The sequence below is a fragment of the Pezoporus occidentalis genome, unplaced genomic scaffold, assembly GCF_034315485.1.
Source record: "Pezoporus occidentalis ecotype Australia unplaced genomic scaffold, CSIRO_AGI_Poc_V1 ctg8, whole genome shotgun sequence".
In the NCBI taxonomy this organism is placed as follows: domain Eukaryota; kingdom Metazoa; phylum Chordata; class Aves; order Psittaciformes; family Psittacidae; genus Pezoporus; species Pezoporus occidentalis.
In genome coordinates this window covers 6,188,080-6,332,258 of record NW_026916158.1, presented here as the reverse complement: position 1 = coordinate 6,332,258, position 144,179 = coordinate 6,188,080, and the positions used below count along the sequence as shown (strand labels likewise).

The 144,179-nt window shown below is 39.1% G+C and overlaps 1 protein-coding gene and 2 long non-coding RNA genes across 5 annotated transcripts; all 3 read right to left on the bottom strand.

The window, feature by feature from the left end:
- Positions 1–35,368: 35,368 nt before the first annotated feature.
- LOC134155830 (uncharacterized) lies at positions 35,369–50,108 on the bottom strand. Its single transcript, XR_009961740.1, has 3 exons — positions 50,001–50,108; positions 38,501–38,596; positions 35,369–35,625 (listed from the first exon to the last, which is right to left on the bottom strand). It is a non-coding gene; the product is annotated as an uncharacterized LOC134155830 (long non-coding RNA).
- An 8,455-nt stretch (positions 50,109–58,563) lies between these two features.
- LOC134155793 (uncharacterized) lies at positions 58,564–133,141 on the bottom strand. Of its 3 annotated transcripts, none has more exons than XR_009961726.1 (6): positions 132,974–133,141; positions 68,644–68,762; positions 68,034–68,177; positions 63,995–64,110; positions 58,991–59,096; positions 58,564–58,826 (listed from the first exon to the last, which is right to left on the bottom strand). It is a non-coding gene; the product is annotated as an uncharacterized LOC134155793 (long non-coding RNA). The 3 variants fall into 3 exon arrangements; XR_009961727.1 differs by having other exon boundaries at positions 63,995–64,137; positions 68,034–68,124; positions 132,974–133,140; XR_009961725.1 differs by having other exon boundaries at positions 68,034–68,124; positions 132,974–133,134.
- A 3,352-nt stretch (positions 133,142–136,493) lies between these two features.
- OTOL1 (otolin 1) lies at positions 136,494–141,436 on the bottom strand. The gene is made up of 5 exons (XM_062603216.1): positions 141,311–141,436; positions 140,757–141,116; positions 139,366–139,455; positions 138,383–138,454; positions 136,494–138,254 (listed from the first exon to the last, which is right to left on the bottom strand). The coding sequence occupies exons 1-5, from the start codon at positions 141,321–141,323 to the stop codon at positions 137,359–137,361; spliced, it is 1,431 nt and encodes a 476-aa protein (XP_062459200.1). The 5' UTR covers positions 141,324–141,436; the 3' UTR covers positions 136,494–137,358.
- Positions 141,437–144,179: the final 2,743 nt, after the last annotated feature.

The window sequence follows — 144,179 nt, the reverse complement described above, 5'->3', positions numbered from 1 at the left end:
GCTATTCATATAAGATTAGAAACTAAGAAACATGAACTTCTTATAAGCTTCATGAATGTGTACTAAATTTAAACATGCCTATTTAATTTTCATCACTTGCAGCTCCAGTTCAGTTACATTCAACCTGTATTCATTTGAAACAAATTTTATGCTAAAATATGATATGAAAACATCATTAAGTGCTAGTAACACTTGAACCTTGCAAGAAAGCATTCTTGTTCAAATATTACCATTTATTACTTCCTTGAGAAACTCTGAAAAGTACAGTTTTCTTATGCAGATAAAGTTGTAGTTGCTGCCTGCCTATCATAAATCTCAGCAAAAAGTAGGCACTTCTGAGTACCTCAGTCAACCACATAGCACATCACCTAAGGTAAAAGGTTAGATTACATATAAGGCAAGATGCCCATTTAGCTTTAAAAATCTGACATGAATTCTCCTAATCCATATCTTTTATGGGATTATAGTACCTAGCTCACAGGTAAATCTCAATACTTATCTAAAATATTTTAATAGACTCCTATAAAAAGTTAGAAAGAAGAGTGAAATATTGCTATTATTTAAGCAGAAAATGACTTTATTTTCTATTGACTGAAATTATCAATTATAGTAACATATACAGTTAATTATTGTTAGTATAACTGGGATTTATTATTTGTAGGTGGGACTTCAGTGCTACTTTTAACATTTATGTTATGGCTGGCTGCTATGCTTTAAGATCATAATAATTTTATAATTAATATGCAAGGTATTCAACAAATTTAACCTTTTAAAGCTGGTATTTTATGAAAGAGCCTTTCACCACAAAATAGCAGTCAGAATTATTTAAATTCAAAGCCCAAGAAACCATACAGTTCATTTTAACTGAAATCAGTTTCAGTTTGACCAAATGATGTGGAAGCTCTATACTGAAGGAGGGGAAGACAAAGGAGAGCACTTAGGGCCCGAAGGATGGCTCAGAACAAGCTGTGGTATAGAGGGTGCAACATTATAGCACATGTTGCTCCCCATGTGTAAACTGGAATATATGTCCAGCTATAGCAACGGAGACAAAGTGTGATAACAATAACTTTTCTTGAACATTTTATGTGATGGGGAAGGCAGCAATAACATTTTATTACGGAGTTAAAAGTTGTGTTCCCATGAGGTTAACAGAAATTAGTGGCTGGTGGGTATTCTGTATGTGAAATCAGAAATGTCATAGTAGCAAAAAAGAATCCAGTGTTAAAAGAGAAAATAAAGCAGCTAAAGTATTGTTAAATACAACTTTCAGACTAGGAGAAACTATTATTTTATTTACTGAATGGAATTAATGAAGTATCACAAGCAAAACTAAGGAAAAAAAAAATCTTAATTTTTCACTTTTTCCTACCATTACTGACAGTAGTCCAAAGGCTAAGAAACTCTGGGAGCAATGTAAAACAGCAGAAGAGCTTGTGTATAAGACAATCAGTGAAGAGATTTGGAGCATATTAGTAGGAGCAATTTTCTCCCAAAAGCAGTAACAATTCAGAACTAAACTTCTGGTTTTCAGCAAAGTGCTAGCTCACAGAATATAAAATAGTTGTTACATAAACCATAACAGCAACAAAAGCAGACGCAGCATTACTTAGGAAAAACATAGCAACAGCAAGTATTTTATTGGGCAACAACTATCTTGCCCCCCTCATGTTACATGCCATTTAGGTATTCATTCCAGTCCACGTGCTGCTATAAAAGTCTTACTGCATCGCATTTTTTCTTTTGCAGTGTAATATATACTATCATCGTTTTATGTCTGTATGTAAGAGCTTACCCAGAGAAAAATAAGATGGAGCTGGTCCAAATATTGCATTGTCCTTTTGAAAGTCAGCATACATCAGTAGACAGCTCACAGTCTGCTTCTTCTCTCACCCACCACTGAATCATAATGAAGGACCTTCAATAGGAGCTTGTCTCAAAGTAGCATGCAAAGGACCCAAGGAGAATAGGTCCAGCTACACAGGACAAGAAACTTGACTAGATAAAGTAAATCTTTTCACGTATCTGCCTCAGACCCACTTGCAGACATCATGGATAAAATTTTATACGGCTGCTATGTAAACCATAAAGACTTTCATTAAAAACAATTAACTCAACTTGAAAGAAGCTGTTCCAGCTTTGTTATATAAACGAGCCTTCACAGATGCTACACACTATAGGAGATAGGAGGCAAGCATGTGCTGACTATTTTAAGACTGCAATAGTCAAGGTATCCATTCACATTTTAAAGAAAAATAAAGCCATGTATTGAAGAGAGTGTCCTATTAAAATAGCTTTTCTCACAAGTGATCAGACTGAAACTAGCAGTGAAATGTTCGTAATCATTGTGACTATGACAAATATTTATCATCATTTATTCTCATATCAGTTCAGCCTAGAAAACATTCCATGAGAGTGCCCATAGAAAATAGCTATGCAGGGAAGAGAGTGAAAGACTGTACTAGACTATATTAATTCACTTTGTACTGCAGTTGTTGTAAAGTACCCAACTTCTGTTGGTTCACTTTATTTTGCCTTGTGGAGCAAGTACTTGCTCTAAGCACTGCAAATTAAAAATGAATCTCTTTACGAACAATCCAAGCTTCTTTCACTGGATTCATAAAACTGCTGTTGGGGAAGGTTTATTGAGCTCAGGAGAATGGAACCCAGCATCCTTCATGGCAGATCTTAAAATTCCCAAAGAAATTAGGAGCAATATCCTCCAGTACATCCAGGAGAATATCCAGAAGGATAAATGGGAAAACAATGAAGAAGAATAACAAAATCTGAGGAATGCATGCTCAGACTCAGATTTCTTAGCACAGAAAAGTTATTCTATAATTTGTCAGAAATATATTCATCCTCCCTGGAGAAAAATTACAAATGTTTAGAGGAATCCCAACTTTAGGGTAAACAGCTACCTGACTCACCAGGCTAATGTGGCTCCAAGGACCTGAGAACTAATTTTTTTCTTTCAGATATCAGAATCATTTAACCTAGTCACCTAATTAAAAAAAAAAAAAAAAAAAAAGGGCTTTGTTTGCAAAAATGGGTTAACCCAATGATTCAAAATACAGGGAAAGGGTGAAAAGTATGCTCTGCAACACACCTCTGTGAGGAGAGAAGAGAAACACAACAAATGGTATTCAAATCTCATTCTTTAAGTGCATGCTTAACTGAATGTTGCCTACCAAGGTAGGCATATCAGATCTGCACATACGCCCCAAACTGCTGAGGGGTAGGACAACTTTGCTATCTGCTTAATGTCACCAGACTGCACAAACACTGTCAGACAGCACTGAGGAAATTGTGTTTGTTCAGGGAACAAAATTCCGGTCTTTTAAATTGTGGGCTGCACCTAAGTAAAATCACTTCAAAGTATTCATAGAACCACAAAGTCATTTTCTATGAAAGAAGCAACACAGTCTTCTCTTTCTTGCTGTTTTCTGAAAAGATAGGAAATGCTATCATGTCTTTAAAATACTTTCAGGGCTGAAGCCAGAGGTCCCTACTTAGTACAGTGTTTTGCCATGAATGCATTTCACCAATACCAGATTTAAGCTTATTGTAGGTACACACAGACACAAACATGTGCCAAAACTTCCATATTTTCAAAAATTTACACCACAGACACTAAATTGACACCACTCCTCCCATACGGGTTGATTCAGAAAAATATTAAGAGATGTGCAGTTGTGGCTGCTCTTTAGGTTTTTAGGACAAGGGAGCCCTGGAGACTACATCAGCACCAGAAGGAGAAAGAAGGCACCAACTCTGCACAAATGACACCCACTGAAATGGAATCATGAGATCATTTTGAACCCAGCTGATCTGCAGATAGTAGGTTGTAAGGATTTCCTTCCCAAAGAAGGTGTTTCTGTGGACCAGTAGTTGAGTTTTTTTCGTGTTTATCACTCCTGATTGCATAAGACTGAATTTGTCAACGAATTAGGGACACAAGTGACAAGTAACTATATTTTTCCTAGGACCCACTAAGATAGTTGAGCATACATCCATACATTTTATATATGCTAATAAGACCCTAATATTAATACTACAATAAGAATTCAAAAATTATAGAGATGCTCTAACACACAAAGTGAGAGAATTCAAGAACTCTGGTGTTCAATAAGCAGGATTAAGCGTATCCAGTGCTCTGTTCCCAAGGGATGAAATCATGATGGAAATCAGTTTAGTGCCTTTGTTCAGAAACTTATCACCACACAAGTATCTAAGAAGTACCACATATTCAAACATGCAATTTTAAAGCCAAATTAGAAATGGTTTTGACCAGGAGGAAGAAGACAGAGGTACTTCTGATTCAGATCCTTAAAAAGAAGTCTGTTTAATTTTTTTGTTCTGTTTTCTACTTGTATTTATGAAATGGAAGTTTCTGTTGGGTGTATACTTACAAGCTAGGTGCAAAGGCAATGTATATATATTAGCACTTTTTTTTTTATCAACCCATTTGCTCTCATGAGACCTCACCTGGAGTATTGTGTACAGTTCTGGTGTCCTCAGCATAAAAAGGACATGGAACTGTTGGAACAAGTCCAGAGGAGGGCCACGAGGATGATCAGGGGACTGGAGCACCTCCTGTATGAAGACAGGCTGAGAAAGTTGGGGCTGTTCAGCCTGGAGAAGAGAAGGCTGCGTGGAGACCTCATAGCAGCCTTCCAGTATCTGAAGGGGGCCTATAGGGATGCTGGGGAGGGACTCTTCATTAGGGACTGTAGTGATAGGACAAGGGGTAACAGGTTAAAACTTAAACAGGGGAAGTTTAGATTGGATATAAGGAAGAAATTCTTTCCTGTTAGGGTGGTGAGGAATTGGAATGGGTTACCCAGGGAAGTTGTGAATGCTCATCCCTGGAGGTGTTCAAGGCCAGGTTGGACAGAGCCTTGGGTGACATGGTTTAGTGTGAGGTGTCCCTGCCCATGGCAGGGGGCTTGGAACTTGATGATCTTAAGGTCCTTTCCAACCCTAACTGTTCTAAGTTTCTATGATTCTATGATTTTGCCTCCTCCCTGTTTCTCCTACCTATGACTTTCATATTTCTTAATTTACAATATTTTAAAACACTATTAGTCCATAACAAAAAAAAAAAAAAATAAAACAAAACCCAAAACCTAACTAATGATAATAGCAAACCAAACAACTTTCAAGATGTGAGAAAAGCCCCTAAAATGTCCAGAGGGGCTGTCTGGTCAGGGTTTCTGTTCCTCATTTCCAGAAGCTAGCAAGTAACAAAAACCTGTCATTGCGATTTTTCACACGTTTTACATGCATGCATGCTTTGCAGCTGAGGCCTCATTCACTGCCCCAGAGCAATCCTGGGTGTTACTGATACAGAGAAAGTAGTAATACACAAAATAGAAGACAAAATCTTGGAAAACAGCAAACTATTCCCACAGACAGGCATCCCATAGGTTTTGCTTGCTTTACAAAACTCCCCAAGGGTGTGCTGGAGTGGGGTGCTTCCTCCCACTGTGGCTGAAAAAGATGCTCTGCTGCATCCACAGCTGCTCTCTGCCAGTGCTCACCTAGAGCATCACACCTCTCTCTTCTACCTTTCCTCCCACAACAAAGACTAAAATTGTGTGAAAATGCGTAAATATTATATGAAGCATTGACAAGACTTCTCCAAATAAACTCAGGTGAAATCCACTACTTCACTATGCTGTTTATTGCACTTAAGCTCTGCGAACTTGAGATTTATACTTCATTGATAAAGGAAAGAGGGGGAAAAAAAATAGAAAAGAAAGACCTTGCTATGTCTTAGCAGACACAGAGCTTCACAGACAGGACAGGGAGAAACAGCAGGGAGCTGACAAGTAGCATCTCCCTAAAGAGCCCCAGTAAATGCTCCCTGCAAAAAGGCAGCACACTGCACCTGGATTCTCCCTACCTGCAGTTGTCAGCAGCTTCGGCTTCTGTAGGTTAGAGCTTGTAGAGAAATAATTTGAGCACACAAACCTGCTGCTTAAAAATAGACCCACTGAATAGAACAAGTGAATCCTTTGGGGCTTTTTTGTCAATTTTGGAGGCAGGGAAGGTTGGAGAGAGGAAGGGGAGAGAGGTGAACACTGGCATTTGGTTCTTGCTTTTTAGCACAGATTGGAAACAAGTACCTCCTGTTAGAGAGGATAGCTGGGCCTCAGAAATGTTTAGTTGTCTGTAACGATTAACAAATGTTCACCTGAGAAGTAAACTAGTATCAATAAGGAATAACAAGGTAAAGCGACAAGCTCAGCATAGGAATGAAGGGGTTTCAGTGAACTAAAAAATGCTTTGGTGAATTTGAGATTATATCACACTAAGTAATATGCTGTGTGACGCCTACATTATTTTTAGACAAAAAATAATCAAGTGTTTTTAAGTGAAAAGTAGCTAAATGGTTAAAAAACAGCTTCCTAGCCTGCAGTGTGTTAAAACCTCTGAGGGGGACCTGGTTTTCAGGGAAGGCAGACTTCAGACGCATGCTCAACACTTCTGAAGAAGTCAACCTAATGTGTCACATTTTAATATCTTCAGGCTGCAGCATATTAAAGAAGAAAATAATTCAAAAATCATCTTTAAAACTGTTTGCCTGAAATTTCAAAAAGCACTTTAGAATTATTTCCTAAATAAGAGTTTCAAAAATTGCCAAGGATTATTCTGACTGAATTCAGCAGAAGTAGTTATGCTTCCTGGGGAAAGATCCCCGGCAGTACATTGCACCAATACCCCCATTTACAAAATATTTTTCTTTCTTTCAGAGCACAGGATCAAGTTTGTGGTAAGTCATTTACATAAATCCATAATGCATCCACCAGGCTCTTAGTTCTCAAGGGTATTATGATGCTAATAGAGAAATGACAAAGCAGTAGTTTTATCTTCCTAGACCAAACACCTCTGTACTTGAGATCTATAGCTCTGAATGATAAATACAGCTGCAGGCTTTCCACTGTAGTACTTTCATAATCCTTGCTTCTGGGCATTTATGGTCTAAAGCTGTCTGCTAAGGACTAAAAAAGTGTTTTACTCAAGCAAGTTAGTCTTAAAATGTTGAGGATGGTATTATTTTACGAATGGATGTTTAAACTGATGCTTAATAAGCCACAGACAGCACTTGCAGAACAACTCATGGTCATGTTCATAAGCACTGTAGGGTCAAAACTGTTGGGTAGACCACCCCAGATTTCACCGTATAAACCAGAAAGTTCAGGAACAGCACAGAGGACATGACAATCCTGCTAGGTCTACCATTCTACACAAAGTCAGCGACAGAAAAGCAACTGTTAAGGCTCAAGACCAGGACCTGTACATAAAATCTCTCTTGATGAAAAGGTACTACAACCTTTATTTTTTTGTCTGCTTTGCCATAGAACGCAGTTCACAGGGGCAATGCATGAGCCTAACACACTGGTAGGTGACTGTGAGAGGAACAACCCTCTTTTGCCACCAAAACTATAGCTCTCCCAGCTCCATAACATTTTTTATAGAATGGTTGAAGGAATCTCTTCTCCCTTGCAATTTGGTTCTCTTTAAAGTATAGAAAAATCAAAATAAAGCTAGCAGGGCTTTGTCTCAGGAAGGAATGTGACGGGTTCTGGACCCCTATAATTTCAAAACCTTCACAAAAGGTTTCCTCCAGACAGTATTAAGGATAGAGTTAAATTCCTTACTCACACTTACGAATAGCATAGCAGAGAGATGTAGAAATAGCACCAAGAACTGTAAATATGCAGCCACAAAGTCCCTGCTAGCAAAGTAATATTTTTTCATAACATTTTGAGCCTTCTCCCCATGGCACTTTAGGGATAGAAAAAAAAAAGCTTGGATTTTAATTCTGGAAATACAAGGATCTATAACTATCTTACCTTCAAAATCATGTATGAAGAAGGTAGGAGCTGAAGTCCAAGAAAGAGCATCCGTGGGTCTGATGTATGGTAACCAAAAGAAGCTTTGAAAATCACATTAAACAGAAGACTGACACCTCCAACATACTCCATGTGCATCTAAACCATACTGCATATTAATTTTTACTTCTTTTTTTTCCATTTCAGAGTAGGGGGATATGAAGAATACCTAGGCAGTCTAATTCAACCTGCTGAGCACCCAGAACTGCTACTAACTCCCTTCCAGATATGTCCACCTCTCTCCATCAGCTGTAAGACAAGCTCCTTACTTCTCTCCTTTAAATTGTTCTTCAAAGTTTGCTCCATTTTTTGACATTTGCAGCAGCCTTGTTTTAAGAGCTGTTATTGTAAATGACCTTACATGGCACTGTAGGTCCTTTGAAACTTTTAGCAATAATTGGTCAATTTTCTAAAGTTTGGGGGGGGTGGAGGGTTAATGTTTCTTTGTATTTTTGGAGCTAGGAACACAATACCTCTGAAAGCAGCTAATCCAATTGTCTTTCACCTAAAGGTTAGATACTCTCGAAACAACGTTTTAGAAAAACGTAGTCTAAATGAGCAGTGACCTGCATGCACAACAGCCATTCCTCTTCCAAGCAGATGAGTAGATCACATTTCTCTTTACAGGAAACCATGTAGGATACAGAAGTCTTGTTGCAGGACTCAGAGAAAAAAAAGAGAATCTCAGGCTTTTGGTGATAGCTACCCCACAAGCTGTTAAAGGAGCTGATCTCTCCAAACTAGATAATTTATATATCGAAGTCAGAGTCCAGCACAATAGTTGCCCTGAACATATGCACCACAGCCTAGGGCCATTTCCATCATTGGGGAACTGCTCAGAAAATGTAGGAGCAGGACAGGATTTTGCACACCAGGAATGTACCACCTTTTATGCCTGAAACATCAAGTCTAATTTGCCACTGGCAACTCATAGAAAGTAAGTAATCTCATATCAAGAACGTAATGTTACTGCAGAACAAAATAAAACTGTAGCTTGACCCAATTTCAGATTCCTTTGGTGAATTTTAGAGGATAAAAACAAAAGTTGATTTTTACAAAGTAACTTTTTTTAAGCTAAAAAATAACGCATTAACACTAAGCATTTCAATTAAAATGGAATTAAATAGGAACCTCAGCTCTTGTTAATGTAATGTCGAAACATTGTCCCTCTAGGTGCTCTTAAGTGAGTAAAGCCAGTAATGCTGTCAATGAATCACCTACTAAAACATCTCAGCTACAGACCGGGTACAGAGGGGATGTAAAAGCAGTCAAATTCTGAAATCTTAATTGTGTACTAGCTTTATATTTATTGAAGTTAGTTCTGGGAAACAGAGGTAGTATATCAAATAAACCACTCTAAGACCTTTTGCTGCATCTGTTAGATTTTTCCCCTCGTGGACTATACAATACCCACCAGAAGACAGAATACCGGAGCTGCCAAAAAGTGGGGGACAAGGTCAGGAGGGAAGGAGGAAGAGAAAAAAGAGGAAGATGGCATCATAGAAAATTTCATTTAGGTGAATTCTTTGTTTATAAAAGGCCCAGCTAAAGTAGTACCCGGTTATTTAGGCACAGGTGACAAAGAAAAGTAATTTTCATCTATAAGCATTAATGAATGGGTAACATGAAAGGCTTCTTCCTTCAGGAGATTTGGCCCTTTTCCATATTTAAATACTACAGGGAAAAAAAAAAAATCCTTCTGTTCCCAGTTGAGTCTCGCCTGACAAAAAATTATGGAAAGCTTAAGAATTACGAGGTGCTCTTCAGAGGTTTGCAAACCCATCTCATTTCCAAAAATTATTCATAGAACATGCAGATCAAAGTTTCCAGCCAGATCTGACCTGTGTGAAAAACCCAAGCAACTTAATACCAGGGGCTTCCCAAAAATCTTTCAAGCATTCTTTTGCCTGACAAAACCCCAGCAGTTTACAACCACATGCTAGTGAGTAAGAATGCATCTCCTAGCTCAGACTATACTATACTGTAGACTAATAAACCTAACTCCTATTTTCTCAATGCATGCTGAAAAACACCCAGGACAAAATCAGCCTCTACATATTTTCTTCAAACTATACTTGGCAATCCTTTTCAAAATTTTATAAAAGCACATATATATGTGCACGCACACACTTTTTGTGCGTGGATACCTTCACTGAAGTTACCAACAGGTATTCTGCTTTCCCCAACCTGTACCAAGAGCACTGATGCTTGCATTTAGAGGCAGATTTACAGGAAAATGGCAATAGCAGGCAAGGAGTTGCCAGTGAAAAACTAGAACATGATAGCTACTTAAACAGATTAACTTTCTTATTATTCTATCACTGCACACTGTAATTCAAACAGCTGGTAGCCTCATTTCTGTAACTACGGAAAATTAAGCTGGGAGACAAAGCTCCTTTTTGTGCTGCTGTTTTCATGGCTACAAGACTTGGTTATGTGCCTTTTGTGCCTGTGGTCCTGTGCAGGATGCTCAGCATTTAAAGGGCAAGAACATTTTTTTCCTCTATAAAATTTGCTTTTCTTTAATTTCCTAGAAAAGTAGTCCTGTAAAAGTATTCAGATAATCTAAACTAACTTGCAACAGTGGTGTTAACACCTCACCTTTCCCTTACACAACAAAGGTAGACAATCAGTTTAATAGGTTTTTCACTGATGGTTGCTAATTTTTAAAAAAATTATATTTTAAGAAAATACACGTAAAACACTGCTGTATATGTTATATAAAGCAATAATAACTTGTTTTACTGATAGTGGAGACCCAATAGACTGGTATAAATCTATGCCACTCCTCACACTTCTCTAAATTTTTGTGCAGAATTAATTTCAGTTTTAGTAATAACATTACTGGGTTAAATCTGTTTTCATATGAGCATTTGGAGCAAAACTGTTTTGCAGCATAAAGAAAAAAAAAACTTTTCCTCCTTTATAAAATCATCTCTAAGCTCCTTTGAACTATACTACTGAAGCAGCTACTGTGGGTTAAATTAGCCCATTTTTACTGAGGGACAGGCAGCAACCTTTTTCGGAGAAAACTATTTCCATGTGGGTACCTCAGGGGTGTTTAAAAATCCATGCAGACTATCTTCTTCTCATGTTCAAATTACCTATACGGATTGGAAAAAGCAGCATGTATCATTAGCTTTGAAATCAGTTACTTTCCTTTCAAAGCATGAGTAATTTCTGTGCTTTCCTATTCCATATGGGACCTACAAGGCTTTTATTGAAGTAACAGCCAGAGAAAGGTAATTACTGGAGAAAAACAGAGGAGAACTTACACAGATAACAGGTTATGTAAAAAATCTTAGGCTTATAATTTCCAAGGAAGATTATTCCCATCAGCCTCAGCAAAATACTAAGGGTTTGCCTTAACTGGTGGGCTAGATTGAAACTCTGATTCATGTGACAGGGACCAAGATGTGGCTCAAGCAAAGAGAAGCCACAAGAGAGGAAAAGAAAGAAATAAAACCAACAAATTGAAATCTAGAAAACAACAAAGGAATATTGAGAAAACCGGAGATGTTTGGTTTGCAGGGGAGTACAGGGAGGGATGATAGCATTCTGCCAGTGTATTAAAGATCACTAAAATGATCAAAAACAAACTCTTCTCCATGATCCCTAGGGAGAAATCTACAAGTGATCAGCTGAAATCACAGCCAGAGGGAAATAGGTTGGATGCTAAGAATAAATTCTTAATGGCAAGGGAAGTTAGGCACAGGAACAGATTGCCCATGGAGGCTTCAGGCTCTCCATCAGCAGAAAACCTTATGATACATAACAAACGTCTGTTGAGAGCACTTCTGATGCAATAGTGTTGATGCAACAATTGAATGACTTTCCACACCTATTTTCTACATTTAAATCAAGGCTGCTCTATTCACTGCAGAAAATGCAAACTAATTTGTTTGTGTCTGTTTGACTCAGAGCTGTAGCTCTATGTTAACATGAATTTTAAATCTACAAAATAATTACCTGATACTGAAATCAACCCAATGAGTACTTAGGACTGGCCAATTCTTTTACAATGACTGACTGAAGACAATTTGCTGTTGCAAAATAGTAATCTGGAGAAGCAGTTTGTGTTTCTGTTTCAGCCCTGATCATTAATGTAAACAATTTCTTGGATTCTCTGTGCACACATCTCAGCTCTCATTTCTTTCGTATCATCAATATTAGAAGGTGTCTGGAATAGGAACAATCTCTTAACATGATCTATCTAATACCCAGCCCAATGGACATTTACTTAATATTGTTTTAAGAGAAAACACTGCTTGACACAGCTACCAAGCAGTCAGATTTGTTGGGTCCTAAGAATGTATACTCTTCTCAGTTTATTGAAACACATTCAGAAGAGAAAAGCCTACCAGAGAAGGTGCATAAAATGTTGCTCAGTGCAACAGGATAAACAGAGCAGCTGGTTGCTTTACTGTTTTTTGGTGGTACGTAGGTCTTCAGAGTTAGATATATGAAAAGCTGAGTAAGCAGAACAAAAAATAGTAAAATGTGGTCAATAGCTCACTAAAGCAATATTATTCACCTGTACTTCAAATATTTAGTTTCATTAAATTCATGATCCATAAAATAGACAGCAATAAAATCAATATTTTTGTTGTTGTTGCCACTGTATTGAATTAAAGTATTACTGATGCTTGAGAAAACATTGCTCTTACTTAGACACTGTTGTGGTTTTTTAATCAGAAAACTCAGCAATTGCAAGTATTATTTCCCCTTGACAAGGTCCAACCCAAGTCTTTTTTAATGCCCTAATATCTTAAAGACTCCCATGAGTACAAAAAGCCAAGCTCTAGAACAAGATACAGGACCCAAACTATTATACATTTGAAAACTACACAATGATTTTGTCTAAATCCTTTGGGTTTCGTAGTCCAAAGCAGAGCCACAGCTGACAAAACTCATCCCTTGCAGGGACTCTGCGCCATTCCCCTGCACTTGTGGCTGGGGGACACAAGCACATCATGTCTGGGGAAACTCTAAACTGTTTGCCAGGCAGGGACCCAGGCAGGACAGGCAGCAAGGTGGACCCCGATATCTCCTTCTGGTCTCCTGCTCTCATGGTCTCTGCTCCTCAACCATACCACTTTGTGGTTGACTATGTGGTGAGGGTTTGCATTTTCTTGTTTCCCATGGTATTCTGTACTGCTGACATTCTATTGCTATTTCTCTTATCCTTTTCCCCCAACACAAATAAGTTAGAAATTTTCAATAGCAAACTTCATACTTGCATTTGAATATGCTTCTGGAGCACCACAGCTACAGAGAGTGTGCTGTGGCCAACCTACAAACCAGAACTGGAAGGATGGGGAAGCAGTATAGCAGTACAGCACACATGCTTGCATCATCTTACACTCATGCTTTTGTTGCATTGTTTGTAAGTGACATTTCTTTCAAAAACAGCTCTTTCACAAATGAAAAATCTACTTTTAACATGCATTAAGAGCAAAAAAATCCAAACCCTTATAATCTTTCTGGCTTCAATGCCCATCTAGAAAGCACCAATCACTCTGTGATCTGGGTGCTGTACCTATTCAAGCTCAAGTCTTTAATAAAGGTTCAGTTGCTCCCAGTAAATACCCTTTACACATATAATTTTAGGCTCCTGACTTTAAATATAAAAAGCTACGTGTCCTGTTTCTATATTAATACATTGCCCTCATTTCTGCATTAACTCAAGTGATTCTCTTAGGTGATTCCACCCTTTCAGTGATAACAGCTCCATGGTGTCTAACTGGAAGGTAACTACTTATTATACATGAATTAAGGGGGACTGATGAATAGCAAATGAGAATGAGTTATGCCAGCAACAGCGCACTGAGTCAGTAGATGTAAGTGGTTTTGAACTACAGGTGTCTGTCAAGTGTCCTTTTACATTTCATCCCATAGCTTCAAAGTCAAAATTCATCCATTTTACTTTAGTGAAATTTAAACTGCCTCATACCTAGCAGTTTGATAAATGAGACTGTTCTGTCAGCCTAGAAAGGGTTTCCAAAGTAAACATCTGGAATGAAAAATAAAAAATAAAAAATCAGTCCTTATCCAGCCCTTCAAGCAGAAGAGAACTTTGCTACAACTGTAATTTTGCCACATACAAAAGCCATTTGCTGCTGCTGAGGTTTGTTCTGGCTGCTCCTTCCTCTTGGAACTCTTTGGTCTTTACATGTTTGTTATTGCTCCAGCTTTCTATCAGCCTCCATTTCTGCCTCAGGATTTGCACCAGCATCCTATATCATACTCATTGTGCCGAGCACCACCAACTCTCAAGTAAATGCACTGTTCTTGTTAATAAGGTACCAGCCTGGCATTGTTTGACTGAAGAAATCTGCTGTGTCAGAGGGAACTTTCTAACCCATCTGTTAACAGGTAGTGGTTGCAGCTTTGCAATGTTGAGGACCAAGAAAGTGCAATGTTATGCAAGGTGACTTTTATACAAGTACAGACACTGTTATCCACACCAAAATAAAAAAAAAAAAAAAAAAAAGAAAAAAAGAAAAAATAATTTAAAAAAAATTAAAAAATCCCTGCGCAATGTTGCTGATATTGCTGTATTATCACTTGTTTCTAATAAAGATCTGCAGTCTTTAGGAAATCCATCCCCAGCTGTCTTCTAGGTAGCTGTATGCAACTCCTGCAGATCTGATACTCTAAGCAATAGGTATGGCTGTAAATGTTCACCTCTCATCACAATTTTAGTGTCATTTTTACAGAAATGGCAATGTAATCCAAATTTTGAGGATGCTTGTTCAAAAAGACAACTGTTTTGGAGTACCACAGTTGTCAAAATGTATTATTAATATTATCCCTTAAATTTCAGCTGCATCTAGAAACTTGAAGGATTCTAGTGATGCGAGAAACTTTGTATACACCAAATTATAAACTTTAGTGGAACAGATGGTTCCATAAATACTTTACCAGTCAATTGCTAGAAATAGTCTATTAGTTTTAATACCTACGTAGAGCTTTACTGACAATTACAGCCATAGAATTGTAGTACAGGAAAAAATATCATTAAAATGAATAGCCTCTGAAAAAAATAAGAAATTACTCAGTAACTTCAGAATCACAACAAGGACGGGTGACCTCCAAGTGTCATCTGCTGACTAATACAAGCAATTGAGTCAATGTCAAATAAGCAATGTGACATATAACTTAGCTCTAGCATTCCTATTATATCATAGCAGCAAGTAAAAGACAAAAATAAGGCTATTATATCTCAAAAGCCAAAGAAATTAATGAATCCTTAAAAAATACATTTGGGATAATTTTTTAAAAGAATTCTAATCATTAAATCCACTACGCTTAAATGCAAATGAAAGAGCATAGCCATAAAATGGATAAACTTTGCACACTTTTAAATTAATTTTTTAAAATTAATCTAAAACTTACCCTAGTGTCTTAAACCAGTAAAACAAAAAATCAGTCTGCAAATTCTATGTGAATCAGACTAATTCTGAGATTTCCAATGGTTAGTTCCCTTCTTTTGAAAGGAAAGGCTATTTCAGTCATTCCAGCTAAACTTCCAGTTCACACCTGACCAAAATCCCAAATGAATCAAATATTTATCATTATTTGCAGTATCTGCTTCCTCTTACCAAAATATGTCAGGATGTTAACAGCTCAACAAGATTAGCATGCAAGTCATGACTTTGTGGATACTCTGTTAGGATTACATTTTAAACAGCATTTTGACCAGAGTGATGCAGCCAAATACTTCCTGAGGAGCACCTGTCCAGGACTCTGCAGGTTCACATGGGCATATGGATCTGCTCTCGTATCATTGTCTGTTTGGCTGCTAATCTCAACAGAACCCTCTTCAGGTGTTCAGCCCACCCAACACATCCTTACCCAGGGATTCCTGAGTGGTGACAGAAGGCAAGTGGACACTTGAATGTTTTGCAAAATGACAATTTATTAGAGGAGAACTGTATGAGTTGCAGAATTATTTCCTTTTTTTCCTCCTTGGACATAAAAAGTTAAATAAATGAGGAACCCTGTGGTCAGTGGACTAGCTGTCTCACTGCTATCTGGTCCTGCCCTAACAGATGAACCCTTCAAGTGGGAAGCTAATTTAATGAAGCAAGAAGATATTTTTATGGTAATTTATGTATTTAAGAGGCAGTGCCTCTGATGAAATGTATTTCAAAAGGTTTTGAAAACCATAAAGTCTGAATGCTTTTTTTTCTAGACAAACACTTCAAGAAGATGCATTTTATGTTTCACAGATTATCTGCTGCCATTTCTCATCCTGTTTAGCGCCAGCATATGTTAAGGTATTCCCTATTGTGCTTTTACAGCCACAAACAGTAAACTACCCAAAAGCTCTAAGGAACAGAGTGAACAGCATGTGTGTTGTGTTTCATCTCTGAAATCACAGAGAACATAAATTAGTGAAGTCATCTCTGTCATTTATCCACCTAATTGGGCTTCCCAAAAGGAAGAATTTTCCCTTTTCCCCTTTAAAGTTCACAGTACACCTTCTGATTTTGAATTCAAACACATTGTCGCTTAAAACACATAAATCATACGGCACCGTAAATGCCAGAAATGTAACCTTTGTGGAAGCCTTACATATAATGGCTTATCCTTTCAAGCTTAGACGCCAACATTTATATTTACATTTCAAAATTAATATTTTGATATGCAAAATAATATACATATTTGCAATTCTCTTTGGATTCTTCTCTAGTTTCACTTTGGCAGTTTCAATACAGTCTAAGACATTTATGGCATTATGCAAGCTGGCTCAGCTTCACAAAAAGCACATCAAGACTACTCATGAAACACTTTCCTGAGCATCAAAGGAAAGAAAAACCATTTCACATGATCAGTCAAAACTGTAAACTGGACAGTTCAACTTTCCTTAGACCTGCTCAAGCTTCTCCAACAGCTAAGTGCCATCAGTGTATATTTACCCTAGTCTTAGAATATCAGAAATCAGAAGCCTAAATATTAGTTTCAGTGATGTCCCTGATAGATTCCCACTAAGTTCAATAGGACTGAGATTAGGCCCAATCAAACATCACTGTTTAGTCCCCTTTTCTCTAAACCAGCATAACAGCACTCCTGCTCCTCTTGTCCTGGCTTACACTAAGGTCCAGCATTCCTGCAACGCCTTGTTTCTGTCTGACAACGCTATCTATCCATATTACCAGAGGAAGAGATCATTCTTTTATATATTTATATTTTTCAAGGCTAAGACTAAGGAATTTATGCTCAATTTAGGGCAAATCTAAGCAAGTTTCAGATGACTTGAATATGTATTCAGATTTATTTTATTGAACTATTTTTCTTCAAGTTAACATTCCTGTAAGCTGCAAGTCTCAGTCTTTAACACTCTGCTTCTATCATATTAAGTTCTGCAAGTGCCTTTTCAGAAGCACAGCATAGCTCTTTACATAAATCAAGCCATTCAAAGAAGATGCATCTAGGAAGGCTGGAGGAGTAAAAGCCTGTAATCAAGTGCAAAAATGACCCATTCAAAGTTTGTGGATTTCACACTTTGGAAAATGTTTATGCTCAGCCTCTAAGTTACTATGGAATAATTCCTCAGCAGTTAGCAGTGATCATCCTAAAGGAGATTCAGCAATAATTTATGATAAATTGTGAGATTGAAGGGCTTCATCGTATGTTGGCTCTTTTGGTTTTGACCAGGCAGAAGCCCAGTAGATAACCACACAGCACTGGAGTCCCCTTTACTGGAGAAGGCAAGAGAGAACACACAAGATTTCATCAATACAGAAGGGTTAAGTGCATACCTCATTTCGGAAAACTCATTTTGTATGGAAAACATCTAGTTTAAAATCTGTAGAATAAAGGTTTAGTAATGATGACAGCACAGTAAATAGCAATGTAGGAGTCACAGCACACAGGTCACTTGGAAGAAATACAGGAGAGCCTTGAAAGTCAGAAGAAAGACCTGAGATCTACTACAAATATCAGCAGAAGGAGTCATAAGCTAGCGGCTGGTATTTGCCATTTAGGCTGACAGATAAAACATCAGGAACCAGGATGTCAAATAAAGAAGCAAATTAAGATGCCAAATGAGAAGCCAAAAAAAAAAAACAAAACAGCACAGCAGATGGAGATAAATAACATGACTGTTTGCTGGAGAAAGTGCCTGACAATTACAGCTTATGCACTGAAAAATGGCAGCAGCTGCCTGCGTAGCCACTGCATGGTGCTTGTGCCCATGGAGGGGAGCAGGGCCATGGGCTGACATCCCCACTCAGGGGTAAAGAGCATCTCTGGTCACTGCTGATCATGCAGCTCTGGTGCACATCTATTTTGCTACATTAAAACAAAGCTTGAGGTTAGCACTTGACCTGATGCATGAACTGGAAACCTGGAAACCCAAGGAACAGACAGCTGGGGTGCAAGGAAGCTGAGACCTGCACCAAGCACAAACTAAAACTGTTTTGGAGCATGACTGCTGGGAAAAAAAAGGCAGATGATGAGTGGCTGATGGAGAAATGCAAAGTGCAGAGGAGATACCAAAGAAAAGTCTAACAGTGTCCATTTGCTTTCAGAGGTCTTTGTGCTTACCAGAGGTAAAATATTGTTTGCTGGTTTTTGTTATAAAAGAAAAAAGTTTTTTCTTTTTAACTTGACAGAAAAGCTCTGCTGATTTTTACAGGACCAGGGAAGCCTCACAGCATAGTGCTAGCACCAGACTTTAAACAACTACAGGAAAAAGTTATTCCCTGACTAAAACAGTGAGAAAAGAGAAGCATCTGCCTCTGGGTAAATTGTTGTGTTGAATTTCCTACTAGGAAACCTGATCGTTTTCAAGAGAGAAAAACTAAGTAACAGGGAAAGTGCTAAATCAGAGTCCTTTCCAGAAAACACTACATTAAAAATAGAAAAATAAGACATGATGAAAGGTGTGCACTAGAATGACACTCCCACTCTTTTTAGCTGCATCTGCATTCCAGTTCAGCAGAGCTGATCCCAGCAGTAGGCTGGGAGGCAAAGCCAGCCCTGAGAGGAGCTCTGACTGCAAACTTGGGAGATTTACTCCTCCAAACAGCAGAAATGGCTGCACCACAGACCATGTTCAGCTGATTAATTGGACCAGAGCTGCTCAAAGTCCAGCAGGAAGCTGGTTGATATTTATCTCAGAAGTACCTGTTTCTCAGGTGTCTTCATGTGCCCCGAGGCGCCTTGACTGAAAAAAGATGAGAAGGCTGAGATGATAGGTGGTTCTTAGGCACAAACCACACTATAAAAGTTAAACAGTTCAGAAGAAAAAGCAGCAGATTTTCTACCAGTAACTACCCGTAACTGACACTCTGCTATGATCTCCTGTTACTAACTAGCTAGCAGAAGACAGGAGGACTATATTTCTCCTATTGCATTTCCCTTACGTTACCTTTACCTGACTCTTAGGTATAACTCAGCTGAAAATACTTCTTCTCCCCTGTGATGGCATATTTATAAATACCCTCTCCACCTTCAACCAGTTATTGTTATCACCTACAACCGTATGACTTGTCAAAATTTAGGACACAGTCTCAGCAGATTAATTATACTGCACAGTATATTGCATTAAGAGGGCCTGTGGCTTGAGACAACTCTAGACATCAGCCGGTCCAGCCCCTGATGCAGCTGGAGCATCTTGCACAAGGCCATATCCAGTTGGGCTTTGACTATCTTAAAAGACAGAGATTGAATAACCTCACTGACCCCCAGTGTTTAACCACCTTCAACATAAAACAGCATTTTCCTATGTTTAAATGGATTTTCCTATATTTCTATTTATGCCAATTTCCTCTTGTCTTTTCACAGGGGCCTGGCTCCATCCACTATCCTCCCTCCCATCGTGTATTTGCACACATGGATAAGATGCCCATGACCCTCCTCCCAGCTAAACAGTCACAGAAACAAAACACAGAAGTAGGAATAAGACATTTACAACTTGTAAAGAAGCAATACTTCATTTTATGCCATATTATGCTTTTAATGCAGATAGTTCTGCTTTCTTAGAATAAAATTTGATTTTAACAAGATCACTGTGCCATATGCAGAACTAATCATGTAAGTACCTGTACACTTATTTAAGCACCACTGCTTTTGCAACATGCCCTCAATAAAGCTTAATAGGCTACATACCCCAACTCTGACAAGCCAGACTTTGATTATTTAGAGCTGAGTGGTTTCTTTGTTCTCCCCTAGTAAGAGATGTCACAGCCATCACAGCCTGATTGGTACTTTTCATTGAACAGGAGAGAAATTTGCACTTGTTATGTAGCCATTTATAGAGATTTTTGAAGTATGGAGAATTGGAAATGAAACATAAAGCACAGTAAATCAAAAATATGTGATAACCTAGCAATGAAAACTGACACTGAAGAGGATTCCTTTAAAGTTTCTGCAAAAAAAATTCCTGTACTATGAAGTAATTTAAAGATGGCCAGAAGGAGGGGTCTGAAAATACTATTGTACAAATTCCTTTTTATCAATAATTGAATAACCATTGACCTGTCCACATGACAAGGGATCCTATTCTTCCCTAATTCAAACCAGTGTAAATCATTAGCAATGTCAAAATGTATTCATGGTATTCCCACCTAGCATTACATTTTCCTAGCTATAAACATTCACTGTAAAACTCTTGTCCATTTTGGTGGCTTGCATGACTCTGCTGAAATTATCCATGTGAAGAAACATAGCAATGTGGGTGGTTTGTGGTCATCCATATGTAAGTGGAATGTGATGCTGCTCCAACAGCTCAGCATCATCCCAAAACCCCCAGGACAGATGAGCCCCCACATCCTACCTGGATTTGATTTGAGCCAAATTCAGGTACAGTTCTCCTCTTGCTGTCAATACAGCTGAGGAAAAACATCTTCTGAACTCAGCAGGGACACAGGATGTTATAAATTCCACCCAAATCCCATCCACAAGAAACAAATTCACCCAGGAAGATAACGCGGAATAAGGTAGAGAAGGGAGAGCAGCACTATTTCATTAAGCAGAAAGCTAGCGCTATGTGCTTTATTGCTTGAAAAATCTGAAACACCAGGCATTCTCAACCAATGCAAAATGAATTGCAAAAGCTTTGTTAAATAAAACCCTGTAGAATTGAAATTACTAAAACTAGGTTTTAAAATTTTGATACAGTCCAACAGCTAAGGGTAAATCTATGACCCTTGAAACAAAATAATAACAAACATTAAAAACTGTCACAGGTATAAAAAATGGCCTCAGAAACATAAGAGACAATCTTACTCATGAAAACCGTCATTTTTCCCTTGAATATTCAGGTAGTCATCTCACAGATGTACCACACAAGAACTAACAGATCTAGCCAAAGAGGCTGTAATAGTAACTATTTTTACATGGCATAAGCCTCCTCTTTGACATTTTTTAAGAACGCTGATAAAGTACTTCAAAGAGATACATGCAGTCATGCTTATCCTCCCTTCTCGATGCACTGTTTATTCTGACAACTGGAGAAGGACAGAAAATTCAGCGTATTTTTAGCTGTCATTTGTATTTCTATCTCTGCATGGGATTAAGGAAGGTTGTCTTTCTGAGAAAAAAGAAAGTACCAAGAATAAAACTGTAAAATCAACAACCAACATCTGTTCAACTAATATTACTGAAAGACTCCAATTCCCAGAGGGATTAAAAACAGCTGCATAAGACGGATCAATATTGATACAGTCAAATTACCCAGATACATGCAGAGAATCATTTGCTGGTCCTGAAGATAAATTTTAAAACTTAGTAAATGTAATTCCTCGTCAGTGAATGAAGTTATTTGGTATGGATGTGCATCCTTGTAACCTCAGTAAAGAAAGGAATCTGAATTCTACTACTCTGAGCTTTAAAATTTAATTTTCATTGATATTATGAAAGATGTATCAAACTATTTTGAATCTTGCTTTCATATTTCTAAATACATCAGCAATCTTCATGGACTAGGAAACGAAAAAATCAGATTTACAAAAATCTGGCATCACTGATGAAATCCCAGATTCTCCCAATCCTGTAAGTAGTCCAAAACATGTAAACTGTAATGGGCCAATATTTGTCACAATTAAGCCCACTCAGCTAGAGGGAACTCAACAAACCAGGAACTGAGACACAATTAGGAAGCTTTTACGTCAAGTGGCCTCAGTTTAAAGATTATCCTACCAGTTTTTCACTCACAAACTACTTAAGTAATGTTGTGGAGGTTATAGACTGTTGACTGTACTTTTGCCTACCTAGCGATAGTAATACTTTACAATTGGACAAGCAAATTAATTATGGAGGAACAAAACCAAGTTTGTACCTAAATTAACTAAAATTTGTTGCCTAGAAATTTTTGTTCCAATTTAATTATAGATAAATTGTATCATCACTAAATTAAAGCTAAGCCAAATATGTTCTCCAATTCTTGCTTCAAGAATAAATACTATTTGCCTTCCAGGAGCACTAAAGAGAAGAAACTGTTTGAAATTACATCTTTTTAAAAGTTTTTGTTACCTATTTGTAATTAAAGCCATTCATCACTGGAATATTATTTAGGGTTTTGTTGGGTTTGGGGTGGTTTTGTTATTGTTCTGCTAAACATTCCAGACTAAGCTATAAGGAAGAAATTCTTCACTATGAGGGTTGGGAGGCACTGGCACAGGTTGCCCAGAGAAGCTGTGGCTGCTCCATCCTTGGAAGTATTCAAGGCCAGTCTGGACGGGGCTTTGAATAACCTGATCTAGTGGAAGGTGTCCGTGCCTATGGCAGAGGAGTTGGAACTAGATGATCTTTAAGGTCCCTTCTAAACCAAACCATTCTGTGATCCTATGATACACTAGGTAATGAACATGTTGCTGAAATTCCTACACACCAAGATTATAAGCATTGCAAAGAAAAGGTAGTGTACATGTGGTCTGTTATAAACTGCCTTGCATTTTTCCCAGTAAAATTCATGCCCAAATTTTCAGCAATACTGAGAAACTTCCACACAGAAATTGCAATTCCCGACATCAGACCTAGCATCTCAATTTCCAAATTCAGTTGGGCTCTTACTGGCAGTTAAGTGTTTTTTATTTAAATGCCTTTAAATTTAATATTTAATTTTGCATTTTAACTTTCATGCAATGAAAATGGCAGTCTGGATTGCACAAAGTGCTTCAGCAGCCATTTTCCAAATGGAAAACTGAGATTTCAAACTGAGATTAAGGCTATTGAAATGGTTAGGCACTGTGACACTTTGTGGAAAACACCTTACATATACCTTGAATAATATAGGTCAGCTTCCTTCATCAAGGAAACGTAGGCATGTAGGAAAAAAACCCACAGTGGACTCAGAATAGATATTCTAAGCTGTTTTGGAACAGCATTTGAGAAAAATGCCTTTTATTGTGAAAGGAGACTTTTGATGGGGTTATACAACAGAGCACTTTTTAAAAGAAATTCATTTTCTGCATGCTGGGCCTGATCTAGCAATTCTCTTTATGTCAGCAAAAGGTAGAAATGTTTCAAAATGCCACAGAAACAGTCACTCAGAAAATTGTCCCTATTAGCACCCATGTTAACTTGTTCTAAAAGGCTCTTTACATTCAGAACTATAGAACTTGCTGCTTTAAAAAGAACATGTACTTCTGCTAATGGTTATGAAAAGGCATTTAAAAGCAGAAAAGTCAAAGAAAGGAAGATTTCTAAAGGCCTCATGAGCTTTCACCTTTCTCAAAGCCTGGAGCTGCTCAAATTACTGATGAAGTTATATGCTGGAAGGCTAGAAGACACAAGAAGCATTTGCACTCTCACTTTTTCTATCACTTAGTTATCTGTTTGTTGTTTTTTCTTTTTCAGCAAGACTTTCCTGCTTCTTTCTTGGGAATCCATTCCTCGTGAACCCGTTAAGTGGTGAGCTGCCTTTTAAGTACAAGAAGGTGCAAGGATAGTACCTGGGATGGGTCAGCAAAGATGTAACCAGGATATTTGAAAAAGAGAGCTTGGGTACAGACACTGTCTCAGCTGCAGCTCAAGGCCCTCTCCTGCTCAGTATTCCCTCCCCAGAGGCAGCCTTTGTCCCACAGCCGGAGGGATGTACCTGCAGGCTGCATATCATCCATGGACGATGGCAAATAGCACTTCCAATTGAGAAGTTCCTTTAACTGAGCCTGTCCCAGAAGAACCTCCTCTCCATTCAAACGAAACAACAGATCTGCTGATCCCAAAGCTGTGCTTGGCCTGAGAACTGCGAATACTGGGATTTTATGACAACTTGAGACTTCTGTTTTTAAGCCTCCTGCTAAGACCAACAAACTGAAACAAGCATTTGCATTAACTATGTTTTCTCAAGCCTTCAAAAGTTTCTGAGTATATCTTTTTTGATGAGACTGGTCTTATTTCAACATGCACAAAAAAAAATATAGCTTTAGATTTTAATCCATTGCTGAAGTACCTACAAATCAGTCTTCCACTCTTAATACCCAACAAGAAACCACAAACAGCTTGTAAAGGAAACCGCTTCCTGCTGAGCCCTTGACTTCCCCATCAGTGGGTATGGTATCAGCATCAACACTTTCCAGTGCTGCTCTCACTTCAGTATTTATTGGAGAAGTTTTAATGGGAGTGCAAAAAAAACAGAAACACTTTTAAGTTCACTGTCAGAGATGCAAACCACAAAAAAAAAAGAAAGAAAAAAAAGTGTGTCATTAAGACAGTGGCTGACAGGCCCTCAAGCTTAAAGCTAAATATCTGGGATTGCTACTTACCTCTTTATTACCTCTTATAATTATATTATTACCCTTTTATAATAACCTAGACAAACCCAATCTGTCACAGCTTATAACAATATATGTATTTCATGCCAGGTCAGCCAAAGAGAAGACCAAGAACTGCCAAGAAGAGAACTCAAACTCCACCAGGTTGGACTTCCCCATCTCCACTTCTATTCACCAAAGGCCCAACATCTGCAAAGTTTTCATAAGAGCATGGGGGTGACCAGCAAGAAATACAGCTTCAGCTGCAGAACATAATAGTCATACAGTTCATGTGTGTTAAAACAGTCTTGACAACCCAACCCAGTGGGTTAAAATTCCAGTAAAACAACTTCAAATTGTGCAGGCATCCTTTAAGGGATGCTTTGTGCATGCGTTGGCTGCATATCAGTACCACAACGTACTGTCTGCAGTGACAGCTGACTACTTATTCAAGGGCAGGAAAGCCCTGGTAACTCAATTAAAAACAAACAATATTATTCATGAAATTACAGTCAGGATTGGAAGCTGCAACCATTAATTACTTCTGTGGTTTTGTGGGTTTAGGTTTTTAAACACAGCACCGGAGTGCTTAAAGATTCTCCTGATTAAATAATTCAAAATGTTTGCACTATATAACATGTTTGAAGGGGAAAGAAGACTATACTAAACACTTTCAATTCACAAGCACCTCATTAACGTGCCATGACATCAAATATTTATTACCTTCTCCACTGTAATGAGCTCATTTAAGACAAGTGTGAGAAAACCCCATCTTGTACTAAAGTTGGCAATGTTTCATTTATAGGAGTTTTAATATTCACTGTAGCCCACACTAAAATATAAAAATACAATTAATATTTAACTAATGAGAAAGTAAAATCTGTTTCTCAAACTTGTGCAGGCTTATTTCATTTGGAAAAAGACAAAGCATGGGTCATGTGTTGTGATGCTGAAACACACACTGCTCTGAGAGAAGAACAATCAATATTCAGTTATTAAAAAAAAAATCTCTTTTTCCTTCCCAGATTTGCTCAGAGGAGCGCAGCTTTGTTGTTGTCACAGGAATTGCAATCTGCTACTTTTTCAGGAAAATTAGAGAAATGGATTATAAGGGCCTGATAACAGATTAAGTGCAACCTTGATGTACTTTGCTTTCTCTGCAGCATGAGGTTAGGAGTGGGATTGTCGAGGCATTGAAAGGAGCTGGGTAGGTGATGTGTCATCCAAGTTAATGACTTGAACACTGTAAGCAACCTACATTAAAATCTATCAGCTTTTACCTGTGCTGAAGATTTTAGCTCTTGAGAGCAATTCAGTCCTGGACCAGTATGAGGGTTTCCAGCGACAGCATGAACAAGGCTTGGGGTGATAAGCAGAGCACAGCACAGCACAAAGTTCTGTGCCATGCCTCACTCGGTCTCCAGGGAGGTCAGTTCATCAGCCCTTGTCCCTCCCTGAGCCCAGGAGTTAAACAGAGTTCTTCTCAATCCCTGCCATACAGGCAGCGGTTTCAGCAGGATCAAGGCATTGTTTTCTCCCCCAGTTAAGTGGAGAAATACTTTGGGAACATTTCTCTGAAACCACCACCCTATCCACAGTTCTCCTCCAGATTAAATGTGGGATTCATTTTATCCCACACAGACAGATGCACGTGGTTTTGGGGCAGTGATCTGAGCAGCAGTGTATATCTGGCATTAAGCAGTATTTCCTAAACTGGGCAGTAAATCAGCTGAAGTTTGTTCCTGAAAGCAGCATGTACCTAATTAAAATAAACATTACAGCTTATTTACCCAGAATTGCTGGAAAATACCTTCACAAATAGGAAATCTTATGTAAATGTGAACTCTTCTTCCCATCACTCCTCCCAGGGACAATTACTAGAGACAGTGCTGCTGTGCTGGCAGAGGCTGGGGTCAGGTAGCCTCCTTCCCTTGATTTCGCCAGTCTCAGTATATGCGTATCAAACAAAGTTAATCAAAACCTCTTGGTTTCTAAGTTTCTAATCCAACACCCTCTAGAGCAAGCTGTGCTACTCAATTTGACTTCAACAAGCTTCTGTTGAGTATTACACCTCAGCTTTTTTCCTCAGTTTGCTCACTAATTAGATGCTGAGTGCTCTCATCAGAAGCCTGGCTCAATAGGAATTACTTGATGAAGAGTAGTACAGGCACATCAGAAACCTCTATTCGTGAAGCTCACCTTTCTCAGTTTTACCTGCTCTATCTCTTTTGTTTGTGATTTTCAGGTCCGCCCTCAGGGGGCTGCCCCTCTCCATCACATGGTGTGAAAGGGCTGCTGAGTGCTGCTCTCCAGAGACATGGCTTGGGATGACACCACTCAACAGCCTCAGGTTAGCCCTCCTTCTTACACCCACTCTTGTGTGACTAGAGGGAAACTTCATCCCCCGAGAAGTGGGGCTTCTACCAATGATATACCTGGTCTATCTCCCCAGTCACCATCAGAGGAAGCAGGTACAGTTAATTGAGGCATCTTCTTACTTAGTGACATCTTCCATTGTACATAAAATGTGAAAATGAGGTCATTCTCACTATTCACCTTGTTCGAATGATTTTCCACAGCTTTAATATTATGAAACTTGTATCACTACTTTTCCCCCATCCACCCTTGTGCAAGTCTCAGGCTCAAGGTAATCTGGATAAAGTACACTAGTGAAGCGTTAGACAGGGTATGTACTCCTTAGCTAAAATAAAACAAGTCTGAGACGTGCCAAGATGCTCTCAGGCTAGGTGGCACATTTCTGTAGAGGAATAAGGAGCCTGTCCTATGCAGCCAGCCTGCTGTGTGTCTCCACCAAGGATATACAAGGTAACTACCATAGACTGTTATCCCTAGTAACATAATTGAGCACAATACTCTGCAATCATGAGTTTCATTTGATTTGCTAAATTACACACAGGGTTTTGAAGAACTGGTCAGCCAATTTCATGAGAATTATCACCTTGATTTCAATGGCTATGCAGAAACAATAACTACTCTCATGAAAATGTAAACAACATTAATACATTGTATCTTCCATTCCTGCAATATAAATCTCTCCTCTTGATCCTACCAGAGCACAACTTCTTAGTAATATAGACCAAAGACCTGCAACAACTCCATTAACATCTGCCACACAAAGAAAACATCAAAAGCTAGGTCATTAGTCATTTGATCTAGATGAAGGTAAAGGGAAGGAAAAAAAAAAAAAAAAAACAAATAGAAAGTTTTGACATGATAAAAGCCTCCTACTTTGGAAATAAATGTGTCTTGCTTCACCTCAATGCTTATTTCTGACAAATGTCCCAGCTTTGCCTCCGTATTTATTTGGCAGCAGGACCATTATCCTGTGACAAGATCGCATTCTGTAGGCACTATCTTAGCGGAGACAATACAATCAATTTAAAAATACCAAGATGCACAATTTCCTTCAATGAGCATGACAAACATGAAATAATCACTCCCCCTGTCCCCAGTTCAGGGAAGAGTGTACAACATAAGAATTGCAATGTACAAGTTTTACAAAATAGAGTATAATTAGCTACAATATTTTTTTATGGGGTTATTGCATACAAACAAGTATTGCCGTAACTCTTTTGAAAGTTGTTTTTTTCTTCCCTTTGCAGGTTTGTCAAATAAAACCAGTGGCATTAGATCCATTATATTAGCATAATGGTTTTTAATCACAAATGTACATAATCACAGAATTTTTACAGGCTGAAAGATCATTTAACACAGGTCTGCATCATTTTTTGGCGAGCACAAGGAAATGCATTTAGTGTCACAAATTCCAGCTGCAGCTAAACATGCATTTTCATGCATGAATCATTCAAGAAAGATGCATGCTTTGGTGACCAGGAATGTTTTCTAAGCTCAAGAAGAAAACATTTAGAAACCAATGAAAAATTCATTGTCCTTCAGGGTAAGTTTGATTCCAGAAAAATCTTCCAGAGGAGACCTGGCAACTCAAAAGTTTAAAGTCCTAAAACAATGCTGGGAAGCATCTCTGAGGAATTTGCAAGCAAAGTATTTAATTTTATTTATATCCCTTTTTATTCCTAACACCAAGCCATTGTCCAAAATCCGAGGGTATGGGGGAAGCCAGGCACTCCATAAAGTCCTCTAGACCACCAAGCATTGCCACACATTCCTGTTGGAAGTTCATAAATAGGAAGTAGTATGAAATCCTTAAACTAATTAGAGAGAGTCTGCCCTGTAGTTCATCTCCATCTCAACGCCCATTTCACTGCCTCTTTCATTTTCTCATAATTCTCCTTTACAATGTTTCAAGGTCTTTCTTCAAAAGCTGCAGGAAATCTGTTCATTTCTTTGAGCTAAATTTTGTCCAAGAAGGTGTGAGCTAAAATCAAAAGCTGTCAGGTAATCAGGTTGCACATTGCCATACCTACTGATGCTACTTAAATGACCTAACTGTATTACTCAAATTAAATTCTGTAGTCTGCATTAAAATTCATCTTAACTCACTAGAAAAATTACCATTAGCTGCAAGAAGTTTTGAGCCCAGTACACTTGTAGAATTCCTGTACCTTTAATTTTGGAGTTTTTCTGAAGTTAAAATCATCCTTTCTGGCAACAGTGAACAGCCCACTCTCAAGAAGCTTAAAGTGTCACAACTCAGTAAGTGTGTCAAATGAAGAACACCTACTCACCTTCATCCCACAGTACCAAATACATCTGCCCCTTGCCATAAAAGAAATTTTCACTTTAGGAACATTCTCCCCTAGAAGTTCAGCTCCCTTCTTAGAAAATAAATGGGATGGTTTTACCTCATCCCTTACCCTGTGGTGGGAGTCCTTTCTGATAACCTTTTATTCCATTGGTGTTTTGACAAACTAATCAATGGGACAGTAGGAAAAAGCAACATTTTTCAATACTTCTGGCATTATATTGTTGCTGGCAGTCAGTTTATTACCTCTTCTGTGTCAATGTGATTTCTGAGACTGACTGATTGGCTCTCACCTTGGGGCTAAAATACAAGTGATGCTGGGGCTACCATCCAGAAAGGCTCCAAGTTCAAAGTAGACCTTCAGCCCAGATGAATAAGTGCCCTCACCTCTTTTACAGCAAATACAGGAAATGTGATGCTCTTTGAGACAGCAGGGGAGATGCATGGACCCTCAGCTTTTCTTCTAAAGGGCACTGCAAACACAACCACAAACTAGAAGACAAAGACCATGAAAACAACAACTATTTTATTCATTCTTAGCTCATGCAAGAACTGTATCATTCTCACTATCCCAAACTCAGTGTCCCCAAAGGCTGCTACAGCATGACAGTGTGCTGAAGCTCTCAGCTCTGACATGCTGTGGGAGCACATGCAGCCAGCAACCCCACAAGCCCTTGCCACTATGTCATGTCTCACCTTGAGGAGTTACACACATGGTAACAGCTGTGCTCATCCTGCACAGCCAGAGCATCCAGAGCCCTTCTACAGTGACAGGCACCCCCAGCTTTCCTCTGCTAGGCAGGAAAAAAACAAAAAAACAAAAAAAACCCAACCTACACACACACACAAAAAAAATCCATACACCAAAAAGCATGGGGGAAACAAAATGTTAATGACAAAATTCTCCCACCTTTTCCCAAAACTGTCAAACAGCTGAAGGGTAAAGCCAGAAACAGAACTGAGGTCTCCAAATTCAGTATCCCAGTTCTAGATTTCCCAATTCAACACATATCAGCAATAAGCAGAGTCCAACCCACTATTCATAGCCCCAAACCAAAGGTAGTAATCACAACATTTTACACATTAGGGATGTTTTATGTGAACTATAATATCCTCAATTTTTTAGAAGTCTACTTTTTCAAATTTTCCTCTAATTCTGAGGTTTAGAACAGTTATTTAAGAAAAAAAAAAAAAGGAAAAAAAAAGAAAACCTCTTGGAATTCTCCCAATTCTTGCATAATTTACATAGCCTTACACAGACTTGGTCAGCTTGAGCTACTGTGAGAGAAAACATTGGCTACAAGGTTAAAAATTAAGTCACAAAAATTGGCAGACTCCTGCCTGTAAACAACTGCTCACTGCTGAGTGACTGCCTCTTGTATTATACTTCAAGGGTCCTTTAGAATCCCATATTCCTGCCTTTCACTTCCCACTGAAATTAAAATGTAGTTAATACAAAAAAAAAAAAAAACACAACCAAAATCTGTCCTAACATTACATTACAGTAAAGCATCATTTTCTTCCCCTATTGATTTAGAACAGCATAACTCCATCAACTTAGTTATTATTCTGGTTAATCACAATGCTGGTGGAAGCAGAATCAAGCTCTAGGGGTTCTTAATGATTTTTCTTTTCTTTTAGTGAGTTTTGCTAATACGATGCAGCTGAATGAGTTTCAGAAGCCGCACAGAGAGTCAAGGCAGCTTCTAGGCTAACTTTTCAGGTATTTCTTACATAAAACTCCCCTAGGATGTATGCAGCCAAATTGGTAGCTGAAGAGACTGGACATACTCATACTCCCAAGGGAAAACTTACAACCACTGTACATTGGCTCTAGTTTTCTCCAAATGTATTTGCTATAGGCAATGCAAATCTCAGAAGAATACTTCTGAGATTCAGTAGAGGAGAAGCTGCTGAACATTAGACCTGGGACAAAGGAATAGAGAGTCGAGAGGTAAAAGAATGATAAAGGATTATTTTTGTCTTGGAAAAGGTCACTGTGAAAGTTGAATTAAAATGAGTAGCCGCAGTACAGAATAGCCCTGGGATACTTCAAAAAAAGGTTATTCAGTGCAATGTGAAACTGCATACACTTGCCAGGAAGCAAGGTCATACCTCCTATGAAACTTCTTCACAAAAAACTGATGAATTGTTTTAATGTAAATACTGACATTAAAAGAGATCTACAAAAAATACTTAGAACTCATGCTGCATCCTTTAGGTAGCACTTCTGAAGCTGACTTCTTTCAAGCAAAACCTTACCTCCTCCACCAAAAAAATATCATAAGAACTAAACAAGGGCAGACCCTAAGTTAAAAAACATAGTCTGCACTGATTTTCCTTCAGATACTGTCCTGGGTTTAGCAGTAGTAGTCCATTTTTCTCCTTCTTGGTAGCTGGTGCAGTGCTGTGTTTTGACTTTCAGCCTGGGAACAGTGCTGATAACACTGACATTTTTAGTTGTTGCCAAGTAAAGTTTACCCTGACCAAGGACTTTGTGAGGCTCATGCTCTGCCAGGGAGGAGGGGAAGCTGGGAGGAAGCAGAGACAGGACACCTGACCCAAGCTAGCCAAAGAGGTATTCCATACCACAGCACGTCATGCCCAGGGTGTGGGGTAACTGGGAGTTTCCCAGAAGGACACGGGGTCTTCGGGGTCAGACTTGTTTTTTGGCGGGTGGTATCGTATTCTCTTCCCTTGTTATTTTCTCATCATTGTTGTCGTTGGTGGTAGCGGTGGTGATTTGTGTTGTACATTGGTTACTGGACTGTTCTTGACTCAACCGTGGGAGTTGCATTCTTTCGATTCTCCTCCCTATCCCTCCTGGAGCAGGGAAGGGGAGAGCCCCTGGGGCGGTGGACACGGGCCTCGATTGCTTCCAGCCCAGCACCACTCACTGGGAGTGAGTGAACGAACTGGCTGGCTGGGTTTAAACCACAACAGTTCTTTTTGGCGCCCAACGTGGGGCACGAAGGGTTGAGATAACAACAAATCTGCCTGGATTAATAGTCACTCATCACAATGCTGATTTATTGGCTCTCAAAGTTGTTCCTCTTGATCTCACAGTTTCAGTATATTGCACCTTGCTTCGAGCCGGTATTTGCTGTATTAGTGTTTTTCAAGTGTGGAGCTTGGGCTAAGGTTCTTGTCTCACTGTGCTTTATGGTAATGGCTTGTAATACAATAGAATCATTGATCATGAAACTGATCTGGCTTATGCTCCCAGTTCCCAGCGCTGCACCAGTTACCAAGAAGGAGAAAAACTGACTGCTACTGCTAAACCCAGGACAGGCACTTTAGTAAAGAGTGGTAAATATGACAACAAAGAGAACTCAGATTACTAATAGTTCAGGTCCATAAAGTACTTTACACAGAAAAACACTTCAGAGCAGTCACCCAGAGCATATACAAGCTCTCATGTATGAAGAACTGTTGAACACATGACAGTTTGCAAATAAAATTGAACAGTAAAAAGCCTTAAACCTCTATTTTATTTTCTTAAAAACCTTACTGACACCTATACAGCAACATATTCGAGTATTTTAACAAGAGATCAGAATATGTGGGTCTTCTACAGAGCAATATTTACCCATGTAAGAAGCACAGTCACATTCAAATTTAACCAGACTGAGAGCAAATCAAGCAACAAGCCAAATAAAGTCTGCAGCTTCTGGTGGAAATAGTACATAATGCTCATTTTTTAATGCAGTGGCAATGTAAAGAGTTATTTCAAGTTAATTTCATTTGCTCTTCTGAGACTGCAAACCAGAAACACTCCCACAGTTTTTGTACTTGGTCATCATTTTGCTGTTTGTCAAAAAAAGCAACCTTAATCCTTTCAATGTAATTTTAGTTCTGAAAAAGCAACTAAATAAACATTTCATTGAAAATATTTAAATAAAAAACAACTAAATTATAAATATTTAAGTAATAAGATTATATTAAGTACTTCAGAATAGTTGCTTTTGATGTCAAGCCTCATTTAAAGATTCTTTTGAAAAATCCTGTTTGCTCACGTATTTTCAAATATAATATTTCTGTTTACCATGTTAGCACAACATCCCCAAAAGAAACCAGCAACATCGTGATACTTTTCAAGACCAGAAGATGGGTAACTGCTCAGATACACATGGAGAAAGGGAGACACTATGGATATGTAAACATCATTTTGTGCAGTTGCTGGTATAGTAAGGCTTCCTTCCAACTTCCTTCCAATAGAGCAAGGAAGCTAGGAGCTGTCAGGATATCTCGACATTTTTCCTGTTTATTAAAAGTGGAATTTAACAGCATACCACTGCAGAGGAGCACCCAACCAACCTCTTCCTTCAAAGTAGAGTTTAGTTCTCAAACCAAAATATTTTGGTTCAAGTGAAATAAAAAGAGCGCTTCCTTTTTTAAGATCTTTTCCTGATCTAATGCCTTTATAAGGATCCGTTTTCTCAATCTCTCACCATATTTCTCAGACATTTTGCTGGTTTATTTGTTACTGGAGGTGCGGATATCAGGCATCCTAGTAGTAACTGCTGGATTCTAAGACCACATCTGGAATTCAAGAACATATCTGGAAGACACATGAGGTAAAGATGAGTCTTTCCACACCCTTCCTATCCTGAAGGGACCTTCCTATTCAGCAGTGCCTTCCTCAAGGCAGGCCTGGAAGAAGCTACATGAAGAATGCTGCCAGATGTAGCTATTTCTGCTTTCAGGGAGTCTCCGTTTTTCCTAGTATTTTAAAACAAAGTGTGTGACCTCCAGCCTGGGCTTCTTCCTCCACTGTCCTGTTCTTGCAACTCTGTATTTGCAGTATAATCACTCTGAGAATTTAAACCCATCAGGTAGGTCATAGTGAATCGTAACTGTAATAGCTGCACTTCTGGAATAGGGATTTGTCCATGCTCAGGAGACACAAAAAAAAAACCATCACCAAATCAGCCAGGATTCAGATATCCTCTAACAAAAATAGTCTGCAACTCGCATTGCAAACCTGAACAAAAAAAAAAACAAACAAAAGAACCCCACAACAACAACAAAACAACCACCAAGCCTACAAAGGTTAACCATTTTGCTATTCCAAGACCAGATTGAAAATATCTCTTTAGACCGATTTTTGTTTTGCAGTACTTGCAAAAGTACTTGCAGAGGCTGCATACGCATTTTGCAGACAGCAGGCTGTTCTCACACCAGGGAGCCTGGGGACCAGGCAACCTCTGTGCCTCAGCACTGGACACCCCATAGGTTTCTAAGAACAAGACATTGAAAAGATTCTGTTTACTACAAGTTGAATTCATTTTTCACTTTGGTTTTCTTTTTTCTCTTTTTTTTTTAAGTTTGATAGCTAATTAGCACCTCATGCAGTATTATGTTTAGAAATTTCAAACCTGAATTTAATTAAGCAAAGTTGCAAAGAGCTTTAAGTTGCAGTTTTGTCTTTTATTTTTGGGGGAGAAAAATATTTCTCTGCAAGTAAGCCAGTTGCATGTTTCTGCCTATTTCTTGAGTATTTGTCATAGGAGAAGCTGAACAAAATGGGGCTGAAATTTGGTCACTTTTATACGTTATTTGGCAATGGGCATTCCTGACAAAATTAATAATTAAAATTCATAAAAGATGTCAACCCACACCCTGGTCTTCCAAGTATGTTGCCCTCTGATCAGCTGCATTTCTATCCTCATGGAGATATATCACCAAATTGTAGATTTCAGAAACTCAGATCTGCATTAGAAAACTCACCTGCTAACCAGGAGCTCTGTGCAGAATAAGAGAGCCAGAGCTCATAAGGATTTATGCCTATGGCCAGCCAGTAAATCCAAGATGAAAGCAAGATTTCAGATGTAAACCTGAGAAGACCTGGAAAGTGGAAAGATTAATCAAAACAAGTGAACATTTTCCAAGAGAATATCCCATTAAAGTTTTTTCAACCCAATCTATACGTGCCACTAAAACTTTCAGGCTATTAAGTGTCAACCAATTATCAGTCTTAAGTCACATTTTGCCAAAGTCTACAAAATCTAGCTTCTAGCTAGATTTGTGTATTCTAACATTTAATACTAAATACTACTATTTACATTTTGGTGCATAATCACAGAACATGGGTTCAAAAATCAAACACATATTGACAGAAGAGTAAGTTTTACCTTTATGCATGTAGCTACACTATATCAGCCATAATTTGAGTGCAGGCAGTTACATGAGAAATCAAACTGCCTTAGCCTCTGGGAATTTGATTAATTGACATGTCTTCCATTACTGGATTCTCACTTTGCACAGTGTCACTGGATTCCTTTTGTACTGAGTCTCCTTTTTCCTTTCCTTGAAAACATCTCCAATATTCCCCCTTGGAGCAGACAGAGATGCACATTGCTAACACACAGTCTCACAGATTTGCAAACTCTTCTGGAAGAACAGTCCTCATCTTCACTGGTAAGAAGACTTTAGCTACAAAATTGTGCTTCAAAAGAACTTACAACTTTGGCCATCTGTTTATAACATTGTTTTTGCAAATTCTCTTTAAAGAAAAAAAAATACAAAAAAAGTGGATCCGGAAGTTAACAGCTGTTTCAGCTAGAAAGGTATTTCACACATTGAGAACCTGCTTACACAATACTAAAATTATTGTGTTTATATAGACAAAAATCTGGTTTCCTAATTAGCGCTGGGAGGCGTGTAAAGCAAGCTAGATGCTGCCTGGCCAGTATTCAGAAGACTGCAAGTTTACAGTATTTGTTCAGGGTTTTTTCCCTAAGGAGAAGGTTTTGAAGAAATGAATCCTCCTACATTAAAATAATGACTTGACACACAGCTCATCAAAATGCCTCCACAATGAAATGTTTCTTTTACTGTTCTGCTTAAAAAAAAAAAAAATGAAATATATAATTCCACAAAACTTGTACATTAAGTATTTTAATTAACTAGAGGAAAAATGCAAAAAAACCCACTCAAATAAATAAATAGATGTAAGCGGCAAGGAGAAGCAAGACAGGCCAACCCAATATGGGTGATAAGCAAACTTCTACTTTATTTGTGGTGCACTTTGCTTAAATCCGCGTGGTGTTTAGCCACACCTCCTAGGCACAACAGTATTGGTTAGTTCTACCCAGCTTCCTTCACGTTCTCCTCCCACATCCAGTATCCCGTTACCTGTGAGGCCTACCCCTTGCCTTGCTCGCACAAGGCCTCTAAGGCTCCATGGCCTTGCTCTTAGAGCCATTCTGCAACAAATAAATACTCATTAATCCAATGTGATTCAATAAAATAAGAGCCACTGAAACTTTAAAGTCACTCTTAACATGAAGTAGAGATGCAATATATTCCTGTGAACATATATTGAGCTGCTAATAGTTTTCTTATTAAAAATAAACAGATCATAATTTCCAAAGAAGCATCTGGGTGCTGGGGATATTTAAAAAAGGGTGGAGATAGACTTAAAGTTGTGTCCTAGTAGGCTGGGTTCATGGATAATAGAGATACACAGGACACAAACTTTCAAAACAATTGAGCGGTTTTCTTATTTTGCCACTCAGAAATTTACTTTCTGTATGCTTTCTACTCCATCAGCTAAAACCCTTTTCTGCTACGCTACAAATGAATTATCAACACTACTTTTTTGGTTTGTTAAGACAACCACCAGTCTCAGTCAGCCAACCCATATCAATTTTCCCTCGCAATCATTTATTTGTCTTGGACGATGAAGTCTTTGAACTCTGAGTTTTAGGAAGGTTGTTCAGTGGATTCAGATACAATTCATAGAATCATAAAATGTTTAGGGTTGGAAAGGGCCTTAAGATCATCAAGTTCCAATCCCCTGCCATGAGCAGGGGCGCCTCACACTAGACCACGTTGCCCAAGGCTCTGTCCAGCCTGGCCTTGAATGCCGGCAGGGATGGAGCATTCACAACTTCCTTGGGCAACCCATTCCAGTGCCTCACCAACCTTACAGTAAAGAACTTCCTCCTTATATCCAATCTAAACTTCCCCTGTTTATGTTTAAACCCATTACCCCTTGTCCTATAGCTACAGTCACTGATGAAGAGCTCCTCTTCAGCATTCTTGTAGGCCCCTTTCAGATACCGGAAGGCTGCTATGAGGTGTCCATCCAGCCTTCTCTTCTCCAGGCTGAACAGCCCCAACCTTCTCAGCCTATCTTCATATGGGAGGTGCTCCAGTCCCCTGATCATCCTTGTGGCCCTCCTCTGGGCTTGTTCCAACAGTTCCACATCCTTCTTATGTTGGGGACACCAGAACTGCACACAATACTCCAAGTGGGGTCACACAAGAGCAGAGTAGAGGGGCAGGATCACCTCCTTTGACCTGCTGGCCATGCTTCTTTGAAAGCAACCCAGGATACGGTTGGCTTTCTGGGCTGCCCCTGAACTGCCTTGTCTCATCAGCTTGCAGATGTTGGTCCAGCCTCTAGTGCATGTATGGAAGGGCAGTGAAGGTTTAGGTCTTATCTAGGGTCTCCCTTCTCACAGCATGAGTTGTGTCACTCCTAGGATCTCATATATATTAAAAAGAGACTATGAAAAAACAACTTCAACAAGAAGTCAAAAAATGAAAAATGGGTTCATAAACTCTGATGAATTGAGTTAAAGGAGTTTATCAACAGAGCAGGGGTAAAAATGGATGTAGTTCAAGCTATTAAAAAACTGTGGTGGGCACAACTTAATGCTGACATTCAGCACAGCACCGACTGAGCTAAGATCACTGTGCTCTAGATGAATTACTAGCTAAAGTGCCCAACACTGCCATAAATACAAGAAACTGAGACATATCCATGTTCATCTCCTCCTGGAACATTTAAGTGTTTTAATTCATCATATAGGCACAGCACCTTAGCCCTCAGAATCTGAAAGCTGAAATGACATGCAAGGCACAGGTATATGAATCAACTTATAAACATAATATTCTCAAAGAATATAGTACAATTTGAATATTTTTTTTTTAGAGAAAAAAACAGCACATATATGTCCCTATCATGCAGATGGGTTTATCTCCCACTCTTCAGCAGTCCCTGCTGATTTGCCCTGCAAATTCGCTGTCCTTCATAGCCTATCATCATCAAACAGCACTTCAGGGCACAAGAGCAACTCACTGAAAGACCCAGTGTGGCAACACCTTCAATTTAGTCTGAAATTCTAGATCCATTCAGCAATAAGCCAAGTCATTGTCAATGACACCAGAAAGTCTTTGTAGACATCTATTGTACTCACAATGTTTCATGGCTTTCTGCAAAGCCACAAGACAGTTACTAAAGTCATGCCACATTTCCACAGTAATGTTCTAATTTCATCACTGCAGCAGGCTACCTGCACAGGAGAGAAACCAGATCAGAAGTGCTCAAGAAAATTAAAATTATATGGAGAGAGAAATGCTCATTGTACGCAAACATACCAGAAGCTAGGCACGTAGAATTTGGAAAATTAAGTGATTTAAAACACACCCCCATAACCCATCAGCATGTTTCATGACCAGAGGCAGAATATAACAAAACTTAGGCAGAATAAATGTTTATTAGCTAAAAGCAATAGCACAAGCGCATGGACTCTATTTTCACATTGAGAAGATTCAGTAAAATCAGGAGGTGAAACTTTACCTCAAATATATCAACTGTGAGAATACTAGATTCTCTAGAGTCATTTCATAGGCTAAAATACCTTCAGATTAGGATTTATACATTGTACTCACTGGAGCAAAATGTCCAGCCTTTGGGATGTCGCTTGCAGGGTTGTTAGATGGATTTAGGCAACATTATAGTTCTAAACTGAATTACAGCATATAAATGAAGATGTGCAAACCCTTGAAAAGTCAAATGGATTAACAGCCTCACAGAAGCAGCAGTATATGAAAGAAAGGGACATAATTTTAAAATAATGAGAATTTGGAATTTTTTTAAACTCACTCTAAAAAACAATACAGCGATCAAAATTACCACCTAGCCCACAGCTTCAGTGCACGCTGAAGGGGTTGAAAACAGAAAAAGATAAAAAGACAGCATTCTATCCTCAGAGGAAAACATAGCTGAGTCCCACACAGAAAACATGGTTTGTAGAGCTACTCATGCACCTAGGTCTTGCAAGGCAAGTCCTCCATGTTCCAACCACTAGACTGCAGTGAGCACATATATGCATTTTCTACCTGATGTTCAGAGTTTGGCTCTGAAAGGGTAAAAGACACTTTATTTTGAACGACAGGATAAAAGCCCATTTCTGCCTAAGCCCCCTCATGCGGCAGCAGAGCGGGCTGAGCCTCCCGGCACACAGATGCAAGCACTGCACAGACCAAACAGCAGCTTCATCAGTGCATGGCACAGCAAGTTGCAGATGTGGGGCACCAACAGGCACCACTGGTAAGGAAAGCAGAGAACTGCACCACAGCATCACTGTCACCAGCACCATCTCCTTAAGTTTTGTTATGTCCAATTTTCTTTCTTGTGGTTTATAACTTGACATTTTAAATTGCACTAAGCTCAAAGGTAGCGTGTACCTTGTCAGGTTGCACACTCCGTGTTCCCTCCCCTTATGAAAGGTAACACTAATTAAAGCACAGATTAGATATTAAATTCTGAACTATTGCTTTCTTCAGGTAACATTGTCTATTGCTATTTTTTTTTTATTTTCACATGTGGATTCTGAAGAGGATGGCTGTAATTTGTCTTGTTTCTTTCCATAAATATTACCTGTCTTAAGATATTTCTTAATTCCATATGCACATATATGCATTTGCATGCTGTCACCACAAGTTACAGCAGCACAAGGTCTCAGCAGACATGCTGATCATCTTTTGACCACAGGCTCCCAAGGAAACCAGAGAGCCTCTGGTCTAGCGTATAAATACACCAACAGCCATCCTGGACACAGAGCTCGAGCCATCTGCCCTGGTGTCAGGCTGTGGCGTTTTATTCCACAAGGAGAAACTCATTCTTCTGTAGCAAAGGACACTGTAATGACAATAAAAGCAGGAGCAATTTGGAACTAGATGTTTTTTCTCACTAGGATTTTTAAGTTACTCTGGAATAGCACTTGTTATGTTCTGAAGTTTTGCACTATTGTTTTCCAGAATATGAACAGGAACCAATAAATGTAAGGAATCCTAAAAATCAAAGGAACTGTCATCAAAGCAGGCAAAACCTGTAAGTCCTGCTCCCCTTAAGTCCTGTAAGAAAAGAGGCTGTTAGCTTTGAGAACAAAAGGATTTCAGGCTTCAGGATGAAGTCTTTCCATGGCACAGGCACAGCCAGAAACACTTATCATCTTGAATGCTCACCTCACCTGGGGGAACTTTATGTCCTTTAAAAGAAATAATTAATATCAGAATATTACTTTTAGCATACATTAGGACATCATGACATAAGTGAATGCAGGGACCGTTCAATAAAGCAATAGAGGAGTTTTGTTAGCCTCTTCTGAGATCCTTACAGACCCACCTCTCAAGCAGAGCACCCAGAGACAGGGCTGTTAGCGCACCTATCTGTAGTGCCTGGAGTATGCACAGGGAGTGGGGGCTTATCAAAATTGATTGGGAGCACATGGGACAAGAATAATATTCTTGCATTAAGGAATTAAGGGCATTATGAATCACCCAGCTTCCGTTTGATGGGAGTTGAACTGAACCCTTGTTGAATAAGATACGGCATATGAATATGGAATAGCGTGTAAGAGCTAAGCACAAGACAGGCTACAGTGGGTGCCCCTTGTGTTGGATTTCTAGCACCTTACATCTAAGGGGCTATAAAACAATCTCTGTCTTCTCACAGACTGAATGTACCTCATACTGACTTTGCACTTCGAAATATAAGTTTTCTTATGGCTCTGCGACTACATGCCAAAATACCTGTGCACGTCTGCTCCAATCTACCGCAGATTCTAGGACCAAAACATTTTCAAAGCTGTTTTACCAGTAGCTTTCCAACAACTCATCTATACATCTACAGCATTAAATCTTTTCTTAAGATTAATTTTGCAGTCTTTCTGTTCAGATTTTGAGTGAACTATTAATCATAAGACTAAGAGATTCTTAACTAATTAATGTCTTTATGGTTATAGCTGTGATTAATCAAGTATTGTTTTGCTGCACTCTTTATAAATTACTATTTTATATTTTTATCAATACTTCACACCTAACTTGTCACATTCTCAATTGCTTTTATATTTAATGCAGAACAAAACGATTCACAAGCAAAATAATTAGCCATTTTTTGAATACAAGTGCTGGATTTTAAAGTGAAAAATGCTTAAAGGTATTTGATGCATATTTAACACCAAAATAGCAGAAGTTTGAAACACTTGCTAGTGGTTTCCATGACATCTCTGTCTTGCAACAGAATTACAGCATCAGAAGATATTAGGCACAACAAAAGATGTCTTACAAACCTCACCCTACTTCAAGGCACAGTATCTTTCATGGTTCCTTTTGAATAGCACCAGCAAATTGCCACATTCCCCAAACTGCATTCAACCTGGGAGACAAAACAAAGACACAAGAAAACAGACCCCAGCAGCCAAGACTAAGGGGCTGAGAAATCAATGCCGGTCTAATCTCCATTCTAAAGTCCTCAGCTCATATGCATTCCCCATGATATTTTTAAAAACACTTGCTGATTTTCCTCATCCATGAAGTTACTTTTCCAGCACTAAATGCTCTGTGTGGTATCCATCTCTACTCAAATGGCAGAAGTGCATCCTTTGAATGCCAACAATCTTTATAGCTGATTATTTTATTAAATAAATAAAAATACGCAAACTGCATGCAGGGGGAATATATTTTGGGGGGATGTGAAAAACACCTATGCATATTAAACAGCTTATTAGTGGTTTCTAAATTGCAGGGCAAAATAAACTTTGGTTGAAAACATACTTTACCTTCCTCCTTTTTTCCATTTGGCAGGCAAGATGTGGTCCTGACAAGTCATACGCACTTCACCTCAAGGAGACAGTTGAGTATGTCAGAAAGTTATGAGGCTGTATTTACTGTGGTCACTGATAAATTAATTAAGATTCCTTTAAAAGTGGTGGAAATGGCCTATTTATAGTTCAAAGTGTATTTACAAGCCTCAGAGGAAAATTGCAATTACATTTTCAGTTTAAAAATGTCATTGTCTCCCCTGACCTTTTGTTGCTTTCTCATGCCCTTCAAAGCAAAATGAATTCATGAGAAGTGCCAGATAGAAAACTTTAGCAGTTATGTTACCAATTTGCAGAGCAGAGGCTCTGGCACAACAAGCCTTTCTTCTTGTTGAGAGAGACCTTCTCTGTGAATGCTGCTTTAACTTTTAACCACCATCATAACTGATGCAACTATGAAGGATATGGTAAATATGCTGAAATGTAAAGTGAGGTCAGGCTGAGATTTGCAAAATGTACGAGTCTGCTAGACCCAGCTGTGACAGAGGTAAGGTACCAGGGCCATAGAGCTGCAGAGCCACTCTGCCCCAAAACCTGGCATATGCACTCTTCATTGGATGTGCTGTGTGGTGAGCATTTACCTGGCATTTATCTGACATGAAAATCTATCCCTGCTTGCATAGTAAGAGCCCACCCTGCAAGCAGTATGCTACAGCCATAACCATGCTCACTGCTTTCCCAGTGACCCTAATGTAAAAATCATGTGCTTCTCCTATTTATTCCCCCTTCTCATTTCCATGGTCTAAGCAAAGGTCAGCAGGTTTGTAGTCAATTACTGCACAGAGAGGGATACCAGTGCTGTCTCCTGCAGCTCTTTAAAGTCTACACAGAGAAAAGGCAGAGCAGAGGTAGGGACCAGCTACTCCTCCCAGCCTCTTGAGGGACATGGGGGACATGCTCAGACTTGTAAGGGCCTTAAGACCCTAAGGTGTTTCCAGTCAAAGTGTCTCATGATACCTCAACAAAAGGGTAATTCACCTTCTGGAATGTTCCTCCCTTCTCTTTGTTTCCTACCCTGTCCTGCTCCCCTCCTGCTTGCTTATTTATTTATTTATTTCCAATGCTTTCAGTGAAACTATGAATCAGGACACAGAGTTCGATGCAAGCTTCCCCAGCCCTGGGAAGCTCCATGTAATCAACCCAAGTGTGATGATACTTTCAGTAAATCACCAGGCGTTTCTTATAATATGTTTTTTAGATGACTTATTGCTTATCAGCTAATTCATCTTCTAAAAAAAAAAACAACAACACAAAAAAAAAACTTAAAAAAAACAGAACAAAAAAACACCAAACAAAAAAACAAACCAAACAACTCTTGCACAGTTAAAAATCAGCAGTAGATCAAAAATTGCAGACATGGGTAGGGTTTTGCTCCCTGTGGGCAGAAATTAAGACTCCTAATACAAGCTAACATCTGGTTTAGCCTTTCTGTCATCCAGTCCAGCTCCACATTACATCCTGAAATATGCATCTGCAAAGTAGTTAAACAATCACTTAAACTCTCAGCTAACTCAGGTTAATGAGCAATTAATATATTTAAATTAAAACAAGTATCTAACCTCTCCAGTCTAGATATGGCCATCACTGGGGTCTGATCAACTGCCATTCTGCTCCTTGCCCTGTTATTTACACTTGCAAATTATGAGCATAAAATATCCTCAAATAAGTAAATGCAAAGAAACAGGAAACAGTCTTAGGGGGACAAATTATTTTCTCATTTACATCAGGGTAATCCCAGAGTAACTCATTCAACTTCAGCCCAATTAAGCTGTGCTTATCCTATGGTAAGCAAGAACTCTAATGACTCTCTAGTTTTTCAAGTCCACCCCCCAGGCCCATTGCACTGAAATCTCTGCTATGGTACTCTCTACAACACCTGGAGGTTCACACGCTTCAGTTATTTGTACACAGATTTCTTTTAAATAGACTCTTTCAAAGGTTTATGATTAAACACTCCATTAAAAGGCTTAAACTATGTTACTCAGTTCACATTCTCTGCCGAAAGCTGCAGCTGATCTGTACACAAGACAGAGAGCACAGCACAGGACCACTGCAGTTATTCCCATATTTTGCAGCATCTGGCTGTACAGAAAATCCTGGAAGCATCCCATACCCACCCCCAATAAAAACTACAAGAGCAGGGATATATTTGTTTTCCTACTTGGCTACAATGTGACTCGGCTTCCAGATCAGCACTTTTAATATAGCTCAAATTAGTTTAGCTATAGCTCAAAAAAGCATTTTGCTGTTTCAGGCTGTTAATCACAATGTCTTATAAAATGAAGCATGTTTACTGTCATTTTGGAAAAGTCATTCTTCCTTTATGAATTTGGCTATGAAGGATTCAAAAGATACCAGTGTGGGACTGCTATCATGCCTAAGCCAAAGCTGTCAGGCTTCATTACTTCCAAGACAAAAATTACAGAATAACGTATTAAATGCTTGAATAGAAATACGTAGCATGCCACCACTATCCCATGGTAATGGGATGACACCAGCTGCTGGTGCATTGCACTGCACAGCCTCCCCTGCACTGCAGTACAGGAGCCTGCAGATAATGAACACAGCAGCCCCAAGCCAAAGGTGCCTGCTTCTTACAGCAGCCCCCAGAAACACCTCCAATGGTGGGAGAAGGCTACATCTTCCTGCATGGGAAACCAGCAAGCTGGTTTTGAGGCCAAATTAATACAATTAATAAATACATGCATTTGTAAAATAAGCCACATTTTGCTCTAGAGAATACAAAGGGGAGAAAGCCCCACTTTCTTTATTGGGGTGCTGCAACCAAAAATTGCTTTCTAGAAACAGCATTAGCCATCAGTGACTCTCACTGTGCTTTGTGCCTGACTTCGGTTTGTTTAGTTATGGGGGTTTTTTGGCTTTTGGGAGTTGGTTTGGTTTTTTGTTTTGGGGCAGGGAGGGGTTGTATGGTATTGAGGGGGCAGTATTTTTGTTTTGGTGGGATTGGGTTTTTCTTGGGGAAGCAGCCCTAACCTTACTAAACAGCACACTGAAATTCACAAACATCCATAAACATACCGCCTAGACCCTCAGCAATCTCCGGAGCTACCCAGTTCCCTCAGGTTAATCAGTGCCCTCTCAGGTAAAATACACACCAGAGCCTGGTACTGCTCCTTTCCACCTGCCTTGCTGTTCTTCATCCCTTCTTTCCCCCACTGGATCCCCTCCCTTTTATCCTCCCACACTATCTCCTCAGATCTTTCATCATTTGAAGATAAAACTGTAGCCACAGTGAGTCAGCCACCAGCCTCTGCCCTCTCCATGACAATATTATCCCGCTTGAGGGGCTAGCGAATAGATTTGGGTCCCGATTTGTACACCTGTATAATAGACACCTACTTAGAGCTTGACTTAGCATTGTGTTTTCCAGTTTCCCCTAAACAGCTTATTTTCCAAAAAATAAGCTGCCAGGGTGAGGTTTACCCACAGGCAGAACACTTGCATGAAACCCATTCACTTCAGCTCAACTTAAGCCTTACTTTGATGGTTTAACAGGAATTTACATGGTATACAGGACTCACTCAAGTTCCCTACACAGGGAAGATTTCACCCTCTTTGCACTTCAAAGTCTCAGCTTTCTCAACCAGCTTTTCAGAATGTGCATCCCATTGTGCTCTTAACACTTTTCATCCCTTTCAAATTTCACTATGGTATCTTGCCAAGCTATAATAGTGTCAGTCCATGACCAGCAGGGATCAGTGAGCCAACTGGAAACACAGGGTAGCTCCAAACAGCATCAAGCAAATGTCCTACACCAGTCTCAGCAGTATCTCACAGTACCGTGCAAACAGCCTCTAGAAGCCAGTTCCCACTACAGAGCTGTATCTTCAAAACATAAGCCATTTTGAAGAAAGAAAGAGAGGAAAACTTTTCAAGATTGACTTCTTGCTCTCACTGCTGGCAAAAGAACCAATTGTATGTACTGCTCAATCCATGCAAACAAAAGCTTTACCACATCCTCTGTCTTCCCACATTGAAAGGCAAGATAACTGGAAAAGGCCTTTTAGCAATGGCACCTACACTAGAACTGCTATTTTCAGGAGAAGGGCTCTAAGTTAGCTGAGAGTAGAAGTGTGTGGCCTTGACATAGCCCCAGATAGAAGAACAGTGCCTCCCAAAGTGCAGAAGTACACAGAATGCTAAAACAAAGCCAAGCTCCTATAATTAAGGTATTTAAATTTACAACAGAGCAACCATCAAGGAGTTTGTACTTTCTCTTTCATGTGTCTTAATTAAAATTTTGTCAGAAACTTAGGGCTGGCTTTCAGAAGTGCCCAGCACTCCATATTTCCTGTTGTGAAATTAATGACCAGGTTTTCAAAGGGATTTTTAACATGCTTTCTTTAAAAGCAATAAATATTTTCGTTGTGCATAGTTCCAAAAAGTACACATGCTCTCACTACACCAACAGACTCACAACACTCAGACCATGAACTCTGTGAGCAAACTTTGGTTCTTATAAAAGCCAGCTTATGGAGTAGGGGAGGCTCTGGAAAACATCCGTGGGAAATACCGCAGACAGATCCCATCCCTGCCTAGGACTGAGGAGTCTTATTTTGTCACAGATATTACCATTCTGTCCCCTGCTCAGAGCTTTCAGAAAGCAAGCCAGCTCTCTTTCTGAAAAGAGAAAGGCCTGAAGATGGTCATGAATGAGTCCAGCAGTTACAGTGTAGACCTGGATTCAATTATCTCCTCTTCCCAAAGGGAATTTATTGATTATTACCTTTGGAAGGAGTCCAAATGCCCTGAATCTTCTGCCTGGGTCACAGGTATGTTTTTGAACCATTCTGCTACACTAGTTTCATTAATCTCACATCTTCTTTAGATGAGAATTACACCTTAATGATTGGTCAGGCTATTTATCTCTATCCTCCCTATTTAAAACTTTCCCTATTTTATGTTATGGGAATAGCATTCTACACTGAGACACAAATGAATCATGTCCTGGGATCCAAATGTTTCCCAGAGCCAACTCAACAACAGAGTCTTTCTCAAACTTTTGCTGAAAAAAAAATATTAAGCAAAGAACATTTTATTCTTTCTAACAAAGCAGAAAAGTTTGTGCAGAAAAGCCTACAGCCTAACCTGATTCTGGCATATGTAAATTAGGGAAAAGAGCTGAACTCAAATCTCCTGCTTCCATATATGCTAAGCCGCTGAACTGTTTCAGAGGTGGATGGGCTTATTGAGTGGCTTGGTTTTAGAAACCCATGAGCAGCTCTCTGTATTAACAGGAGTTTGACATGGTTCAGAGTAGACTTAACAAGACCAGCATAATTCTCCAGCAAGTACGAATCTTCTGGTCCTTCCCCAGTTGAATCAGAACCCTTGGCTATTCAAAACGCAGCACACCCCAGGGATAAGGGGACTATTCAGAGTGCTGGGGCAGGGCTGCTGCATTTCTGATCACCACAGAGAAGTTAAAAAATGGTCTCCCTCTAGTCCAAGCTTACTCAGCTCCTAGCAGGATGGTGGAAAGTCTCAGACATCAGTTTAGGACTTTGTAAATTCCACTGTGTCTGCAGGTGAACCGGATGAAATTTAAAGTCTTCAAACCCATTTCAAGAAATTCACCACAGCTTTAGCCACTAACCTCAGCTAGCAAGTACCTATTTCATGGGGGGGGGGGAGCTTTACAAATTAAACTAATAGCATGATGCTTTGTGCTACATTTTTCAGACACTATTATGCATCATACAATGAACACTGGGGTGCCGGGATATCAAGTCTTTGTGTGGCCTCAGGTACTCAGAATTTCTCTTCCCCATTAATACAAAGATTGCACTTCTCAGGGGTCATTCTGCTTAACATTTCTTAATTGAAGGCTTTCTTGCTATCTGCCATTTGGCACTGACTGCACCCACTAAATGCAATTTTGTAATCCTTTCTCATTTAGCAGTCCAGCCAGCAGCAGCCTTCTCCTCGTAACACCTGTCTCAAAAGCTGACTGAGCTCAGGCAGTATTAATCCAGAGAAAGCAACTTCTGGTTACAGCCCTCAAAATACCAGGCTGTAGAAATAAACACCTGCTGCTACACAGGTGTTTTGGGCAGAAACGTAAGGCAGAAAGAACTGAGGAAGAGAGGAGAACAGACTAGATGCAAAGAATTGGATTATTTTTTTTAAATAGAGGTAAAAGACCAATAATAAGATAAAATGAGGTGAAGACAAATCAGGAGCAAGAGGAAGAAGGCTATTACCCAAAAATAGTTATTAATTATTAGCAGTCTTCCCTTCTGGACTCTAGAGCAATGGTACATGGACTCTTTCACATCACCCTGCTCCAGCCAGGACTACTGTCTCTATTCATCCATCCTAAATATCAAAGTGCCTTCTACTGGCTTTCTGCATAAAATAATGTCCCACATCAGTCAGAGGAAGAGAAACACACTGTTAGTTGACTCTCTCAGAGTTTTGGCCTGCTCTTTTGCTTTAATCATTTATTTTGTACACACTTAAATGTGCATACAAGCATAGCTGTTATGACAACACTGGAGACTGCCACACGTTCCTGGGATGACATTTGCTGTGTCAGTGAAATAACGAATGGGTTTCCTTAGACCCAAATGTTCATGATATATAAATACTTAGTCCTCTTTAAACATGATATGAGTAACTTTCTCATGTCTGCTTTGTTGATGCAGTTTTCAATAATTTGCTTGGATAGCATTACATACCTCTGATATATTTTTAAAGTTAAAGAGTAAGTAACATAACACATCATCTCCTCTGGAGCAGTAAAATGTTGCCCAGTGTGATGAAAGCTTTTTTCCAGCAGTACAGGCTAAGTGACAGGGCTGGGCGATGTTGGTTTCAGGTTTTTTTCCTGCTAGAATGGTTACAGGCAACCAGAATGGAAAGAAGTCAAGTAGCTAATGGCATGAATCAATCTTAATTGCTTTCTACATTGTACAGAAGCAAGGAAAAAAAACCTTGACCTTACCAAGCAAAATTGGCAGGAAAATATAGCTTCTCCTTAGAACAATCTAACCTTCAAGCACTCCCCTTCTAGCAAGTTTCTCTAATCCCAGACAGATACACTTATCAATCATAGTGGATGAAAGAAAATTAATCTGTCAAAACAGTGACATTGCAAAAATTATAACCAGCAGTGCCATTTGTTAATTTGCCCAGTACCCCTCATTCTCAGATTTGAGGATTTATCAAATATATATTTCATCCAACAGATAAAATACTTCACCCGTGCCTGAAAATAATAAAGATTTAGTCTGGAATTTATTCTGGCTCAGGATCCTGGGACTCCTACAAGAAGCATTTGAGGGGGCTCTCACATATCCCAAGACACGGGACTTCAATTTATCTTTCCATAAAATAAGGCCAATATCTCATCCCATGGAGGTGATATCACTTCAGCTACCAAAACTGGAGAAAAACATCATGTGAGCTGAAAGAACTTTTTTTTTTAAATATATATTTTAAGTGCTCTCCCCTTGTTTATTACATTTAAGTAACATTTTAATTGAATTTAACATGAACAAACAGCAAAAAATGGATTTTTTTTATCAGTGCAGCTCTTCCCTACATTTGTCTGCTCACACAGCATTTTACATGTCTGAACGATGTACTATGACTCTGAGCCAGGAAGATATCTGAACAATACAAGGATGTTCCAGTTAGGACAATCTCAGCTCCAGTCTGCTTTTAGGTACATGCACCCTTTCCACTGGATAAATTCTGCATTGCACACGAACATCTGAGGCCTCCATCTGACATTCAGCTGGAACAAAAAGTTTCTGTTGAAAGTAACTAGAAACACAATACTTACAAAAATTAGTCTCCAGACTTCCACATCTTGCATAGAAATTAATGGATTATTCGGAATGTGAAGCTTAGTCTTGGTTACATCAGTCAGAACAGCACCATAGGAGAAACTGGGATGTCATTTAATGTTTTGTTACTTCATGCCAAATTTATATAAAATATTATTCCACCAGAAAAAAAAAAAGATAAATAAATCCCACCCTGTCACTGCCAGTATTTGCATCAAACCTTTCAACTGCTTAATTTGCAGCCACCTGGATAGCTTAGTTATTGGTCAGGTACTGCTTTTAACTATTTAAAAATACATGAAACATTACTAGCAAAACAAAAATCCACTTCAGACCAGGCTCTCACCTTTGTCTAAAATGTGTCTATTTTCATCACAAAATCCTTCAAGCAGAGACAGATTTTATTTTTTTTTTCTAGCAAGAATGGAACTCATTTTCATGCAAGGTAATTCCTAATTCCTGAGCAAGCGGTTAAAAACTTTCTGAGCAAAAATGTTCCTGCATAAAAAAAAAAATTCTTCTAACCCATATTGTACATGCCCTGATTATAGAATTTAATCCATGTTAATGGACAGTTACCTGAATGCAAATATATCTCAAATAAAAGAGCAAAAATGCTCACTGCAACATTTTGATATGTTATGCCAACTCACATGAGCTAGTGGCAGCCATTCTGTTTCTCAGCAGTCAGATGTCTACAACCCCACTTGAAAATAGAGTGTGGAGAGACCAGGAACAAGTCCTGCTGGTAGTACAACTGGTCACCAGTATAGGAGCTCCACCCTACTGTCATCTACTCACTACCCACTCTGTAGATGCATAAAAAAGGTGATTAAGAAGCAGGGCAGAGAAGGCCATAACTTGAGCTTCGTCTTGAGAATTCCCAAACACTGGTATGTTCACTGCACAGAGGAAACAGCAGTCAATATTTACTTCCAAAGTGGTTCAGCTTCTTAAAATAAGAACAAGTATTTTGGTTAAAACTGAAAATGGTTAAGAACCATCAGTAGTGGCTTAGAAAATGTTCAATAAATAAGACAATATAGGCAAAATATACTAGACATTAAAGGGACAATAATCATCTGCTGTTGCAGTTTCATACCATGAGTTGCATGGGTAAAAAAAACAGAAAATAATTTACTTTAATAGGCAGATATTTTGACATCTTCACATTCAGTACCAAGCCATAGCTGAGGTAATAGCTTGTTGGTTTTTTTGGTATAAACAGCATATTTAAACAATAGCAATAGGAGGTGGGTTTTTTTCCTTTTTACACAAGATGCAGTAACAGTTCCCATAACTCCTTTGTATCATACAAGTATTTTTCATTAAATACTGTCAGCAACTCTTGCAAATTTATGTTTGAGTTTTTATTATTTTATCCTTTTTTTAATCTGTTAGAGGTTTCAAGATTAACTCCAATTTAAGAATGTTTTATACCTCTCTTTGACAGTAATAAAAAAGAATTCAAAGAACCAAAAAACTAAAGGGCAAGAAGGGTGGACTCCACATAAACTTCTATCATCTCACCACTCTATCTTATGAGTTTAGGCGTTAGTCAGAATTTCCAGTTTTATGTTTGACATGTGATGATTCAAGGCTATCAAGCTAACCTATTCTACTCTTTTCCAGCTTTATATTTAAAAGGAAAAAAAATAAGAAACAAAAAACAACAACAACAAAAAATAAAACACAAATAACCTCTCTCTGATGCTCAATAAATGCAACAATACATTATAAGCATTTAAGTAACTCAACCATAGACATTATCAGACATTTTAAAGCGATAAAGCAAGTCAGAAAAATTGTACCCAGTTATTTGCAACTATAAAATTAGAGCTCACTTTTCAAAATTAGCCACCTTGAAAATAGTAACATATTCCATATATTCATATAAAAAATCAAAATGCAGGCTAACAAATGTCTTTTTTAAAACAAGAAAGATAAGGAGAGTCAAAGCTTTTCATTAGGACCAAAGTGGTCCACAACAGATGCAATCACATAAATAACACTGCAAGACAAAGCTAACTAATAAAAACAATTTTCACCATGTTTCCTTAAGGTTAAAAAAAAAACTTTCCCCCTTCTCCTACCTGTTGCTAATGCAACAATATTACAACCTCTAAATGCCCTGAAAGAAAAAATAAGGTAATCCCCACATAACTCCATTAAAATATGTTTTTTTCCCTAAATCATTGAGTTTGAGTTCTTTAGATCCAAACAGCTCATGAAATCGTGAGCTGTAATTCAAAGTACCTGCAGACATAAGGTATGGTTGTTACCCGTTTTCTTCATGACCATATTTTCTTTGACTCTCTCACTATAATGGTTTTGAGCAGATTCCTTAACACATTCCAGAAGAATTTCTTCTTTTGCATAAAACATGAAAATGTCAAGCACAGAAGCCTGCACAGTTCACTGCAGCCAGCAGAAGCCATTGATTCTTGCATTTATTTCCTCTATATTTCAAATCTACTCCTCATGCCACTTGTCACATAGGGTTGACATATGTCACAGGGCACCATTATACGCTGTGGCAATGCATAGCCATCAAATACAATCTAAAAGACCATAATATATTTTAAATAATCCTATGCACACTGGCTTGTTCTGTTTGCTGCGGCCTTAAAATTGCCAGAAGTCGACAGTCATTGAAACAATTCTGAGAATACAAAATGTCTCTTCTACTAAACATAAGAAAAACTAAAATAAGTTGAACATGCATCATCATGATAAATCTTTTAATTGGTGTTTGGTCGAATAATGGTCAGACCACAGGATGGAAATCCAGTATGCCAAGAAAGCCAGGTGTTGGTATCACAGACTGTGCTGGAGCAGGATTAACCACCCTTGAGTTACCCCATAACAAAATTACTGCATTGCTACTCTGCTTGTAACAGTGCTCTACAACTGGTCATACAGGCTCAGGTATCTTCACCTTTCAAGAAGTTACTCCTGGCCATGAACCATACAGTGGACAGTACAATTAGAGTTCACTGCATATTCATTTGGGGTCACACAGTGGCATAAAGAGGTGTTGCACCATCAGCAAATTGAAATTCTTAACGCAGAACTGGACCCAAGAATATGTGAAATGCTACTGAGAGAGGATGTGAGCTCTGAGAGAACCAATGAAGAATGGATACAGACAAACAAGTGCAGGCACATTGATATGACAAAGGCGGCAGAGGTAAATATCTTCTTGCTATCATCATCAAGTCATTGTAAACCCTAAATGAATTCCACTCTTAACATGGGAAGAGAATTGAGACTTCATATATATTCAGGTATGATGTGAGATTATATACTACAAAGTGATTTCCTGTAGCTTCCAATATTACTAATTACTAGTAAAGTGTGTCAAATTAAAGAGAAAAGGAAGAAAAGGTCAGTCTCTTCCAAAACAAACTACCTAGCACGTATGTTATCCAGAAAATTTCAAATAAAACAGTTATTATTTCCTGTTCATCAGATCCTGCATCCAGCAATCCTTCACCATATTCACAAGAATAGTGAAGTTTTCAAGGGGATGCCCCTTTCAGGGGCCTTTTTGGTTTCTGCTTTCTTTTTAGTGAGATTTCTGTTAAAAATAATTAAGCAAATACGCTTTTATAAGACTGGTACTAAAATACTAACCTATCAGCTCAGAAATGTACCTTTGGAATAACTGTATAAATGCCCTTTGGATTTACAATCTGTACTACCATGGAAAAAGGTCTTTACTGCAACATCCTCACTGCTTATATTTTTGCAAGGGGGAAAGCAAATACTGTGAAATTTCTGTTCTTGGTAACAGCAGTCCTAGCTTTAGCAAACACCTAATCTATGCTTATATGTCTGCACAGCTCAATACAAATTGACACGTACATGTTCCACAGCAAAAGAGACAGAAGCAAATACATGCATATAATCATAGAATGATAGAATCATGAATAGTTAGAGTTAGAAAGGACCTTAAGATCATCTAGTTCCAAAGGGGGGTTGTAATCACGGGCAGGGACACCTCCACTAAACCATGTCATCCAAGGCTCTGTACAACCTGGCCTTGAACACTGCCAGGGGTGGAGCATTCACAACTTTCCTGGGCAACCCATTCCAGTACCTCACCACCCTTACAGTAAACTTCTTCTTATATCCAGTCTAAATATCCTCTGTTACCGCTTGTCCTTTCACTACAGTCTCTAATGAAGAGTCCCTCCCCAGCATCCCTATAGCCCCCTTTCAGATACTGGAAGGCTGCTATGAGGTTTCCACGCAGCCTTCTCTTCTCCAGGCTGAACAGTCCCAACTTTCTCAACCTGTCTTCATATGGGAGGTGCTCCAGTCCCCTGATCATGCTTCTGGCCCTCCTCACATGGCTGCATCTTAGTTTCAAAACCAGGCAGGTAAGAAGTGGCAGAAGGGATCTCACCACTCATCTTCCCCTTATCAAAAGAAGAATCAAGTACACTTAGGATAATCCCAAATCATGTTTGTCACTAGATTTCTTTAAATTCTCCAAGACCAGGGCAGACAGACAAACACCTTTGAAAGTCACAAACATTTCATTCTTCTCAGAAGAACCTGCAGGTCCTGCATCCTGCCTGTCTAAGCTCCAAGTGTATTCTGCGCACACAGTTATGAATCCACAAAGTCCTTCTTTGCTTACCAGACAGCACAGGGCCCCTCTTACCTCAGGAGAGTGAGGTGCATCTTCACCAGACCCTTATAAATCTTGCAAATTTTCTTTTTTACACTGCCTTCATATTGACATGCCAACATGTAACAGCTTGTTAGAAAATGGAAGAGGGAAAGTCAATTTATGTAAACTTTTTAGCAAAATTTTAAATACAATTAACCGTAAAAGTTTCTCTTGGGTTCTCCACCAGCTAAAAAGCACTAGAGTTGGCTCTGCTCAGATGACCCCATGCTTAAACTTCCTGAGGTCAGGAAACACCAGTGAACATCACTTGGTCTCTATTCTCCATGGGGGCTCTAAGGCTCTTGATCTTGCTTTACTCAATATTAGTTCTTTGTTGTAGCACCTCTCTCAACAGAAAGAGGCACACTGAAATTTTAGAAAATACACTATTATTTGAAGTCCTATTCATGAGTTTAGTCATGTAATTCTAAATATAAAAATAGATGGCAATAAATTGCAGTCCCTTGTGCATCCATGAAAACAAGTTTCCCTTCAAGTAAGTGCAGTTGGAAAAAGTTCCATTACCTGAACACACACACACAAGAAAAAAAAAAAACACAAAAAAAAACCAAACAAACAAAAAAAAAAAAAAAAAAGAAAACCCAACCCAAAAATAAAAACACATTAAAAAAAAAAAAAGAAAATAAAAGGCCAACCCTGCTTAATCTTTAGAGGCTTGTTTAACATAAACTAACTTACTCGCACATGGAGCTACTTTCTAAGCATTTAGCAATGGCAAATATTTCAGTCAGCATTACAGTACATCAGCTTCTCTTGTTATGAACTAAGAATATGACATTTGAATTAAACTAAACTGCATTCGAGAACTAAGGCTGCCTTCAGGCATCTTTAACTTCCATGCCGAGTATTTATACTGCCAATAAGCCATACTGACACTGACCTGGACAAGATTATAGTGGTAGTCTTTACATTATGATGAGTTAGTCTTGCTCATCACTGACTTGTGACTTAGTCACTGGGGAAGAAAAGCAGCTTCAGCACACTAGAGCTTTACAGGTTTTGCTTTACTATCAGGCACATGTGCTTTGTGTCTATGCCTACTGCTGTCCAAATAACTAGGTTAAACTGGTACACCTAATTCATTAATCAGAATTATGCCTTTAAATGGCATGGCTTGCGGTGTCACACAGTTTGATAGCCCCATCCTTTTCAGCTGAAAGTTTTCACAAATCCTTGCTGACCTCAGTAATGTTTCAAAGCCATGAAATAATCCAGACCACACAATAACATTTCTTCTACCAGCTTTGTTCATCTGAGCCTAGTGCTCTGTTAATGCTTTTGATACCCCTTTCATCTTAAATAGTTGCTGTAAGTTTTGACAAAAAAATTTCCTCCTTCTCTTTTCAGATACAATGACAATAGTAATATGAGGTTTGGTACCCAGACTTCCTTAAACTCAGAATCTTTTTTTCTTCCTTGATAGTGTTTCATATCAACAACACTGCCTTGCCCCCCCACCTCATGCCAAGAGCCTAAGACTAGAATTTGGTACTAGTACAGGTACTATGAAATGTGTAGGCTAGTCAGCAGCTGGCAGGTATTTTTCTGAAAGTTTCATATGTTTCTAGCTCATGTTTTATTCAAACTTCATTTAATAAAGTCCTTGAGCTTTTACTAAGGGCTTCCATTAATATCTAAAATGCCACGCTAGGTTAGTAAATTCTGTCATATGTCTTAATCATAAAACCTACCGTATAACTCAGAGTAATTACATAAGATGAGCTTCATAAAATGTCTTAATTGTGATGAGGGATGCTTTTCTGTATATATGCAGTATACACTGTTTACACAGTGTAAATGCCAGATTACACTGTGCAATCCCACAAGTCACTACACCCATGTTAGCAGTACTAGGAAAAATGGATTTCACTAGGTCACTCCTTTCTGAAATACAGAAATGACTTCAGAGGAATGACATATTCGTGTCATTTATTTAGTACAACAGAGAGTTATTTTAATGGATTTCTTGACTGTATGCCTCTATAGCAGTGTTTTATAGCCTCCCTCATCTCTATACATGGATCCTATAAATCCCACAAGACTCTAACTTGCTGTCTGAAAAGGTTTCTCCCAAAATGACTCACAATGGCAAAAAAGCAGCAAGTTACCAAAGTTTTAGCTCAACAAAATTAAAACTCTGAACTCTTCAGAGCCAAGGGTCCTTGCAAAAGACATCTCTGCTGGATGCAAGGTGTTCCCCTGGCTTTCCATGACACAGCTGCCTCTGCTCAAGTAGCCTTCTGCCACGTGCCTTCCATGCTAAGCATAGCTTCTTAGCACCATTTCTATGCAAATACTGAAACTTCATCTCCCATTTTACGAGCTAAATACGCTCAACTGGCTGAGGTGTGTACCTTCTCACTCAGATTTTGAAAATCAATATCTTTCCCAAGGTGCTGATTAATTTACTTGCTCTAGCATAGTAAAAACATTCCCCCAGCCATCCACTGTGAGTGGATATAGAGAAGTTTATGGGAGTTTAACCATATAACTGCATCCAATAGTTAATGGCTAAATATTTTGGGGTTATTTTCAATAGTTATAATGTACCTAACATTTCATAAGGATATTAATAAAACAAGTAACCCTTTATTATTTTATTACCCTTGTCCTGGTTTTGGCTGAGATAGCGTTACTTTTCTTCCTAGTAGCTGATGGGGTGCTGCGTTTTGGCTTTAGTCTGACAACAATGCTGGTAACTCACCTCTGTTTTAGTTGTTGCTAAGTATTGCTTACCCTGATCAAGGACTATTCAGTCTCTCACGTTCTGCCAGTAAGGAGGGGCACAAGAAGCCAGGAAGAAGGAGAGGCAGGACATCTGACTAAAACTAGCCAAAGGGGTATTCCATACCACAGCACATCACACCCATTATATAAACTGGGGGCAGCTACCCAGAAGGGACTGATCGCTGGCTGGGTTGGGATGGGTATCGGTCAGTGTGTGGTGAGCAATTTTATTGTGCATCACTTGTGTTTATTGGATTTTTTTCCCCTTTCCCCTTTTAGTTTCATATTCTCTCTCCTTGTTATTTTCTATATCATTATTACTATTAGCAGTATCATATCATATTTTTACTTATTAAACTGTTATCTCAACCTGTGGGGTTTAACTCTTTTTGTTCTCCTCCCCAAAGCCATCCAGAATGGAGGAAATTGGTGGGGTGAGGAAGTGGCTGTATAGTACTTACTTACCAGCTGAGTTTAAATCACAACACCTCTCCAGTTATAGGTCTCTCTCACCCTTATCATCCATCTCAAAAATATAACACGATTTTCCAGAGACTATCAGCTACTTTCTTCCCACTGCATAAGGAGTTTTTACTCAATCATGGCTGAAAAAAAATAAACTGCCATTCTTAAAAGCATTAATAATTTTATTAGATTAGTTTAAGAGTAGTGAGGTCACAGTGCTGCCACATCAACAGAAATCCTTTTATGAGATTCAATATGGACTGAATGTGGCTTTTACCACTAAATGATTATTAATTACCAGAATATTTTTTCTGCCAGAGGTAAAGAATGGCTGTAGAAGTCGCGGTGTGAATGAAAACAGCATGTTCTTTGGTTTCTGAATTCAGTGTCTGTTACTGAATGTCACAAATTCACATGACTTTTCCTACTCCTGGGATTTACATTTCAATAGCCAAGGAAAGAAAAAAACAAAAAAAAGAAAAAAGGAAAGAAAGTAATGTGTAAACTCATCTGGCTCAAACAGCAGACAGCTCTGTATCGAGTATTCATCAGAGAAAACTTCTGTGTACTGTTTATTCCAGCATGCTTTTTGGAATATATTTTGCTCCTGATAAACCAGTGACAGGACTACATAGATAACAAGTACAAAGAAACTGAAACTTCCTTTAGTTAAACAGTTTTCCTTTTTTTTGTCTTCAAACACACACAAAGTTAACGCATGTCTTTAACCTTGAGAACAGCAATGTCCCAGCATGATTACAGTTATCAAGAGAGGCTAAGAGTCCCTCTTTAATGTGACATATATTTAGATGCAAGATGAAAATATAAAGTAAAAAGGCATTACATTCTCATTCCTTTCTTGATATCCCAGCCAAACATTCCATTTTATGATCTTTTCTACGTTTCTGTGATATTCCTAGAATACAGCCTAGATCACAACAGAAAAGACTGAAAAAGTGTGGAAAAAATTATATCAGCTTAATCTGACAGGGCTGGTTAAAAAATGTATTAATTTAGAAAGACAGATCTAGTTTAGATAAAACTGGGAACAAGTATTTTGTTTTTTTTCTTTCTTTCATATCCTCTCATTACCTCTTAAGACTTAAGGGAGTACATTCAGCAGCTTAACCCCAAGGATGGAGTAGTGCCAAGCAGTTTTACTCAGCTGCCCGTGGCTTCAGCTACCTTTCATTTCCTTCTACGGGTGGGAAAGACTTAAGTCACTCAGAATAAATGCATGGTCCTGTTCTCTCCCTTTGCATCCCATCTCCATCATTTTTTTTCAACAGACCCTACCACAAGACATAGAAGCCACATTCTTCTGCAAACATGGTGCTGCAAAGAAAAAAAGCAGTGGAAACATCCACAGAATCGTGAGACCTCACTTGGGGTACTGCGTGCTGTTCTGGTGCCCTCAACGTATAAAGGACAAGGAACTTTTGGAACAAGTCCAGAGGAGGGCCACAAAGATGATCAGGGGACTGGAGCATCTCCTGTATGAAGACAGGCTGAGAAAGTTGGGGCTGTTCAGCCTGGAGACGAGAAGGCTGCATGGAGACCTCATAGCAGCCTAACAGTATCTGAAGGGGGCCTACAGGGATGCTGAAGAGGGACTCTTCATTAGGGACTGTAGTGATAGGACAAGGGGTAATGGATTAAAACTTAAACAGGGGAAGTTTTTGCCATGATTTTTCAAATATGATGGCCAGTGGCTTAGCAACTTCATTCGTAAGCTTCTTCAGGACCCGTGGATGGACCCCATCAGATCCCATGGACTTGTGTACATTCTGGTTCTTAAGATGGTCTTGAGCCAGATCCTCTCCTACAGTGGGCCTAAAGTCTTCATTCTCACAGTCCCTGCATCTGCCTTCCCCTAATACTAGAAAGCTAAATGCCCCTATATTCATATGAATATATTACTGAATTGTGAATGGGGTTCTGGGTTCTAAATCACAGCAACTGAATACCCCCTCTGTACTCTAAGAACATGTGTCTCTATTTCTCCTCTTGCTCCTCACCTGTGGAAAGTGGACAGCAGTTGGGCCACTGATGTATTGAGACTGCTGCCTATTAAGCTGATAAATACCCTTTCCACCTCCTCCTTTATCACTTCCCTCCTGTCTTCCACCTATGCAGCAAACTTTTTTAGAAAAGAAAAAAAAAAAAGTCACACAGAACAAAAAAAAACACAAACCAAACCAAACAAGCAAACAAACAAAAAAAAAACAACAAAAAAAAACACACAGCAAAAAAAACCTTCTCTGTCCTGAGCATAACCAGGCTACCAGGTTGTCTAGTCCATGACTAGAACTCCAAGACATTGGAATAATCTGATTGTTGATAGCATAGTCTACATTATCAGCCTCTTATTTTTCATATTCCACCTATCTCAAGTTCAATGCATGATGTCTGCTGGAGCCATCAGACATCACTGTTACACTAAAAGAATACTACTTGCAGTTTGAAAGATCTAAAAAGTACAAGGATACCAGAAGAGGGAAAAGTCTGCTTCATGCTTTACAGGATAAAACATGTGACACCCTCATTTACTTTGCTCCAAGGCACTTTATACAAATAAAAAGTGTTAGTGCTGGTGTATGGTGCACTGCATAGGAGATGTTTAAGGCTGACAGCAGCAAGAAGAACAAATATGACCCTTTGCTTTTATAAACAAATGGAAACTGACGTTAGTCTGGAATTTTAAATATCCCCTATCATCAAGAACACAGTAATACAATGTACACTGGCCTCTGCAAAGTGACATTACAGGCTCGTCATTTCTTCTTTTTATGGATGCTTTTTTTCATGTAGCTTAATGACAGATAAGGCACGTTTAGTAAAACTGTCTCTTTTACTGCTTTTCTTCCTTCAGCTTTCTGCAAAGACAACAGTGACCTTGCATAATCGCCTAGCCACTGCTTTTCAGTTTTTCTGACAATTAAAACAAGGTCTCCTGAAGAGAAGCCATGGAGGAAATACTAGAAGAAAGTCAATCATATCCAATAAAATTACTAAAACTGTAACTTATTCTAACTCAACATTATCCTGCTGTGTCTATCCATTAAGAATGTTTAACTGTCTGCCTTTGACTTCAGTTAATGAAGGAATATTTCTTATGTATTCTTTCTCACAAAGGATTACCACTGCAGTAGTATTGAGGAGTATTTGCACACACAGGGTTTGCTATTTACTTAACAGAAGTTGACCAAACCAGGTTTTGAGGATTTTTTTATTTGACAATTATGTTTTTAAAGCATAATTCTTGCAAAGGTGATCTCTAAGAGGCAAGGCTAGGTTATGAAGAGCAAACCCTCAATACTGCATGCCCTGTTGTGACAGCAACTCAGATACTAGTCCAATAGACCTTCACTGTTCCCAGAGAAAGGATGGGTTGGTTGGTTGCATCTTAAACTCTGCAGGGAGGGATGGTTACCCCAAAGATAAAATACTGCTTGGTAAACAACCAAGAGATCTTCCATATAAGGAGCAGAAAAGGCATTAGCATATTAGAAATAGTTTGCTTGGTTTTGGGGAGCAGAAGCTAAGTTGTAGCAAGAGCACAGGAAAAGTCAAAGAGCAGGACAAAGCAAGACAGACAAACAGGCTGTTCTAAGGAATTAAGACCCAGTCCCCAAAATGCACACACACACAGCTAGTTCCTACCACACAGAAAGTAATTCATGGATTGTTGGGAGACTTTGATTTTAGCCCTAAAATGAATCCATTAATCTAAGATCTTAAGGAAGAAACCAGGTATATGTCATCACCACTGCAAAATATAACAGGGATGTCCCCTGGAAGTTGTTGCATTATAGGAAGTTTCAGGCTTTGACATTATTTTCTGTCTTCTGATGAGCCAGAAAAAGAATTCAACTTTTGGGGAAAATCATCCCCTTTTCTGTTTGCTTTCTTCTTCCCTCCCTAGCCAACAGTCCTGCAGAGTATTGGCCAGAGAGCAAGCACATCATGAAAAAAACTGCGCAACTGGCATTCACAAGGGTATTGTGCATAAATAGATATTCGATATTAGGAAGAAATTAGATATTTAAAATTAGAAATTAGATTATTATATATTAGGAAGAAATTCTTCACTGTGAGGGTGGTAAGGCACTGGAACAGGTTTGCCCAGAGAAGCTGTGGCTGTCCCATCCCTGGAAGTGTTCAAGCCCAGGTTGTATGGGGCTTTGAGCAAGGTGGTCTAGTGGAAGGTGTCCCTGCCTGTGGCAGAGGGGACGGAACTAGATGACCTTCAAGGTACCTTCCAACTCAAACCATTCTATGATTCTATGCTGGCTACATGCTCAGCTACAGTGCAAAGTCCTGCACCTGAATTCAGAAAGGGTTGTCCCGAGGTATACGGTAACTGCTGAGCAATTTCTTTCTTTTGCAGTATGATACCTAACACAAGGAGGACATAAAGCAAACAGCAGTGTATTCCTACAAGTAACTATTTCTGTTGCCTGAAAAGACCCCATTCTCCACAAAAAAAGGAACTGGAGCAGCCCCCATGCACACCTTTACCTACATGATCAAGCTGAGGACTACAGGCTTTAACAAGAAACACATTTAACTACAGATTATGTTGGTGTCAAACATAGGCAGTAGAAGAAATCACTTAAATGGTTATCAGGAGAGCTCAATGCACTTTTTATCATTCTTATACTCTGCAGAAATGCCAGCCACCCCAAATGGATTATACACAGCATATGCAACATATACATGGGGGAAGGGAGCATCATAAATTAAAATATATCTTCCATATCAGAATGAAAAAGGAAACTAGCTCTGTAACTTTTGAACTGCTGAGCAAGAATGCCATCTACAGGCCTATATTACAATTCTTCTCAGCTAAATATGTAGAAATAAACATAAAGTGAGTACTCAGCATATGTTAATATGACTTTCATATGCTAATGCAGAGTTCATTAAAAATAAACAAATACAAGAGTAAAATACTTGGAACTCCTCTAAAAAAAAAAAAAAAGAAATCAAAGACTACAGACCCTAAAATACTAAATCTTTTATAGAATAACCTAGAGAGGATCATTATCATTGCAGCACTGTGTTCTGCATACATATTTTATGAAGAAACTTTTTGCACATACTTTAGAGGTTAGCAGTGCATTACATTTTGTCTGCTGCTTGATTTAACCAAATGCAATGCCCTGAGGCATTTATTAAAATCAGAAGAGAGGAAAATGTTATTGCTGTTAACCTCAGATTGTAACACATACAGTGTTTCCTAAAGAGAAGCTGTCATGCTTCTTGTTAGCCCTACTTGTCCAGCCCTATTGAATTGTTTTGATACTCATACCAAAATAGTTAAGAATGAAAGAATTCTACCTTTATATTACTTTTATGCAGAACTTCCATATCTATAGCTCTAGACTTGGTGACATTTTAAATCCTCGTGTGTCTACCATCAGTAAAAAAAGATTGAGAAAAATGTTGAGTTATGCCAGAAATTTTAAGGACAGCACGAACAGAAAAAAAAATGTAATGAAGAAAGTGACATGCCAAAATATCTGAAAATGGTAAGAAATTACCAGTTTTCAAACAGAAAGATTCTAAACCAATTCCTCATCCATAACCTCTGGCACACATGAATAACTCTGGCCTGCAAAGACAGTGTCCCAGTTTTGTGGGGGATTTTTATTTAACAAAATGTAAACAGATTAAAAACACTCCTGGAAAACTGAAAACAATCTATGTGGGGATTACTGTATACATGTAGTTTCAGTCACCCAGAGATGTGCTAATGCCTTCCTTACTAAGCCTGAATAAAATAAAATTCCAGATCAGTTCTCCAACAGAATTAATATATTGATTAGGAATAAGACAACATCAGAAATCAGCCACCCAGAGTACACTGTACTAAAATTCCAGTCTGATGCAATGCCCTGGCATTTAAGAGTGGAGGCTAGTTTGCATGACCTCAGCAACATATATAGAAAAAAAGCCCAGCATATTATGACAAAGCTTTACCAATTTGCTCAATCTCCACTTATTCACATCAAAATGGGGGGAGGAGGGGAATGCAACACAACATAGACACACCCAAAAATGTTATTAGAGTTACAGAGATGCAGATCATACCTCACTGTTGCCTCTCACTCCTTCTTCCAAGGAACATCAAAACTGTAAAACACAAAGCCCAGACCTCATACAGAAGAAAAGTCTTTCATCAACAGCTCTTCTGCCAGCTGTGTAGGCTAAAAGATGATAGGATTAGCTGGGACCTAGTGCAAATAAGGAAAGATCAGGTTGACTGTATGTTTACAGCCTGCCAAAACACATGCTGCTAGAGCAAACTCAAAGCTTGACTATTCAAAGAGAAAATTATGCACTATTATGCCTGTTGGATCCATGTGAAGTCATATCTTTAGATACAGTTCAGAAGAGCTGACAGAATAAGAAGGGAAACTGGAATCCTGTCAGTAGCCTGAATGAAAGCAGATGAATCAGCAAATGCCCCAGAATTAGCAGGGTTTAAGGTTTTGTTACTAAATACGGTTGTCACAAAACACATTTTTTCTAAAGCTCGAAGTAGCATCTTGTAAAACTTTAACTTATTTGTCAAATTCTTCATTGTTATATATTTGTTTCACTGACACTCATATACTTATAACCTCAGGCAGTTTGTCCTGTAGAGAATATATCAATTTAAACTGCCATATAGAACAGTTTTTCTCCCATCCTGTTCCTTCCACCCATATTTTCTCTCTTCCTATCTCAAATTATTCCAAGCCAAATAACTTCAAGCTCATGGCTTTTTTCCATTTCATTATTCAGTTTGTATGGCTGTCAAACAAATGAACTCCCTTTGATTTGTTTGGGTTTTTGAGTGTGTGGATATATTAATTCTTTGAATTGTAGGTACTGTTGCTTAATTTTCTAAATAATGCACTGATTACTCCATGTTGTCACCTAGCAAATAAAACTAAATGGCAAACTTCTTATTGGAGAATGATTTAAATAGTTTTACCTATAGGAACTGGACTTAAAGATGGCAGAAATACTTTATTACAGGAGCAAAAGTTCTCTATTACGTCTACTACACCATGTTTTTTGGTAAAATGTGGCATGATGTATAATGTCCTACACAAAGTGGCACATCTTAGATTCAACTTGGCTTCATAAAACTCAGCTAGTAACAATATCAAGTAACAGGTTCTTCTTTTTCTGATCATCCTGGAAAGTTTGTTTTCTGGATGAATATTTAGCACATAAAATTTGACTGCTTTGTGTTCTCACATCTTGACTGCAATCTCTGCGAGCTGTCTACTGTGAGAACATCCAGCCAAGGACAAAACAAGAATCCCGAGTAGACAGTGCTGCATGGAGGGGGAAAAAAAAAGTGGGAGCCATCCTTCTGGCCTTCTGAAGTGATTAACAAAGCAGCACATTCTGAAGATGTGAAGGGATTTCTCAACCAACATAAAAATCTCACAGGCTAAAAGGCAGGGAGTAAGGGTGCCTCCTCACACTGCCCTCAGCCCCACAATCAGCTAATGCTTCCAACCCTCTACCAAGAAAAGCACAAGGTCTAGAGATCTCTACTCACCATCCAGATCCAGATTATTATGGTTGGATTTGATGATCTTAAAGGTCTTTTCCAATTTAGTCAGAGTTTTCTCCAGAAAGAGTTTTAAACTGTAAGGATGTTGTTGACAGAAGGCTGCCAATGGTTGACCTACACCTTCAGCAAAACAAAAGTTCTTATTTCATAAATTTAATGATACAAGTTGAGTTACTAAATACAATACTTTGAGGCCAAAGAGATCACTCCAATGTGGAAATCTGTATTTCCCCCAGAAAGGGACATCAGAAACACAGCTGGCAGAGGTGAAAGAGATCCTTCAGTGAGTGGCCCAGGGTGGCCCTGAAGCTATTAGAGGCATCTAGAATGAATCCCAAGCTGCTCTTGGCTTGTAAGCACTTACACTGTATCACAAGTTTTCACATTTTCAAGGCAGAGAAGATGCCAGTGCAACAGATACATCTCAAGGTATAAAACGTGTAACTGTGATTCACTATTAGGTCACAAATAATATTGTGGTAGTTTCTGGGCTTTGCCCAAAGAGTGTTTTGGTCCCAACTCTTCTCTCCCCCACAACATATGTTGTAGTTTTTGGAGCTTCTATCTCACATCTCAAGTCAAAGGAAAACAACTGTTAGTGGGTATGAGATACAGGAGCAGGAAACTTGCTGCAGTTATAAGACAGATCTTTTAATAGGACTGTGATGATTAGGAACTGATGTGATCCCTTTGCTCCTCACACGTTTTCAGTCATCATGGGCTAATCATCAGTTCAAACTCTTTCACCCATAACCATGAGGACTCTATTCTAGCAGAAGTACCCAAGCGTTACCTATTTTACAGGCTTCACGGTGCTCCCTAAGGGTGACTGAATAATTAGTTTTGAATAATCTACAGGAATAAATTTACCATTTTTTAATGTATAATTAAGCAAGGAATCATTCCCTACTCTTCTAAACTTATTCCACTGACAAGTTTCTTCTGGGTGGTAAATGCAAGTTCTTACAGTTGCCAGGACCATGCCTACTTAAAAGTTAATCCATTCCTCTTTGAAGGTTAAGAAAATGCTAAGGAAAACAAGATATGAGGGCTTAGGTAAAGTGGGAGGTTCCAAATCACTGGAGCTCTGCTTATTACAGAGCTCTGCTGCTTCTGAAGCAGCAAAAAGCTGCACATGAATTTACCTTGGAGAGACTGTCCTGACCTCCATCCACCTTCTCTAATGATGATGGTTCCTTTTCTAAGTGGGAGATGTTTGCCATTTTACATTTACGCCTTGTGAAAGCAATTTTTCCGTCTTCTGTTACAGCACTAGGAGAGGGTGGAGAGGACAGAGAGGACCTTGGGAGCACTCGTGTGGGTAAATGTCTCAATGCAGAAATGAACAAGCTATTTAGTATGACAGAAAGCAAAGATCTAGGAGTGCCAGGTACACAATTTATGACCCTCATCCTACTTAAATCAACTGCCATGCAGCCCTTGACCCTTTCGTTCCTGGTGGTAGGCATATGCTGTCTGTGCACCTCTCGCTGCTTGCCTGAAGTCAGCCATCAGATGCTAAAATAGCAATTAGATTCCACTGGCAACAGTGTAACCAGGTTACTGGACAGTGTCAAAGACATTCCTCTTCGAGAGCTTTATAATTAGGGTAGAAAGGCAAGTGAAATAGTGTAGACATGCATTTTAAAAGTTCTGCCATCTGATCTAAGTTTCTGCTAAGGTGGGTGGAACAGGGAACATATGCTTCTTTAGACATGATGGCAGTATCATGTTAAAAAGGAAGGAAGGGGCTATGACAAATAAATTCAAGTTCCTAGTTCCCTAAGCAGGACCTATACCTTGAGAGAAGAAAATGCTTATTCTATTTCAAGAAAATAGATCAAAATACTCATTGTGCACAATTAAGGAGACACACTAAGAAAATATTTTTAGATGGGATTTCCCCTGTCTCTGAGTACCTCAGTATAGTCTCCTATAGGAATCATTATGTCAAAATCCATATCTAGCCCATATGAATTTCTAAACTAGTACCTGCCACCTCACCACAAAATACAACAAAAGAATTCAATTACCAAATTATTTTATTATACCACAGTAAAACCACACATAAAGCACGACTTAAAAAGCCTTTTGCTGATGCAACTCCAGATTCATTTACTAACTGCTTTTCTTAACAGTAACATGTCATACACACAGCCATGACCACAGCTTGCCAAAGCATTTTGGTATCAAGAGCTACCCTAAGAAACAAAAAGAATTACTGCTTCCTGTGGAACATGATGCTGGAACTCAGCCAGCAGCAAGATGGCTGAACTGTATTCAATTTAGAAACTGATTTTCCAGTCTTTCTCCCTGTATATGTTTACATAGAGAAAGCCAGAGACTATGGAGTGCTTATAGGTATAAGCTGTAAGTCTTTCTATGTACAAGATGCAAATGAACTAAATACTTATACTGAATTGCATATCCTCTCTTTCAATGGCTGAGAAGATAACCAACTATAAACATGTTTATTTCTGTTCAAAGTTCTAAATTACATCTATAAAACTTTGTAATCCAGCTCTTAAATGTCAGCAGACTTGAGAGCAAATTTACCTTTGGTCTGTAGGCAGCTGCCGGTGTTTAGGGCAGCCATTTACTCCACATAAACACAGCAGTAGAGCTGCTTTCAGATGTGGGTTTTAACCTACCAGGAAGACACAGCTCTCAAAGGGATGAATCAAATCAACATTCCTGCAACTTACAATTGAAAGGGGCAGCAGTACTGTGTTAATTGTAGCTCTTTTCCTAGCTATTTTAGCTTCCTTTTAATTGCTATTCTTGAGATTAAAGGAAAACTGCCCTTTCCTGCTAATCAGATTTTCTATGCAAAACTAGTCCAAGTTATTTATTCTGAGCTATTCTGGACAGCTATGAGGAGGGATAGTTCTATTATTTATTTTATACTCTTTCTTTCATAAGTTGTATTTTATTTCTTAGCATTCATCTATCAGCCAAGCTAGTAAAAATTGTTGCTTGTTGCTTTTTATATTACTGAAATATACTGAAATTATGTGAACTAATAATAATTATTTTATTTCCATAGTACCAGAATTAGACGTGCCTGAGAATAAAGAACCAAACTCTAGTGCCTTCGTAGCCAACCAGAACAGCAGAACTGAGTCCCCAAGTTAATAACACCAAGGACTTGGCTGAGATGAATTACCTTTTCTTATGCAGCTGAGATACTCAAATCTGCCAAACTGCTCTGGGTGCCCAGATCTCATTCATTTCAGCACACAATGCTAGTCCAAGTCCTAGTTTGGACTGAGCTGTAAGGCAGCTCTGAAAGAAAAAAAAAAATTAAACCTCTTAAATCTTACTTGAAGTGTCATTTCTTCTGTTCCTCACAAAAAACATGGATGGCAAGGACAGAAGTCCATAGCTCGTTTGGCCAGCCACCTCATTCCATCTGTAACATAGTATAAAGGGGTTATTTTTTCCGGGGGGGGGGGGAAGTCATCATCATCACCTGTAATTATAAAAATAAGTAATAGCCCATACATAAACTAAGAAGGGGCAGAAGAGTCTTCATGGCTTACACAGTTATTTAGGGAAGAACTCTACCTCTGAAATGTAAAAAACAATGATGGGATATTACTAACCTCAGACTCAGACCAATTGTCCCCTCAAGCACATGACTATGGGAAAGGTTTTATTTTAACTCAGCATGTGCTGTTCTCCAGGAACCATATGCTTCTCTAGCTCTGGATAGAGATTTGCTTTGGTAATTTTGGATGGTATAAGAACAGAAAGCAGATTGAGACAGATAGAGTCGCTCACCTATCTGCAGCCTTCAACCCACCAGCTCATTTGGAAGTTCTTACACAACATTAATTGACACAACAATTAACCAGACTCAAGAGTACTTGTTCTTGTAGTGGTAATATATATTTAGTATCTGCTATTAATGAGCTTTTGGAAAATTCCCATAAGATTTCTTTGAGCAGGGATACAAGATCTGTTATGTCCATAAAACACAATAGCTTGCAGCTGTGTTAACATGCTTAGAAGCACATTAATGACACTATATTATTAAGCAAGTTCAAAGACAGAGCAAACCATTTCAAAACCCACCCCAGACCCAACTGGATTTTCAGTCTCCTAACAGAAGCGCAGCTATCTGCTGGCTGATGGCATTGTTCAGGACCTCTCTGAATCTTCCTGCTTTTACCCGTAGCCCCCCAGCCATGAAGCAGCCTGATTAGGTTTCTCTCCCTACATCCTTCTTAATAGAGATAAACTTAATAGAAACTCTCTGCAAGATGCCAAAGAGAGCCAATGCAGATGCTCAAAAACACACCAGCCTGCAGGCAGAAGGCACAACACTTTGGCAGAGACCCTGAATGGAGCTCCAAGCTTTTGGGCACAGCTGGAAGCTCCCACCACACACAGTGCTAATGCTGGCAGCCATGCATCTACAAACGGGTGTATCTTCAAATCCTTTTCCCTTCCAAAATCAGAGATTAGGTATGTTACTAAGAGTTGCCTAGCTGTTGCTGTTTAAATGTCATTGCTGCTTTCTTATGCAAAAGTTATTCCTAAAATCTGTACAATCTCACGGTGAACTACAATGACTATTCTGCCCACAGCTCTACCTTAGTGATCTTAATGCAGAAGAAAAATACTCATTTCCACAGTGTAGACTACAGTCATACAAAGCTTGAACTGGTTTTCAAAATGCAGCAATACTCCTTATGTTTTCCATCAGGACCTTTTTTTTGAGGTAGCCCACTATGAAGGTACCACCACCACTCCAGTTTCACAACTGAATCCCAAAGCATCTTAAATCTTACTCAGCGCAGAGTACATGCCCTGCAGCATTGCCTTGAAAATAGTCATAAAGAAGGGTTGGAAGCTGCTGTTCAAAACAAGAGGCAGCCAAAAGGCAGAAGAAAGGCCACCAGTGGGGACACAATGAGCTGAGTGAGCCTGCAGAAAATATAGTGGGACACGTGGTGAAACAAGCAGAACACAAAGAAGGGAAGGAAAGAAGAAAAAAGAAAACAAAAACAAACAAAAAAAGGAAGAAAAGATTCTATTATCTACAGGGAAGCAGATGAGATGCGGGCAGCAGGTTAAGAAGCTTAAATAGCACTGAGGAGCACCCAGCATATTCAAAGTGTATTTGAAAACTGACCCTGAAAACGCACAAAGATGGCAAGAGGAATAACAGCCCTTTCTAAGATACCCCCTTATTTACTGTAGGCAGAAATTCTAGGGCACATGCCACAGGTGTCATCCCGTATCATAGGAGGGTTATGTCAGTTTTAGAGGGACACTAAACACCAGAAGTTTTGATTCAAGCACACATAGCCTTATTTTTACCAGAATTATCCAAATGCAAAAGTCACATCAAGTAATCAAGCAGGCTAATCCTCTGGAAATGACTAACTATAAAACTCTGCGGGAGAAGTGGAATGCCCCATCAGCTTCACCAGTGTTCACGGTAAAATAAATACATAAATTTTCTGATAGTTGAAGAGAAAAAAAAAAAAAAAATCACTGGCAGATGGTCATCCTAAGTGCTATGGTTTGTCACCATATATAATGAAAAATAAATAAACCTTCTGTTGCACAGTAGAAGAGAGAGGCTTGAACACCTGCTTCAAATTATTATACTATAAACATTCTTGGAGATTGGAAAGCTCTGTGTTTTAAGAAAGTGAGAAGTGCCATTGCCAGCTAAACTAAATTGAGTAGGCTTGGGTCCAGTAAGCGGTGAAAGAGAGAATTATGTGTGTAGCCACTGCTACATAGCTGATAAGAAAACTGAGTGGGCATGAAGTTAAAACCTAACATTGCAAAAATCCTGTCATTTTATGAAGTTCATACATAAATAAGTTGTGCAAATTGTATTTCTTAATGTACTTCAAGTATTTTCTTTTCAGGTTTTTCATCTCTGGAACCCCTTTGTAGCAACATGGATTATTTGAAATGAACAAATTAGGTACATTAGGTAGGTTTGGCTAAAATTGTTCATCCATTATCTAGCAAAGACTGACCGGATTACATTTTACTGTATGAGATGCAAGCTGTTGCCACTTCATCATTTCTTCCAAACCCATTCCAAAGTTGGATTCAAGTTCATGTCAGTATCCAATAGAGCTGTCAGTGCCTTTTGCTGATTCCTTCCAGAAAACATCTGCCTCCTCAAAGCTTTCATAATAAAATGCTGACAAAATACTATGGGGCTGCATGTCCAATAGTTAACCAAGAAAAATAAATGTCAACAGTAAGGAGATATTGTCCCAACACCCCTATGCACAGCAAGTGAATACTGGGAAATACATTCTTCTCTGTCCCATCAGATACATATACTTCAGTGATTCGACAACACTTTCTACACCGTGAAATGGGAAGAGCTAGCACACTTATCAAGCACATTAAATAGCAGAATGTCTTTTAAGTCAGTCTGTAATTTTATAAATTGGACAGATAGGAGCAGCTCTGCTAAAACATCGTTCAGTTGATGCAGACTACTGCATTCACAACAGGGATGCAAATGCATAATTAGATATAAAAAAGTACCAAGGAAATAGGGCATATTTTATTAAGCAAATATATTAAATTTATTATTTGTGTTCCTAGATACTTCAGGCTTTTTAGGCAGGCATCAGTATGCCACCTTTCAACATGGAAAATTGCTTACAGAAAACATATCCATATTGTAACTGAGTCTCCTTTATACTGCTTCTGCATATTCTTTACTGGTATTGCTATTCTTGTATAATATGTATTATTAAATTTGTGTCACAGCAAACTAGAGCAGTGAAATTGAAGAAATTCCAAGAGTTCCTGTAGTCTTCTCATTACCCAAAGGGGAAAACCAAAAGATATTTTAAGGTGGTGCTCTGTCTGAAAGCCCAGGTCAAACATTCAGCTATGAAAGCTCTAACAAAATGGGGTGCAAGCAGTGCTGTGCATGCTAAAAAGCAAGGGTGGGGAGAGCCAAGCATTTCCTGGGCAAAGCATGGGCCAGGTAACATGAAGGGGTGACCAGGTTAAAAGGACTGACCCATGCACAAGGAGTAGCAGCTGCAGATGCTCCCACTCACAAGAGAGTCCGGCACATTCATCATTCACTGGGGAGATCAACCCATAAACAGCTTCTAAGCTTTTTAGATAGGTTTTTTGGCAACCACCACTCCCAGATTCGCAGTATACTATGAATAACTGCTTAAAAACTTGACCTGGTTTTGTTCAGACTAGCCATAATTTTCCTCTCTAGAGCAGAGTTTGGGTTTTAATAACTGTATGTTGCATGTTCTATTTGGTTTGTGTTTGTTTCAATATTCCTACAACTATACAAGCCAGCTGTCACTGTCCTCATACAGCTCTAGGAACAGCAACTTAATACTTCTTGCTTTTTGGTTATAGTTCAGCCCAGAAATACTGACAGCGAAAGCAAACAGACCAGAAAGGTATGGGCTTTTTTTTTTTTCACTTTTTCCTCCCACACACATTACAAATGTACGTGTTGTAGCTGTCTTACAATCTACATGGAGGCAAGCTCCTCGAGCACCTAATCGGCATAGCTCCATCGATTTCGTTAAGCTTTAAGTTGAGCTAAAATAAGTAGTAGTCAGTTATTCACAAATGCTTTACAGTGTTTGCTTGAGTAAAAAATAATAAAGAATATTTGAAGACACCCAAATGCCATGCTAGTTGGTACATCTTATTATTCTACTTGAACTAAAAATAAAGGATTTATTTATAATTGGCTTGCTTTTCTCCAGATGAACAAAACTCAACATGTTTTATTCTAAGTATAAGCAGAAGTACTGCAGCTTTTCAGATTTGTCTTTCAAAGCCAGACACTGGGATTACAAAACTGACACCCACCTCTTTCCTGTTTAAGATTATGTTCAGGCTCAATTTTTTATATTTTTAATTTCAGTACAATGTGATAGTTACATAAGTGTGCCTTCCAGTTGTACTGAATCTTCAATCAGAGTTTTAAAACTATTTAAACATAGCTTTATCTCTTCTGGGCACAGAAATTATTGTGGAAGGTAATCCTGTTTATTATTCTCAGAATGTTAATGAAAATTATAGAGTATTTTTTAAATTACATTCACTTTATATGCTTTTACTTTTCACATTATGACATCTGGTTAAATCTTCGACTCACCATACTCCTGAATAACGCCACATGAGTGCATTTCACAGAGGGCTGAGTATGACTGTCAACAGCAGCTATGCAGAAGGAGAGACCATGAGAAAAGCAGACACCTGCAGGCTGAGCTTGCCTGGTATGTACCTTCTGTAAAGCCAGTCACAAAAAAAAAAAAAACGAAAAACAAAAACACCTTGTCAAGACCATTCCAAAGCCAAAAGCAGTACTTAAGACTTACTGTTTTTTGTAGTAAGAATCTGTAACTTCCTCTATTTGCCATTAAGCCTAAGGCAGTAAAAGTTCAGCCTCTTCATTAAAACGGAGACAAAAAAGCCTGGAGGATTCAGTGTCTGCTGTCCTGCACACATTGAGTGTTACATGTTTGCGCATCTGTCTGCTTCGCATCTGTTTTTAATTATGCAAAAGTGGCATTATGGAGAACGTAGCAATAATCCGAGTTTCAGATTTATAGAACTGAAACCTTCTAAATTCCTTTCCTCCACACTGATTGCTACTTGTTTCTATAGAAATGAAAGCCTGAAGGATAGAGTTAACATTGCTCAATGTTTTGATTAGGACCATACACCATAACCAAACAACAACATATGGAATTACACAGGCAATCCTTGATCTACTCCTCTTGTTGAAATGCTAAAGCAAGTTGAGCATGTAACCTCATACAATGCTTTTTACATACTGGAACTTGATGCATATGGGTATATAGAATTAGATTTATCTACATGAGTATTTCCAAGAATATAAAAACTAAAAAAGCAGTTTTACATTATCAGTTTAACAGTTCCTAAAAGTAGAAAAGCAAAAGAAATTACACAAATCAAACTTCCTGTGTGGAAAAGAAGGCCTTTACAAGATATATATTATTTTAAAATACTTAGCAGATCTAAAAGTTGCATGAAGTTTAGCTGAGACTCCTGTCACAAAGTGCTTGAGCACTGCAGGATATCAAGTTACAATTCCAGACACCATCACAAAGGCTCTAAGCCTACAGTGTGAAACGCATCCTTACTGAATATTGTGTACTAACACCTTCTGCAGGAACAGAGCCAGCGCTGAGATTCGGTGTGATGGCCAGTGAGAAAATTTTTGACTACTGCATTTCAGTTTTCATCATCTCCTACAATACAAATCTGCAAGTACATTGCTAAATTCACCAGCCTGCTCTTCCAGTCATTTAAACATAGTTGGCTTTCTATTTTATTAAAAAAATTAATCTGAAAGACCTACTTTTACAGCAGTAACATCAATATTTCATACTCTTCAGTTTGCTGTAAAGGCACCAGGCTGATTTGTACATTTAAAAATACAAGAAAGAAAAAGCACTGACCCTATCATATTATGCAAATATAAAATACCACCTCTGTCTCCAAGGGAACATCGCATTTTAATACAAAGCTACAGAAATAGCCTGAGAATTACAGCTAAAAAAAAAAAAAAACAACCCACAGCAGACAAAGCATTAAGATAAAGGAGATTCTCACATTCCTTAAAAAAGGGCTTCCTATGCCACAAAGCATTCCCAGAAGGACTTCAGAAAATTATTATTTTATTTCTCTGACATATTTGGCACATCAGGATGACAATGCATGTTTAGTAGTGTCCTAAATTGTCACACGTGATCTATTTTAAATGGCTGAATAAAGAGCCATTAAAAATGGGGCCGCATAGCAATGCTGATCATCAGCAACTCTCAGCCCAGCAATCCATCTCTGCCAGCAAAAGTTTTTATTCTACCTTTTCGTCCCTTTATTACCCATTTGCAGACTGACCCACTTATTGGCAATAAAGCCAGGTTCCTATTTTATTTATTTATTTATTTAAGGAAGCAAAGGCCTAATAATTTTGCCATGAAAGCAGGTGTGCACACACAGCTAGCAAGACAAAAGCTATTTGTATGCACTGGAGACCTGCTGATATATGGCCAAGATTCCTGCACTTCAAAGGAAGCTGTAAAAGTGTATGTTTAATCATGCTCTGAGAGGAGATGACTACCATGGGTTTTTCCTGAGGAATCCTCTGCTATCATCACTGGAAAGTTCTGAGCATCAGCTTAAGCTTTTTGCAGGGGGATGATGTACGCCTCAGTCTCATTTAATTTTGCAATATTGTCTGCTTCAATGTATATTATAAAACATACCAGCACAAAGTATAGCAATGTAACACAGAAATACCAAGAGAAGACATACAGAATGAATTACCCTTGTAACAGCCTCTGAGATGTAAGCACAGTAACATCGGCCAGCATTTTTTGAGTGTTTGTGTTTCCCTTTTTTTTCTTTTCCTTTATCTGTTTTTAAGATAGTAGCCTAAACTAAGAGTCAGCCAACAAAGTAACTACCCTACCTCCATTTTATCTAATCTACACAACACAAAATTAGGGCAGTGACACACTTCAATATGTATTTAGGCTCAAAAAGTCATTTGAGTCCCTCCGAGGTCAAACACACATTTAATTTATTTCTGAAACAGGGACAAACTTCCTTGTTTAAGTGGAAACAGTAACAAGCAATAACATGCTATGGAGATTAATCATGGCTACTTAAATCACATCACATGGGAAAAAACTTAAGAGACCTGTATCTCTCACCTGCACTGTCTTCTGACATTTTGAGCTGAGAACCATGAAATGCATTCATCTTCAGTTTAGGGTACCCCTTTGATTTTTGCTACTCAAAAACTTTTCCATCAGCAAAATGACTAAGTGTTTTCTTCCACCTCTTAACCTCATCCCATTCATCAGTACTAATGCTGCACATTAAACACAGGATGATATCACACATAGCCTCAGCTGAACTCAGGATTACAGCTGTTTTAGATATATGGCTGGTGGCATTGCTAGAGGCAAAGTGTTTTGTTCCTCTGTTTTTCACATACCACCACTTCTAGCATTCCCTACATTCCACACACTACAAGTAGAGGCCTAATATCAACCTTTAAACATGTACAAGGTTCCTGCACTAAAGGAGAAAGGACACTATACTTCATATCTGTTGGGAACAGTTCAAGACTAACAGATTTTAAAAGAAGAGGATCTAACTAGGATATTGTGATTTTTGTCTGCTACTGAGTAGAGCTAATCAGTAGAACAGAATATTTAGGAATCTCCATTAGAAGAGGTTTTTCAGAACAGTTTAGACAAACATCTGCCAGGGAGGCAAAGAGATTAGAAAATCTCTGGTATAGGAAAGAAAGCAAAAGCTCACTTCTAGAGTTTCCGCCTGCTTAATTCGGTATCCTGCACGCTGTCAGTATTCTAGCAAAAAAAAAAATTAGAGAGCTAAGTCACCTTTCCTGCTGTAGAGTACAAACTCAAAGTCAGAAATGGGATTATAAACAGGAACTTGGAACACTGGTTTTTCTGTTCCTTCACAGCAGATGCATTGTATATGTTTCTACTCACACATATGTTTCTATTCACATTGTGAGGGTGGTGAGACACTGGAACAAGTTACCCAAAAAAGTGGTAAATATTCCATGCCTGGCAGTGTTCAAGGCCAGGTTGGACAAAGCCTTGGGCAGTATGATCTAGTGTGAGGTGTCCCTGCCCATGGGAAGGGGTATGGAACTAGATGATCTTAAGGTCCTTTCCAACCCTAACTATTCTGTGATTTTATGATACACATATATGCATACAAAAACATTCATAGTCATCTGACCTACAAGTAGGAAGCACTACCCAAGGCTGACTCTGTGCCTGGGTGGACCCCATCCTTTTTTAACACAGCAAGTGTTTGACTTCAAAGCATAGAATCATAGAATAGTTAGGGTTGAAAAGGACTTTAAGATCATCTAGTTCCAACCCCCCTGCCATGCTCATTTATCCCATGAAATGTTTCCCTGAGGCTAACCTGTGTGCTCTCCTCTATCTCACGTTGGAGGGTGGCACCTGAAGGGCATACTGATGCCTCTGCTATCCCTGGAGCAGAGCAGGAACGCATCCATTCAAATCCCCCTCAGCAGCACAAAGCAGCCTCCACTCAATACTTAAGGAGCAGAGGAGTTTCCCTCCTGGCTTTGCCTCCTTCATCTACAGTGAATACTCCATGATGTTTCATAGGTTATATTTTTATACACATTTTACCTCTATTTTTTAAGTTTTATTTAGTAACAAACAGCTTGTCTCCTTAACAGTAAAGAGCAAAGTGACAAAAAACAAATTAGCTTCTAAATTTAAAACTGTGTTATGTTGTCAAGGCAACTGAAAAAGATCTACAATTACATAAACCAAATAATACATACTTGTAAGAACAGAACCAAAACTGATTCTGGAAAGAGGTGGTCTTGGAATATAATTACACTAAAATAATGAGCTAATAATTTTAAAACACATTAGCAAAAGAGGTTGCATTTGAAAAAGTCAAACACTCACAAGTTATAGTCAGGAAATGGCTTCCAAGAGACAAGCAATGAAATCTATGTTTGCTTCGTTACAAGCAATGAAGTTTGTAATGAAGTTTGCTTCATTACATTATAGGTACAAGTTTGCTTCATTACAAGTTTATAGGTACTCCCAACACAGACACAGTAGTCAAAAAATATCTTCTGATGCAAACAAATCATGTCATGAACCTAAATGGTAGAAGTGAATTGTTCAATGCCCAGCATTGTAGAGTAGTACAGCAATGGGAAACCCTTCCAGGACTTCTTTATAAACTTTTGCTCTTCATTGAAAGCTACGGTTTTCTTTGGAAACAGTCAAATTCGTTCATGAAAGTCAAATCCTGAACAAGCAAACAGCCCCCAGCCAATCAAGTGAGCAGGTCTGCTGCAGGAAGAGATGGATCCAGACACAGGTCCATCAACCCTACATGATGTGGCAGGGAAGCTGCCATGGTGACGGATACAGGGACACCCCAGCTGACCACATGACCCTATTGTAGTCCAAAGGTCTTACATAAAGAGTTCAAGCCCTGCCTCAAGCAGTAGCAAGTTGGTAGTCACACCATCCAGCACCTCCTCCAGCTCCTGAATTTAGTGCCCATGCCACCAGGTGATAGCAGGAATCCATAGCATCCCTCTGCCCTATCAACCTTCACCTCTGAAACCATGTTACATGTCACACTAGTGTTAAACTCAAGATGTCCCAGTAGCAGCATGAACCCCAAAGCAGCAAAGAAATCAGGAGACACAAAAAAGGATTTCTCTTCACTTCCTTCAAAGAATCCCCCTTGTCCCACATACGCAGGCCTAAGGAGACCATGGAAATTGGACAACAGAAATAAAAACATTAGCATTTGATGCTGCTGAGCAAAGTACCCACAAAACCTATGCATTTAACTAGAAATTGATCACCTTACTGAGCCCTGCAGCTAAATACCCTCAGTAGACAATATGGGACTTTCTTTGTAAAAGCAGTTATAGAAGTTGAAAAATAAGAAAGAAAAAGAAATCTGCAATCAAATTGCCAAATTCAATGTAATAAACATTTCTTGTTGACCTTCTACAAATGGAAAGAATATGTTACTAAATATAATAAACAAAAAAACAAAACCACAAAATTAAAACCACATTCTAAAGTAGGACCATAAAATAACTATTGCATATAATATGTTTGGTGTGTTCCTTAATTCATCTGGATATGTTAGTTTTTTAGTTGTCTGTAAAGACCGTGACCAGAACTAGAAGTGTTCTCCATCAAAACCTGTACAAGAAAAATAGGCCTGGACTTTCCTCCCTTCATGACATATGAATTACTAAGCAGCTTCAACCCCACACCTATTTAAGAAAATAAAGAAATCCTGTTGGTCTCCCTCTGCTATTCCACTCAGTCAATACCTGGATAACTCCTAGCTATTGGGCTTCAGCAGCTTCCCCATAGCTGAAGCAGAGATAGACTCTATGTAACCATAGAGACACACAAACTAAAAAAAAAAAAACACACAAAAAAAAAACACAAAAAAAGCCCAGCACAAAACAAAACACATTTCCCCATCCTTGACATTTCTTTCGTAAAGGACATCTCAACATCTGCAAATCTTTGTTCTCGTTCTCCTTCCCTAAACCAGGTTAGGGACCATTGTAAAGACCTGAGTAATAAACTAAGCCTTCCAAATATCTACGGTGCATGTGTTGTTGCAGCAGGGTAGATATCTCTGCTGCCTGTCCCACTCTATTTATATTCTTTCCCAAAGGACAATTTAAAGGCCAAAGAGTTTCTGAAAGCTTTCTAGTCCTCTACTTCTGTAGCTTGCTGTTGCCAAGACAGATGAGTATGAACAAGACAGAGAAAGCTGTTTTCAGCTGCAGAATTTATGGGACTGGCAAGCCAGTAACAGATTTCTAATTGGATTTGTCTCTTGCTATTTTAATTTGGGGTGCTTGGCTATCCAAGCGCAACACAGTAAGTTTGAGAGCCCCTGAAGTATCAGGAGTACAGCCACTAAAATAACATGTATAAGCACAGCAAGTTGCCTTTCACATTCACTCCCATACATGAATAGCCACGATTGTCAAGTGAAGACAGGAAAGTACTTCTCTCTGTGTCCAAGAAATGTTTGGTATTTCTTTGTAGCATGTCATAATCCCACAGCGTGACTGACTAGCCTGATGGTGTTTCAGAAAGCTATCTGCTGATTGTCTTTTTGAGGTATAGCCACAAGATACACAGTCTTCCTCACTAACCAGACATTACACTCAAAATGAACCTTACCTCTTCTAAATCCCTTTTCCATGTGCCCTATAAAATGACAAGCTTACAGCAAATCATCTGCTCAAAAAAAGTTACAGAAAATATACCTGCATTGCAGGTGCCAACTAGGTATTAATTCAAAATTCAACCCCACCAAAGGTTGTTCCATATGAACGTGCTTGGTCTCTGCAAGAGGCAGACATGACTGACTACATAAGTGACAGAATTAAAAATTTAGCCATGCTCCTTCTGTATACTGGTGTTAACCCTCTACGGATGCCAGCAAACTATCCAAAAGCTGCAGTAGTTGTCTAGATGTGTCTGTAAATTACTTCTGAGGGTTACCTGAAATATGACTGGGTACCAGGAAGCTCTGAGCACTATACTATTAGGAAGAGAGAGCTGGAAGGGCTCTTGGGCCACCAACACCAGCCATCTCCCTATTGACAGGAGAAACCCTTACTGTATCAGTCCAGTCCCTCCTAAAATCAGTTATGTTCTTGCCCAGTATTCCCAGACCTCCTGCAGCTAGAAACTTTCAGTTAATTTCCAGCCTAAATTTATTCAAACTTAGTTTATATACCTGTGTCCAGCTAACAAAAAAAAACAAATCCTCTAAACAGCTTCCCCCCTTTCTTTTCTTCATCCCCAATGTACTTACACAGGGTAATCACATCCCCTCTAAGTCTTCATTTTGCTCAGCTTAACAAGCAGAGCTGCTCCAGCCTCCCACAGGACCAGCTCTCCCAACCCCCGTCAGCCTTTCCAGACATCTGTTCCAGTCCCAGCTGGGTTTTCCCCAAGCACAGGTAATCACAGCTCCAGACAGATTTCAGATGAGAACTCGACAGCACCTTTCACAACACAGAGCATCACATTAACAGGTCAAAAACACCCTGTGACCAAATAAAGACCCCAAAGGGGGGCTGTTGTTGCTGAATGATGTGAATATCATTAGTCCTCAGGACACAGCCCTGAACTTGCACTACTCAATTTTATCCAAATTCTATTATTCTAGGCTTTGAGCTTGTGTAATTCTGTCTAATTAATCCAATCCTCCTCAGTGTTGACACTGTCTCCCAGTTTTAGGTCATCAGCAAATTTCATTAGCACATTTTAACTTTTGTGCCAAAGTCATTAATTAGAATATTAAATAATATGTCCAAAGCCAGTCACCAAGAAAGTACACTGACAGTTACCCTCCAGCCAGAGACTCGCTCTCTTTCAACATAAACTATTGTTCTCACATATTTGGTCCACTTCTTAGGCCCTTTACATTTTTCCTATTAAATCCAATTGTCCCCTGTTTAACTAATAATTAGCTTCCTGGAAACCCTGTTCCATGACTTAGCCTTTGGAGACTAAATTAAATTTGTCTGTTTATGCAGGCAGGGAGGGTACACAAGGATACACATTGCCCAGATTTGTGGGAAATGATCACTGGGGCATTGACCCGTGCATGGGGCAGCAACCAAAGCTGCCCTGACAACTTCTGTGTGAGCAAGAACCATGGTCAGAGCCCAGCATCATGCTTTACACCAACCAGAGGGCTAAAATGGCTGTTGTGGCTACCTCCACCTAAATTTCCTGGGTGGTTTAGCACCAAGGGTGGTCTGTCACATCCCTGCTCTTTGATAAAGGAACATATATCACAAATGGTGTTAAAAAAAACACAGCCAAAAGAAATCCCTCACCAACCACCAAAAAAAACCACACAAAACACACAAACCAAAATAAACCTTCATACAAAGTTTGTTATACTAAAGCATCATGAGTACAAGACATTTTCTAGAAGAGTTCCCTGGGCAACACAGGTATTCCTATAAGGATATTTTCAGTCTTTTGCAGAAATGACAGGAACTTCAGTGAGGTTACACCAGGGATTAATGTGACCCACTCTTTGATACACTCAAAGCAAATCAATTTTTCATGGGCCTCAAGCTGTGAATACCTGCTCAGATAATTAAAACACTCAGCAGGGAACCTATTCAAAAGGTCATCTTTTAACAAAGATTAATTCAATTTTATCTCATACCCATAAAATTTGAGACAAAATAACATCAATAGATTACTCAGTGTATCTCATATTGGCATTAAAAAATGCTACTTATATATAGTAGGAGTTAGAAGGAAATTGCACATGCACCTTATACCATGTAAAATTAATGCAGGATATTGTACTGTTGGTCCCTCAGCAGAAGATAAATAAAAGCATTTTTTCTGTAGCCCAATCTACATAAACAAAAAAAAAAAGTTATTATATTGCAGCATGCTTAAATTCTACATATTCCTAGGTGCAAATAGAGGATTATATAGTACTAATGTAAACTTTCCTTTTGCAAAGGATTTTGTGGATGCATCCAGCTTTCGAACCAAAGAAAGTCTTTTTTCACACAGCAAATAGTTACACTGTGCAACATGGAAAATGTCCTCCTTCCTTTCTCTTTCCCAGGCAAGCAGAGTATAGATGATATCTAATAGATTAATTCAAGAACAGGAAAAGTTTTCACAGGATGCAATTGGAAAGAGAGCAAGCCCTCGATCCAAATAGGACTGAAGTCTCCAAGACTGGATGCTGTTCTCTGGGCATTTAATAGTAGTCCAAGGAAATAAAATTGGTTGCCAGTCTTATTTATGATCTGTACCAAAATGACTGATTACCATCCTTCAAAAGTGAGACATCTCAAAATTACGCAGTTTGGCTTGATAAGCTGATTTGAACTAGTCCATTTAATCTATCATGATGGTCTTCATTTCACCATGCAGTATGCATGAAACTGACAGTTGCAAGAAATCAGTACCTAAAAAAGCCAAAAGTGCATATTTCTGGAAGTAGATTATTTCCCCTTTTTCTGCATAGGCAAATCCATGCATCTGCTTGGAAAGCTTTGCAAGACTTAACGTTTGGACTTTCCTTTAAATATGTTTAATTCTGAAGTTGTTTAAGGGATTTTGATTCGGTTTTTTTAATCTTTGCTGTTGCTTCTTTTGGTTTTTGGTTTGTTTTTTTTTAAAAAAGTCCTTCTAAAAGTGGAAGTGAAATCTCAAATCTGACACTCCGTTATGATTACACTAAAAATCCAATTCCAACATACTGGTATTTGTATGTTGCTGCATTTATCACAGAGAGATTTATGCCTCTCTGTCTTTATCCTAAATGCTTCTAATTGGTACCTCACACTGACATTTGGTTTCAAAGGGTCAGAAGATGTGAAACAAGAATCAACTTTTGCAGTATCAGAACTATTTCATTCAATTCAAACAATGGTGAAATTATGGACTGTCAAAGAGATATGGGTGCTGTTTGTATTATGCGGGAGTGAGATCTCGAAGGATGGGATTTTGATTTCCCACCTGGCTCTCAAAAAGAAAAAGAGAAAGAAAAACACTCTGCCTCTAAATTTAATTTGACTCTTCAGAAAGGCTACCAATTTCAGGCAGCAAAGAAAAAATTCCCTGAAAATGAAGAGAGGCCTTAGCAGAAAGTGAGATAAATATTAATACGCTTGTCTCCAAGATCAAACCCAGACTTTTACAACAGATAAAGAGTGGCTGAACCAAGACAAGATGCTGGTTTTTTTAACACACTTCAGTAACAACTGCTAAACCAATGGGAAATTCATTTATAATATTATAGAATACCCCAGTCAAGTTATGAAATATTACAGTGTAAAATGCAAAATGCAACAGGACCCTTTTAAAATTAATTATTGTCAGTCCTTACGAAAGAAAATAAATAACCAACAGCAAAAAAATGTAATAAAAAAACAGCACAGTAGCTTTTGACAGACATTGAATGCCAGTGTTTATGGGCCCAGCTAAAAGCGGTCTTTGCATTCTTTTCTCAAAGCATTAAAGTGCAAGAACTCATCTCAATTTGTAAAAACACTGAGTAGTAGGAACATCATCACTGTCTTTTCCATTTAGTAGACAATGTACATTTGTGCAAGTTGACTGGGGTGTGGGAGAAGCTAAAATATATATTTCCATTTGTCTAAAGCTTGTGATTTTAGCCAAGATTTGGCTTACGGTTCATGCATTATTCATCAAATAACTGCAGAGTTCAAGCCATAGCCTTACACAGATGAAAAAGAAATTAGCATATATGATAGAATGTGCAAAACAAATCTAGGGGAAGCCTTTCCTTTCTTCAGTGAACTGACTGGCAGAAAGCAGTGGCTTACAAGCAACAGCAAGGTGAAATTTAAATGCCATGTTAATTTTTATTAATCAAAAAAGGAAGCAGTCATGCTCCAGCATGATATTTCCGGAGATACAGGGTTTGTTCGTAATTCCTTAAAAAGTAAGAAAATTATTTCAGCAATATGTTTTCTCATCTGTGGATTATTCTGAGCAATTTCCTACTATAACGGAAAAGATCTTCACACTGATGCAACATTTGAAGGAAAACTCCAAGTACTCCAAGTTCTCCAACAGGATTTAGCACCTCCACCATAAAAAGGCGAGATGCTGAGACTTGGAGTTATTTGGGATTTATGTTTAGACTTCAGAAATCTAGCTGTTTCACCAGAAAGGATTAATACGGAGGGGGAAGTGTTAGCGTACGTTGTTTCTCCTCTAGGAAATAAATACTCCCCAGTGACATTCATCTAAAAGAGAAGGAAACTTGCTGTCAGACAGCTAATCTTTACTCCAGACATCCACCTTTTGCAATGACAGGATGTGAGCTGTTCCTTTGAACACATAAAAGCAACACACTGCTTCTAATGGGAGGAAAGACCTCAGAGACCACAGGTGTTTTTAAAGAATATATTAGTAAGGTAATGTTAAAAAAAAAGTATTTTAAAGACAAAATAGCTTTTTCTTCTTAAAGTTATTAATTCTCTTAAATATGCTTCATGGGTCATGTTTGTCAACTCTATTTTAAAGATATTTGTGTCTAAGAGATAACACTTTAGTTACAACATTTCCTTGTTCAGCATGTAACAAGCTGTTGCCAGCAGCTGTGCCCTCATAATTACCAAAAAGAAACAAAACAAACAAAAAAAAAGAATAAACAACAAAACTTTAACAGAAAACAGAGGATGGGAGAAATGCTGCTAGGTCAAGATTAAGAGGCAGAGAAAGGTTACTGTCTGAGGTGCTCATAAAAACTGAATGTTCATTCACAGAGTGCATTTCACTGACTGAGAACCAAACCTTTTTTTCACTTGATCTTTAACAAATTCCTGAAACTCATAGGGTCACAGCTGTTGCTGATAATCTGTTAGTTCTACCTTACTGCAACAACATGGAGCTACCACCAGTGAACTGGATGATGAAGAGGAAAACTTAGCAATTCATTAGAGAAAGGTAGACTTTATTCTTTTGATGATAGATGAGAACTATATTCCACAAAGACACCCTTCATTCATCTCTATTGCCATGTAAGAACTTCAGGTAAGAAACTAATCTCAGTATTTCCCAGAACTCTCCTCCCACAGCATCCCAATATGGAGGTTCTGCAGTTATTTGATGTGCTTTTAGAGAAACAGCAGTCCCATTGAAAATTTCTGGTCACTGAAGGAGTTTCAAGCTTATACTATGCTCATCTTGAGAAATTAAATCAGATAGATACAAAAGAAGGTAACAGTGAACTCAGGCAGACTAGATTAACATGTAGTTAAAAGACCATCATCAAATGATGTTCTATGCTGCTTCATAAATCAGTTCAACTCATGAAAACAAATGTAATCATACACTATCAAAATTAAGGACAGTACATTACTTTTTGGAAAATAATATTGCAGCTAAGATGAAGACTGTATGAAGGACTAAGGAAAAGAATAAACTCTTCTTCATAGCCTATTGACTTGTAACATTCTGATCAGAATTGAGATATATCAGAGCAGCAAATGCAATATGAAATATGGCTCATTGAGATATGTGGACTGTGTACACTTTAAAAATTCTAAAGATAGCAGGCAGAATAACACAGGAACATTTCATTTATCAAATAGAAGCCCCTTGTGCTTCATGGTTTGTTTGGGTTTTTTAATTTTGGATTTATTTTGCATGAAGTGAAAATGAAATTCACTTTTGGAAGACAACTTTAGGTAAAGTAAGAAAAGCACTGACAGTTATCACTGGACTAGAAAAGAGCACCAGTGATGAGAAGCTGATCGAGCTGAGGAGAAAGGCAGAAAATTCTGGAGGTAAGACGAATGGGGAAGGATGCAATAACAGCCTCAAATGGGTAAAAGCCACTTCAAATGAAAAGATTTTGTTCTACATCTCTGTCCATGGGGGACAGGACAAAAGCATTTGACTTCATATTTAACTTCACATTTCTGGCAATGATAAAAACATATTGGAAAATCCTGGCTGAGAAGCATGCAAAAACCATTAGCAGAGTAGAGATGGATATCAGCTGGGATAACATTGATAGACCTGGATGTGCAAGTGATCCCTTGCCTAGGATCCTGTCCCACCTTGCAGGCTACCAAGTTGAGAAGCACATTTTTTTTAATGTTGGAAGCAGTGAATCAGATGCTGTAGGAGATGCTCACAGATGTGCAAAATCTATCTGCAGGACTTCCTGGTTTTAGTAGGAACATTCTTTTCTGCAGAAACTTTTGACATTGAGAGTCTAAAACAGTGCAAACAGAACCTCAGACTTGATCCAAACTGAATTCCTTCTTAAAAAAAAAATAAATAATAAAAAAATTCATTCTGTTTACATTAACATGAGGTTTTATATTACATCTTTGAAATTATAAAAAGAAAGCTTTTCTTCTTTTCTTTTAAATAGGTGAGTTGAAGATTACAAGGAGACAAGGCAACATAACCGCATTTGTTTGTCGTAATAAATGTAACGTGTTACTGTACAATTGCTAACTATACTTGACCCATTTGGTTGTAATATTCTTGCTGCCTGGGGGCACACTATCAACCCTTTCACTCTGGGAAAGGTATCTAACAGTTTTCTTAAATCACCTGTTTATTTTCATTGCTTGCTGACATGCTCTGCACTTGAACATAATTACAGTTCCCTCAAAAATGTAAATAAAGCCTATCTGTTTCCACCTAACTCAATATATTTGGCATATATTCCTTTGGAAAAAAATAATTAAAAAAAAAAAAAAGAAAAAACAAAAAACCATACTGTCCTTGACAGCAGAGGCTTAGGCTGCCTATTATAGACAGACTAGTCCTCAAAAATACCTTTCTTGTAGTCCTAGGAACAAAACACACTCTGAGGCAATCCATTTCAGGAGACAGTTTTCTGCAACCGCTATCCTTTCTCGCTTCTCCTCTGAACTTCTGAATGTGCCAAGGACTCTATCCACATCCATGGTTTTACCCTGGATGCACTCTTACGCTCAATTTCCACCTGCTTCATACTATACAGAATAGCCACAGATTCTGGCAGCACCTCTTCTAAACTCAACCTCAAAGCCCATGTTTCAGCCTTATCCTCCTTTTTCTCTGTTTCTTGCTGTTGATCATTTACTGTTGCATAGACAGGCTGCTCAGCTACCCATTCCCCTCCTTCCCTACCCAGCACAGTAGCAGCAATCTCTCCCCACTTTTATAACCCGTCCCTGGTTTTGACCTAAGACGCATCTGTGTACACTCAGAGACTACCACAATGAACACCCTATGCATGGGCAAACTGGTTCCCAAACAAATTCTGCACTCTTCCATCTTCTGCAGTTCAGTATTACAGCCCATACCGCTAACCTGATAGTTTACTTCTTGCCAGATCATCAGTTTTTCAGGCAGGGAGTGGGTCCCTCTGTATGACTTAGGTTGCTGATAAAACACCGTAGGAAAAACTACAAGATAAACGTAAGAAAAATAAATCCCCCTTCTCAAAAAAAAAAACAAAAAAAAAAAACACCAAAAACAAAACCAAGAAAACACCACAAAACAACTCAGCAAAAAGGCTAGGTTGCTGCTCTGTACCCAATAACTTCAGTAACTCACACTCTCAGATGGAGTCTGTTCACCTTCAGTCTGCTGCTTCCAGTCTACAAGTGATATCACTGCAGTAAGTTAGGAGACATTTCTGTTTATTAATAAGGGCTTCTAGAGCTTCCAGAAGCTTCTGGAGATTCTGAAGGCACAGAGAAAAGAACATTTCTCAGCCAAAAACATTCTATGTAACATGACCATAACCGCAGAGTTTTACAGATCACACCAACAAATATTTTCACAGATTTTAGACTTTTAATATCACATGGTGTATGAAAAATCATCATGCCAACAGTGGCTCATATGAAAAAAATATGGAAGAAGAAAACAATTTGAAGAGAAAATTAAATTCAGCCATAAGCCCTGCTATGCCCATTGATGCCAGTGGAATTACTGCTATGCTTTCTTCCGCTTTGGTTGCAACGTAGATTATGCAGATCACCTAATATAAAACATGCCTCGCAGCTTTGCTAAGAAGGGGGATAAGCAGAGGCTTAATTGGAGCACAGAGGATTGAGCACATCCTAACTGTTGTTTGACCAGTCTTTGTGGAGCACACCCACAATGTTGAAACCTGGTGTCCTTAATCAGCCTAGTTAAGTAAACTTTCCATAATTGGTTTAGAAGCCATTGAGACAACATCTGTGCTAGAACCAGTATAATAAATCAAGCTGTACAATTTGAGGTGGGTGATTTGAAATTACAGGAATGCATTTCTGCTAGCATAGCATCTATTATCTTTCAGTTTACAGCTATATATATGTAGTTTTATAAATAAATGTATTGATAAATCCACTAAAATGATAATAATTCCAAAAATTTATTTAGAAATCCAGTAGAACCATAATAATTGTTATGCATTATACGTAAAGGGGATAGAAAAACTCTTCTAACACACACAGGTAAAAATAACAATATGTCTAACCAAAATGGGATTATCATTTACATCAAATTTTTGCTTCACTTATTTTGAAACATTACATACAACTAAAAAACCCTTAATGTAGCAGTGTCTGCGTTACTGCAGTTCTTTCAATGTGGCAAATGAATTGCAGGGAGGATCAATTCAGGCAGGGGTGCTGTACATAACTGACTGCAGGAGGTGAATTTCACTGATTTCACTAAACAATAATGAACCATATCTAGAGTTTGTGTTGCAAAAGCGCAAATACAAGGTAAGGCTGCTTTATATAACACACCTTGCCTCTTAACTCTCCCTCTGGGTTCAACCATCCCAATCTTAGACTGCATTTAAAGTTACATTAAACTCATTGTTAATTGCCCTTTTATATATTCAAATAAAACAAACCACCTAAAACCAGATGTTATTGGCCCTGTTTATGAAAATCATTCCCAGAGAAGTTCCTTGCCCTTCTAGCACCTTTCAAGGATGAACTCATTTTCCTTCTTCCCTTTTAAATCTTGCCACTAAAATGGAGCAGCAAGTAAGCTAGTAAGGCTACCTCTTTCAGTATTAACTAAGGACAGGAACACTGCCCTCTTCATTTATGTTTCATATTCTTATCCTTTATTTCTATTTTTTAAAAATCCATTATCATTTTTGCTTCGCTTTTCCTTTCAGGCTAGCCATCTTCTGCTACCAAATAGATCCTGGTAAAGCTGCACTGGTGCCTGCGCTTTTAGCAGTATAAGCTACATCCTAGGCAAATCTACATAAAATTAAAACTGCTAATCCCTTGTCCCACCCAACAGAAAGATGATTTATTTCAAGACTTTGCACCCTATCATTGTACTGATACACTCTGAAGAAGTAGTAAAGAAGTAAATACTTTTTATTTCTATGGGACTTCATTTTACAAGATCTTATTGGAAATTTCTTGTGAACTAAATGTACCAGTTCAGTCCTTTACCATCATATAAACCTGGTTTACAAGTCTGGACTTTTTAACACTATTTTTTCTGCCTGTAATCTGGACAGCCAGTAGAGGACACGTCCTCGTTAATTCAATGGCGATAAATTTAGTAGTCCTTATGTGACAAACGGAAAGATGCTTGTTAAATAGTCATTTAACACCAGGCCATTAAAAATTATAAAACCCCCTATCATTGAGTATTCATTACCCTAGTCACAGATAAAGGAGGCATAAAATGCCACCAGTGTGGTGTATTTGAGGAAAAAATTAAGGCTTTGATTTTCTAGCAGTCATTTTTATTGAAAGCTATAGACAAATTGTGCAGCAGTACGAAGATATGCTCAGATAATGAGTCATGCAGTGACAGTAAGCTTCTGTAGCCTTTGTTTACACTATGTGGCAGGTTTTCTTATGAATCGCATGTGGAAAAGTTTCTATGAAGACTCAAGAAGGTACAGGTGCTGTGGGTTATGCAAATTAACCATAAAATGCTAAGGAAGTCAATGTTATGTCACTATCCTGATGGATAGAAATGTGTTTAGGGCTGACAGGCAATCTGAAAATTACCATTACATCTCATTTCCTCTTCTGAGAGTTTTTGTTCTTACCGAATGAGGAGGATTTTGAATATCATGATCAAACAGCAGAAATTGGCTGCCATCTTCTGACACTTCGCAGATAATGTACTGTAATTTTGCTGAGGCAATTATCCTGATTCTGTTGTAGGAAAGCGCTATCTAACTTTCACAGGAGAGCGAAACGGTCAGGACATAGGATATGACTGGTAATGGCCTTAAGAAAATAATAGCACAAAATCCTTCAGTGCCCACAAAATCACCTAGAGTTTTCAATATCAAGAGACCCACGGAAAACAAAGTAAAACATGCAAGAAAGGTCACAATGTTGAAATCTCAGGAGTGCAAGGAAATTAAATTTATTTCATGGCATTTTGTGTTTATATTACAATCCTACACTGGAAAAATAAAAGCTGTTATATTTTCTATGTCCAATACTGTCCACAATAACTGCTATGTTACCTTATTTCAACTCTTCTTATATATAGTTTTGAAAATAATTCAAATGCGCTGTCCATGAATTTGCCCATGTAGATACAAAGTTAAAGGAGTCTTACTACTGTGTCAGCATACATCTCTTCACACCTCAAAATAAAGGTGCACAAAACAACAGCATACCAACACCTCAGATACAAAAAAGAGGTATAACTATAAAACTTAAGATAAACTTAAGCCTAGTGTTTTGCTCTGCTTAATTCTGCATTAGGGAAAATTAAGCAGCTCACATAGACTGAGTAATAGCATCTCTTAGAGTGAAAGTAGAGTCACTTAAATATTAAGTAGAGAAAGATCTATATTACAGACAGCTTAGAATGACATTTTCTTCTGTCATTGACTTTTGTTAGCAATCAAGGAACCTGATGCCTGGCAAATACCTCCAGATAGATTGTTGGGTGTGCAGTTACATGCAGAACAATGTTATTTATTGATCATAGGAAAACATGAACAGCAGAATGAGCTGCAAGTACGTTATGTATGGACCACATATTCAGTCAGGATTTTAACTGTATTTTGATCCCACTGACTTAAATTTTAGGGTATATTTTTTAAAATTAGGATGTCACTGCAATAAAAAAAAGTATAATAGCAACCATCTATAACATAGTTATATGTTATAGAAGCGTGTGTGTTAAAACCAGAGATTTTTCATTACAAATACTTCTTCAGCCACAAGTCAGGTAGGAATTCCATTCTGCAACAGCTTTCATGCACCATATTAGTTCATCTGCAATAGCAAATATTGATAAATCCCTTAAATCTTTTTATACCTCACCCCTTTCCCTGCTGACCACAACAGAACAAAAACTGTTTCACTCAGTCCCTTTGCTCATGCGTACCATCGGTTGTACATAGACTGAGAAACAGACCTTCTATTAGACATAATCAATCCAAGACAAACATATTTTGAAAAGAAAAATGAGTTTGAAACAAAAGATCTGCTATGGTGTTGGAGGAATAACTGTTTGATGTCGCAGAGGAATTTGCAGAGGTTTTTTAACCATTTGAGAGGGGCTGATAGGAAAATACTATTTTAAAAATAATCAAGATTAAGTTCACATTAAGTGAAGCAATTTATGTCCACTTATTCTGAATTTTATTTTGATGAAAAAAAAAAGAGAGACAAGGAGAATGAGAAGGTCTATGCACGAGCCACACATAGCCTAGGCAGGGATACTGTACTCTTGTGCACACACACAGGAACATCTAAAAGCAATAAAAAACAAATTTTTAAGAAAAAAAAAAAAACAAGTAAGATAAGGAAAAGAACAGAAATAAAATGAGCATAAAGTAGGGAAAAAGAAAAAAAAGAGAAGCACCCTGGAATGCATATGCCATACATAAACATGTAGGTATTTTATATTTTAGAGAGGTGACTGCTCTCACTCAACCATCAGTTTTTACACTTTGTAAATGTTAACTCTATCTCCGGTTACTTCTTCAGAATTTTTGGAAATCACACAACCCAAGCATCTCAGCTCGGTGCTGTACTTAAATAACACTGTCCTCCACAAAAGTCCATGCACAAATCCTGCTGCTCTCTTGAAAGCCCAAAGGAGCATTCAGAGATTTGTGATGATGAAGCCTTGGGAAAGGGAAATATTTTGAATCTTCCAAAAGATGAAAAGTTTCCACATACAGAAGGGGAGCAGAAGGAAATTCTCTGTGTTAAAAGTAGGGCCCAGCTCAGTTAGCTTTCTCTGGCTCAGCTCCTGTGTACACTTACAGAGGAAATACATTAAATATCTTCTTAACCAAAATTACCTATTTTACCAGTTTCTCAAGCTCTGTTGTTTTGCTTCCTGATTTTATAGCTAGAACCTTGAAATGACAGCATGATAATGTGCCCTGTGAACTCCACCAAGAGTCTCCAAACAACACAATACCATAACGCCTTTATTTTATTTTTTTTTTGTTTTACATGCAGACTTCTTGGTCATAACCAGAGCAGATCACTTTGTTAGCCAGTTTGGAGACAAGAGGCTGCATCACTGTGCTAAGTGTACTTTCCCAACATATGCCTTTTTTTTTAATCTCCATTTAGCTGCATTGTTAAGTCTATATATAAAAATTTATTAAAATGAATTTCATTAGGATGACTCTTGTCTTAATGAACACAACCCCTATCTTTGTCATAATGCTGGTGTTGTTCCAAAAGTATTTCAAACCTACCAAATCTGTGACCCCCACCTCCACTGCAGCCAGCTCCCACACTGCCCACCTGCAAATCAAGCAACACTCAAGTTAATCATGACATTTGTTACAGTCTGTTGATTATTAAAGAAGTTTTTTTCTTTCTTGCTCCTCAAAAGCTCCAGTACACATAGGCAAAAAAAAAGAATAAATAAAGAACACCGGCATGTGACAGCTGAAAGTATTAGGGCTATATATTCACAGTATGCCATATTTATTCACACATTTCGAGTCTGACATACAGAATTATTAGGTTATTTTATTGTGTCATGAGAAATATATTTTAAAATATATCTTGAATATAACTTGCACTGACACAAAGTAGAAAGAGCCAACATACTTTAAATAATTTAAACCCCAGGTCTTATGAAGCATTAATTTGTATCAGGAGGTACTCACACACAAATAGAAAATAAGACAGATACATTTATGGCATATTAACCAGCACCAGCAAGGTGTGAAATGAAAATTTACATAATTAACCCATATGAAACAGATGAAGTAGAGACAAACCACACATAAAAGCTAAAACCTAGAGAAATGGAATGAGATACTTTGTGTGAATTAACCTACAATGACAAAATCAAAGACGGGAAGGACACATAGGTGATGTTAACTCACACCAGAGGGTCATGAAATATCTTTTGTAAAGCCTTTTAGAACTTTTAGAGGTTGTCACTATACTTTAGCAAAAAAAAAAAGCACTGAACTACTGTTTACAAGAAAATTAACCGGCCTTGCAAAATTGTCTGGGAACAGAGCACAACCACTACCCGAGTTTAAATAAAATTTAACCACAAAAGTTTATTCTTTTGCACATCAGGAATCTGTCTCCAAGACAGCAGCCCAGGAAAACCTAGATGTAAGTGTCCCCTACAGCATCTGGTCTAAAAGAAAAGAAGATTTTGCTGCTTTGCCCTGGAACCACTGGAATATTGTCCAACCCCAACGACGTTAGCTCAGGGTACGCAGAGCAGGCTGTGAGGCCAAGCATGCAGAAAACGCGTTACCAGAATTACAGTCATTAATAATGGAAATATAAATTCATGCAAGTAGAAAATACAGCATTGGTCTGGCTATTAAGAAAAAAACTGATGGGTGCTTTGGAGAAACAGGTCATGGACAGGACAGACCTTGAAAGAAAATCTTGGAAGTTTTGCTTCTTGTCTAGACTATTATTTCTTCCCCCCACTCTTCAACACAACAATTCATCTTAAAAGATACTTTTTAAACAGGAATACGTGTTCCCAGCTATTTTATATGCAGTGGCTTTAATTATGAAGTTAATCTTTATATAAGTTTTGTTATGCAAATATATATTGATATAACAGAATCACTTATGTACTTTGAGTATGCTCTGTTTGCAACCTTTGTCACTAGCACAGGACAGATTATACTTTGCGGATGCTCTGTTTGCAACCTTTGTCACTAGCACAGGACAGATTATAGTTCTGTTTCTTATATTTATTTCCATGAGCCTCTTTAACATGTCTGGCCAGTTTCAAGCCTACTTCATCTCACCAGGAAGCCAAAGGACTTTGAATAAGGAACTCTCCTTCAGAAACAAAGAATAATGTTAAGCTAAAGTGCTAATTCATAAAGACAGACTGACACAGCTGGAAAATTTTGCTAATTTTTAGAATTCTTTCACAATTCAGTTCACTCTCAAAGATGTTCATAGGTAATATTTTATTTACATCTATACCACCCACATTTCTACAGACATAATAGTGTTAATTCCACACATCAAAACATTCAATATGACACATTTTGCTAAAATTTAGAAGCTAGTACATCAAAGTTGCACACGGTTGGGTAGTGTCAGCCATTACTTGAAATGCAGCAATAGTCAGTCCCCCCTTTTTCTTTTCATAAAATAAATTATATGGAATTACAGCAAATATTGAGGGAAAGAGCCTGCTCTGATCAGTGCTGGGAAGATTCAGTTCAATTGAGTTTCACAAGATTATGCTCTTCAGAAGGTCAGAAAGCTGCAGGGAAGCCAGCCAGCAAACCTGGTTAGAAGTCTGTATCAGTGACAACCTAATCATATCAAATTGGTTGGGGCTTGTGGGTTTTCTCATTTTGTTTTTGTTTTGGGGTTGGGTTTGGTTTTTGGTTTTTGGGTCTTGGATTTTAGCTTTTTAAAAAAAATAAAAATAAAAAATTAAGTATACATACACTTCTATAAGAAGCAAGCAAGATTCTCCTTTGAAGAGCATCCTACATTGTTCTCCAGCATATTGTAAAGTAGCCCTCTTTCCAGGACTAGCAGGAGCCTTTGAATAGGTGAAAGAGCTTTGAGGTTTGACACTGCTGAAGAGCTACCAAAAACCCTAAGGTTTCTTGCTCCTGTCACATCTATACAGTCCCCACAACAGAAACCTAAAATCATCGTCTAATATTACTAATATTTCTCAAAGGTATCACTTACTGCCTCACTGTTTCATTATTTGAATCATTATTATCCTTCTGTAGAGCTCTTCTTGCTCAAAACTTATCACTATAAAGGAGCTGCTTTCAGACTCCAGATACACATTAATTTTTGAAGGCTTTATATTAGGATCTTGAGTGCAGAGCCTGACTCATATTACTCACCAAAGCGGGCCCAAAGGGTTCCTAACCCAAGCTAAGTGAGAGTGAGAAAGTGCCTGTTACTTTTTTCTTTTGAGAACAAAATCTAGGCTGATTTGTTAGGGCTAGGCTTTGAACTAAAAGAAATCTGAAGAACAGGGTCCGAGTTTTACTGTTTTCTGCTCCAAAGGTTTCCTCAGCTGAGCAGACAGTATCCAAGGACGGAAATGCATCAATTTAGAATTCAAGAGAATTTAATTTTCAGAAGAAAGATGACTTGCGTGTCATGTGCCACCCTTTTTTTTCTTGCAAAATCAGCTTACTTTGAAGGCAAATGCTAATATACTAAATGTATGCTCATGTATTTGTCCTACTTCTGCAACCTATTTTAAGCATGAAGTAATTCTATATAGTCCATGATTCATCTCAGGTTAATAAAGAGACCGAGCTGGAAATAAAAGAATGGTCTCTAACATCTGATTTATTTTTGATAACTGTTTTATGTATGTAATAACAAATAGTTATGATTCTATGTCAATTCTCAAAACAATTATCCAGGTTTTAGTACTTACTAAGATCTACGCAAATTCACAGGATGTTCAATTTATTTCCCCAAGTCTGTGGGTTTCCTTTTTCTTTATAGGAGTTATCAGGACTGCTTGGTACTGTTCTTTTTAGATTACCACTTTTCCCAAAATAGAACACCTCAGTACCCACAATGGCATTTGAGTCTTACCCGCACTTTAGCATCTTTCTAAACAATTTGCTTTAGCTGTAGTCTAACGACCTTTTTTATGTTTTCCCCAACTTCTTTTTGATATTCTGTTTAATATCGTTATCAGTGATCTGGGCAAAGGGAATCGAGTAAGCCCTCATTAAGTCTGCAGATGACACCAAGTTGGGTGGGAGTGTGAATCTGCTGGAAGGTAGGAAGGCTCTAGAGAGAGATCTCTGTATATCAATGAGCGGTGGCCAATGGTATGAGGTTCAAATAAGACAAAGTGCTGGGTCCTGCACTTATGTCACAACACCTCCATGCAACCCTGCAGGCTTGGGGAAGCCTTGTAGGAAGCTGGAAAGCTGCCTGGCAGAAAAGGACCTGGGGGTGCTGACTGACAGACATCTAAATATAAGCAGGCAGCGTGTCCCAGTGGCCAAGGTGCCAAATAGCATCATGGCTTGTACCAGAAATAGTATGGCCAGGAGGATTTGGGCAGTGGTTGTCCCCCCTGTACTTGGCACTGTTGAGGCTACACCTTGAATACTGTGTTCAGTTTTGGTGTTCTCACTACAAGAAAGACACTGAGGTGCTGGAATGTGTCCAAAGAAGGATAATGAAGCTGGTGAAGGGTCTGGAGAACAAGTTTTACGAGGAGCAGCTGAGGAAACTGGGAATCTTCAGCCTGGAGAAAAGGAGGTCCAGGGTAGGGACTTTACTGCTGTCTACAACTCCTAAAAAGAGGTTGTAGCAAGGTGGGGTCAGTCTATTTTCCCAAGTAACAAGCAACAGAACAAGAGTAAATGGGCTCAAGTTGCACCAGGGGATGTTTAGATTGGATAACCAGAAACATTTCACCAAAAGGGTTGGCAGGCACAGGCTACCAAGAGAAGTGGTAGAGTCACCATCCCTGAAGGTATTTCGAAGATGTGTAGACATGGCACTTAGGCATATAGCTTAGTGGTGAATGTGGCAGTATAAGGTTAAAGGCTGGACTCAATGACATTAAAGATCATTTCCAACCTAAACAACTCCATGATTCTATAAAAATGAAGGTGAAAAAAGCAGAAATGAGAGTACGCATGAAGCCAGCATTCAATTTGTCAAGTCTGGTAAACATAGTGGCTGCATCTAAAATAAGTGCCTCATTGCTTTGTGCCCTTGCATCAATTAACATTTAATTTGACTTTTTACAACCTCACTTATCACCAATTTTCATTGCTTTGAAGCTAGCAAATGTTAGCTTTTCAAGTCAGTCAGTTTATGATTACTTATAACCATCGCAATTTCAGTTGAATGCAAGGAGAAACAAACATAACACAAGTGCAGTGCTCCTTCAGTACTGGTAAAAATAAAAAAAAAATCCAAGTAAAAGAGGACTATATAATCCTGTTAGTTTTCTAATACATATATTTGATGGCAAACTAAACCAAAAGCAGCTGCAGAAACACATTGTCTTTATCAGTTTAAACATTATCTAAGTCTTCTGAGGAAAAATGGACTATTTCACTTTCCTATTTTATCTGTTCCTGTTTACACTGTAACAAATCAAAGTAGCAGTTTATTAAATTTCAAAACAGTTTTAAAGAACTGCAATACATATTTACACTGCCCACCAGTCTATGACCGTTCTGTGAGATTTTGACACCAGATCTGTAGAAATGAACCAGTGACAGCACCATGGTTTTATCAGAATTAAAAGAGGATATTAAGGACTTGTAAAACTGAATAAAGATAACTCCTCTCCTGTGAGGGTATGACCTAACCACTGTTTGCAGCATGAAGGAAGTGTGAACACAGATGGCATTTTTCAGTTGTCCACCTTGGCATTTTTTTCTCTCCAGGTTTCTTGAAGCACTGCTTTCAGTAAGTTCACAACCTGCCTAAATGACACCTCACAGAGACATGTACATACAAAATTGAGTACAACAGGCCAGAGTTATGAGCATCTCGGTAGATAAATTGCTTTATTCCAACTGAGTGATCAAATAAAAATAAAACCAATCCCATATTCCTACTATATTAGACAGGAGTTTTCAGATGAGGAGAACCAACATGGCACAGCTCTATATCTCCCACATACTCACAAAAGCTCAAACAGCACTGGCTATAAACAGTCTCCATTTTCTCAGCTCAGTACCTTAAAGCACCTATTCTTGAAAAAAGTTATGATCCTCTCTAAGAGACTGGAGCAAATGCACTCATTTACATCCATATTTCGAGTCTTCAGAACAAATTACTGGCGATCAAAACCAGGTCTGACAAATCTAGCTTCAGAGAATCCAAGCCACTGTACTTCCACCTTCAAATGCAGTCAGGAAAAACGATCAGGTGAGGCCCTGCAGTGAGACAAGGGAAACCACATGTGGCATGGAAAATAGGAGACAACTACGGGTCATAGCCTAATATGTGCTTTCTGGGCACAAACACCCAAAATGTGCCCTTGCTGTCCCTATTCTCCAGCCCAGCCAGAACACAGGTACAGGAGAGTGTAGAGATGAAGTGGAGAAGCAAAGTGTACCAGGGAAAAACACCTATTTCCATACTGTTCAGCTACCAAGTCTTTTCTTTAGACAGTTAGAAAGCCCTGCTTATGGAGAACTGATCATTTCTCAGGAACAGCAGCTTTCTAAAAGGAATAAGCACCCTTATAATTCTTTGATTCCTTTGACGCTATGGAAAGACCACCTGCACCCATCTTTCCTTTGCCTTCTGATGTCTTAGCAGCCTCTACTGCCAAGTTAAGTTTTTCTGCAGTATATAAAGCAGAAAAAGAGTAAGAGATTCCACTTCCATCCTCTTCCTTACATCAATTGAGAGGGAACATACAAGTGCAAGTCTCTAGTTAGTTGTTCTGATGAAGTGATCTCAATTAAGCAGCTGGTTCTGAGCTATGAATAATTTTTTGCTCCCCACAACTGGTGTGCCAAGCTTCCCTCTGGGGAGCTCGCTGCAGGTTGGCCACCAGCAGCACAGATGACAACTTGCAAGAGACTGCTTAGGAGTTGACCAAGTCCCAGGGGACATCCTCACCCACAGAACAATGTTCCTGGAGAGTTGGTTGCCAATTAAAGATTCATTTCATCTTCAAAAACTATATCTGAATAAACATGATCCCCCAGCTCTTTCTTCTGCTTTCTTTGGGGCACTTTGGTCTTCTTGGTCTGTCTGGAGGTGTTCCCTAAGACTTCCATGAAAATCAAATGTGACAAAGAAATTCAAACACATTAACACCTGGAAACTCAGTGAGATAGAGATACTCAGAGATGCCCAAATGAAATTACAAGAGCACTGTAGTGCTCTTGAATCACCTTTCCTTTCCAGCTGCAATCTAAATTAATTGAAATATCTGTTTTGAAGACAGCTACAGGAAGAAAGGAGGAGAATAACACTTTGATCTATAAAAACATTGAAAGGAACATGTTATAGTGTCAAAAGGAAGAAAAAGAGGTAAGAAACCTAGTAGAGCTAAGGATAATTCAAGCATAATACAGCATTAAAAGAGAATTTAAATGTTAGAAAATTGGTGAAAGAAAGCCTCAAGAATAACTTTGCGTAACTACTTTTAATCTTAGAAAATTTCAACACCTACATGGTAAAATCTGTAGCATCAAAACAGCTACCAAGACAAAAATAAACTAACTCCCATGTTCAAAAATTATGGCAGGCTGGTTGTGCCAGGCAGAGTTTATCACACTCTGTTTTCCTGTGGAACACGTGCATTTTCAGAAATTAAAGCTTGGCCAACTCCAGGAGAGCATTCAGCTCCTACTTTTAATAAAATGTAACCCACGTCTGTAGTCACCCCAAATACAAACATTTCACAAATTAAAAACAAATAAATAAAACCACATAGAGCCCTCTGGACAAGAAATATTTCTATGAATAGATTTTTTTCTCCCATTATTTACAATTTCTTCTTCTCAATGCAATGGCATCAGCTCTTATTTATAGTGATGTTTTTGCCAGGGAGAATTAGGTCCTACTCATCCATGAAAATCCCAGCATTTTCATGAAAATGGATTCATCTAAACATACTTTAATACAAATCACTTATGAAGCATCCAGCAAGATGTAAAGCTTGGAAGCACTACTATTCTTTTAAGCTACAAGTGCTGGAAAAAAATATATTGCAGCAAAAGCCCTTATGAAAACTAACTTTGGGAAAAGTTCCAGCAGAGGCATGTAATAAACTATTCCAAAAGGATCATTCTTTAATTTTTCAGAAATTAAATTAATAGATCAGCCAAACCAACAACTAAGATTTGCCTGTGACTCTAACCCAAAATCCACAGAAGCCAAGTCAAAGCTTTTCAAGGACAGAAGATCGATCCTTTCTGTCTGATGACCCTAATCCCATACAAAGCCAGTAAGACCATTTGGCTGGCAAGGCACAAGGCAAAAGAAAACACTCACTATGGTATAAGAGTTCTATAACCCAGGAATAAACATGTCAGTGGTTTTCTCTTCATCTACCTTTGTACTGATTTAGCGATGTTGCTTGACTGTAGCCCAAGCACAAAGCCTCCATCTGTTCTCATGGGCAAGGAAGCAAAACAAAGATTGCTAAGTGACCCCAAGAACTTTCATAGATGCTGGGCTGGCTTGAGAGAAGGAAATAAATGTCCCAGAACTCTAGAATACGAATATACTGCTTGTCCCCAGAGTGATGTAAGCTGAAGGGTACCAGGTTACCAGATATTCTTATCTGGGGAGAATCCCTTGTGCCTTCTTGGTGGGGGGAGGGAGAAAGAAAGGGGAGAGAAACAGAGGGGAGGTATATGTTCTCATTTCTTTGCATTGCCAGATACGTCTGTGTGTACAGCACACACATGCCAGAAGAGCATTGCAAAGCTTGGTAGCAGCTCCTAAAACAGAAAATAGACTAATTTACAAATAATTATCTGAAAGTCACAAAAAGCTTTCCTACCTTCTACTCTACAAAGAAAACCGTTCAGTCTGCCCCTGTTATGCAAGACATCACAATGTGCTCTTACCTCAGCTGTATCAGAGCTAAGGACAGGGATTTGTATCCGCCCTGATTTTGGGAGCTGCCATGGGAGGGAACTTTTATCTAAATAGGATAAGTGACAGAAGAATGAGACACAGCCCACTGGCTGACCAACCTGGAGCCAGAGCAGGTGAGGAGAGATCAGCCTCCAGCAAAATCTTGGCAGCAGAAAAATGTATTTGTCTTTAGTTTACGGTTTAATTGCAACAGTTTCTGTAAAAGCACGAGCATAACAGTAGGAAAGAAAGGGGCCTTTTTGTGCCAAAAAAAAACAAACCAACCAACCAAAAAAAAAACAAAAAACAAAAAGCCCACACATCAATACTGGTTGGTAAAAATTGATTATTAAAAAAAACCACACATTTACACAACAGTTTCATGACTAATGCACACTTTATTCAATACAGTCTATGCCTCAATTCATTAAAAAGTATGCGTCACATTTTCTAAACAATAAATTATATTTACCTGAGCTGTTGGGCTCAGGTGTTCGAATTACTCAACCAACCAACTAGAATTAGTTTGTAGATGAATTTCCACATTAGACAGATGTACCAGCTGTTGGAAGTATAAAGCTCCTCAGCATAGCTATTCCCATTATTAAAATTCTCCTTAAGGAAATAATAGACCAAACAAGAGGCTTAGCTGAAGATGCTTAAAAGCTCCTGCATATGATGTTGGAGCTATTAAAAGGTGCATTAAACAGCTTCCAACAGGAATGCAACCATCTGTTTTACACTGTCTTATAGACAGTCTAATTAAGTATTCTAGGCAGGGTACAGTTCCTCAGTGGGGTCTGAACTCTGTTTAAATTTAGAATTATCTCAAAGTCTTTGAGTCTTTGATTGATGTCCCAGTTACTTTGTGACCATTCAAGGGATTCCTCTGTTTTCCATTATTTTATGCAGCAGCATTTCAGGCTTGATCACCAAGAAGAGGGAGAACAAAAACTGTACTAGTATTACCTATTCCTTAACAGACAAGTCTGACTTTCTGTACACAAATCCCACATAAGAATAACAGTTAATCATATTCAGATCTTTAAATGGTTTTATAGCAAATACATTCAAGGGAAAAAAAGTAGCATTTATGAAGCTCCTGGCTGTTGTTTAAAGATTTGATCCACAAATCCTGAAGAGATATAAAATAATAAATTCTCCTGAACATGCCTTCTAAAAGGAAAGAAAAAAAGAAACCATCACACTCTGCAGCATAACTCACCTCTGGTAAAAAGTCTGTGGAGCTACATGCACTTATGCCAAAAATGGCAGTTGTCACAGTCCCTACATAGTTCATAATTTCAACTTGGTCCACACTACACTGACTTTTTTATGCCAATGAGCTCTATTCCATGTGTTTTGCCTAAATGTGAATCATTTAAATAAATCTGCATAAAGAAAGTAAAACTCAATCTTCTGAAAATCAACAGGAGCACAAAGATATTTTTCTTCCTATGTTAAAATATGTAAGAGCAAATATGTATTTAATTATTTAGGGAGGAATCTGCAAATGTTTACAGCACTGTCTTCATCCTTCCCATTGAAGGTTTCTGGTAGCCTTATGTTGATTTAGGAGGCTCAGGGTTGCAATTCCCTATGGGCAGGCACCAGGGTGTAGAGATCCCACACTAGTGTAATCTTGGCAATTTATATAAGGTGTTTATTAGAACTACAGTTACCATACGTAGGTGTTCTGGTTTAAATTAAACCAATTTACAATTAAAAAAAAATCTTTTCATTTACAACTGTTCCACATCAGACAAGTTCTCCAGGAGGATCAACTGAGAAACCATGGTTGAGATGCAAAGAAAGCTTACATATACACTAGATTTATTTATACCTGAAATAACATGAACAAATCCCAGCTTCAGAGCTTTTGTACAGAGTTAGTATTTCCAGTACAGATGTAAAAACGATAAAACCAGTATTTCCCTCATGAAGATTTTGAAATTACTGTTTTTAACAGCACAACAGTATTTTTGTGGACTAGATGTTACCAAATATCAACTTATCCTCAAATTAAATGGCTTTCTGCAACTGCAGGAATATTCTCAGCCAAGCCAGAAAGGTTTTCTGCTGATCAGAATGTGTTTTCATTCTGCTTTGTCCATCAGAATAAGTTTTACAGAGAATACTCTTTCACTTTAACCTGCTGGGGAGTAGATAGCAGCAACTGGGATGAGGACCAGGCTCTCCAGCTCAAGCTGTTCACTCCCTGTTACCAGACAACCCCCAAATACCCAAGAACAGGTATTAAAAGTAGAATTACTAAAAATGTAAAATAAATAATTCTTGTAAAATATCTATTACCTATCAAACAACATCTTCCTGCTCCACGCGCAGAACAGAACATTAGGGAATTCCACTAAAAGTAATGTCACATCACTTAACTCAGATGCCTAGTAAAGCAATTGACCTCCAGAAGGAAACTGATTCCCATCTAAGAGCAGAGCAGCAGCTGAAACCACACTCCACAGAAAAATGAAGAAAATCACTGTTTCATGAGACTAAATCATGTAATGAGGAAAAAAAATGTTTTCCACTATTAGCTGCCATATAAATAAAGAGTGCACATTTCTCACATCTCTCTGTATGTTCTGAAATATTGTTTTTGGCAGAAGTATAATTGAAATGACTTTTCATTAAGTATGAACTCATAGGTTTTACTAAAGGATATCTAAAAGTATTAAACACTTTACATGCTACCATTAGGCATCTGGAAACATGTTGCTATTACAGAGGAGGATGGCAGTGAACTGTAGAGACATGAACAATGAAGGAATGTCTTCCTATCCAGCCAGGTAGTTATGGATAATTATTTCACAATAGTTGACCTAAATTCAAGACAAAGGATTAAAGAGTAATCACTCTGCGTACTGGCATTCTCTACTTTTACCTCCTTGAACCAGTTCTGAAATATGGACTTTGTAAGGACAACATCATCACTTTTTTCAACTAAATAGATTGTATTTGAACCCACATAAATAAAGCAGAGAATAGGGTCACAGGTATCCTCAAGCATATATCAATTATGGTTTAGTGTGAGGTGTCCCTGCCCATGGCAAGGGGGTTGGAACTTGATGATCTTAAGGTCCTTTCCAACCCTAACTATTCTATGATTCTGTGAAAAACTAAGCAGGACCATAGCTATTGTAACTATGCACAGACAGGCACACAAGCCACATTTCACACATTATAAACCAAGATAGAAAATTAATATGTATACAAGAGTCATGACATTTTTGTGAGACTCCCAGTGTAAATTGTAGAGCTAGTTTATATACCATGAAGCACAGGAACATAGGCAGAGCACTCTGCCTCTGGAAAGAGGACAAGCTAGCATAGAGCTGCACGAGGGAACCCAGAGGTGCCCATGCTGAGCCTGAGCCTGGGAAAAAGAAAGCTGAAGTACCTTGGGTTGGCCCATCACTTTCAGTGGAAACCTTAGAAACAAGTAAACAACTTACTGCCATACTATTCACTTGTGTGTGGAAGCAAGCCTGCAATACAAAACCCAGATCCCAAACACCAGGTGACACAGCAGACCTGACAGAAAGCAGCAGGTTTGCTTGCACAACATGGAAATGGTCCGTTGCCAAGCTTTGCATCCATGAGTGCATACCCAGCAGCTCCAGGTACGAGGAGGAGAGAAGAAATAATTTCCACTCCCTGGTTTATTGTAGGACAATTCAACAGAAGATACTCTGTTCCTTAACCTGCTAAATAGCTGAAGGATCAAAGGAGCCCATCAAGCACCTTCTGAATTGCATCAGAGCAGTTTTTCTTTAAACAAGTATGTTGGATCTAATTTCAGCAAGACAGTTGTGTTATACTGAGTAAAGAAAAACTAGAAGCTCCCCCATCACTACTGTCTGACTTTGATCAGAGAAATGGCCAAGGAGGGGGAAATAATAGTAACAGAGCTCAGATTAATTCCTCTTTGAACAGGTGATAACTGATATTTTGCTATCAGATGTCAAGGCAAAGGCGCAGTCATGGCAAAAGACCATGGAAACACTGAGTGAGTTAATGGCTTAACATTTCCGTGGAAAAGGTTTATTCTTCTGGGATAGCTAAAGGCAGCAAGAGTGATAGGTTTGGGTTAAAGAATACAATATATATTGCATCTGGGATTTTAAATACCCTATGTTTATAAGCATTTGGTTCATTTGGTGCAAAATGTGCTTAGAGGGCATGTTACACATCTTAAATGTGACATGAATTTTGGATCCTCCTCACAAGTTTCATTATAGGCTCATGCCTACTGTCAAGGTCATGATTTAAATGTATGAAACTGTATTGAAAATCTACATAAGGACATTTAAAGTAATATAGGAATAGTCTACCTCTGTCCCAAAAGATGGAAGTTATTCATCTAGATTACAAAAACATGAAGTTAAGAATAGAGAGTGATAACCATAAGATCACAGGAATGCAAGATTTTAATAATTTATGTTTAAATATGTTGTACTGGCAGAAGTTTTCAAGGGAATTTAAAGGAACTGGCTTCAAAGTTGCTTTAAAATTCAGGATCTTTTGAAAGTCTACCTATCATTAGTATCAGTATCTCCTGCTGGCCAGAAATAGTCTGGAAATAAATATGCAGCATGTCAAGAACAAAAGAGAAAAAAAAAAAAAATCAGAATAATACCTGCTTCCCACGTATGCTTCTAGCCTTCTAGCCAAGAAGGAGCTCAACTTCAGAGTTAATTACTAGCCAGACGATAAGACCATCTTCCCTGTTTGATGCATTGTGCACATACTGTCCTTGGCAGCCATTAACAGTGAGTGTAACACCACAAGAGAACAAGAGCATGCTGTATCCACCTCCTCTGCCCTCACAGCTCTTCTGAAACATTTTCATTTGAGACCTCCATGTTTTTTGACTCTTCTGCCCTTCCTGCATGTGAGAATAGGTTTTGAAAAATCTTCAGCAGGGGAGGAGGAAGGGAAACACCAAAACACACACACATGGGAAAAAATTTAAAAAATTTTAAAAAAAACACACACAACAAAAACAAACAACAAAAAAAAAAAACTCACTTTTAAGTGGTTTGTTAGATGCATAACAGGCACCCCAAGAACAGTGATCACTAATGATCAGCTACAGAGGGAACAGAAGGTCTACAGTCAAGAGTTTGGAGCTTTTACCAAGATTTCAGTGGGTTTTGTTGGTTTGTCTCATTTTGGTTTTAGACTGTAAAACAAGAGATGTCCTGTAAGGGTGTTCCATGGATTAGGCCCTCAAAGAGTAAGGGAAAAAAATATTAAAAAATAAAATAAAAATAAAAATCAGTACCCTCATGAACTTGGAGGTCACCCACCACAAGAGCTGCTTGCTGTAACACATTGCGTACTGATGCATAGCTGAGACCTTTCTAAATCTGTGTACCAGAGAAATACATCGTGAAAACACAACATCTGGCCTCTTATTCTTAAGTATGGTTTCTTCCAAAATTATAGTGACTTTAGCAAGAAATAGTATTAATATGAAAAAAAAGGCAACCTGCCCTGGTTTTAAGGTCAGGATCAAAATAGTCACATCATTCCAGGCTACTGCCTGGCTTCTGCTGTCTCCTGCCCAGCCACAAAAGGCAAGTTACCACCAAAAAATAGAACAATTGAGAGAGTGTTAAGAATCTGGTCATGTCTTCTTGGCCGTAAATAAATTACAAAATTAACATAAATTAAAACATACAGTAACTGTTGAATACAAGATGTCTGCAAATCATTAGTCTGCTGCAAAAATAGGACACAATATTTCACAACAGAAGGGAATCTTAAATTCCTTGGCAATGCTTCCTTATCCTGTCCTTGAACCAAATCAGCACCCCAGATAGTCCTGCAACATTATGCATGTGTGCATATGAACACATATCCTTCACCAAAGCAGAAGTGGACCTGTACAAAAAGCAATTTCTGTTGCTGTAAAGAGTCACGGGTCAACAGACCTTTGCTCCTATCTGCACAGTGACCTGGCAATCTTAAGGCTGATGCTTGCTTTCCTTCTAGAAAGGGTTCCACAAATTATTTCCCCATGAACACAATCAAATTGCATCTCCCACATGAAACAGCGTCAGATAAGCACAGTGACTCAATTCTAGAGTTTGCACCAACACAAACTCCATTATGTCTCTTTTACAGGGTTAAAAAAAAAAAAAGCCAGCATAATCATTTTGGGAAAAAAAAAAACAAAAACACACACACCCCCTTAATTAAGGGCAAAAGCTACTTTAGGAAAAAAGAAAAAAAAAGTGATGCCTTTAAGATGACAGGGGACAGAATTGGCTATTTGCAGGAAACAAGATCCCAATACCTGTTTGCTCTGCTGACCCTACAGCTGTACCCCATTATGCTGAGTGAGGAAAGCTCAAAGAGCCTACACACAGAGCAAATGCTCACTCTGCTTGCATGATACCAGCTTGCATTAGGGAAGGTTCACAGCTCCATCACAGCATCAATCCTAGACAACCTAGACCTCAAGCTATTAAGCGCTGCCAAGTGGCAACGTTGCAGGAAGACCCCAGCAGCTGCATACACAAGGCTGTCTGGCTAGGATGATTTATTATCCTAAGACATAGGAAAGCAGGCAGCTTGCTGCTACTCCAAGAGAGCTCTCACACATCTTTTTGTCAATAGCAACATCAAGTAAAATTAAAATAAATTCAGATAAGTTTGGACATGAACACTTCCATAAATTAAATCAAAAAGCATCTCTCCATAACATACTATATATATATATGTTTCTCATTTTGAGATTACTGAACATTGAAAAAAAAGAGGTGGTTTGGGGGTTTGGTTTTTTTGTGTTTTTTTTTAAGGTTATATCAATCTGGTATTCAAAGTCAGTCCTAGCAGTAAACCCAACCCAATTGTCATGTGGCAAAAGATGGAGAGTCAGCAAGGAACAGTGAAGGCTGAAGAGCAGGGCAGACTTTAGAAGGAGGTTACCAGAAAACAGGTTCCCAGTCACAACAGGGAAAGAAGTGCTTTTAACAGGAGATAAAAAACAAAAGCAGCTTAGACCACAGAAGAAAATCTTCCCTAAAAAAAAAGAGGAACATTAAAGGAGGAAGTCTAAATGAGAAAAAGCATATCCTAAAGAGCATCAAGAAAGTGCTGTGAAATACCTGCCCACTTAAAACACTGCCACAGGGGAGGTCTGGGAGAAGATGCTGATAGTACTCTGCATCTGGAAAGGTCAGCCTGCTCTGCTAGGCATCTTCAGTACAAAAATCTCTTCACTAAGTGGCAGCAGCTTTCTTGGCAGGGCCTTTTATCCTGATCTGATCCTTGCTACTGATGCACCAAGGGGAATAGATCTACTTAGATGAAATTTTATCTCATCCTTTAGGGTCAGACTGTCCAGTTCTCAGTCTCAGACTGTGCCTGTAGCATGGGGGACACTCTCAGAGGCAGGTCACATGTAACAGCTACGTGCAGCTGATCATCCTTCTCCAACATTTAGACCCCTATATTTGATGTTAGGTAGTAGATTAAGTTTACTGCATATGTGAGTTGCTGCAAGCCCAGTTCCTGAGCCCTCAGATGTTTTTTGCCTGCGTATGCAGAGTACTGCTTTGAAGTAATTGCTAATTTCAAACTTAACCCAATATTTGGTAAGAAGCCAAAAGATAAAAAACAGGTGAAAACAGCACACTTGCACTGCAGATTAGGTTAGGTATTACAGTCATTTGTATAAAACTGTTTTAAATATTAATTTCTCAGAGTAATGAAATCTGTCAGTGTTTTAACAAAAAATTAGCATGTTAATGAATCAAACTCAAACACCTCTCAATAAAAAAAAAATTATCTAGAACATACTTTGCTCAAGAAGTTGATGTCCATGAGCCTGAACTCACTCAGATGGAGACCCAGCACTTCTGGAAAGGAGGAATATCACTTTTCTGCTTCCTTGCACCTTGCAAACCTATCTGTGACATTCCTCCAGGATCTGCAGAAGGAAAACAGAGACCCCCTCAACACTAAAAGAAGAGGTTTTGTATAGAGGGAAGTTGGTTCCACCTCAAGCAGCACAGATCCACTTCAAAGCCCTTTTGAGCAGGAGTTGAATTTTATTTTTTACAAGGAACTGCTAGAGCCTCCTAAGGCCCAGCAGTCTAGTGACAATACTTTAGATACAGTATTCACTACTGCACCCTATGTTTCAGGTTCGCAACCATTTTTCACTAAAAATAATGGGGGGAAAAAAATATACTGTTCTGGTCAGAACAAGAATAGGTAAAATTGTACCATATTCTTGTTTCCAAGGGCTCGCTCCTGAGAGTGCGCAAAGGGCTTTTGAATTCTCCAGATGTCTTCTATGTCACTGAATAGCAAGCAATTAAAAAACAAGTTACAGTTTTTTTAACGCATTTTAAGGATGGAATCTAAGACTAAGCACCCAATGCCCTTCTTTTGCTTTTGCAGCTGGAAGGCACCATATCCAGTGTTAGTTTTAATGACAGAACAGGTACAAACAAGAACAGTAATGTGCTAAAGGCATGAAGAATTGAGAGCTGGCACTACAGTGTTTGGGGATTATTTTTTTATATACCTATCAATTTTGTTTCAGTGATTCATCAGTATCCATGCCTCATGCCTTTGTGCATAAGGCATGTTTATGAGAATGAGATGAGTTTCCATCTGGGATGTCTGTCTTCACTTGATTTAAGAGAACAGATTTAAAAGAGCAGTTATCAAACACTTTTTCAATACTGCTTTTAGTGTAGCATGGACAGAGATTTAAGAGTCCTGTTGATAAACTAGATGTGAGAGAAATAATGGGGTTTCTTTTTCAAACACCTTGCAGATACTGATAGATAAAATGAGGAGAATTTGTGAAAACAAAATAAATCCACCCTTCCTATAAAGCTTGATTAGATGCATTGATTGTATAATAAAATGCTACAGTTTAATTTTAATAGGCTGCAAATAATGTGTCCAAAATGAGGAGCATCCTAAGAGAAGATGAAGTATCCTCCCCCTCAGAAGCCTTTGTAACCCTGCTCAAGCCAATGAGATTGATAAGCAAAATACAAGTCAGACCTCTAACATACTTAAGGTTTCTAGTGATTAATGGTACTGAAAGAACTCTCACCAGTTATAGCTGGCTTCGGATCATGCCCCAGGCAGATCTCAACAATAAATCCATACTAATTGTTAAAGAAAGAGGCATTACCTGGGTTTCAAATACTTAAAACTAATTGTCCAGAAGAAATCCATGGGCTAGGGTGTATTTGCAGAATGTATTAAAAGCTAACACTGACTTTCAAATGAGCTTAAGAAAAATCTCATGTTGTTCTCAGAGAGTTTGAAAAGAAGTTATATTTTCTGATAACTTCTCCATGGCAATTATGCATTAATCTTGTGGCATTTTAGATGCAGATACATTCAGGCTAGAAAATAAAGCAGACACGCAGTTACACTGTGACTACATCTGCAGCATCTCGGGGAAAAAAAAAAATCCACTTTGGACAGGCCTGGGGCCACTGAGATTGAACGTCCTGCACATGATTTTTCATGAGACAGTACAAGAAAGCAATGGAAAGAGGAAAAAAAAAAAAAGGTAGAGACTGTGATAAGATCAGAATAGGAGGGAAGTCACCTGCAAGTGACAAGCTGTTTATAGCCCTGCAACTTTGACTACTCAATGTTCTTTGCTTAGCATGCAATTCTAACAAGTCCAGACACACTTAATGGAAACACTAAAAAATTTTCACATCAGCAACAGCACTACACAGCAATTGAGGATGGATACATTTCCCTAAACAAGCAGGTTTGAGTCATAAGAACTAATTAGCATTCTAGCAAGAGCAAAAACAGGAAAGGAGCAGCAAAACTTGGGAGGATAGATCACAGGAATACTGTAAGGACACTAAGTATCTGGGAAAAGTCTTTACAGCAGTTATGCTAACATTTCAAAAAACTTGAGCTCTTGAGGGTGGAAATTTGGCCAAGATCAAACAACATATGAGGAAAAGAACTAGCAAGAGAAGCAAGGAAAGGAAAATTACAGATTACAGAAAGAATAATTCAAAACAAAACAAAACAAGACATTAGATATTCTGGCTTTAGGCTAAGCTAACAAAACAACTGAATTTACCTTGGACTAATCTAGCTGGTTTGATCAATTAGTCTATTGTCTAATGATAAAGCCCTCTGAGAGAGATTTTCCTACTCCATTTAGTTGGCGATACATTATCCGGTTAAACAGACCTTCTGTTCTTTCCTGCTTTGCCATGTATAGTATGGTTTGGGGATTGTACAGTCCTTGTGAATAAAATACTTAAGATATGCAAAATTAAAGAATCACTTGTAAGTGCTTTGCAATACTGATAGCAATTATATTAGATGCTGGAATATTCTGTCACTGGCTCATAAGAAAAAAAACACCACCAACAATAAAGGAGAGCTCACTGAAGGCTGGTATACAGCCTGAAGGGACATGGGAACAATACACAGAGCTTTGCTTCACTACTTTTTTATTACTTATTAATCACTTTTTTGAATGATATAAGCAATCAAAAAATTTATTTGCACATGGTTTTGGCTGAATTTCTGGCAGTCTTACTCAGGAGTTAAAGGAAGATTTTAATGGCAGAGAGAATCAACCGTCGTGGCATCCTGACACTGCCATTATAATGAATGGAAGAACTGACCAAATGCAAATCTTTTCTTCAAAAATGTCATCCTTTGCATTTTGTTTTCCCTCAGATTTTTCTGGTATTAAAAAGCTGACTCTGCTTAAGAGGAAGCAAATGGCATGAAGACACCCCCATTCACAAGAGCTTGAAGGGTTGTCAGTGATGGGAAGTGAAATAATCAGGAAGAGCAGAAAGACAACCATGTGGCAAGTTCCTGCTGCAAAGCAATAAAAAGCCCCTGTAATAGAAGACTGGAACCTCAGAAAGTGAAGCGTCAGGTTGAGAAATGCTTTGACAAAGGTAATGCACAAATAAAAGGTAGAATGTCTGGGAAGAGGCAGCAGTGGGAAGGAAAAATAAAAATTATTTATACATAGCAGAGGTTTCAGTAAGTGCTCAACATATGACATAGACTAGATAGAGTTTCACAACAGCTACTGGAATGATAATACACGACCTAACAAAATTGGGCTAAAATTAACCTGCTTCAAAAACCAGATACAAATCCTCTTTGTCTTGTTCCAATCTCAATTTCACATCTATAAGTTGCTTCTTTAGAAAAAAAACCCACCATACTCCAGAAGAGAAGAATTGCACTGCTGTCACTTCTGTAATGTTCTGTCCAAAAGCAAGAAATTAATTTGTTCATAACTTTGAACTTGGTTGCAATGTCTATGTCACATGACAGGTAACACAGATCTGACAGCAGCTTTGAATAAGTAATTTAGGACTTGATACTATACCCTAGTTATGTCCAGGACAAGATACCTGTGATGCCTATTTTTTACTTCACACACCTTTCTGTGATCACCAGCATTTGTCAGCATCAGCCAAGTACCTCAAAAGGAACAATGAACTGCCTTGCACGAAATTGTTCGATGCTTGTGCACAGCTTCAACTCAGGGTAGACTAAGACAAAGCCAGATACAAGCTTGCTCAGTTACCTGCTCATGGCATTGTAAATGTGTCCTCAGAGCTTGGAATAGACATGAATTACAGATTTTACTAAGTTTATTTATATATTGCAGTTAGAAACCCACTCCCAGCACAATTCAGGGAGCTGGCATGTCAAAACTTAACGTTTTTACACAGCAAATCATTTGCAATGCTCCCTGCAGACAAACCGTATGCTCCTCAGCACTTCATCCAGAGCTGCACATAACCAGTTCTTTCCCTGCACAGCCCAGCAGCAACAGCTCAGACAGCCATGGAAATCACCACATGGAGACCTGACAGGCTGCTTCAGGGTCCCATCAGTTCACTTCCCACATCTCCAAAACCCTACCCAGCAATAATCTGCAGCATCTGGAGCACTCGCAGTAAATGAGGTCTTACCTCCCTGCTTCACAAAGCAAACCTGCACTGCGACCCTCTAGAAAAGTCCTCCTCAAAGGGCACTTTTGCCATCCAAAGATAAATCTTCTTTTCCCTTTGCATCCCAAGTTCATTTACGTCGATAGTAAAAACTCCCACAGGCTTTGGAGAGGTCTTATAACATGTTACACATGTGGAGAGGCACTGAAGAACAATTTGAGCTACACCTGAATGAGACATCTCAATCTGGCTGTAAATAGCTCCTTATTAACAAAGGCATGGAATTGCAGATTTCTATTCAATTGCAAGTTTTGCCACACATGCTCCAGAAGTTAGAGCTGCTATACAGCCTTCTGCTGTAGGAAAAAAAAAATTGCTTTGTTTATTTTGAGTAATAAATACTTGTTCATATAATGGCATTTCTAGCATTTGCAAATTTGAAAACACTGTAAATCCCCAATGCTTGCCCGCTTTAAGCCTTTTAAATCTCAGGCAGATTTGAGGTTGCTCTAAATCTCATGGAAAGTGGTTCACCATAAATCTCAGCACAGCCAGGGTGCATTGAACACATTTTGCCTGGTAAGAACACCTTGTGAATACACAGCTAATGTAACAGGTCCAGCATACCAATTCCACTCACATATGCCATACCTCGTAGGAGGGGCTGGCTCCAGCAAAATAGTGAAGTGCTCCTAAAGCATTATAGAAAGAAAAAACATCATTTTCTGGAAGTACAGGATTTTTTCTGCCCCACTGAACTTTTTACGGCTTTCAGCAGTGCTGATTTATTAGGACTGCTTTGGGAGACAGCACTCCAAAACATCTTTAGTTGTAAAACCCCAGCAATGGAGAATAACTTTTACAACTTTCAAACTGTCCACTGTGAAAGATTTTTTTCATTAGGATGAAAGCATTTAGGGATTTTCAGTGTAATATGGAATGATAACTCCACTGAGAGCACGCCTGGCCTTGGTTTGGAGCTCAGGAATGATGAAGTACTCCTGGATGGACAAGTTACTCTTTCAGTAGCAGATATTTCTCTGTTTAAATTAAGTAAGTGCTAGTGAAGAAATCCTGCCACTGTGTAAAGCAGGATTTTTTTTTCCCCTTGAACTGATATCTGTAAGAGCCAGCAACAAAGCAATAAACGGACAGAAAACTAACTAGCAGATCTCACATGCAAACAGTATTTGCCCTATCACACTTTGGACTTGTGAGGCAGAATTGCTACCAGGTGACAGCAACAGCTTCCAGCAGAGCACAAATACAGCACAGGGGCTGCATTGCAGTCCCCCCATCCCTGTGCCTTGGCACCTAAAGGTCATTTCATAATTACTTTCTTGGAAAGCTCATAGAATCACATAATCAGCTAGGTTGGAAAAGACCTTTAAGATCACCAAGTCAAACCACTGTCTACTCATCCTGCTCAGGACACCAGTATCTCAGCACTGATGTGGGGTGGAGAGAGGTTGCATCAGTGGAAAAAGTGGTGTTTAATTCCCTATTCCCCTGCTCTCTGCTGTAGTCACCAGGCAGGCTGCAGCCTTCAGCCTCAAAGCCAGGCAGTGCTATCCCATTTCTCCCAAGCCCATTAATTTCATACTGCAGTCCTCTTTCATTCTTCAGCTTAAGGAGCCACCTAGAATCATACCTAAAGAGACAGCAAGACGGTATATTTTGAATCTTTTCTCATCCAAGGAACTGGCAATTAGAGAGCAAACACAAGCACAACCAGCACACACACAACACATACATGCCCCATGTTGATGGAGCCCAGAGTGCAGCAAGGAGCACATGCATGGCTCATTACATGTCAGAAGAGCCCAGATGAGCATGTGGCACAGGCAGGGAGAACATCATCATTCCCAAAAGCCTGCTGCCCCAGCACACATGGGGCTTGTACAGCAGATTCTTCTTATATTCAATGATGCAGGAATACCTATACCTTTTGCACCAACTTGAAAAATTTTGTTTCATGTATATTTGGCTTTTCAATAAAAAGCAGCAAGAAAAAAAAAAGTCATCACTATTTTTCCATTAAAACCAAGCACAGAACAGGACAGGACATTTTCTTATCCAATATTGCTAAAAAGCGTTTCTGCATCCACTACATATTTTGTTAATATGTAAATGACACAACAGAAAATATTTTCTATCTTCATCAAAACCCTTCCAGTGGTACTAAGCAATTCCTTTGACAAATAAAGGCTCCACCAGGAGCCTATCTATGGGGGAACACACATCTGGAGTGCTAGGTTTGCAGCTGGCACATATGCCACAGGCTTCAGCTTACCCACATCAGAATGTGCATCTCACTCCAGAGTGCTTGGTAAACTCTAAAGTACCCAGAAAATTAGTATGCACATTATTATCTGAAGAAGAAAGTATTGCCTCTGGAATATCTTCATTTGTAAACAAAAGAGAGGCAGAGAGTTCAAATATGAGTGCTGTTTTATGCACTGAATTTATTTCAGATACTGGTGTCTGTGGGCTCACTTTAGATACTGGAGTTGAGATCCCTGTAATTTATATTATAATTTATTTACTCAGAATAAAACAGAGGTGTGCGATACCTAACTCTGTACCTAGTTTGATGAAGCTGATTGTTACCTAAAATTATTTTTATTCTAAGTTACTTTTTCACTCAAGTGTTTTATTTTAGTTTTAAAATAACTTTCTGTAGTCCAAGGCCTTTTTTGTTTTACTTCTTGTTTACTCTTTTTTGGCCACTAATAGATGCTGTAACTTTAATTACATTGCATATGAATTTTGTTTGTTTGTTTAGTTTAAGGGTGGTTTTATGAACCTCTGAAAGAATACATTTAGACACTTTAAGTTGCTTTCCTTAAAGTGAGTCAATTACAACCAATTGAGTGGAAACATTTACATTAGAGGTAAACACAGATAACAACAATGAATAAGAAACAGGAAGATATATTTGGAAATAGCCAGAAAGCCTGTGGCATGGCTGTTTATAACTGCGATTACTGCTTTAATAGCTTGGAGGTTTTTTTCCATTATTACTATTCAACTGACAGTTAAGTTGTGCTTAATTTCAGATTAGTCTATAAGGTCTAATTCAGAAATAAGACTTATGATTTGGCACAGCAGAGCCCAAGTCTCAGTGCATTGTGGATGCATCCTCTTACTGCAGCCACTGGGCTGAACCCAGAATAAAATTTCTTTTATTCTCCTCTTTAATTTCTTTTATTGCTCCTTTTAAAGGGCAGTGGAACAAATAACAAGGAAGAGGTCTTAAAGTCAATAGTACTCAGCAGCCCTGCCTGCATGGAGTTAAGAGAGTAGTTAAAGCAGAGTACAAAAGCTGTATTCAAAAGCCACACATAGAAGCCAATGCATCAAGAACAGAGTGCCTGCTAGCTGGGAGTCACCTTTTTGTGCAACAATTGAACAAAATCAATATGTTTCGATTATTCATTACATTGTCTCAAGTGCAGGAAGGTAAGCTAAACTTCTCATTTTAGTGCTGAGGTCACACATTCAATAGGGATGTAAAGCACTACTATACAGCAAGTTACCTTTGACCATTAATATTCCAGATTAACAGTGAAAACACAAGCTAGAAACTACCTTCTGAAAGGCAAGTACAGAAATACTTGGGCTGACTCCACACTAATCATCCATGCAGCTGTGCTGCATCCAGCTTGCAAGTAGCCCAGTAGCAGCCAACGTTGATGACCCAAGTTGTGTTTCACATTTCCATGGGTGTGCCTCAAGCCAGGGAAGGACTCCCTGGAGTCAGTGAGATGGAGCCCACGAGTAACAGAGCAGAAGGGGCACATATGCAGAAGCAAACACAAGATCAGTATCTAATATCAATACCATCATCCCCACTAGTCAAAGCCACAAATCAAAGACCTAGCTCTCTTCCAAAAAGGTATTTAGTCCTCCTGCTAGTGAGCAGTCACCCTTAAACTCAGTATCAAGTCTAACACTAAAAAGGTCTGGAGAGAAAAATGACGCTCATAGACAAAGATCAGTGCTCTGTAAAACCAAGATGCAGAGCAGATTCTTCCAAAAGAAAATGTATCACACTACCCTTCACTGCAGCCCTGTTTGTTCAGTTTTCCAGACATTTACCAATGCATTTTGGAAGCATAAATTCCAAGTCTGATATTTATTACTAGCTTAGAAGACAAATTTGGCATAGGGAGAATTCCTGGTTAACCCACTCCTCAGCAACGACCTATCAGTGCAAGAGAGGAAAGTTCTTTAGAAAAAGTTTAAGATACCTGAATACTGTGTCCTTCTGCACAGTTGTTATACCATAGAACATGGCCACAGCTGAATCTGGAGTGTCCAGCCCATTCACAAATACCATAACTACAATGTCAGCTCCAAAGGTCTACTTCTATAGCTGCAAACAGCAACATGGTCCTGCAAATATATTTATTCCAACTCACTTCACACACTTACATAGTTTCCAAGCTATAGTCACTGGAAAAGTATTTTTAAGTAAATTCTTCATAAACCGAAGTTTCAGAGTCCACCAAGCAACCCTCTTGCTCCTCAGCACTTTCATCCACATTCTTCATCTGGAGTCACCAGTAGGTAAACTTTATGGAAGAACCCTTAATGCTGCAGATACAATGCACTAAAGGTGGCAAATACCACTTAAACTTCATGAAACTCTCATTCTGGAGCTCTGAGCTTTCAAACACCATTCACTGCATCTTGGTATCTTTATGTAACAGCAGTGCAAGAAAAGCCACAGCCAATAGGGCCTGTGACTACTTCTCACCTGCTAAATCCACATGAATAAATCTTATTAAGCTTAAAGGCAAGCTGTTACTGCACTTGTTTGATAGATTTATTATCCCCAAAACCTAGTGCACTGATGTGAAATGCAACTACAAATTGAATAGTTACACTGCACAAACAGCCATCTATTAGTCATATTATGGAACCAATAAGAACATTGATAAGGTGCTCCACTGGGATGTTTAACAAGTGTCAAAACCTAGATTGAAAGAGGCATTCATCTGTGAGAATCAGTGAAGATATATACCCTCATACCACAGCTAAATTTCACTCGCATCATACGGGAAAGCAAAGAATGAAAAAAAGAAAATAGTGAGGGGCTGTCCCTTGCCCTTCTATTGTGTTAAACACCTTCCTGTAGATGACTCTACAGGATCCTGATGAAGCTACTATAGCTTTATAAGTTGACCCTACCTTCATTAGGCGGTGGACCAAAGACCTCCAGAGGTGCCTTTCAACCTAACTCATTCAATAGCTGTGTCTCCAGCCAAGCCATGTGTCAGCCCCACCAGCTATGAACTGCCATTAGTCATAAGCCCTTGTCAAAGCATCTGATAAACTGGGGGTGGCAGTCTGGGGGGACATGCTAGGCACCTCCCTCCTGAACAGAAAGTCCTCACTTAAAAACACAGATTGAATTTTCTAGGAATACTAGAGAGCAGAGTTACAGTTCATCCTAAAGTTTCAGTTTTCAGGAATTTCTGTGACAGACACTACCTCTGCCCTCAGAATTGTCTCACCTTTGAAAGCCAGTGAATACATACTGTAAAATAACTGCCCCAGAGATGAAGAAAACTCAGCTGCCTTGTCAAGGTGGTCACACAGAGTTCTGCTACACATCCTTTAAAGCCTTGTTCAGCATAAGCAATTCTTACATCTGGCTTCAGTCTATTCTACATGACCTAATTTATTTCCTCAGTGATGTTAAAACAACTTTTGTCTTCTCTTATATGCCGACACTGCTTATGTTGCATTTCATAATGAGAAATTTTGGTGGCATTTCTCATTTGGATGTCCTAACACAACAGATTTTGTTCTTTCATACATATAAACTGTGTGAAAATCAGTTTTAAAACATTTGACTTTAAGGGCTACTTCCATTAAGCTATCCTGAATCAAAACCAAGATATTCATCTCCTCTTATTCCCATCTGCTTCAGTGCATGTCAAAGAATATTAATGTATTAGAGATTTCTAGTTAAAAAAAAAAAAAAAAGGCCATTTTAAAATAGCTTAGACCGGTGTGTTAGTGACTATGTTTAAGAAATCATTGTATTGCAGCCTAATGAGAAAAGAAGTCTGTAGTATAAAAAGTACTTTAGAAAGAATTATTTTATGTTTGTATGAAGCTTGGTAGTGTTGTAGAAATTAAAACCCCAGGGACCACAGCCCAGTCCAGATCAGATTCTGCATTTCTACAGTGGTTGTAGCAAGCTGTTATTCCTGTGGTCAACGTGCACCAGGCAGTTGTGAAACTGTACAAGACATGGAAAGAACACATCACATTTGAGAAATGTGATGAATTTGTAGGTTAATAACTGTTATAAAAATCTAGCCTTGGGCACGATCTGATTTAATTATTTTATTACAATCGATTAACATCAAGAGGCAATAAGAAAGCAGCACTGGGTGTGCAGGGAGTCTCCTCTCCGCCAACAACGCACACCGCAGTTTTTGGGGTACAGTCTCTTATACTTCTCGGTCCAGGGTTTCAGTTCCTGGTTTTGAGTTCCAGCCAATCCTGTTGTCTTCTTTGCCCGAAACTCGATGTGGCTCCTTTTCATTTGTTTCTGTCCCGTTGCTGCAGTCTTCTCTCCAGGTAAAGAAACATACTGAAACTTCTTGGTAATACATTAACAGAAAGATGTCTATCACAAGCTTAACCACAATCTTAGACCCATATATTTAACAGGATGTGTCTCCTTGGTTACTTAACCCCCTTAAAGCATTCAAGCAGCTAAACAAAGCTAAAAGCATTCCTTATTGTTTTAACAGTCTAAATGGTTAAAGAGGGGACTAGCTTATTCCCTTCTTTCTCCTTCTTTCCCATCATTTCATTGACAACAACATTTATTATAATCAAGGTCATTTTTACACATTCCACACATGGTACACTGGTCACAGGTGCAATGGTAACAATGATTTCTAAGTTCTTGACACAAATCATTCTCGTATTCTTTACAATAATCGTTTAGTCCAAGAGATTTTCTAAGGCTCAGCTTGCAGCTGAGAAGAGAAAAAGAAAATTACAATTAAAAAAATGGGTTGCACAGTTATTCAAGTGGAATCCATGGCATAGGAGTAGGAAGGGACACAGGCTAGCACCCAACTCTGGGATTTGGGATGCACCCACCAGTGCTGGGTGTCAGACTTTATCACTGGAGATTGGCATCGTTAAATATAAGGCATCTTCAAGTGCTCAGGAACAGATGCTACATGAGCTACAAGCAGACAGAAAAGCCAAAACAAATGTCTTCCAAGCACAAATGGGGGTTGAGGAAGGAAGGACAGGAACTAATACTGTTCTCTCCCCACCCCCAAGCCTCACAGCATAAAAACAGCTTATTGGTTAACCTCACACCTGCCAAAAACAGTCTGCCTCTGCCCAGCTGCACCATGGGAAATACCTTGTGAAAATTAGATACTTAGTAAATCAGAAAGCTCTAAGGCAGAGCTTTTAAGGGAGGCTTGTGTTATCCTCCACAGTGGAGGTAGCAGCTAAGGACACAAGACCACAGCAGATTCACATCCTGGCTCATTCAAAAATTAGAACAGATCTTACAAAATAAGCTAAAAAGCATGAAGTTAAAGAGAGCTAATACATCCATCAAGTTAATTGCTTATAGTGCCTGCAAGCTCTTCCTGAAGAATGGAAGGCACAATTGTTTCATAGCACTGACACTGTGTTGCAAACAAGATCTCTACTGGTTTACTCATATTTTCTCAGCTGTCAGTCACCAGGTCAGGCATGACTCCCATTCAGTTATCATTTTCCATTCTTCATTTACTAACTTCTTCAATAACTTCTCCTAATACTGCTGTTTCCAGGCACATTGCTCAGGGAGGGCCCACGTCCAGCCTAAGCACTTGGCTGCTGTATTCACATGCCCTTGCTACTCACAGCATCTGTTTCTTCAACTGAGAAAGCCAAGACATCTTGCACCAGCACTGTGAAACACTAGTGAGGCCCTTCAGTCCACAAAGTACAAAAGTTTAATTCTGACATTCTCAAGAATTAAGCAAGGGGAAATATACCTTTTTTTATACATAACTTTGCACAATCTCCAGGGCTTTGAGCATGCATTGGCTGTGAAATAGAGACACCCAGTAGCAACTCCTCAGTGCAATACAAGTATATTTGAGGGCATGCAGAACACTGGCTCAGACATGGTTTCATTTGTTTGGTAACCATAATCCTGTTCTTCAAATAACTCCCACATCACCGCTCTTCTCCTTGCTTTGCCATCTGAAATGAGTTCCAGAGCTAATGAGGCACCTGGGAAGTATCAGCTACTGCAAAGAAACTGAGAACATCTTTTCCTCATTCTCCAGGCAGTAAAGGGGAAAACATAAACATCTCTCACATTGAAAGCCCACTGGATTTATTTATGCTTCAGGCTCCAGAAAGGCTAACAAACTTTTTTTTTTTAAGACCACCTCTAATTACATACCAGTGATTTGCCATCCAAAAATCAGTTGCAGGTAAAAGATAACAGCATTTGGGTGTCAGATTAATCAACAAGCCTCACAAATCAAGATGTTTAAGTGCTGTACATGGCACTTACAGCTATTCTGTCTCCAAAATTTGCACGTGGAGACTCTAAAACTGGGGAGGTTTAGGTTTCAATTCATTTCTGTTTGAGGCCTTATAACAAAAAAAAAAAAAAAAAGACAAACCCAAAACAATCCCACACGTGGGGGGACACTTAAGACTCTAGACTGCAATAGGTGCAGAGTAATGAACATGTTACGCACTGAGGTTTGCACTCCAGTTCTGTGTACCTGAGCTCTCACCATAGACGCATATCCTTTGCATTAAAAATTCAAAATTAAAAACAACGCTAAGTTCAGGGATTTGATCAATATTTACAAGTTCTCAGCACAATCTCTCTAAAACACCTGCACACTTTTGCAGGTCATATATAGGTCTTCAGGGTGACATGATGGCTCATAAACAGGAAAGCTGAGTAAGGAAGAAACAGGCAGATGCAAAGGTAGATACAGCAAAGGCACCACGAAATCACATTCTTTATGTACGTCACAACCCTAAAATACACAAAGGGAAGCACTGATAAGCATGAGCCATCCCACTCATGGGCCCAAGCTTGGCCGTGCATGATATAAAGTTATGAATGCACCTTCTAAGTGTGACATCCGGGCAATGCCCCACCACCACGATATCCCCAAGCCCAGTGCTCTCCAGCCTAGCTGAAGCATCAACTAATAGCAAAGAGGACACAGCGAGCCTGAGGATGGTGGACGAAGCAGCACGCTGTGCTGAGCCTTGCTGTTACAGGGAGCCTGTAGACAGGCTCATAATCAGAGTAGTGCATACACTGCATCTAATTACATTGGAGACCAGAATCAACCATGAAGCCCCTCTCTGCAACCGCCCCACAGCACCAATGTCAGAACCTAAGGTAGGTTCGACGCAGCAGCAGTTGGCTTGATTTTTCAGGGGACTTTGGAAGCCAGAATTCTCTCTGCTTTGCTGGTCCGTTCGTAGCACCACATTGCCATCTGCTGTCCCTTGCCTTCCCCAGCAGCCTCGCCAATAACCAGGTGAAATACAGCAGCGCAGCCAACTAAACAAAGCTCTTCAAAATGCAAATAGGTCCGCGATCCATCACTTTTTAAAAGGGTTTTAACATTTTAATTAACTATTTAAGAAATACAAGGGATGAGCTTGTGTATTGTGCTGACCCTGGCTGGATACCAGGTGCCAACCAAAGCCAGTCCATCGCTCCCCTCCTCAGCTGAATAGCGGAAGGAAAACACAACAAAAGGCTCATGCGTTGAGATAAGGACAGGGAGAGATCATTCAGCAACTACTCTCACAATCAAAACAGACTTGACTCGGGGAAATTAATTTAATTTATTACCAATCAAATTAGAGTAGGATAATGAGAACTAAACCCAAATCTTAACACTTTTCCCCACCCCTCCTTTCTTCCTGGGCTTAGCTTCACTCCCAAATTCTCCATCTCCTCCTCCTCAGTAACAGGGAATGGGAGTCACAGTAAGTTCATCACATATTATCTCTACCACCCCTTCTTCCTCAGGGGAAGGACTACTCTTCCCTGCTCAGCACTGAGTCCCTCTCACAGAAAAGACAAAATTCCTCCACAAAACTTCTCCATTATAGGTGCTTCCCATGGGCTGCAGTTCATCACAAACTTCTCCACCATGGGTGCCTTCCACAGGGGCAGTCCTTCAGGAACAGACTGCTCCAGCATGGTTCCCCACAGTGTCCCAAGTCTTACAGCAAACCTGCTCCAGCACTGGCTCCTCTCTCGATGGGGCCACAGGTCTTGCCAGGAGTCTGCTTCAGTGTGGGCTTCCCACAGGGTCACAGCATCCTTTGGGTGTAACCCTGATGCGGCATGAGTTCTTCCGCAGACTATAGGAGGAGATCTGCTCCACCATGGACCTCCATAGGTTGCAGGGGCACAGCCTACCTCACCATGGGCTACACCACAGGCTGCAGGGCAATTTCTGCTGTGCTGCCTGGAGCATCTCCTGCTCCTCGTTCACCTTGCTGTCATTAGAGTTGCTTCTTTCGCATATTCCTATTCCGCTATCCAGCTGCAGTTGCATAACGTTGGGTTGCGTACGCGCACACACACACACACACACACACCCCCGCCCCTTTTTTAATACATTATCCAAGAGATGCTACAACCATCCCTGATGGGCTTGGCCTTAGCCAATGGCAGGTCCATCTTGGAGCTGTTTGGCGTTGACTATCAGACATAGGGGAAGAAGCTCCTAGCAGCTCTTAAGAAGCCACTCCTGTAGCCCTCCCACTACCAAAACCTTGCCACAGAAAGATAAACAGCCTGCAAGGATGCAGTCAGATGAAGCATCACAAACAACAAGCAGTATACAACAGCAATTCAAGTATTAAATTTGCATGCATTAGGATGTTAGTATGCGTGGATGTATCACTTCAGAAACAGCTTCTTATGCTCCAGCTATTATCATTCAAAAATAAATCTTGCCTCTTCTGCTTATAATGTCTTGTTTTATCATCCAACCAGGGAATCACACCTCAGCTACCTCCTTTTACAAACAACGTTCATGGCTTGCCCATGACCCTGCCTGGGGTTGTTTGCGTTGGGTTTGGGGTGGGTTTTTTTTCCTAAAGAACTTTAAGATTTTAATTAAAATGCAGGTTTAAGCAGTGGCTTTGGGATGAGGCTAACCAGACTCAGGGGATGGAACCTGGGTCTTAATTATGGCAGGAAATTGGAAGAACATTCTTTTTCCAAAAGTTACCTGGGCGTGAAAAGTGAGAAAATAGATCTAGCAAAGGGAATGCCTTCCTCAGCAGCCAGAAATGCAGAAAGAACAAGGCATGAGGCTGTTCCTTATCAATTCTGACTGGCCTAACTTGCATGCCTCCTTTTTGCAGCTTGCAGTGCAAGCTCAGGAGGAAGCAGACAGATGGACAATCACTTATCATTGGAGAGACTTAGATCAGCAACTTAGAAGTTCAGATTTATACCGGAAAAGCAAGTTTGTCATCCAAACAAACAGCTATGCCCTGGGGAGATGAAAATAATCAGGATAGCAGCAGAACTAAAATAAAACCTTACAAAAAAAAATAAAGCCTATGAGTATGTAGAAGACAGAAACAAACACAGAGTGAATATAAAGAAAAAGCCACAGCAACACAAAGCAAGCATATGTAACTGCTAAATGCTCATTTCTTGTGTGACTGCATTTATAACACAATGAAAGAAAAATGAGATCTTAAAAGCACTGAGTGTACTAGACTTTGTAACATATAGGTCCATATATTTATATTTTCTCAAACACTTAAATATTTCCTGGCCCCAAGTTTTGCAGAGGAAGACTGAGGCTGTCAAGATCCCAGATGTACCCAGCTGTGCATGTACTGATCCCTTCCATCACTGTGCCATAAGCAGCTGGTAAAGCCTCCTCAGCACTGCAAGAGCTAAACGCCCACCACATAGTCTGACATTGTGATATTTTTTGGCACATCCTACACAAGTCTATGGTAGTCCAGGCACAGGTTCACTCGGTAACATGCATGGGATGCACCCCATGTCTGCCAGCAGCAGTCTCCCTGCACAGGCACCATGCAGTGCATATTCACCTTGTGAGCCTCAGCAGCTGGATCTAAGAGGATATTCAGGATATATTAAAGTTCAAGATTTAAGATTAAAGTTAATGGGGAGGGGGACATGGGGCAGGTGTGTCTCAGAGCAGGGTATCTTATGCCATTTATTAAATAGCTTTTCTAAAGTAATTTCCCAGAAACATTCTAGAGGAAGCAACCTTGCCAAGGCAGAAGATAGTCTGGATGATCTAACCATCTCTCATGTCAGGGCTGTGTCATTACCTTCAGTTTTCATTACAGATTACATGTGATACACAGTGTCTAGAAATAGCATATGCACAGCAGGTTATTCTCCTGGACCCTATAGCTTCCCACCTGTCCAGAAATTGTTTGCCAGATCCACAGATGCATATTCCAGTAAGTCAGAGGCTATCATCTTGTTCAGCAAGAGGACACGGGGATAAAGAGCTGAGATATTGTTCGTATTTACCCTTCACAGAAGGCAGGAGGGAAAAAAGCAAAAACCCAGAGTTGCAGGAGTATTAAGTATTCTCTCCAGAAGCATGTCAGACATCTGGATTACACTTGGCAGTCAAAGACAGTTACACTAGTCCCTGCCCTGTTTCCACCTCCTTGGTAAATTAACAAGGATGAACTGCTTATTACTGTGTCTGCCGTTTCCCACTTCTCTGTACAGCAACAGCATCAGAACACCAAGCAGGCTTTGCCTGGGAAACAAACCCAATGAGAGTTTCAAACCAAAATGCATGCTGGTGTTATTTGATTACAGTAGGATAGGTCTAAAGGCTTTATCTTCAGATATTTCTAGACAAAAGTCAAGATTGTTAAATCAAATTTATTGTTTTAATAAACATATCAACAGTGCTCAACGCCTCAAAGAAAATGTTAACCAAAATATACCTTTTTAAAATGCATCCTGCAGCCTGTTTTGACCAGACTGAACTTCAGCCTGTCTCCATCAGTAAAATTTCTTGCATCATGTAAAGTTGGCTACCTAAGGGTTTTAGGTGCTTGAACAACAGAAACCAGAAGAGCAGTATGTTGCACAGGTAGAGGAAACCTGCTGCTTTTGTACTGAATACAGGCAGAAAAATCCTGACAATTCAGCCTGCCTCCATCAGTACTTTATTCCCTCTTGATGCGATGGAACTGCTCTGGAATGGGGATTGCAGGAGCAGGGATATCACAAAACAGACAAAGAATAGGAGCACCAAAACGTTAGAAATATTTCAGTCCTGAAATTGCTTCCAGACCAAGCATCATGACTCAAAGCCAAATACTTTGCATTTCAAAGACGTGTATCATTACAGTTATTTAAGTTTAGCTCAAGGAAATAGATTTTAAATGTGAATAGTTTGAGCAGAAACACTTGGAAGTCTCATCACCAAGAGTCTACAAAAGCACTCCCTATTTCTTGTACTTGGTGAGAAGCTCTAGCACTCAGTTACACCCTTTGCCTTACCAAAGGCTGTTGTTTCAAGAACAGAGCAGCCTAAAGGTACAGTTTGCTTATCACTGATGTAACTGAGATATTCCTGTCCACTTTTTATTTATATTCAGCACTGCAGAGGTAGAAACCTCCAGTTGCAGCTGTGTCAGCCACACCAAAACTGCTGGCAAATTAATAGTTGCTCAGTCTTTCCCTCTAGTTATCATTACAGGCAGAAGTTAAGTAACATATGCATCAACTCCCTTCTCCCCATTCATTACCCAGGAGAAGCAGAACTAATTAAATATCAGCCTCAAAACAGGCAATTCTTTCAGCATGAGGGAGATTGTGAAAAATCACATTCTCCCATTAACTTCTCACACAGGACCAGAAGAGCTAAGTTAGAAACCCACCAGCCTGAAGACATTTTCTCCTCCAATTTACATTTTAATGGGAGTGTAGAGGACTTACTGCTAAGCGTGAGGAGCCAGTAGAGCTGTGCACACTCTTAGGGTCTAATAAATGCACTGACCCATATTTTTCACATTTTATGGGACAGCAGGGAAAACTGCTGAAAGAGCTCATTTGAAGCTATGTTAATTACACTGTCTATGGGAAAGCAGAGGAACATGCCACAAGGAGCTACCTGCAGCTGTGTTTGTGGGACAGCTTAATCTATTGTTTAGAGCAGGTAATTGCATGCTGGAAGAATCACAGGTTCTTATGAAATCTGGACCACTGAGCTCTGTGGTGGCCATGGTCAGACCTCAACTTCCTGAGCTGTTCAGACCACTTCCAAAAGCTATAAAGGCAGTGGGGATTTACTAGACAAAAAAAAAAAAACAAAAACAGAAAAGCAGCATTTGAATTGAGCTTTCTTGTGTAATTAGGTCCTCGCAAGTAACTGTATCAAACTACAGACAAGTCCATAAAAAGTTCTTATCTGTGGCATTTGTTCAGTCTGAACTAGCCCCCACACTGGCTGCATCTATTGGAGAGATGTTTCTCATCCTCTTCTCACTACAGGGAAACTGGTAAAGCTAAAGGGAGCCCTGTGCTGCCATCCTGCTCATCAGCTTTCAGAAGCAGAGCAGCTATGCAATTTGAGAAATGTCAGCTTCCATCACATATTTTGGAGCCTTTCAATCCACATTTTATGGCAAATTGGCTGAAGATCACATTGGTACATGTGAAATAGGTAAGAAAATAAGCAATTCTGCTGGCTGTTCCACAGCTTATTTTAAAAATAATGCTCCAGCAGAGGGTAAAAGAGTTGATTGAAGTTTTGTCCTCTCTTCCATGCAGCATGTGTGGCTCTACCAGAGCTCACCAGGCCCTGCAGAGACCTTCCCAAACACCAAGAGCAAACACCTCTGTTAGATGCTCTAACATATGCTCTGTGCATGAATTCATGTCTGTGGTGATCAAGGTACCTCCTGAGCAAGGCAGTAATGGCAGCACAGCTCACTCACATAACTCACTGAAGTTCAGTCCAGGTTCCTATACAAGCAGGCAGTCACCCTAAACATCCATGTGTTATAAATACTGAACATGTTCATTCTAGAAACTGATGAATCCCTGATTATTTTATTTTGGGGATCTTGAGAGGGGAAAACCACCACTATCTTCAACTGTTGTAACTGATCCTAGAACAAAAGTAGTCACCATCAGCTAGACTTCAGTAATGTTGACTTGGAAAAGCTGTGATTTGCATGCCATGGAGATCCTGAAAGCTTTAAGATGACTTTTGGTTTAACAAGGCATTTTATTTTGTTTTGATACCAAAGAGCTTACTAAGGACTTTGAAACTGGTGAAGTTTATGTCACCATTTTGTCCCATTTGCAAAGTCTCCTGCAGTTTCAGCTGTACTTTCCATGGCTCCAAGCTGCTTCATTTAACAAGAAAACATTCTGAACAGGCTGATAACAGTTTCATCCAGCAAGATGTGTTCTCTGGGGTCATAACTGCTTTGAATCTGAATTATTACAATTTGTGTTTATAAAAGTATCCTCCATAACCCCAATCTTACACCTTTAAAGCCAATTTACTGGCCTGTGTTATGCAGCTGAATACCAAAAGAAAAAGGGCAAGAATCAAAGTGAAAAAACAACAATTTAGCTTACAAAGTGATTGTATTATCCTGACATTTTATTGACTCTTTAAAATTAAAGAGACACTGAGACAGATACCTTTATTGACTAGGTTGGTGCCCTTTCAATATCAAACTGATGAACAATCATATTAAGCTAGCCACATATTTATGAATACCCTATAGCTTAATAAATTCTTAGGGAGCAATGACAGTTTACTTAGATAACTAGAAATGTCAGAATAATATTACACAACCACCACAGAGTATTATTCATTTGAATCACAATCCAACTAAAATAAAACCAAGTGCTTGTTTTATGACTTCATCTTCATAGCAAGCTTCAGTATTCCAAGCCCTTGGTGACTCAGCACAGTACTCCACAGATGTAATTTTTACTTACGAATTATTGATTTGTCATGAGGGAGCAATAGGCTTAGGGTTTAGGTATAGAAAGAAGAAGCACAGAGATAAAGGCAGGCAAGAAACAGCTATGGAGACAGTTTAACCATAGAGCAAGAATGTATGTTCCCTTTGCCAGGGCAAAAAGGCACATCAGCAATTTCTCCGCTGCCTTGTGGCTCTTTCTAAGAGAGAAGCATTTAAGTGTTATGCTGTCCAGAAGAAACACATTTACGTTGATCTCTTAACAGAAGAACATAAGAGAAAGAAAAAGCAGCTTTATCTGATTATCTACTCTCCCAGACATCTGCCTGGCTTCTCAAAAAAGACAGAACTGGGCTAAGAGACCACACACATCAGCCCCTTTGCAAAAATTAAATAAAAATAAAAACCTCACTTCAGATGCTCTGTCTTCCAACACACACTTGAAATGAAAGCTCCTTGGAGCAGGAAAGGGAGTCAAGCATTTCTATTATCTCAGAGGGGCTGCCAAAAAGAAAATGAATCATTTGTTTCACACCACATCCACCAGAAAAAACAGGAATCAAAACTGACCATACATTTCCAAGCCATATTTTATCCCCTCCTGCTCTACTGCAATCTTGAGTAAGGAGCAATGATCTTTAGGGAGAAAATCTTCCATTTTCATCCAAATTAACCCAGGCTTTTCAGCAACACTAGTGGGGGAAGAAAGACTTGGTTCCCCCACAGAAGCAGCAGCAGCTGAGAGTTTGCTGAGCTGCTCTCACACACAGCATGCAAATGAAAAAAAGGCCCCAACACTGCACTGAATTATGCAGAGCAAGAATTAGAGTTCTTCTCTGAAGCTGTGCCTTGACAAGTAAAATAGTTCACTGAAAAACACACTTCTGGAAGCTCTGATCTGTTATAAGAACGCAGTACTGCTGGACAAAAACCTTCTCCAAAAGACCTACCTGGAAAAAGAGACAGGGAGAGGTAGGGAAACAATTACAGACTACAAAGATATTTTGGTCATGCTGCATAACACTGATGAGAGATGTATTTGGTTGTTACATATACAACAATGGTGAGGACACAGGAAGTGGCCAAGGATCAGCAAGGAGACAAAAGTAAATAACATTTTTAGTCCCTGCTATAAATGTATGTATGTACACTGCAGATACCCAAAACCTGATCTGAATCTCTTCAGATAATACTACACTCTTCCTTGTAAATACTCCTATACCAACTTTGTTCCTATAAATTATTTCTATCAACAGCAAGAACACTGAAAGAAACAAGTCTTCCTTTGCCTCAATTTCCCTTGAAGTGCAACAGGGATTTAGTGCTCAGTTCTTCTAAGTGCTGCTCATCACTCCAACATTTTCCCCTAACAAGCTTCCCTTCATTGCTTTACTAGGACACAACTGCAATCTAAGTGTGTTAAAAAAAAACCAAAACAGAACACACAACAAAAAACAACCCAAAAAACCCAGCTCTATTCACCATGTTCCTTTAAACTCCACATGCTGTAGTTTGTAACCATATTCATTAGCTTCATTGACTTCAAGCAGAACCAAACCATAGGTTCCCCAAAACCCCACTGTTCCTCTTATCTGCTCTCTTCGTAAATACACAGGTCCAGACTCAACAGGGATATAAGTCTCAGTAACCTCATTGAATTCAGTCAAACACATCAGCAGGGAACCCAGATCACCACCTTGTTTACTGCAATTAGGACAGAACTGGAATATTTTTAGAAAAATGCTGCATATATGTTTGAAATAAGACATTCTAACCTCTTTTCCTGTTCTCTTCCTCTCCCACTACCTCTGCACCTTTAGATCAGACTTAATTTTTTCCTGTTTATATGACAAGTATATTTAATAACTGCACTTGTCATGATGAATTGAACAGGCAATCCCAGGATTTGCACTGTGATTTCTGCTAGCCACGGCCAACAACATTCATGACAGCACAGCCATGGGGTTTACAGAGTTCAACTGTCTACAGGAGGTTCAATCACCATTTAGACACCCTGAACATAAGTAGTAAAAGCAGGGCCTTCCTACCATTCATGACCCCATAGTAAATATACAGACATCAAAACACCTACGTGCATTGGCACATGCAAGCACAAAGGTGCATACCCAGAAACAAGCATTTAAGGCTTACATTAACCAAAATGCCCTGTGTCCTCCCCCCATTTTTTGTTGCTTGCTTTTGGTTGCTTTTTGTTTTGGTGTTTTGTTTGTTTTTTTCCAGGGGGGGAGGGAGTTATTTAAATCCATTGACCATAAACAGGGTTTGAGTTCTGTGGAACCAGCTGCATGGAGCTTTTCAATCAAATACCAGAAAATGAAGTTATTTATGAGTTTATTCTCTCAAACAACATTCAGTTTTTTGCCTAATTTGATAGGCTTTAATGTAACTACCAGACATTAACTTTGGTACCTCACTCACACAAATACATGTTTAATGGAAAACTTCTGAGATCTCTGTTCCATAATTTATTATTTTGTTTTTAATTTGAGTCAAAATTTGCAGAGTCTCAACCATGAAACAAACTGGATTGGAAGTTGAAAAACAAAGCTTAAATTGAGAAAGATTAGTTAAAGCAAAGCCAGTGCATTTTCCTTCCATCTGCAGCAAAATAGGAAAGTTCTGGCTGCAGCAAATGGAACGACACCCAGAAAGCTTTTCCATTAAGACAGAAAATCCCCACTTAAATGTTCTTAAAAAAAAAAAAAAAAAGACATTCAAAGAAGCCATTAAAAATGCACAAAGTGATTTCAAATTTACCCCAAAAAAATTATTTGGGGACTTTCAACATATATATCAAAGTTCAGGTACCTCTGTAGAAGACTATAGTTGTTGTTAAAAGAGACCTTGCAACATCATGAAGAACAAACCCTTTTCATTTTTAAATTAAACTGTTGTGTGGTGCACTACTCTGCCATTCTGAAACTATTTCAAATAATGTTTCTGAAACTCCAGCCTCAGAGGTACAGCTTTGCAGACAGGGCACATAAAACTGTGACAGAGCTCTTACTGTGAATAAATAATGGTGGCTATATCTAGAAAACAATACCAACCTACGCACTGCTTGATAAATATCCCCTATTAAGAAGCTCCAGCGCTTTACAAGCATACCAGGTAACTGGCAGTGATTGCACTATAATCCATTTTAATTCACATCAAAGGATGCTTTTTCTCCTTTCAAGGGAGAAAGTCTTTCTGCAGCCACATTGTAAACAAAGTTACAGACCTCTGAAAATACAAGACATATTTCAGCTGAAATACCTCAATTTGGATTATTGTGTTTTCAAACTTCTTATGAATTTCTAGCTTGAAGTCAGCATGCCTTCACTAAAATACATCAATTTTCAACCAAAGCAGTCTACCAGCAAGCACCCACATACCTGGCTGCTGCCTGAGACACAGCACATTAATCCAGGAGGAAGACTTCACCAAGGACGTCTGCCTTCCACCACCCAGAACCACCAGGCACAATCTCTGCTCCTAAAGAGATACAGGATTCTCAGCTACTAGGATATTACCTCTTTTATTAACCAACAGAGCAGCCCTCAGACTTTGCAGGTGGGCTTCGTTCTGGGGCAAACTCAGCTCAGCTGGTGAGCAAGACAAGATGCCTGAAAGCAAGTAGTGACTTTCAGGAGTACAGGGCATCTGGAAAGCTAGAGAACAAAAGTAAGAAGCACAGGGAGAGCAGAGTTACTTGGTGTAGGATGGTGCCTCTTACATTACTCTGAGCAAAAACCAGAGCCCCACCAACAAAATTATGACAATCCTAGAATGGTTTGGGTTGGAAAGGACCTTAAAGATTGTTCCAACCTCCCGTGCCATGGGCAGGGACACCTTCCACTAAACCAGGTTGCCCAAAGCCCCATCCAGTCTGGCCTTGAACGTTTCCAGGTATGGGGGAGCCACAGCTTCTCTGGGCAACTTGTGCCAGGGCCTCACACCCTCTTAGTAAAAGTAAATGCTGATATTATGGTATTGGTGCAACACCTGAGATAGGGATGAAAAGACATAAAAAATACCAGAAGACTGGTGATTTTCTCAGGAAATCAGAACAGCTTTGTAATCTCATTAGAGGTGACTGCAGCATGATTTGTGCCATTTGAGAGTGATTCAACACTGCTCTGACACCACTCCAGGTACTTTATTTACACTGAGATGAAAGCAATGGCATAAAGCAATGCTGTGCCAGGAGCCTTATTAAAGTATCAAGAATTATTTTCCTTCCCACCAGCATACTGTTTTCTGAGGTAGAAAGAGTGGTTTTACATAGAGGACTAAGTTGCCTAATGCAGAGCTCCAGTACATTTTTACTAGCAAGGCACCCAAATCCTCCTGCATATTTAGCCTTACACATCCTAATTAAAGAAGCAGCTGCTTTTTATGGCCTTATGTCAGCTTGGAATAATTTTTCTTGGTTATCGAAAACAGCTGCTCTTCTGATTAGTACACTGAGCATTTATTTTCTTTTATACCAGTGTCAAATTACTCCATTGCAACACAGATAGGAGACACTTGGTGTTACAAAATAAATCTGTGCTAAGTAGAAGCACAAGTGAAATGGAACAAATATTTTGGCATTTTTAGCAGTGCTACTTAATGAGACAAGGCACATCCTCAATCAGTTCATTCACTGTTGTTCTGACAGGGAGTGAAAAATGAGGAAAACCATATAAAAAATAAGAGATTATTCTAATACTTCAAAACTTGCCATAGAGCAGTTTGCTTCTGTTGAAGGTTGTTGCAACAGAACACTTCACCAAAGTGCCCCACAGCAGTGAGATTGCAAATGCTACTGGGGAAAAAAAAATAAAATAAAAGATGTTTTAAAATAGAAAACGGCTTGGATTGATGTTTTCTAGGCAGATGGTATTGGGGAGGCTACCTGAAAGCTGTCAGAAAAGGGTAAAGCCCAGGCCCCAGCAAGCAGAGGTACCCAGCTGGTCAGCAGCTCTGTTCCCCTTCTTCATTTCACCCCATCCTGAACATCTGCTGTGTTTAAAGCTCTGAAACCCTTTGAGCAGGGAGGCTTCATATGGCCTTTAAAAGACAGAAAAAGCTTACTGAAGCATCAGCCCACCTGAGTCTCTGTGTGTAAAAGGAGGAGGTGTGTACATTTTTTTGAAGTGAAAATTTCAGCTGATTTGAGGCAATTTTTGAGCCCAGCTGTGGACTATTCTGATTAAAGGTATTTGTTTAACAAACAACACATGGTTTGGCCAAGATACCAAAGTAGAAAAAATAGTAATGTAGAGAATCAATATCTTCCAGGCATTCTTGTTGATTCAATTTGTTATTACATAAAGAGAACTCCCTCTCTACAAAGACCCATATTTATCCAAACTGCCCCACACTGTGCTTAACACACTCAACTTTGCAAGATATTTGCTTAATGTATTTTAATTAAATTATTAAAAAAAAACTGTTTTCAAAATAAATATCAACACTTTAAATTAAACTAAAAGTACCACTGGCACAGCTATAGACCCTGAGAAATTTATTAGCATGAAAGTGCTGTGTGTTATTTCAGTAGCTTGTATGCATGCTTATTGCGTTCCCAGTCAGGGTTTCAGGCAGCAATCCCTTCCACTGTTATTTGGTTAATGATAAAATGAGTCCTTAGCACAGGTACCAGCACAAACTACCATCACAGCCCTCCCACATCCATTACGGGGAGGTTAGAAATCGGTCAGTTGTCTTACAAGCATCCCGCATTCTTCCCCAGGATCTGGAGTTCAGACCTTGCATAGCCTAAGGTGTCTCCAGCTGCTCCTGTTAACCTGCTCTCGGAGCACCTTGGCAGGATTTAATCAGCTCAAAGTCTCCTAATCTGGCTCCCCCCTCCACAGGTGTATTTTATGCAGAATTTTTTCGAAAGAAGCAGGTGCTGTTATGGTTGTATGGTGTTGCCAGCCCTGTCTTTCTCTGGAGCACCAAGAAGCTAATTTATGGAGAGGACTAGATATGAGCAGGTTCTTGAGAGACCCTCAATTTTTCAGCCTTTCTTTTGTAGAGGTTATTTGTGCTAAAAGTGTAAGAAACTTCAGCAGGAGAAAATTGCTAGTCTGATGCCTATATGCCACCATCTGTTACAGGGGCCGTATGCGAAGCAGCATGAAAGCACAACAAAAGAATTGAGGGTGTTGTGACAGCAGCAATCTAAAATTATTATTACAACTACTTGGTTTTCCTCAATATTTAACAGCTGCCAGAGAATTCATAAATTGAAATCTGCATCTTTTATATACTTAGTACTCTGGATTTGAACTACATAGGAACTAACTCCAATTAAGCACCAAATTAAATACCAACTTTTTGAGAAAGCCAGTAGATCTTACGTTTAAATTGCTGATATTGAAAGAGGGCTGCAGAGCTGGCAAGCTGAAGGACCCTTTATATTTACCAGATAGATAGGACCAGCCTTTTAAAGTTGTGTTGTTTTTATCTTAAAATTTAACAGTAGTTCTCTGCTGTTCATTTTCCCAGTGGATAAAAAATGTCTCAAGAACACTTCATCTCGGTGCCATGTAAAAAGAGGACATTAGAGATGGGGACGTGATTTATGATGCTATTTAAATATGGTATGGAAAGCACCATGGCAATTTAAGCAAGGAAAGTTAAGACCAATGGGAATGGCAGCCTAATCCACCCTGTCCTTGTTGGGGTCAGACCCAGAATTTGCCAAAACCCTAGGAAATGTCCCAGGCTTGTGACTGCCTGAGAAGCCAAGTAAATCCCAGTGGTACTGAAGGCTAACTATGGGACTTGAGTTTAATTTCTTAAAAAAAGACTGATTGGAACGATTTTTGTGCCATAGCTAATATGCCAAAGGTGGTGTAAAGTTACTGCAATGACAGAAGGTGCATTAATAACAAACATATCCAATCTGACATACAGAGATTATTTAATGTCATATTTTTATTTCACAAGATTCAGTTCCATTTTGGCAAGCCAGCTTTTCTAAAACGTGCCCACACTTCCCCTGGTCTGTCACAATGCCTTAGGCCTGGGGAGAGTGCCAAAGCCTGCCTGCCTCCCCCTCCACCTTGCAGAAACGGCTGAATCAGCAGCAGCTCAGAAATGGGGGGGTTCTGAGTAGACTAATAAGGCGGATTATGCATCTCAGTTACTTTTGAAAGTTTCAGCTATATCTTTGCCTAAGGACAATAGTTAGGTTTTTTTACACTGATCAAATAGCTCTAGTACTCTTTCAGGCAAACCTTCATATAACTCATGATGAAGTCTAGAGCACTAGATAATACCGATTCAATGATAAAATAACTTTAAATCTTTTCATGTGATTTCAAGAAACCTACTGCTTATGTTCACATCTGATTAAGCTCTATAAATCAAACTCTGCAGTCCTTACTAAAACCAGTGGTTTTCAGTACTGACTTCCAGAAGCATTTTGACCATGCAAGGGTTGCAGAAGCTGGCCTGATTAAAATTGCAGTTGGACAATGAGTTTCATTACATAATTTGAATAGGCTACTTAGAAACCTGAGGTCTATTATGTGAAATCTGCTCCCCATAATGGTTCTGCTGGTGTTTGGACAACAGTTTCTCTTAGCCATCGTCCATCTGCACAAAGGACGTGCCACTTCTTGGGGCTGCTAGTTAAAACTAATCCATATATTGCAAATATGTTTTTGTTGAAAGATCACAAAACCTACCAACTAAACCAATATGCTAAACTGAAGCTCATTTCTCCTCTCACAAACAGAGGGGAAAGCACGTTTCTCAGTAACATCTTTGACCTTTAAATCTATAGCAGTTTCTCAAAAACATCTGGATACAGAAGAAACCCTGTAAAGACACTGTCATCCTCAGCACTGACGTAGACCCCATTCCAGTCCCGTGCAACCTCCAGCCACACCTGGTCTCCTGCACTGAGCTTCAGGATGGTGAGGAAGGATGCCTGGTCAATCTCCTGGCCATAGAGTGTCTCGCGGGCTTTGGCCACCTTCTTGCTGCGGGCAACAAGGCTGACGCGGGCTGGGCGCCCTCTCACCGTCAGGTGGTAGGCAAAGACATACGTGCCAGGCACACTGCAGTTGAATCTCCCGGTGGAAGGGTTGTAATCTTCTTGGTCATTGTACAAGATCTTGTCAAATCTAATGGGGACGTTGGGTGGAGGGAAGGGCTTGGACATGCCAGCGCTGAATGCTGATCGCAGGAGCTTTGCAGTGTCCCCTCGGGCACCCTTCGCCCCACGGGAGCCTTTCTTTCCTGGAGCCCCTCGGCCCCCTTTGCTGCCAGCAACCCCCTTGGGCCCAGAAGGTCCTGTCACACCAGCAGGTCCAAGGTCCCCTTTTTCACCCTTACTTCCTTGCTCACCCTTTTCTCCTTGTTTTCCATCTGCCCCTGAAATACCTTCAACCCCCATCTCCCCTTTGCTCCCTTTTTCTCCCTTCATGCCCCCTTCCCCTCTTTCTCCCTTTGCACCTTTTCCCCCTGGCTCCCCGCAGTAGCCCTTCTCCCCTGCGTCTCCCTTTTCACCTTTATCACCCTGTTCTCCATCCACTCCTGGGTTTCCAGCATCTCCCCGATCTCCCTTGTCTCCTTTGGTCCCATTCTCACAAGTGTCCCCTTTGGAACCCTTTTGTCCCTTCAGGCCAGGGAAGCCATAGTTGCCCTTATTGCCTTTTACTCCAGCTTCACCTAAGAAAAGAGCAAAGTGTGAGGGAAAAGATTCAAAGCATTAGTATTGGATTGGTTTACAGGTGGAGGGGCAGGGAAAGGGAGAGGTCAGCACAATATTTCTGGGTTTCCTAGCCCATGTAACATACCTTGCAGCCCGGGTTTGCCTGGATAACCAGGGTTTCCACTTACTCCTCGCTCGCCTTGCTCCCCTTTGCCTCCTAAGACATTTCACCATTAATATACTGTTGATGGTGTCGTCTGCAGCACAGCAATCATTACACAGAAGATGACTGGTACCATTTTGAATGTGTCCCTCATTTCATTAATAAACTGGAAATGAGCAATGTATTTTCAAGAAATGCCTTCAGAAGCCATGGCTGAATCTCACAGCACCAAGCACCATCATGCAGACAACTGCATCTCACTCGAATGTTGGATTTCTGACTCTAATCACCACCTCAACTGGGAGGTAGTTGCTGGTGTTTAATGGCAGGATGGAAATGATGACAGTTCTGCATTTCTCACTCCTGGATTGCCAAAAGTATTGTTCAAGAAGTGAATCAAAGCCTAAGAGACTGCACTGAGTGAATTGTGTAGCATGATGCTGCTAGTACCCCCCATTATCAGCTTTCCCATGTGTTTCTCTGTGACCAAAGGCAGCCACAGGATCCTACCAGTAGTGTGTGGCAGAAGGACAGAGGTGCCCTAAGCCTGAAATGAAGGGCAGGGTTTCCTTTCCGTTACTACCGAAGGATAATAATTGCTCTCATCTTAGCTCAGATAATTTTTTCCTGAGATACTTAAATTGAAATGCAGCTTCTACATCTGTGTGTGTCTTCCCTGGTATTTTTTTCCTATTTATATCCCTAATCCAAAGCAAACTGTAGTCAGTTTTTAAACTCCCATTCCAAACAAGGCATTTACAGTGAGATCTTTATGAGCAGCTGCTCCTATGCTACCTGCGCATACCGAGTTACTGTCCCTGCACTAATGCCAGCTAAATCTCTCAAGGTCTCAATCTATATCAGCATACTCCATTTTCTTTGATAAATACTTTTTCCTATAATTTTGTGGTATTCAATGAGGACAACAGCATCTGTTTCTGAAATGAGCAGTTAGTCTGCTTTACCTCTTTCTCCTTTAGAACCTTTTGGACCTTGTGGACCTGGGGTTCCTGGCAGACCTTGCAGACCAGCATCTCCCTTTTCCCCCTTAGGTCCTGTAACATAATGACATCCACAAAATTATCTTAGTAACTCAAAAGTTTAACTTTAGATAGAAAATCTGCAATAATAGCTAAGCAACATGTCATTGAGGAATGCATATAAGGAAAACTCCATCACCCTGGGAAGAACCAGCTATTTTATTTGAAATCATACAACCAATGCAAAAAAAAATGTGAGACAGATGGGTTCACCCTGAGCCCTGCTGCACTACACCTTGCAGCCACTACAGCTGAAACCCTACAGTGGGGCAAAAGGCGAGGGGCAATACTGAATTGCTCATGCTAGGGTTAGTGGGGTGCGTGCTTGCAGGTCCCCAGTCAGGCACATTTTGCCTTTCAGCTACTGCAATTACCAAATCTTAGTTTTGCGTTTCACTCTTGGCTGCAGTTAAACACTTTTCGACCCCAGCTTTCAGCTTCCTCATAGCCACAGGAGCTCAGACATTCATAAAACATAAAATATAATCTGCCTTTAATATTTGAGTGCTTCTAAGAAGTTCCTACAGCTTCAATTGTTTTTTACTTTTTCATCCACTTGGGAATCTAGAGACTGCCAGTGCACATCTGGGAGCACACTACGGCAGCTTCGATCCTCACAGTAGAACCAATTTGACACAAGTACATTTCCATCAACACTCAAGAGACAGATGAGTGCAAACTCCCTCTGCAGCCACTATCATCTCCCTTAGCCAATCCCTCCCAAGCTATGGGAAGTAAAAATCTCTAGAGCACATTTTATTAAATGAAAATTATTTCATTATTTTACCACCTTTCCTCAGATGAGTAGTTTCTATCTCCAATTAAAGTGAACATTTACACACTAATGCACTATTCATTACATCAGTATTAGAATTAGGCACTTTACAGATATATATTTTAGCAGTAGAAAAAAAGAGACAAAGTATGTCTTATAAAATATTTAGGTGCTCTATACAGAGCTGCCTCTAATTAGGGCAAGTATTTATTTTAAAATTTGAACCCAAAATTATTTTTGTATATAACTTCCTCTTTTCCAAGGAAACAAAGAACAAACAAACAAAAACCCACATCAAGAATACGGGCTTTTACCATAAACCTTCAGCAAAGATACAGAACTACTTGCAAGTAGATTTAAGATTCATAAAACCATGGTTAAAGTGATTGTGAAAGGAAATCTGTGACTCCCAGAGGATCAGACACAGGGACAGAGAATTGAGGAGAGCATTTGCTGCATACGTCTTGCCAACTCATTTCTTGAAGGAAAAGCAGGAGACGACGAGCTTTAGCTGAGCGCAGCGAGACAGGCATCGCCATACCTGGGGGTCCCTGCTCCCCTGGCTGCCCCCGGGGCCCTGCAGCAGGAGGGCAGCAGTCACAGCAGTTGAAGAAGAAATCAGCTGTGTCAAGTGTGTAGTTCTCAAAGGGGAAGAGCGTGGTGGCCCCTCGGGCTGCAGGGCTCGGGGTGGGTAACTTGGCTCTGCCTGGTGCTGCTGGGAACGGGCTCTTCCCCATGAGAGGGGTGAGAGGGGGGTGAGAGGCACTGTCACCCACTAGCTGTAAGGGTTTTGTCTTCGTGTACTTCACAGCTGGGGTCACCTTCACTCCTGCATGCACAGCAGTAACAACCAGCATCACAAACACTGACACAGACCCCAGTGAGCTCCACATGCTGGCAGCTGTAGGAAAAAACAAATGCAATAATTAATTGCTGCACAGCAGCCTTTTGCATTCACAAGTTCCCTGCAAAGCTAGCAGACCTGTGTGAGTAGCATCCAGCACACATGGGCATCTGAGTGGAGGACTACATTACAAAGTTTCACTTTTTATGGCGAAAGTAAAACCAAGTTAACAAAACCTCCTGCCCGCTCACCCCTATTGACCATTGCAGTCCAGCTGCTCCTATTAGCAGCTCCTGGTAGGTGGCTGGAAATGGTCCCACGGGTGTCAATAGAAGTTCAAGGAACTGACTGAGAGTTGCATGATCACTGGGACACCTGATTTCTGATGGATTATTAGGAATAATTCAGTAATTATTTCAGATTCCAACACAACTGCACAATATAAAAAGCTTTGCTCTAAAAGAATAAATGGAAACAAAATGAACATCAAGTATTCCAAAATTTTTATGTCAATATTTTCCTTGTTATAGACTGATTTTCTGGTCTTGTATATTCTTTTAGCATAAACTTTCAGGACATTCTTTTTTTCTTTAAAGGGTTGATTAAGCTGAACCAGAAAGAAAGAACAGTCAGTACACATTTTTTTCCTATAGGACAGATGATGCCTCTCAGATGACTTGTCATATAAAGCATCTTTGTTTCTTTTTTAAACCAGTGTACTGACCTGTAAATACAAATGGAACAAGACTCCTTTTCTTGCTGAACCTGTAATCTAACCTTTCTTAGCAGCTAAGGCACTTCATTACATGAAAAAGTCACCAGGAGAAATGCTGACTATATTGCCATTCAGATGGCAAAAGGTGGTCTGACTCAAAGTCAGTTATTTGGGGGCTGGATTATAATCTTTCCACCTTTAAGAATTCCATTTTAGAGGAAAAAGTCATGATTTTTTTCCATATTCACAGAAAATCAGACCACTTAATAGAAAATCAATTATCCACACAAAATCCCCAGTGATCACTGTTGGCCATCACTTCTGTTCAACTCATTCTTCAACCCACTGCCTACCATAGAGGATAAAATATCCTTTCTCTATGCATGTATCGCATTAGGACAGGATACTAGGCACTGATTTTTGTCATAAGTGCATATTTGCTCCCAACCAGCCCAATCAACCTTACCATGAATAATTTAACTCCAGGATGACATCTCATTCAGTGCATCTATATTTAATTGGATGTAAAAAATCTACTAATTGTTAGCAATTACAATAATTGTTGTCCCATAAGAACATTGTAATAGCACACTTATTCTTTTGTTTGGTCCCTAAAATTATAGTATTTAGGTATTCTAGTTCACAATAGGTATTTAACCCCAATCTCCCAGCTTTAAATATCAGGGAGATGATTGTCCTTTCTGTTATTTAATGAATTCAAATTCTTCTACCCAGGAGGAAAAACACTCTTCATGCAGCTGTATATTCATTACAGACAGCAGCTTTTCTTGAGACAAATTATATCACCACTATGTCTTAAATTCTATGACTTCATTGCAAATATCCCGCTTGAAGACTAAATGACAAGCGCATGCTATCTCCTACCTTATAAACAGTCCTGTTCCCAGCATGACACCATCTCAATGGCACTTTGTAAAAGGCAATTTTATTTACTGAGAGATTCAGTTTTATTTGTGTAACAGCTGCTTCCATGGCCAATGGGAGCCTGCATGGTGTGGTGAGAAGGGAGGATTGGCAAAGTCCCCTGAAAGGAGCAAGGTGACATTGAAATCTGAGGAAATTCAAAAGCTTTCCCCAGGCTGGGACACTGCTCTTCACTTGGGACTTTTTTGTTTCTTCCCCCAGTACCTGCTTTGGGGTCTTTAGGGACACTCCTCTTTCAACTCACAACATCATGTTTTGGTACCATCAGATTCAGCATGAATTAGTCCATTTGCTTCAGCAGAGTCTGGGTTTCTCTCTCAGTATTTAGTGTGCAGAGTTTGGCATCCACTTCCCTCCTTGCAATGGGAGTTTAGAAGGGGTAAAAGAGAAATTACACAAATAGCTGTATGGGATCATGAGTACATGTGTGCATGTGCCTGCATGGAAATGCACTGAAAGGGGAATTCAGCTATGAATTCAGCCACAATTTCAGACTGTCCCACGGAAATGCAGAGATGGAGCAAGGAAACACTTTCTTCCCCCTCTGCTTCTGGCCCAGAGCAGTGTACCTGTGGGCAGCCATGCTAAATAGCAGGTTGGCAGAATGAAACCCTACTGGGAAAAGGGACAAACCCATCCCAGGAGAGTTGCTACCATGTTCTTCTCACTGGAAACAATAATCCCTCTGAATTTCATAGGCTGACTGATTTTTCTCACTCTTTCCCAGCAATCACAGCACTCATTTCCTTCCCTCATGACCTTAAAATGGGGCAGCATTTATTCTTAGATTTCCCAGCCTGGTTCAGAGTGCAGTACAACATGCAGGAATGCGAGGCTGCCTTTCATTGCCTTGTCTTGGTGAAATATGAGCAAGAAAACAGTCTCATTCAATCAGTCTGAATTTACTACATACCAGTACACTCAAAGTTCAGCTGCCAGACAAGAAAGGCTGCTTGTTTCAGACAGGCTGGAGAAAGCAATCAATTCACCTTTAATGTAAGTTGAGAGAATTGTAATCCTCCGTGATTTACTTGCAACCACCCTTTCCTGCACAATAGTCTACAGCTGCCAGCAATAAAAGGTTGATTAAGGAAAGTCTATTACTAAGCATACCAGGTTAGATTGATTCACCAGCTTTTCAGGCTATTTCAAAGAAAACACTCAGGAGTTTTGCAGCAAGATGCTCTAACTCTGTGTAGGACAGGGGCTTCTCACAGTTTCTGCAATGGCACCTGAACAAGCACTCACTAATGCTCATATGTAATGCTGAAAACAGAGCTGGATCCTGAATTCAAACAGACTTTTTTAAAAAATTAATAACCCTTTTCAATACTGTAATTGGACTACATGTTTTAAACTGAAGTTAAAAATACTTGTGACTTCAGCAGCTATATTTCTGACAAGATCATGGACACATAAATTGAAGATAAAAGGCAATCAAACCAATTATAATAAAATCT

Coding starts and splice junctions, on each gene's coding strand:
- OTOL1 (XM_062603216.1), bottom strand. Junction 139,456..140,756: donor AGGGGAGCAGGGACCCCCAG/GTATGGCGATGC, acceptor ATTATGTTACAG/GACCTAAGGGGGAAAAGGGA. Junction 138,455..139,365: donor AGGTTCTAAAGGAGAAAGAG/GTAAAGCAGACT, acceptor GAAATGTCTTAG/GAGGCAAAGGGGAGCAAGGC.